This window comes from Megascapheus bottae, chromosome 1 (assembly GCF_031878675.1).
Source record: "Megascapheus bottae isolate mThoBot1 chromosome 1, mThoBot2.hap1, whole genome shotgun sequence".
Taxonomy (NCBI): Eukaryota; Metazoa; Chordata; class Mammalia; order Rodentia; family Geomyidae; genus Megascapheus; species Megascapheus bottae.
This window is the reverse complement of record NC_143509.1, coordinates 103,414,761-103,554,404: the sequence shown is the minus strand read 5'-3', so window position 1 is coordinate 103,554,404 and position 139,644 is coordinate 103,414,761. Positions and strand designations below refer to the sequence as shown.

General features: G+C 52.4%; 4 protein-coding genes across 6 annotated transcripts in view; 1 reads left to right on the top strand and 3 right to left on the bottom strand.

The window, feature by feature from the left end:
- Pknox1 (PBX/knotted 1 homeobox 1) overlaps positions 1-40,840 on the bottom strand; it is a 41,144-nt gene extending 304 nt beyond the window's left edge. Inside the window, exons 1-11 of one of the 2 annotated variants that reach the window (XM_090349783.1) lie at positions 40,721-40,840; positions 25,016-25,123; positions 24,342-24,469; positions 12,768-12,939; positions 10,724-10,894; positions 10,115-10,214; positions 8,674-8,771; positions 5,389-5,517; positions 3,309-3,385; positions 2,374-2,546; positions 1-1,058 (exon numbers count right to left, since the gene is read on the bottom strand). The exon at positions 1-1,058 is cut by the window's left edge and continues 304 nt beyond it. In XM_090349783.1, the coding sequence (XP_090205909.1) occupies positions 847-1,058; positions 2,374-2,546; positions 3,309-3,385; positions 5,389-5,517; positions 8,674-8,771; positions 10,115-10,214; positions 10,724-10,894; positions 12,768-12,939; positions 24,342-24,469; positions 25,016-25,066 (1,311 nt within the window). In that variant the 5' untranslated portion in view covers positions 25,067-25,123; positions 40,721-40,840 and the 3' untranslated portion in view covers positions 1-846. The remainder of the gene's footprint in view (positions 1,059-2,373; positions 2,547-3,308; positions 3,386-5,388; positions 5,518-8,673; positions 8,772-10,114; positions 10,215-10,723; positions 10,895-12,767; positions 12,940-24,341; positions 24,470-25,015; positions 25,124-40,720) is intronic. The other variant, XM_090349793.1, reaches the window with a different exon arrangement.
- Positions 40,841-47,980: 7,140 nt separating this feature from the next.
- On the bottom strand, positions 47,981-56,584 carry Ndufv3 (NADH:ubiquinone oxidoreductase subunit V3). 2 transcript variants are annotated; one of them, XM_090349739.1, is made up of 4 exons: positions 56,479-56,584; positions 54,076-54,190; positions 50,730-50,923; positions 47,981-48,242 (listed from the first exon to the last, which is right to left on the bottom strand). In XM_090349739.1, exons 1-4 carry the CDS (start codon positions 56,524-56,526, stop codon positions 48,042-48,044), a joined length of 558 nt encoding a protein of 185 aa, XP_090205865.1. In that variant the 5' UTR covers positions 56,527-56,584; the 3' UTR covers positions 47,981-48,041. The 2 variants fall into 2 exon arrangements, with proteins under 2 accessions (XP_090205865.1, XP_090205875.1); XM_090349749.1 differs by lacking the exon at positions 50,730-50,923.
- A 1,905-nt stretch (positions 56,585-58,489) lies between these two features.
- Wdr4 (WDR4 tRNA N7-guanosine methyltransferase non-catalytic subunit) lies at positions 58,490-68,686 on the top strand. Its single transcript, XM_090349725.1, has 11 exons — positions 58,490-58,604; positions 59,608-59,673; positions 60,353-60,496; positions 62,416-62,572; positions 63,123-63,235; positions 64,061-64,121; positions 64,487-64,585; positions 65,955-66,019; positions 66,603-66,786; positions 67,340-67,409; positions 68,130-68,686. Exons 1-11 carry the CDS (start codon positions 58,516-58,518, stop codon positions 68,309-68,311), a joined length of 1,230 nt encoding a protein of 409 aa, XP_090205851.1. The 5' UTR covers positions 58,490-58,515; the 3' UTR covers positions 68,312-68,686.
- A 3,591-nt stretch (positions 68,687-72,277) lies between these two features.
- Pde9a (phosphodiesterase 9A) lies at positions 72,278-139,360 on the bottom strand. The gene is made up of 19 exons (XM_090349712.1): positions 139,208-139,360; positions 121,647-121,717; positions 120,605-120,682; positions 114,305-114,348; positions 94,382-94,436; positions 93,648-93,718; positions 91,831-91,915; positions 89,382-89,463; positions 87,193-87,267; positions 84,672-84,758; positions 84,155-84,259; positions 83,819-83,901; positions 82,707-82,863; positions 80,334-80,447; positions 76,764-76,868; positions 76,142-76,270; positions 75,220-75,315; positions 74,781-74,898; positions 72,278-72,912 (listed from the first exon to the last, which is right to left on the bottom strand). The coding sequence occupies exons 1-18, from the start codon at positions 139,274-139,276 to the stop codon at positions 74,797-74,799; spliced, it is 1,608 nt and encodes a 535-aa protein (XP_090205838.1). The 5' UTR covers positions 139,277-139,360; the 3' UTR covers positions 72,278-72,912; positions 74,781-74,796.
- Between the last annotated feature and the right edge of the window lie 284 nt (positions 139,361-139,644).

Sequence of the window (139,644 nt, the reverse complement as noted above, 5' to 3'; positions counted from 1 at the left end):
TCACTTACCTGAGGTTCTAGTTCACCTCACCCTCCTGTACTTATGTAGACGAGTGTAAAACGCAATGTGCGGCTGCACACAGAAAATTCATCAGCTAGCTGGTCACTCCTTTCCTAGCAGGTAAAAGGTTTCCCCTGAGGGAGGCAGGAGACTGCCGTAGTGCTGGAGGCCGGCAGGCCCTGGGACCCAGCCATTCCGAAGGTTCCAAATGGAAAGCAAGGGTGTAGTGTCGTGTTCCTTCTCTAGAAATTTTATCCTCAATATACTCATAATCCAATTCACAGCGAATTTATAAAAATAGCTTTTTATCCAATAATTCCAGCAAGGTAAAAATAGGAGTTTTCTTTTTCTACATAGTAAATGAACAGGCTCACTGACCAGTACCATGCACACGTGGGAACCAAGAGGCCGCGGACAGCATCTCCCAGCCCGTGGGCCACACACACGAGCGGCCACCGAGACCTGCTGCGAACCACAGAACTAAATTACAACTGCATAATTTTTTAGAAAATGGCAGCACTACTCCTCAATCTAATAAGGGACTCAAAATGGGGCGGGAGGGATCATTCACGTTTCTAGCAGTAAACCTCGGAAGAATTTCTTTAAAAACCCACACACGTACGTTTGAAAGAAGTCGCTGAAGCGGCAGCGCCGCCCTTTAAGCCTACTATGAAATACAAAAGTGCACTCTCCTATATCTACATATAAAACATATTAGAAATAAAACTGTAAAATGTTTGCTGTGCAAACAGTAAGAAGTCAGGCGCCGGGGGCGGGGCCGGCGTGCGCCAGGGGCGGGGCCGGCGGGCTGGGGGGCGGGGCCGGCGGGCCGGGGGCGGGGCCGCCCTACTGCAGGGAGTCGCTGGTCTCCAGCACCAGCCCGCCCATGTGCGTGGGCGCCAGCGCGCCTCCGTCCTCCTCTGTGCTGTCCACGGACTCGTCCTCGCTCTGCCCCGCCATCATCACCTGCTGCACGGCCAGGGTGGCCCCGTCCGAGGACAGGGACTGCAGGCTGTCCACGTTCATGTTCACGGGCGTGGCGATGGTCACGACGGCGCCTGCGGCAGAGCACAGGGGGGACGTCTATCAGCCGCTGGCTCGCGCGGCCTAACCTGGAGAACGCGTCCACGGAGCCCCACAGAGGCTCCGGGAGAGCGCCTGCCATCGGCCCAGACCAAGCTCTGCTAAGGAGGACTTGACCGGAAGTTGGGTCAGCAGAGGTCAAGGACAGCAGATTCCCAGGCCACAGCACGCTGCAGAGAGGAAGAGAACCAAGGACCAGGAGAAAGACGGACAAGAAACAAAACGCAAAGGGGAGGCAGGAAGACCCATCTGGGAGGGGAAAGAGAGAAGGGGCGGGAACTCTGAAGTGCGGAAATCTCTGTCATGGAGCCTGACAGCAACGGATGGAAACTGCCCAGACAGAACATGGGCTGAGACCGACTTGGCAAGGAGACAAGAGGAGACCACACACACGATGTCGACAGAGACAGCACATGTGACAGATAGCTGGATGATATGCAAACAGGCAGGAAAAACCCTAGAGGAGACACATTCACTCATGGCTATGGACAGACTAAGCTCAGGACATACACAGGACATGGACTGTTGTCTCTCCAAAGATCAGGAACAAGGATGCAAGGAGGATCTGCTTTCACTGGCTGTTCTGGTCTGACATCTTTTGAGGTCCTTGCCTTTTCTGAGATAGGGAAGGAGGGAGGAAAGCGTGGTGATGGCTGTGGTATGGGAGCTGGGCCCCCAAAGGGGCCCCTGGGTGCCCTGTCTTCAGGGCACATCCATGGAGCAGTGCTATTGAAGGTGGCAGGACCTCTGAGAAGCGAGGTCCATGGGGGAGAACCTCAAGGGGAGCTCCCATTCCCAGTCTTTTCCCTTTCCTGTGTCTCCATCATGTGGCCCCTTGTTGGAGGCCAGAACCCAAGGCCGCCTGTGTGAAACAAAACAAATGGCGCACACACACAATCTAAGATGCAAACAGAAAGATGCTCCTGAACCACCCTAGAACGGTGGCCTGTGAGAGGGAGAGGACAGAGGAGAGATAAAACCTACAGATAGACACTTGCATTGAAAAAGGGAGGATGAGATGAGTTCTGCTGCACCCAAAGCTGGAAGGAAGGGGAAAGCAGGAAGGAAAGCAGGGGTGGGGCCTCCCGACCACGAGCACATCCTCTCCATGGAGTGAATGATCTCATTCACACAATGGGCACAGCTTAAATCTTCCCACACCAGTCAGCACTGCCCAGCACTCTCCTTAGCACACATGCAACCACAGCATGACCACACCGTGGCTGAGAAGTGCACAGTGGTCCCACGGGCCTCGCGCTCACTTCCCCACTCCTCTGCAGAGACACATACCTTCTGACATGGTAAGCTCACTGGGCGGGGGCTGTGCCACTCCCGACGCAATAGAGTCAGGCCAAAACCTCTGCACCGGCCTGTTCTGAGCAGTTTTCTTCTTTGTTTTGGGAGTCTCTGAACAACTCGAATCCAGCATTGGCTGGAGAATTCGTCTTCTAGCATTGATGAACCTGTGAGGACAAAGAGACATGGAGAAGCTCAGCATTCTTGATGAATATGACCTAGGAACCGGGCCCAGAAGATGGAGACACATGAAACAGTGGCAAGCACATGATTAGCAAAGCCTCCTGGGCCATGAACTCAGGGCCTGAGCACTGTCCATGGGCTTTCTCTGGGCTAAGAGCTCTACCACTTGAGCCAGAGTACCACCTCCAGCTTTTCTCTATGTATGTAATACTGAGAAATCAAACCCTGGTCTTCGTGCACGCTAGGCAAGCACTCTACCACTAGGCCAAACTCCTGGCCCAGGTTTTGTTTTGCAGTTTTCTCATTTGATCTTAGCTAAAACAAACAAAAGGTTGAGAAGCAACCTCATCTGCTTTTCTCTGCATGGGTGAAATTAGGTATTGGTGCGACATGTGAATATGACTTTCTCCGTAAGAAAGAAAATGTTCAAGTAGCAAGACTTTATGAATCCAGTCCTTTCATCCTGCTGAGGTCACCAAGGCATAAACCTTCTGGAACCTTTCCCATAGGGTGCATCCTGTGCCGCTGGCCAGGTCACAGGCTGGGCCACCAGAGTAAGGGCTTGGAGTAAAGTATCACCATTTTTAAACACCATTCCAGATTGAGAGCTACCTAGCACAGCACCCGCGTGTGGGCAGGGACTAGCCCCCAAGGACTCTGCTGCTCTGTGGGCCAGTACTTTCTACTGATCTCTCCACGGCTCTACCGCAGTGAGGACAGTGTCAAAAACTGTACGTCTGTCTTACCAGTTGTTTACTTGGAGTAGAGTCAGATTTGTCTGAGCAGCAATCTGCTTTTTCTCATCTTCTGTTGGGTAGGGATGCTAAAAGTAAAAGGAGGGTTTGTCCATGACTTTAACTCTTAAGAAGAAAATAGAAGCACGCAAATCAGCAAGAACAAACACTGGTATCAGGAGCACTTTTAGCCAAACCTAACTTTAGTCTTACAAATCTTTTTTTTCCTTAACACAATGTTATTGCTGTTATGGGGGCATAAGTCAGGTAATGAGTACATTTGTTTCCCAGCACTTCCCCACGCTTCCCTGTCCTTGACCGCAAGTCACCCGCGTCACTTCCACAGTGAGTACATTTGTGTGTCTTCCTCTCTTTCTGCATATCCCTTGCCTCCCCCTTAAAAGACAAAAACAAACGTAAAAACAAACCACCACCACAGCACCACCAACAAAACCCCATGCTGCCATTTCTTAGCGTTCATGCTGCTGAAGTGTTTTAAATGTCTGGAGGATTACACTTTTCGGCTCCTCCCGAGGGCATCCTCTTTAGTTTGCGCATGTGAGTGCCAAGTCCTCCAGACGTTATCGTGTTCAGTTGTATTTTAGATCTAGCTACAAATCCTCACACTCGATAATTTTCTGTGCCTCGCAGCTGCCAGAGCACACTGAAGATGAGGGTGGGCCATGGCCTGTGAGCCCCAGCTGTGGGGGATTATCTTTCATCTGCAGACAGCTAACTGCACCCACAGAAAAGGATTTCTATCTAGCAGGGTGGGGAACCATTTTTCTCCCAAGGGCCATGTGGATACTTAGAACATGAGAGCTAGCCATACAATGGTCAGTACAGGCAGAGGAGCCATAGGAAGCTGTTGAGAAGCAGATGGGCCTGTCCTGTCATGTACAAAATGATTCCAAGGGTCCTAAATGGCCCCTGGCCAGACATTCCTCCCTCTGACACAGGGAACCATTTCACAGCCCTGTGTGCGCTGGCCAGGAGGGCGTTTATCCTCAAGTGCATGCACCAAACGCTGCACTGGACTTCTGAGCCCTCAGGTATAAACTGCACCATCAAAGTAGGGAAGTTGGTATCTGTCCTGGATGTGGTTTAAACCTTACAGGACTGGGAGTCCCAGACCAATGAAGGGATGGAACAGTATCACATCTACCTTGGCACACAAGCTGATCAGCAGAATAAATTTGATTTGCTATGACAGGTGAGTAAGCAGGTCTGAGCTTAAGGTTGGAAAAGTATAAATATTTTTCCCTGTAAGTCTCAAAATGTGCTGGCTGCCAGTGGCTCACGCCTGCAATCCTAGTTACTCAAGAGGCTAAGATCGGAGGACCACAGTTTTCAGCCAGTCTAGGAAGACAAATCTGAGAGCCCTTTATCTCCAATTCACTATCAAGAAACGTGGAGGTATGGCATAAGTGGTAGAGCACCAGCCTGGAACAGAAAAGCGAAATGAGAGCACCAGACCCTAAGTTTAAGCCCCAGGACTATGACACACACACAAACAAAAGCCTCAGAAACTAGAAACCGAGCGGGGCATGGTGCTATTATCCTGTGACTCCAGCACTGGGGAGGCAGAAGCTGGAAGGACAGCTACACAGACAGACCCTGTCTCAAAGAACATGGGCTGGTCGTGTAGCACAGTGGCCAACCATTTGCCCAGCATGAGGTATTGCAAAGAAAGAAAAATGTGGGAGAAGGGGAATGCCCCCCACTAGCACCTCCGTGTTCCACCATGCCCACAACATGGCCTTTCCCTGTGCACATAGCATCTAACGTCATGACATCCTTGTAACACAACATGAAATACTGCTTTCCTTCCAAGGTTTGCATGAACACCTCCTCTTTTCTGTCTCAAGGAACCCCATGCTCTCATCAGACCTAAAATGGTTTCCTCACACATGCACACAATTAGCAAGAGCAAAGTGAACTCTCCTCCAGGGCATCCTGTGTTGTATGTGCTTCAAAACCATTTCAGGGACCTGTGCTCAGCCCACACTCAACCTAACACCAAACCCACAGGCCTGGGCCTGCTGCACACAGGAACATGGCGCATGCGCAGAGGGCAGCTGGGCACCCTTACCCCGATGTGCTGGAAGAGCCAGGACCGCATCACGTTGGTGGCATGCTTTGGCAGGACACCCCTCTTGTTCTTGGATGAGCCGTCATCTTGATGTAGGATGCTGAGATCTTGGTTCAACTGTAACTGGAGCTTTTAACATTTGACAAATAGTTTTAGACACGAACATGCAACTGCCGACTTTAGAGGGGAGACTCTCCCCCAGGCTCTCCCGGGCACTGGTGCCTTTAGAGGGGAGACTGTCCCCAGGCTCTCCCAGGCACTGGTGGCATGCTTTATGGTGAAGGTGTACAAGCCAGACTCTGTGGGGCCTCATCTAACACAGGAAGCTCTCTTTGCTCTTCAGCCCCACTTCCTGCCCCATATCTGGTAAAGTCCTTGGACTCTTCCAGGAGTAAATGACATCCTTCCAGGAGTCCAACTGGCCATACCGGTGGTTCCAGGATGGGAACACCAAGGTCGGGATTCGATTCCTTGGTACCACATACATAGAAAAAAGCCAGAAGTGGTGCTGAGGCTCAAGTGGTAGAGCTCTAGCCCTGAGAAAGTCTAAGGACAGTGCTCAGGCCCTGAGCTCAAGCCCAGGACTGGCAAAAAAAAAAAAAAAAAGAAAGAAAGAAAAAAAAAAAATGAGTGGTGGGGCCAAGAGGGCAGAGGGGCACTCTGCAGCTGCACTTCACAAACTAATTTCTAAGTGGGCTTGTGCTGGTAGTGGAACTAAGGCTTCTTGGTGACAAGCTGCAGGAAGGCAAGGCAAGTCCCAGATGCCACGCTCGGTGAGGGCAATGCGTCCTCCACAGTGGTGACCCATGCCCTCCAAGATGGCTGCAAGGGACACCATCTCCACCCTCCACATCAGCCTTCCTGAGGCTGACATGATACCCACAAGGCAGGAAGCCCTGAGTGACAGAAAAGGGCTGGACAAGGGCCAGAAGGTCACCTATGACTGTCACCCACACACTGATGGTTTCTTTGTTTTGTTTTTTGTTTTTGTTTTTGTCAGTCATAGGTCTTGAACTCTGGGCCTGGGCACTGTCCCTGAGCTCTTCAGCTCAAGGCTACCGCCCTACCCCTGGAGCCACAGCACCACTTCGGGTTTTCTGGTGATTAATTAGAGATCAGTCACACAGACTTTTTTTTTTTTTTTTTGCCAGTCCTGGGCTTGAGCTCAGGGCCTGAGCACTGTCCTTGGACTTTCTCAAGGCTAGAGCTCTACCACTTGAGCCTCAGCACCACTTCCGGCTTTTTTCTATGTATGTGGTACCAAGGAATCGAACCCGGGTCTTCGTGCATGCTAGGCAAGCACTTTAACCAGTAGGCCAAACTCCCGGCCCCTTCACACAGACTTTTTAGTGCCCAGGCTAGATCTGAACCATGATCCTCAGAACTTAGCCTCCTGAGTAGCTAGGATGACAGGCGTGAGCCACAGCACCCACCTGGGTTTTTCTGGTTTTATGCCAGTCCTGGGACTTGATCTCAGGAAGTGGGAGCTGTCCCTGAGCTTTTGTACTCAAGGCTACCACTTGAGCCACAACTTTGGAAAAAGGTAACTGTCACAATCTTTCTGGCTGTGGTGTCCAGCTGAGGGGGCTGAGGTTGTCACACAGGCCCGGGTAAGAAAATCTTCCATCTCACATGAATGACAAAAATAATAATAAAATGAAAGAAAGAAAGAAAGAAAGGAAGAAAGGAAGAAAGAAAGGAAGAAAGAGTCTTCCATTGCAGTACATATTTTACAGCTTTTCTATTTAAATAGCAAACTTGGTTCCTAAGAAAATTCAGTTAAGTAGAAAATGTTCTTCCTAACAAGACAACAAGGTACGTAAGATATCTGACTTGGAAACGTTTTCCTCTAATTTCACACTAGGAAGCTATTCAACTAGACAGCACTGTTATCAAGGTATTTTCTTTTCCAGTCCTGGGGCAGGAACTCAGGGCCTGAGCACTGTCCTTGTGCTTTTTTCGAGGCTAGCACTATTGCCACTTGAGCCACAGCACTACTTCCAGTTATTTCTGTGTATGTGGTACTAAGGAACTGAACCCACAGCTTTGTGCTTGCTAAACAAGCACTCTACCACTAGGCCACACTCCCGGCCCCATGACAGGAATTTTAACTACAACAGGAATGTCTGGATGATGCGAGGCCTGGAGAGAGCAGGGCTAAAGCAACGACGAGGATGGAGGCTGAGCCCTGTGGGCAGAGCAGCACACAGGCATCACCAGTGAAAGTCGGCATCCTTGGCCCAGTGAAATACTATGTAAACATGTGCTAGAGAAAGGACGTGGGGGCCTGGAGGACAGGAGCACGCTGTTCTGGTCACTCGGCTTTTGGGGCGTAAGCCCCCTGAGTCTGTCTGTGCCAGGACAAGAAACTGCTCCTGTAGCCCAGGCCCAGTGCCGCGTCTCTGTCAGGCCCAGGAGGGCTGAGGGGCAGCCTTGATGGGGTCTGGCTGCTTCCCTATGCCACTGAAGCCTGGAGTCCAAAGGCAGCAGCTGGTTGCAGCCCACCTGCACACTCAGCACGGCACACTCAGATCTGCCCTGGCATCCAGCGCACAGAAGCCACGTGTGGAAGGGAGGGAGCAGAAACCCAGGTCTAACACAAACTCAATCAACCTGCCCAAAATGAGAACTTAAGTCAGATCCTTCTCCTTGAAACCTAGGTCACAATAAAGAAACACAAAGGGCTTATAGCTTTGAAATTTAAAGGGATCTTGGCAGCCTAACGGGTTGCTGGGAAGGAGCGGGGAAGGGCCAGGGCACAGTGTGCATGTCTGCCTGTCCCTGCTGACCTGCGCAGCTGTCTCTCCTGTTACGGAGGCTACACACTCGAAATAGGGGCACTGAGAACCCTGGCTAGTGCTCCCTTTGGGCTTTATTGGGGTCTGCTTTAAATCGAGTGCCTCAGACACAGAGAGACACACTGCAGAGTGCCCGGAAAGCTTCCAGTGACCAGGGATTGTCCTGCCAGCTCCTGCTGGGCATTCAGGCTGGGACTTGTCTTGCTGGTCTGTAGCTATAGAGCCTCCCAACTCAGGAGCCTGGGCAGAGCTGGCTAACAGATAGCTAGCTTCTAGGGTCAGGAAAGACTTTCCTGCAACTTGCAAATTTTCCACAGCAAGGGAGATGGGAAGCAAAAAGAAACAAACTGATATATATTCAGCCTGAGTGGAGACTGTCCAGAGACACAACAGCCTTCAAGCAGAGGGGATGGCCCACCCCTGGACTGTCCCTCAGTGCCACCCACATGGACACCCTGACCCCCAGCCTTTAGAAGGTGGTACTCACCTGAGAGTTCTGGATCCTAATTGTCCCAGGAGACAAGGCCTGTGTGACCACCTGGCCTTGTGGAGTGACAACGGTGACAGGCTGGTACACGGTGCCACCTCAAGAGGGAGAAGAAACTTTAAGAGCTAAGCTACTTTACCACTTATTCTACTTAAGAAGGAATTTTTTAAAAGTACACTTTAATGAGCATTTTAGTCACTTCAAATGGATCAACAATACTTTGTAAACTGACTTGCTGCTACAAATTATCAAACAAAATTGGTCCCCTACTGAACCAAAGGAGACTTTCATGTCCTTCCTTCAACCTGCCTCTGCCTCTACTTTCTTTCACATATGAAAGATTGGCTAGCAGCTCCAGATTTAAAAAAAAAAATGGTTCTGGTTAAATTCTGACCACTAGTTCTGTAGTTGCTGCTGTCGCTTGTTGGTCATGGGCCTGAACTTGGGGCCTGGGCGATATTCCTGAGCTCTTTTGCTCAGGCTAGTGCTCTATCACTTTGAATCACAGTAACATTTCCGATTTTCTGGTGGTCAGTTGAAGAGTCTCCAGACTTTTCTGCTAGGGCTGGCTTTGAATTGAGATCCTCAGACCTCAGGGTCCTGAGTAGCTAGGATTATAGGCCGGAACCAGTGGCACTCGGCTGGTCACTAGTGTTCTTTTTCCTGGGAGGTTTCCCATTCTGCTATTATGTGACATTTCGAAATAGTATACACTATTAGTCAGCATGTTCTGCTCCATACCCAGCATGCCCTGCTCCACTCCCTTTGTAAGACTTTTTTTTTTTTTAATTTGTAACAGTCTATATATGCCAAGGAATGCTAGAATCAATCCCTTTTGAAATGGTTTTTGTTAGATGAGAAATACTAAAAGTAGGCCCATAACTTTTGCTAAATTAACAGTTCATGATACAATTTAGCTTTATCAGATGCTGCTAAAAGTATAATTCAATTTTTTTTTTGCCAGTTGTGGGGCTTGAACTCAGGGCCTGAGCACTGTCCTTGAACTTCTTTCTTGAGGCTAGAGCTCTACCACTTGAGCTTTTTTCTATGTATGTGGTACTGAGGAATCGAACCCAGGTCTTTGTGCATGCTAGGCAAGCACTCTACCACTAGGCCAAACTCCTGGCCCCTAATTCAAAATTCTTATTTGAAAAGCACAATTATTTTTTGCTATGTACTTTCAGCACCTGTATTAGGTCCTTTATATATATACTTTAGGTAGGAAAAATGCAATTTAAATATTATATTTGTTGCTAATTAGTAAATAAACAGTCAAAGAACTAGAGTTTAGTATGATTATATCAGGAGCAAGTATTAATCAAAGTACTGCAAAATTAAGAAAAATATAAAATCTTAAAATTCATATTTATACACTCATTCAAATATAATATATTTATATTCTGCCAAATCTCATAGAGAAAATGGACGTGTCTTGTCGTACCTGCCACCGTCGCCATGGTTACGTTTCCCTGCTGCAGGGCAGAGGCTGGTACCACAATTCCCTGGGGACTGAGGGTGCCTGTGATAGCACTCTGAACCTGCTAAACAGTAGAGCACACATTGTGGTGATCACTGTGGGGCGGGGGGAGGGAGAAACCTGTTCAAGATTCAAAGGAAGAGCATAGTACTATCACAACAAAGGGCAGGCCTGAGGTGCAGCACAGACTTGATGACAAGTTTTCAGAAAAAAGCATCCCGTATGAAAAAGAGATGTAAAACTGTACTAAATACAATGATCAGCACTTAATTATCAGTGTGCTTTGGTATTCTGTCAAGCTGAAGAAGCAAATGGTACTCTTCTACTCCCCATAAACATGGCCAGGCCAGTGGGCCCTGGAATACAGATGGAGACTCACCCCAACCCCACTCCCTCAGCAAGACAGATCTCTAAGCTGAGCCATTCCTAAGCCAGACCAAGTTCAGAGACTCAGATCACTGCAGTAGAGCAGTCATCAAGGTAGCGCAGCACCTGTAAAGATGCTGCTGGGTCTCAGGAGCCAACACCAAGGTTACAGTGAACAAGAAGCAGGGCGGGCCCCAAATACAGTACCTGGGACTGCACGGGGGAGTAGGGGCTTCCAGGCTCCCCGCTCAGCAGGGTCTCACTGTTCATTTTTGTCTTCAGACAGGCAATGTACCGACTGCAGAAATCTTTGCAGAGTTCATTAACCTTCTCCAGCTCAAGAAGATGAATGCGCAGGACCTGGATTGCTTTCACCATCTAGACACAGGCAATGAACAGTGAGATGAGACCAGAGGACAGCATCACCATCACACGTCATGGCGCTTGGTTATCAGGTGGAGACAACCTGAGTACCAACAATAGAGTTGGAACCATGTCTGAAATCACACACGGGCAATGTCCCAGCACCACTGCTGGTTCACGCTCTCAGCTGTGGTGGGCATCTGGTATACCCACCACATGGAGCCCAGAGACACCCTCAGAGCAGCCATGCTACAAGCGGCTCTGTCCCTGCCAACACCTGGGCCACAGCCCAGCCCCACATCTCTGCAGCTAAGCAGGTCTCTTACCTTAGCTGTACAACATCTCTACAGCCACAGCTAAGCCACACGTGCTTCCTCATTTCAATACCGTCCAGCTCTCTGGATTGTATGTCTAGTATCAAGTCCAAGAACTCTGCTCACCCAAAGATTTTCTCTGACATTTCTAAAGTTTCATCATTGTATAGGAAGTCACTATACTTGGAGGTAATTTGTCCCTCAGCAACACATCACTCATAGCAACGACCTTAACTCTGTTACCACTCATGATCACCAGTGCCCCTGCAGTCTCCGGCTCACAGCATGAAACAACAGGGCTGTAAAGAGCACCTGCTCCCCTCAGGAAGAAGGTCAGCTGTAGGTCCATGGAGGGATGGACAGACCCCGCCTCACCCTAAGGGTGAGATGAGGAGACTCAGGTAACTCTCTATACACTCTATTAGGTGGAAAAGAGTAAATGTGCAATAAACAAAAACAAATTTAAGGGCTGTGGGGCACCTTGGCTCACACCTGTAATCCTGGCTACTCAGGAGGCTGAGACCTGAGGATCTTGGTTCAAAGCACTAAAGTCCATGAGATCCTTATCTCCAATTAAGCACAAGAAAACAGGAAGTGGGGCCCAGGCCCATGGGTAGGGTAGTAGCCTTGAGCTCAAGAGCTCAGGAACAGCGCCCAGGCCCAGAATTCAAGACCACTGACCCATAAAAAAACAAACAAACAAACAAACAAACAAAACAACTAAGGCCTGAGCAATTTGTTCGGGAAAAATACTTTCTGAAGATTCTTGTCCGCTAAGAACTACTAAGGCTTGTGGAAACGCAGTGAAGGCCTCCCTGCACAGGTCAGTGTCCACCCCAGTATGGGGGTGAGGCAACACACTGCCCGGGGGGGGGACGTGGACAGAGGTGGTGGGGGCTGCCCACACACTTTGAATTGACCAGTAATGACATTAACAACTTCAAAGGATTCTCCTCTTCTGTGGCAGAGTGCAGGGGACCTAGATTTGGGGCCCTAGAAGCAGAAAGTGGGCCCCCCAACTTAGGTTTGGAGGATACCAAGTCTTATGCCAAGATCAGGGACTTACCAAGAACAAAAGGTGGGCACACAGGAGTGCTGTGGAACCTTTGCAAAGAACTGCACCAACCAGGATGGAGGCCAAGAGTCTTTTATTCATTCATCAAAAGATAAGGTCACCAGAAACCAGAAGACAGAGCCATGGGTTTTTGACATATTGGAAACTAAGCTGTTTCATGATACAATTTTCTGGTGGAATTTTTTCATTAGAAGCTTCAAATTTCATGAGGATTTTTTTTTTTTAAATCAATCATGGGGCTTGGACTCTGGGCCTGGGTGCTGTCCCTGAGTTCTTCAGCTCAAGGCTACCGCCCTACCCCTGGAGCCACAGCGCCACTTCCAGTTTTCTGGTGATTAATTGGAGATAAGTCTCTCAGTCTTTAGTGATGGGGCTGGCTTTGAAACATGATCCTCAGATTTCAGTCTCCTGAGTAGCTAGGATTGTAGGTGTGAGCCACCATGCCCAGTAATAAAAGGATTTAAAAAGTTGTGAAAAGTAACACACTGACTTTACTTACTAAGTTGTCTGTTTCGGGATCTTCACAGAAGAAGGGCTTTCCTTCTTTTTCCTGTTTCCTGACGAAGTTCTCAATGTCCACGTCAAAACTGGCAGAAGTTGTGCCTTCTGAACCTTGTGTGGACTGTTCACATTTTTCAAACAACAAAGCTAGTAATGGGAATAGTGGATGCCTGGAGGAGAAAAGAAAAAAACAAAGGTGTGTTCTATGCCTCCCTGAGAATGCCTTAGTGTATGTGTGTGTATACATGATTAATGGTTTTTGTTGTTGTGGTTGCCGGTCCTGTGGCTTGAACTCAGGGCCTGAGCACTGTTTCTCCAGACTAGTGATCTACCACTTGAGCCACAACACCATTTTCAGCTTTTTCTATGTATGTGGTACCGAGGAATCAAACTCGATCTTTGTGCATGCTAGGCAAGCACTCTACCACTAGGCTAAACTCCTGGCCCCTACATGATTTATGTTTCTGAGACAGAGTGTCTCATTATGTAGCCCACGAAGGCCTCCAACTTTGGATCCTCCTGTCTCAGCCTTCCAAGGGTTAGAATTACAAGAACAAACCACTCCACCTGGCTTGTGTGATTTTATATAGCAGCTCTGCTTTGTTGAACTCTCAGTTCTTAAAGTGCACAAGTCAACAGAGTGTAGTATACTTCAGAGGCAGGCAGCCATCACCAATAAATAAGGTATTAGGCTGTGATCACCCCTAAAAGAAACGCTGTAGCCACCAGCAGCTGCTATTTCCCAAGCCCCAGCCCACCACAAACCTACTTCTTATTTCTCCACTTGCTATTCATCTCATCTAGTAGAATTACACATAAACATTGGAGTCCGGTTTCTGAGACTAAGCACATTTTCAAGACATACTAGTGTTGCAACCCACACCGGTCCTTGACCGCTCGTGGCTGAACCTGCAGGGGCAGCTCATGCTTACTTCTTCTTCAGTTGGTGGATGTCTGGCTTTTGCCTATTATGGACAACGTTACTACAAATACATTGTCATTTCTTTTGGGCACATGCACTGAGTAGTTTCTGGGTTTAATTCCGCCCCTCCCCCCGCTCTCATTTTTGGGCTGGTCCTTAGGTTTGAACTCAGGGCCTGGGTATTGTCTCTGACCATTTTTGTTCATGGCTAGTGCTCTACCACTTGACCTACAACTCTACTTCCAGGGTTTTTTTTGGTAATAATTAAATTATTTCATAGACTTTCCTGCCCAAGTTGGCTTTGAACCTTGATCCTAAGATCTCGGCTTCCTGAGCAGCTATGATTACAAGTGTGAGCCACCCACACCTGGCTTTAATAATTTAAGAAGCTGCCGGGCCATTTTCCAAAGTGGCTGCACCATTTTACATTCCGACCTGCAGTGCACAGGGTTCCAACTTCTCCACATTCTACCAATACTTGCTCTTCTGCTTTTCTTTTTAATTATAGGCATCCTAATGATATGAGGTGGTATTTTTAGGGGAAATTTGGGGCTGAGGATTTATTTTTTTGTGCCAGTTCTAGGGCTTGAACTTGGGGCCTGTCCCTGAGCTTTTTCACTCAAGGCTAAGGCTCTAGCACTTTGAGCCACTATTTCACTTCTGGCTTTCTGGATAGTTAACTGGAGATAAGAATATTGCAGGCTTGGACAGGGGATGTGGTGTAGTTACAGAGTGCTTGCCAAGTATGCATAAAGCCCTGGGTTCAATTACTCAGTACCACATAAACAGAAAAAGCCATAAGCGGTAGGTACTGTGGCTCAAGTGGTAGAGTGTTAGTCTTGAGCACAGAGAAGCTCAGGGACAGAGCTCAGGCCCTGAGTTCAAGTCCCAGGACGAGCTAAAAAGAAAAAAAATGAAGACTATTGCAGGCTTTTCTACCCAGGATGCCTTTGAACTAAGATCTTCAGATCTCAACCACCTGAGTAGCTAGGATTGTAGGCATGAGCCACCAGTGCCTGGCCCGGGGCAGGGGCAGGGGGCAGGGGCAGGGGGCAGGTCAATCATGGGGCCTGGTGCTTGCTGTCCCTGAGTTCCACCACTTTGAGCCACAGGCCTACTTCTGGTTTTCCGGTGGTTACCACAGGACTTTCATGCCCAGGCTGGCTTTGAACTGTGATCCTCAGATCTCAGCCTCTGCGTAGCTAGCGTTATAGGCATGAGCTACCAGTGCCTGGTAGGGGATGAGGTGATTTCTGAGACAGGATCCAACTGTTAGCCCAGACTGGCCTAGAACTTGCAGTCTTCCTGCCTCACCCTCCCCATTAGTAGGACTACAGGTGTGCACTGCCAACCAAACCTTCTGGCATTTTTAACTATGCAGTAAGTAAATACATTTTTTTTTTTTGGGCCAGTCCTGGGCTAGAACTTGGGGCCTGAGCACTGTCCTTGGACTTTCTCAAGGCTAGAGCTCTACCACTTGAGCCTCAGCATCATTTCCGGCTTTTTTTCTATGCATGTAGTACCGAGGAATCAAACCCGGGTCTTCGTGCAGGCTAGGCAAGCACTCTACCACTAGGCCAAACTCCTGGCCCCGTAAATACATCTTTAAAAAAAACTCAGTGCGTGGTGTGTACCCACAGCCTGCTCTGGGGGACACTGTATACTCACATGGTTCTGGAACTTGCTTCACTCTTCAAAATCCTTCCCACAAGCAGAATGGACTAAATAAGTCTACAGCTTACACAGCTGGCCACAGACTTCCACTCATTAGAATGCTCTGCTAGACTTTGCTTTCAAAAGCGCCTTTTAATTTATTTTTGCAGTGAACTGCACCAGTTATACAGCCAGTGCTGCTTCAGAGCTTGTCCCTAATGGCAGCATGGCAGCTTGCTGTGTGAGACCCCAACAGTGTCACCGCTCACCTCCCGCCCTCAAGCTTTCTGTAGTTGGTCAGCGCTTACAACGTAGAGGCATCAAGCTCTAGGAGAGCCGCCTGCCACTGAAACAAGAAACACCACAGAATTCACATTCCAAGCGGAGATAATAAACCTGTTTGTAAACCTTGAAGACATGCTAAGTGACAAAAAGCCAATTGTTGTATGATTCCATTTATATTAAACATTTGAGTACGTTCTTTTTGTTCTTGTTGCTGTTCACTATGTGGCTTGAACTTGGGGCATTAGCTCTTTGGCTTAAGGCAAGCACTCTAACACTTTGAGCCACAGTGCCAATTCCAGTTTTCGAGTGGTTAATTAGTGGTTAAGAGTCTCACAGACTTTCCCGCTTTGAACTGTGATCCTTAGATCTCAGCCTCTTGAGTAGTTAGGATTTTAGGTGTGAGCCATAAAAACTGGCCAGTAGTTAAATTCATGCTGGTATTGGAGCTTGAATTCAGGGTCGTGCATTCTTGCTCAGCTTTTTTCTTCATGCTCTACCACTAGAGCCACATCTCCAGTTCTGACCCTTTGCTGGTTAACTGGAGATATGAGTTGCTGCAATCTGTTAGCCCAGGCTAGCTAACAGATCTGAACCTCCTGAATGGTTAGAATTAGTTATAAACCATGAGCATCCAGCTGTCACTTTTACTTTAGGCTGCTTGTCAGTCCCTTACTGGTCCTTTAAAGCTTTGAGGGTATCAATCTTTGTGTCTGCCTTACACACATATGCTTCCAGCCTGCTACTTGCCTTTTATTTTTCCATGTAAAGGGTCTGTTTCGATACTCACGTTGATTAGTCTTCTTGATATTTTGAGTTAGCATCTGGGTAGTTAACTGGAGATAAGAGTCTTGCAAGGGGGTTTGGGGGGATGGCCTAGTGGTAGATTGCTGGCCTAGCATGCACCAAGACCCCAGTTCCATTCCCCAGTATCACATACATAGAGAAAGCCAGAAGCGATGCTGTGGCTCAAGTGGTAGAGCTCTAGCCTTGAGAAAGCCCAAGGACAGTGCTCTGAGCTCAAGCCCAGGACTGCAGGCTTTTCTGCCCAGAGTGGCTTTGAACCGAAATCCTCAGCAAACAGCCACCTGAAGGTATCTTCAAGTGATGGTAACATATATTTTTGTTTTCTCCAAATTCCTTATATGCTTTTAATCTTGGATATTCAAGGGGATTTTATGAGCAAAGAATCTCTTAGGAGCCAGGCACGGTGGATCACGCCTGTAATCCTAGCTACTCAGGAGACTGAGATCTGAGGATCAAGGTTCCAAGCCAGCCCAGACACAAAAGGCCCTGAGACTCTTATCTCCAATTAACCTCTAGAAAATGGAAAGTGGGGCTTGGCTCAAGGGTAGGGTGGTAGCCTTGTGCTGAAGAGCTCAGGGACAGTGCCCAGGCTGAGTTCAAGCCCCATGACCCACAAAAAGAAAAAGAATCTCTCAGGTGGTTTTCCGAAGTCACCAGCTCCTCCAGTATCTGTACATCTTCTGCCTGATAATCTGAAATGCCATTGTACATCATTCGCACACAGCATACTTTGACCTCTCCTCTCCCACCCTGACCCACTCTCTGCACTCCTGCCTACTACCGTGCTTGCTATAGCTCTCGGGTCCCCTTCCGGTCATGCTCTTCCTTCAGGGCAGGTAAACACCATTTTTCTATTTTTTGGTTTGACCTTTTAATTCACATTTTTTCTCTTTTCAAGGATTTTTATTAAAATCTTTAAATTTTTTCAGTCCTGAAGCTAGAACACTGGGCCTAGGCACTGTCCTTTAGCTTCTTTTGCTCAAGGCCAGTGGTCTACCACTTGAGCCACAGTGACACTGCCAGCTTTTTCTGAAGTTTATTGGAGATTAGTCTCACAGACTTTGTTGCCTAGACGCCTGAGGAGCTAGGATTACAGTTGTGAGCGACAGGCACCCAGCTCTTCTTGTTTTAATGAATTGTTTTTGCACACTGGATTTTGGATTTTGATTGTATTTTGCTGCTGAGTCTATTCCTTTTTTTTTGGCCATGGGGACTGACCTGTGGGCCTGGGCGCTGTCCCTGAGCTCTTCAGCTCAAGGCTACCATCCTACCCTTTGAGTCACAGTCTCGCTTCCTGTTTTTCTAGTGGTTAATGAATGGAGATAAAAGTCTCAGGTTTTTTATTGCCCCGGCTGGCTTTGAACCACAATCCTCAGACCTCAGCCTCCTGAGTAGCTAGGATTACAGGTGTGAGCCACCACACCTGGCTCCTAGTTATAATTTTTGTAGCTAATCGAAGTGGAAGTGTTCTATGAATTCTTCCCCAGCCCTCCACCCCCCTGTCCCGTCCCCTCAGTACTAGAGCTTGAACTTGGGGCAGAGGGCTTGCTCAACAGGGGGCCTACCAGTGAACACAGTGAGCAGGCCTCCAGTCCGGTTTCCGACTTGGTTGTTCTTACTGTTGTTTGCTTGTCTATTTTGTTAATGCTAGTCCTGGACCTTGGATTCAGGGACTGAGCACTGTCCTTGGGTTTTCTCAAGGCTAGAGCTCTACCACTTAAGCCACAGCACCATTTCCGGCCTTTTCTGTGTATGTGGTACTGAGGAACTGAACCTGGGACAAGCACTCAACTCTAGGCCAAACTCCTGGCCCTGTCCTTGAGCTTTTTTAATTCAAGGCTAGCTCTCCATCACTTGAGTCACATCTCTACTTCCAGTTTTTTGGTAGTTAACTGGAGATAACAGTCTCAGATGTTCATGCCCAGGCTGGTTTCAAACTTTGATCCTCAGATGTCACTTGGCCTCTTCAATAGTAGAATGACAGGTGTGAGCCATGGCACCTGGCTTGGATGTTCGAGGCAGGCCTTGCTTCCTGCTTGTGCACTTGCCTGGCTGCAGTCTGTGTATTTAGGGTTCCTACAGTTTCTGCAATGACAGGCCTATGGCACTTCATTTAGCCTCCATCTGTGGAGATGCATCTTTTGAACTTTTGGGCCCTGCCTGGCCTGGAACAGCAATTCTTCTGACCCCGCCAGGGTGGGGTCATACACTAGGATGACAGGTCCGTGCCAGTGTCCAGCCACGAATTCAGAAAGGGTCTCACAAATTTTTCTGCCCAGATGGCTTTGAATCAAGGTCCTCCCATTCATAGCTTCCTGAGTGGCTAGGATCAGAGGCATGAGCTCTGATGCCCCGCTGCACTTTCAGCTGGATTAGTCCTAAGATACAGGAGACCAATGCTTAAAAAACTCCAACCAAAGTGGGGCATCGGCAGCTCATGCCTATCATCTTACCTACTCAGGAGGCTGAGATCTGAGGACGGCAGTTCAAAGCCAGCCCAGGCATGACAGTCTGCGAGGCTCTTAGCCCCAATTAACCACCCAACATGGGAAGTGGTGCTATGGCTCAAAGTGGTAGAGCACTAGCCTTGAGCTGCAAAGCTTAGGGACAGCGCCCAGGCCCAGAGGTCAAGTCCCACAACGGACAAAAAAAAAAAAAAAAAAAAAAGTAGAAGCAACTCAAACATATCTCTATAACTGGCTAAACAAAATGTGGTAGGCCCGCATACAGTATATTATTTAGTGTTAAGAAAGGAAGAAAGGAGTCAGACCCGGTGGTTCACGCCTGTAATCAGGAGGTGTAACTCAGGAGGCTGAGATCTGAGGATTGGGGTTTGAAGCCAGCTGCTACTAAAGTCCCCGGGAGACTCTTCTCTCCAATTAACCACCAGATTGCTGGCCAGTACCCAGGCCCCAGAGTTCATGCCCCACCAAAAAAAAAGGAAAGGGCTGCAGACATGACTCAAGTGGTGAAGTCCCTGCCTATGACCAGAAGGCACTGAGTTTAAACCCACCAGAACCAAAACAAAAAACAAGACAAACAAAAAACATGTGTGGGGGCCAGGAGCTTGGCCTAGCGGTTAAAGTGCTTGCCTAGCATGCATGAAGACCTGGGTTCGATTCCTCGGTACCACATACACAGAAAAAAGCCAGAAGTGGTGCTGAGGCTCAAGTGGTAGAGCTCTAGCCTTGAGAAAGTCCAAGGACAGTGCTCAGGCCCTGGGCTCAAGCCCAGGATTGGCACCAAAAAAAAAACAACAAAAAAAAACATGTGTGTATGCCCAGAGGCTTGAATTCACACTCAGGACCTGAGTGCTGTTCTTGAGCTTTTTTGTGCAAGAATAGCACTCTATGAGGGGTGGGGGAGGGGGGAAGGGAAATGGGGACTAAGACATGTGAAAGGGTATCAATGTATGGGAATTAATGCACCATTTATCTGGCAAATATCATGTAACCCTTCTATTAATTACAATAAAAATATATTAAAAAAAAAAAAAAGAACAGCACTCTACCAACGGGGCACATCGTCACTTCTGGTTTTCTGGTGGCTAACTGGAGATAAAAATGTCAGGGACTTTCCTGACCTCACTGGTTTGAAGTGTAGTTCTCAAGATCTCAACCTCCTGAGTTGCTAGCATTACAAGTATGAGCCACAGCTCCTGGCTTAGTTTTTTTTTTTTTTTTTTTTTTTTTTTTTTGCCAGTCCTGGGCTTGAGCTCAGGGCCTGAGCACTGTCCTTAGACTTTCTCAAGGCTAGAGCTCTACCACTTGAGCCTCAGCACCACTTCCGGCTTTTTTCTATGTATGTGGTACTGAGGAATCGAACCCGGGTCTCCATGCCTGCTAGGCAAGCACTTTAACCACTAGGCCAAACTCCCAGCCCTTAATATAATTTATAGTATAGATAAGTCCCGAAAACATTGTTCTGTGTGATGGAACAGCCAGACCATGTTCTATGAGCTCACTCATACCTGAACAGATACTTTGAACAGTATGGATGAGAGAGAGAGAGGGAAAGAGGGAGGGGAAGGGGGAAAGAGGGAGAGGGAGAGAGAGAGAGAGAGGGAGAGGGAAGGAGAGAGGAGAAAGATGGAGAAAGAGAGGGGGGAGGGAGGAAGGGGGAGAGGGAGAGGGAAGGAGAGGGAGGGAGAGAGAGGGAGAGAGAAGGAGAGAGAAGGAGAAAGATGGAGATAGAGAGAGGGGGAGGGAGGGAGGGGAAGGGGAGAGGGGGGAGAGAGGGAGGGGGGAGAGGGAGGGAGAGAGAAGCAGAGAGAAGGAGAAAGATGGAGATAGAGAGAGGGGGAGGGAGGGAGGGGAAGGGGAGAGGGGGGAGGGAGGGAGGGAGGGAGGGAGGGAGGGAGGGAGGGAGGGAGGGAGGCAGGCAGGCAGGCAGGCAGGCAGGCAGGCAGGGGAGTTCAGGGGTCAGTTCAGGGGTCACGGGCTTGGAGGTGAATGGTGGTGATGTGCACAACAGCGTGAGTGAACTTAGCCCCTGGGCTGTGTTCCTGGAAACCTACTTATCTTGCCATGAATGTTACACACTCGTGAACAATTCCTAGTGAACAGAACTCAGGTTCACACCCACGAGTACTGGACATGGACAGGTCATAGAAATAGGAAACATGGTGCAGGCCATGTCCTCCTCCAGCACTGCTGCTGCCACCGTGCTTTACTCCAGGCCTTCTGAGAGGTGTGCCATGGTTAAGCCACACTTTTCTGTGACAGGCACTGAGCATGTCCATCCGGCCAGCTGTGCAGCCTCCCTGGTGAACTCTGTTCGAGTCTTTTGCCTCACAAAGAAGGCAAGCAATTCAGGAAAAAGCTGGCAAAGGGCTTGATTGCTTGTGTTCTTTGTGTTTCGTTTTCAAAGTTCTTTATCTGATATAGTTCAGGTATAATTCCTTGGCTGTCCATGTGTTGCAAGTTTGATTCCCCAGCATGGAGCTGGTGCCTCCTTTCTTGATTTTTTTTTTTTTTTGGGGGGCTAGTTACGGAGCTTGAACTCAGGGCCTAGGCACGGTCCCTAAGCTTTTTTTTTTTTTTTTTTTTTTTTTAACTCAAGGCTAACATTCTTCCATTTTTGTTTTCTCTAGATAACTGAAGACGAGAATCTCACAGACTTTCCTGCCCAGGCTAGCTTTGAACGTCAATCCTCAGATTGTAGCCTCCTGAGCATGTACCATCATTGCCCAGAATCTTTTCGTTTTCTTAACAGCATCTCTTGGCATAGCAGAAGTGCTAAATTTTGATTAGGTCCTATTTATCACATTTTTTGCTTTATACATCATGCTTTCAGCGGTCTAAGAAAGAACTTCTTGCAGGACATCCGTGGCTCATACCTGTAATCATAGCCACTCAGGAGGCTGAGATCTGAAGATCCCAAAACCAGCCCAAGGCAAAAAAGTCTGTGAGACTCTCATCTACAATTAACCACCAGAAAACCAGAGGTAATGCTGCGGCTCAAGTGGTAGAGTGCTAGCCTTGAATGAAAGGCCTTAAGGACAATCTGAAGAAAAAAATTTTTGCTCAACATAACTAGGTTTCAAAGACTCTCCTTTGTTTCTTAAAGTTGTTACAGTTTTAAAATTTGCAATAGATCTATCTGAACTAAATCTTTGTATAAGATATATGGGCCAGGAGTTTGGCCCAGTGGTAGAGTGCTTACCTAGCATGTACGAAGACCTGGATTTGATTCCTTGGTACCACATACATAGAAAAAGCCAGAAGTGGTGCTGTGGCTCAAGTAGTAGAGCTCTAGCCTTGAGAAAGTTCAGGGACACTGCTCAGGCCCTGAGTTTAAGCCCCAGGACTGGCAAAAAAAAAAAAAATGTGAAACTACTCTGAGGATTATTGCCGCATACAGATGTGTAACTGTTCCAATACCAGTTGTGGAAAAGTAACCTGAATTATTTTCACATTTCCATCTAAGCTCAAATGAAAGCTGAGCACAGTGACACACAACTGTAAGTCCTAGAGCTCAGGAGGGAGAGGCAGAAGGATTGTGAGTTTGAGTTCAGTCTATGCTGCACAGCCAGCCAGACCTTGTCACACACAAAGAATCCTATTTTATATTTATGCACATTTGTTTCTTGATTCTCTGTGTCTATCCTTTACTAATATCAAATGTTTTAACTACTATAACTTAATACTTTTTAAAAAATTGTGTAGATGGATTCCACAAGCATGATACCTTTTCAAGCCTGTTTTAGCTGTTCTAGATTTGTCTTCCATATTAATTTTAGAATCCATTCATCTATTTGCACAGAATGAATCTGCTGAGACTTGGGTTGGGACTGAGTTTAATTCTAGGAAACTGGAAGCTCCACCATACGAAGTCTTCTAACCCTGGAACAGAAAGGTCTCACCATTTATTGAGGTATTTGTTCACATGAACATTTTTATTTTTTTAGTTTTAAGATGTTAAAGGTTCCCTTGTCATACTACACGGGGGATAGCTTCCATTTCAGAACTGAAAAGGAGCCATAAGAAGGAGCATCTGTTTTATTCTCGCCTTAGGGGAAGCATTCAGTCTTTCACTTTCATGAGGTGAGCTGTAGGTCTTCTCACAAATGTCCTTCTTCAGGTAAGAATGTCCCAGTTGTCCTCTGTCCCTACCCCACCCCATGTTGCCTTTTGCTTAGTTTATTTTTGGTGCTGGTCCTGTGGCTTGAACCCAAGGCATGGATGCTTTGTCTGAGGTTTTTTGGTTTTTTTGCTCAAGGCTAGTACTCTTCCAATTAAACCATACCTCCACATTAGTATTTTTGGTAATTGGAGATAAGAGTTTCATGGACTTTCCTGCCCAGATTGGCTTCGAACCAAGACCTTCAAATTTCAGTCTCCTGAGTACCCAGGATTACAAGTGTAAGCCACCAGTACCTAGCTTGATTACAGTTTTATTTTCTTTTGTTTTTAACTACAATTGAATGTTAACTATTGTCCAGTGTATTCTTCTATCAATAGGTAAGACCATCATAGAGACCTCACGAATTAATTTTTTCTTTTAATACTGAACCAGTCCTTCTGCACTCCGGCCTGGGGCTTGAACTCAGGACCTGAATACTGTCCTTGAGTTTTCTTGAGGCTAGAGCCACAGCACCACTTCCAGCTTTTCTATGTATGTGGTACCAAGGAATCAAACCCGGGACTTTGTGTATGCTTGGCAAGCACTCTACCACTAGACTAAACTCCCGGCCCCATCTGTGGGTTATTCTTTTTACTGGATGATGGATCTGATTTCTTTGTATGTTACTGATGATTACTGATGTAAGTTCCTGAGGGATAGCATTTTTCTTGTTTTGTACTGTCTTTGGTTTACATCAGGATGAGGCTTAGTTCTTAGTGAGCTGAAAAGTCTTCTCCCCTCTTCTATTTTCTGGAGACATGGTGCAGCAGTGCTGTTCTTTTTTCTTCATATATTGGCAGAATCCTCCCATGAAATCATCTAGGCCTGTGCTAGAATGAAGCTCAGTGAAAGGAATTTGCCCGAACACACAGAGCCCAAGTTCTAGCACCAACACCACAAAACAAAAATATGTGGGTCTCAGTATATTTTCTTTTCTTTTTTTCTTTATTCTTGAAATATGATTCTGCAGCCTGGGTCAATCCAGAAACTGCCTCTCAATTCAGGATCTTCTTCCTGCCTCTGCCTCCCGAGTGTGGGACTATAGATGTGTGCCATCATGTCTGTCTTAAAGATTTTTTTGCAAGATTATACAAAATGTAAATTTATGTTACAGCTTTTCCTTTAATTATTAGAAATAACAACTTAATCTGGGAAATAGTCATCAGAGCAGTTATTGCATTACACTGGTCCCTCCCTGGTCTGCCGAGCTCTGGCAGTCCACTCGGTGAGTGTTTGTCCTCACTGGTCCCTTGAAAACCCACATGCTCCATACCCAAACACTACCTATAAATGGCCTGCTTGTCAGCATCCATTGGTGTTTGAGACTCCACAGGAGGAGGGCTCACGCCTTCCGCGTCCGGTTCAGAGCAAATGGGATCTTGCTCTGTTTTTAACTCTGTTACAACTTGCATCTGTAAAAGAGGAGGAGACTTTGTGTTACTAAACACAAACTCTACTAAGTATTATATTCTCAAACAGAAATGCAATCACAAGAATAGTACACAGCCAGTCAGTTATTTAATGGGAAATAAAATGTTAAAAAGTTATGTCTTAAAAACATTGAAAAAATTGATTATGCCCACTGGGAATTTGGCCTAGTGGGTGGGAGAATGTTTGCCTAGCATGCATGAAGACCCAGGTTCGATTCTTCGGTAGCACATTTGTAGGTCTTAAGAATGAAAAGAAGAATTTCTTCAAGAATGACAATACTAGTTAACACTGACCTTAAAAATGTAAAATTCCCAAGAGAGTCATGATTGAGACAAGGTTGGTATCATTTAAGGAAGTAATCTGAGCAATTACAGTATATCTTTCTGAAGACAAACATGTAATAAACACACAGTGTACTTGAAATAGAATGTGTAGCTTCACAGAAATTGAACAATGAATATACAGAGTGTCCATGCTGCCAGGCTGACTGGCAGTACTTAGATGCAGAATAAATCTCAAGCTCTCACTTGCTGCCCATCTTGATAGCTGTCTATACTCAATGTCTGTGTAGCCATCATGGCTGATGGAGTGCTATTTAACACATCAAATCATCTTGAGTCCAGAGTAAGTGGTGTCTGCAAAACAAAAGCAGAAGGGCATCCATTAGCACGGAGTTAGCATTTTCTTATCTTTTATTCTACAGCATTCATGCAATCCTAAAAAACAAAACAAGTTAGGTGCCAATGGCTCATGTCTGTAATCCTAGCTACTCGGGAGGCTGAGATCTGAGGATTGAGGTTTGCAGCCAGCCCGGGCAGAAAAGTCCCTGTGAGATTTTTTTTTCCCAATTAATGACTCAAAAACCAGATGGAGAGGTGTGGCAAAATGGTAGTAGGACCCCAGCTGAATCAAATAAGCCAAAGGTGGTCAGCTTGGGCCAAAGACCTTCCCCGAGAAGACCACATACAAATGGTGAAGTAAGGGAGACACAGGCAAAAAATGACAACAGAACATGGACTAGAAAACCCCACAACAAAGTCAAAATAAACCCTTCCTCTGTAAGTTGCTTATGCGAGATATTTTGTCTGTGTCAAAAAAAAACTTGACCCAGAAAATTGACACAGAGTAGTACGGTGACCACTTGACTATGTGGTTCATAAAAGTTTGGAGCTGGTTGTAGGAGGAACTTGGAAATATGTGGAGTTGGAGAGTAGAGAAGCCCGAGAATGTTTTCAGCAGAGGTTAGTGTATGACTTCGGTGGGTTCAGGAGAGTTGGGGGAGTTAGTGTATGACTTTGGTGGGTTCAAGAGTGTGGAGGGAAGTTAGTGTATGACTTCGCTGGGTTCAGGAGGGCGGGGGGAAGTTAGTGTATGACTTTGGTGGGTTCAGGAGAGTGGGGGAAGTCAGTGTATGACTTTGTTGGGTTCAGGAGGAAGGGAAGTTGATGTATGACTTCACTGGGTTCAGCAGAGCGGGGGTGGGGGCTGCAGGAAGTTGGACAGTAAAGGCTATACCCATGAGGTAATTAGATAGAAATGGACTCTTGGCAATTGGACTTGGGGCTATTCATGTTACATTCTGGCAAAGAACTTGTCCGTGTTTTGCCCATGCCCTGAGACTTTGTGTAAAACTGAAATTAAAGATGACACATCAATTAATGTGGCAGGAGAAGTTTCAAGATGGCATAACATGCCAGCTGTGGCATGAGGATTAGTCATTGCCTTTAGGCATCTTTACAATAAGAAGCAGAAGCAAACGCAGAGTAGAGAGATTTGAAAAAACTTAGTTTTGTCAGAAAGAAGTATCTTTAAAGTAGGGACTAGAAAATGCATAGGTGCTGTAGAGACCGGTGATACTGAAAAGCTGGAACCTGAGCCGAGCGTGGTGGCTCACACCTGTAATCCTAGCTACTCAGGAGGCTGAGATCTGAAGATCATGGTTCAAAGCCAGCCCAGGCACTAAATAAAGTCCGTGAGACTCTTATCTCCAAGTAACTACTAGAAAACCACTAGTGGCACTGTGCTCATAGGATAGGACGGTAGCCTTGAGCTGAAGAGCTCAGGGACAGCACCCAGGCCCAGAGTTCAAGCCCCCAGACCCAGAAGAAAAAAAAAAAAGGCTGGAACCAGTGATTCTCACTTGTAACCCTACCTAGCTACTCAGGTGGGTCTGAGGAGTGTGGTTCAGAACCAACCTGGGCAGACAAATCTAAGAGACTCCTATGTCCAATTAACCAGCAAAAAGCTCAAAGTGTAAGTGTGGCCCAAGTGGTAAGAGTGGCAGCTGTGAGTAAAAAAGCTGTGTAAGAGCACAAGGCCTTGAGCTGAAGCCCCAGTACTAGCACCAGAAGAAACAAGGAACCAAGAACCAGGACAAAAGGAAAAGAAGACATGGGGTCATCTCAGAAATGGGGCAGATGGTACCGAGGTGCCCTTCTGGCAGAGGACTGTGTAGAAAGTGTGTCCTCCACACGCAGTCATTCAGACACTGGGAAGCTGCTGTGGCTATGGCCCCAGGGGCCAGCTTGTTATCTACCATCTTTTCAGAGTGTAGAACCTGAAAGAGTTGTGGGCCATAGAGGCTTCAACCAAGATTTCAAAGGAAGACCCGGGTGGTAGGCAAAGTACGGCGGAGCCAGGATGCTTCCAGAGATCCCCTGAGGGAGGAGATCCACAAAGCTGTGAGCCTGAGCTAAAGCTACAGCAGAGACCCCAGGGGCCTGGAGATGCCAGGAACATGGAATATCTGCCGAGGAAAGCCTAGGCAACAGAGGCAGGAAGAAGCCTTGCTGTGCAGAGTCAGCAAGGCAAGGGGGCAGAGCTGCCCAAGCCCTCTGATGCTCACACCTTGCCCTGGATGCTGACACGAAGCTAAAGGATTTAATGTTTGCCATGCTGGGCTCCATCTTGTTTTGGTCTCATTACGCCACAGTATCTGTTATGGGAATGTGCACCTGTCCTGCTATTGTAGGTGGAAAGAATCTAACTAGTCTGTGTGCACATGCAGATATTGAGCTTGACGCTGGGCCACGGCAGGAGAATCCACTCAGCATGGGATCACCGTCCAGGGCTTCTTTCTGTTTTCTGGCTGCTGTGGTTTGAGCTGCTCTGCTCAACACCCACTCCACACCACGATAAATTGACGCTTCTGAAACAGTGAACAAAAAGAAATCCTTCTTCCTTTTATCTCACAGTGAGGAGAAAAGCTAACTAATACATGTGGTGATGGGCCCATGAAAATGCTAACTTAATCTGGTGATGAATTCAAATGGAGTAGGCCATTCCGGCCAGGTCTTGGTTGGAGGAAGGTCACTGGAATATGCCTTTGAAGGTTCTCTTTTCCCTCTCTGGTCCCTTACTTTCTTTCTCTGCCTCCTGGCTACAGTGAAGAGAGAACCTTTTCTTTAAAAATGGTTATGTACAGGTTTCCTGGAGTTTGGCCAAGTGGTAGAGTGCTTGTGCCCAGCATGCACAAAGAGCCAGGTTCGATTCCTCGGTATCGCAAACATGGAAAAAGCCAGAGGTGGTGCTGTGGCTCAAGTGGCAGAGTGCTAGCTTTGAGGAAAAAGCCCCAAGGACAGTGCTCAGGCCCTGAGTTCAAGCCCCAGGACTGGCACCAACTGTACAGAGGGGTTACAGTGACAAGTAAGGCAAAGAGTACATTTATTGGGACAATGTCACCTCTTCCCTGGCTCTCTCCCTGTCTTTCCCTCCTATCCCTCACCCACAAGTTGTGTGTGTACATCCTTTTCAACACAAGGCCCAGTGAGTAATACCATTGCTGTGTTCTGTCACCCTTTGTTCTTCCATTGAGAGCAGCTTCCTTGCATCCTTCCACGTTTTTCCCTTGACACAGGCCTAACAGCACTGGAGACAGCCAACCATGAATGAAAACTCTGAAACTGAAAACCAAAACCAGTCCTTCCCCTCTAAGGTGTTTATAACAGGTGCATTATCAGTGATGAAAGCCGGAATAACACTGTCCTTGGATTTTTCTCAAGGACACTTGAGCCTCAGCACCATTTCTGGCTTTTTGCTACGTATGTAGTACCGAGGAATCGAACCCGGGTCTTCGTGCATGCTAGGCAAGCACTCTACCACTAGGCCAAACTCCCGGCCCCGAAACCATACTTTTTAATGACAGCTACACTGTAAGTTATTTATTCACTCTATATTGGTTTCAAGATATAACACAAATGTTGTCATTAAATTCCAAGTATTAAAAAACTGTCCAGTGATTCACTTCAGTTCCTTTGTCTTTAGAATTTAGATGGACAATCTAGTTTATTTTGAAGTCACTTAAAGCAACTCTGAAAAGAAAGCCATCAACTATGATACTATGATTCATTTCTACCCTCCATTTCTTTTCTTTTTTTTGTCTATCATGGGGCTTGAACTCTGGGCCTGGGTGTTGTCCCTGAGCAATTCAGCTCAAGGCCACTGCCCTACCCCTGGAGCCACAGCCTCATATACCATTTTTTAGTGGTTAATTGGAGATACGAGTTTCACAGACTTTAGTGCCCAGACTGGCTTTGAAGCATGATCCTCAGATATCAGCCTCCTGAGTAGCTAGGATTACAGGCGTACGCCACGGAGCCTGCTTCTCCAAATTTTTTTGAGGGGAGGGGCAGTCATGGTGCCTAGGTCCTGAGCTTTATTTTTGTTGTTGTTTTGCTCTAAGCCAGTGTTGCTCTACCACTTTGATCAACAGCTTCATTTATGACTTTTTGATGGCTTATTGGAGATAAAGTCTCATGGACTTTCCTGCCCAGTCTGTCTTTGAACTGCAAACCCCAGATCTCAGCCTGCTGAATAGCTGGGATTACAAGCATAGGCATGAGCCAACCACAGCCCAGCTTCTCTAATTTTTTTTTTTTTTTTTTGCCAGTCCTGGGCTTGGGCTCAGAGCTTGAGCACTGTCCTTGGACTTTCTCAAGGCTCGCACTCTACCACTTGAGCCTCAGCACCACTTCCAGCTTTTTGCTATGTATGTGGGGTACCGAGGAATTGAACCCGGATCTTCATGCATGCTAGGCAAGCACTCTACCTCTAGGCCAAACTCCTGGCCCCTTCTCTAAACTTTTATAGACTACTTTGACTCTTAGTTTTTTGTTTGCTTGTGTGATTAGATTGGATTTGGTGTGTATGTGTGTGTTTGTGATAGTGGAATTTGAATTCAGCGCCTTACACGTGCTATGTAAGCAGTCTTCCAGTGAGCCACACCTCCAGGCCTGCACCTTGTTTTAGTTAAGGAAACTATATAGAAACATTCCTATGGGTGTGGTATTTATAGTATGGTATGTGGGAATACTACATATTTTAAGCTGAACAAACAAAAGCTTCTGGATGGTCGTGGGCCTCTCCCCTCCTGGAGCAAGGGAGTGACCTAGCTCCAAAGAGAGAAAGCTGACCAATGGGCCCTGCTTGTTTTCCTCCATTTATTAAGCTTATTTGAGCCAATTGTGTTTTTCCATGACTTTCCACTCTTTATCAACCCTAATGTGTCAGCTTTCTGTTGCTGGGACAAAATACTAGCTGAGATACACAACTTAAAGGTGGAAAGACTTGTTTTGCTCCTGGTCTGAGAGATTTCAGCCCATGGTCACTTGGCTCTGCTGCCCTTCAGGCTGGGGTGAGCAGGACGTCATAGCGGGGTCACTGGAGAAGCAAAGCTGCTTACTTCATGGAGCAGGGAGGCAGAGAGAGAGGAAAAGACAAGGGATAAGACGTCCTCCAAGGGCATGCCAGGCAGGCTGCATCACTCCCAAGCCCAATGACTACCCTTCCCGCCCTGCGACATAGCTCTCACAGCCAGTCCCTTCCCACAGCCCCGTCTCTGAACCCTGCCGTGGGAATATTCCCTTCACATAGGAGTGAACCCATACCTAAGCTGCACATGACAGAAAATACTTAGGTTCAACCACTCCCTCAGGTCTCCCTTTCCTTATGAACATTCCTAGTTCAGGTTAAACTTAATTTCTTAAAACAACAACAACAACAAAAAACCCTGAGCCAGGAGTTTGGCCTAGTGGTAGAGTGCTTGCCTAGCAAACACTAAGACCTGAGTTCGACTCTTCGGTACCACATATATAGAAAAAGCTGGAAGTTGTGCTGAGGCTCAAGTGGTAAAGCATTAGCCTTGAGAAAGCCCAGGGACAGTGCTCAGGCCAAGTTCAAGCCTCGGGACTGGCAAAAAACAAAACAAACAAAAAAAAACCCAACTTATAAAAATAGCCAGGCACAGTGGCTCAAGCCTATATCCTAGCTACTCAGGAGGCTGAGATCTGAGAATCACGGTTCAACGCCAGCCCGGCACTAAAAACACAACCGGAGTCTCTTATCTCTCTTATCTCCAATTAATTATTAGAAAACCGGAAAGTGAGGCTGTAGTTCAAGGGTCAGGGCAGTAGCTTGAAGTTGAAGAGCTCAGCGACAGCACCCAGAGTTCAAGCCTCATGACCCCCCAAAATAAAAATAAAAACCTAGAGAGTCTAGAAAGGCACATCTAACCCTTCCCGCCAGCCTGTGCCTCAGGGAAGCCTACTCTCTGGGGCAGCCTTCCTTTTCACCACAAGCAAAGGCTGCTGTGGCCTTTCCACCCTCTGCGGTCGCACCTAGAAGGGAGGGCAGAGGTGGCCCTGCAGGTGAAGGCACGCCTGCTCTTGGCTGACTCCGTGCTATGACTGTGAGCACAGGCGCATTTCCAGCAGCCCTGACAGGCCAGGTTAAACCCTTCAGGGAACTCCTCCTAGGGACCCAATGAAGACCAAAATACTGAGCACAGCCAAGACTCCAGGCACAACCAGACCCCGGCCTTCCCTCCTCAGCCCCTCCGACAGCACAGTCATGCGGGCTGCCTCATATTGGCTGTGGGAGCCCGCTGCTCACACAGCAATCACCCGCTGTAGGAGAGCCAATCCTGACCTCTGGCCCTTGGCTCAGTCTGCCTGTTTTCCACTTCTTATCAGACTTGTGGAGGACCCTTCCTTCCTTTCTTTCTTTTCTTTTCTTTTTTTAAATTTGCTAGTCCTGGGCTTGAGCTCAGGGCCTGAGCAGTGTCCTTAGGCTTTCTCAAGGCTAGTGCTCCACCCCTTGAGCCACAGCACCACTTCTGGCTTTTTCTGTATATGTGGTAGTGAGAAATCGAACCTGGGTCTTCATGCATGCAAGGCAAGCACTCTGCCTAGCCCATGGAGGACCATTTCTGTCCATGGAACTGATGAGCCTGCTTCAGTCCAAAAGACACAAACCCTTGGCTGCCAGTTTTCCCCCCACCAAAGTACTCTTGGCCACTGTGTCTGCTTTGTAAGCAGGTACTCGATTATTTGCTTAGTGAAAGGGTGGGAATTACTTGCTTCATGAAGATGAGGTAACTCATTCATCTTTCTTTTCAAAGAGATCACATCTCTGACTTCCTTCTCAAATTTGTCTCCTTTGGGGTCTAAGAGGTTCTATGTCAAAGGTCAGCTTTAGTTATGCAAACCTGCATTATGCACATTCCTCAATGTCCCTGTCCAGATCAAGCTTATTAGTAGTTTTCAACATGCCAGTAGAAACCTTTGAAAAATGTTTTCAAGGGGCCAGAAGTTTGGCCTAGTGGTAGAGTGCTTGCCTAGCATACATAAAGACTGGGGTTCAATTCCTCAGTACCACATACATAGAAAAAGCTGAAAGTGGTGCTGTGACTCAAGTGGTAGAGCTCTAGCTTTGAGAAAGTCAAAGGACAGTGCCCAGGCTCTGCATTCAAGCTCCAGGACTGGCAAAAAAAAGAAAAAAAAAAGTGTTCTCAAAAGAACCATGTGTTGGGGCCAGGAGTTTGGCCTAGTGGTAGAGTGCTTGCCTAGCATGCATGAAGGCCCGGGTTCGATTCCTTGGCACCACATACATAGAAAAAAAAATCCAGAAGTGGTGCTGAGGCTCAAGTGGTAGAGCTCTAGCCTTGAGAAAGTCCAAGGACAGTGCTCAGACCCTGAGCTCAAGCCCAGGACTGGCAAAAAAAAAAACCAAAACAAACAAATAAAAAACATATGTTTTCGGGCCAGGAGTTTGGCCTAGTGGTAGAGTGTTTGCCTAGTATGAATAAAGACCTGGGTTCAATTCCTGGGTACCAGGTACCTCATATGTAGAAAAAGCTGGAAGTGGTGCTATGACTCAAGTGATAGAGCTCTAGCTTTGAGAAAGCCCAAGGACAGTACACAGGTCCTAAGTTGAAGCCCCAGGACAAGCAAAAATAAATAAAACTGTGTTTTTATCTCTTCTTATCAGACTAGTTGAAAAAGCAATGACATATTTGCCTCCCTTTGGGTTAACTTTACTTCTACTGTTGAAATCTCAATTTACTTTCTCACTCTCTAGTCTGAGACTCCTCCTACACATCAGGGTGTGTCCCTCTTGTCAGGTTTTTATTGCATTAGTCCAAGAGCTATACAGAAGGTGCTTGTAAGGTTTCAAAATACATATACTTAGCTATCTTTCCCTCTTACATTCAAACTAGATGTGGAGTGTGGCCTGAGATTCTGAGGCTTTGTTTTTTGAGTCAGGGTCCCACTCTGGGGCCAGCTGCCTTCAAACTCCCCGTTCCTCTGCCTAGGCCTTTGAGTACTGAGACAACAGGAATCAAACACTCTGCCCAGGAAGGAACTGTTTTTTGGAAACTTGGAATTTTCTTTTGTGGCTTAATGTATAGCAAGTCAGTTCAGCGTACACATGAGTGAAGAGAATTATCGAGCCAGACCTGGATGTAACCACTAGCTCTACCACATTAAGCATGTCACTGAAAGTCTCCATATCAGCAGTGTTCAGCTAGAGACAAGTGTCCCAGAGATGGACACCCGGCCACACCTGGAGACCTTTCTTGCTATCACAGTGAGGGAGATGCTAAAGCGTCTGGCCTGACACGTCCTCTGGTCACTTGGTCACATGGTTGTGGGAGCCATGTCTCTTGCTCCCATCAATCTCTGGCTAAGCTGCAAGGAATATGAAGTTCTCCACACTAGCTCTACCTCTGATAGGCATCAGTAACCTGCTGCTTTTCCCTTTTACCAAGACCCCTCTAGCTAGTGTTGTCAGACATCTCTTGTGATGTAGCTCTTCCATCTACCTGTACTATTTTAGACACCTCACTTAGAACATTTAGCTGGATGCCATTTATCTGCTAAAACTGCAGTTTTATCACATAATGCTTAAGCCTTTCATATTAATTTGTGGCTCATGACAGTTTTTGGCCATAATTATGTCATCTTAGTAACAAGCAAGCATACTAGTTTTCTCAATTCTTTTTCTCCCTCCCCCGCCCCCGACCCCAGTCCTGGGGCTTGAATTCAGGACACTGTCCCTGAGCTTTTCCTCAAAGCCAGCACAATACCACTTGAGCTACAGCACCACTCCTGGCTTCCCCCCCCCCCCCATTTATGTGGTACTGGAAGTCAAACCCAGGGCTTCATGCATGCTAGGTGAATATCACCAAGCCACACTCCTGGCCCCTGAATTTTTCTTACAGATTTGCTTCATTCAGTTTTCCCCTCAGAAGCTTTGAGAGTTATATATCCTCAGTTATCCAATAGTTATTTTCATGCAACATAAAATCAACACTAATGTCCCCATCTCAATTGGCTTTCATAACAATCCTGTATCAATTACATACAAAAAAGTATACTTAGACGGCAGGCACGGTTTGTACGCCTGCAGTCCCAGGTACTCAGGAAGCTGAGTCAAGATCACCTGAGCCCAGGAGGTTACTCAGCCTGGGCAATACAGCAAGACCCACCAGACTCAAAACAGAAGAAGGGAAGAGATGTTGACTAAACCTCAGCTTTGACGCTGCACTCGTCTGCAGCACGGGTATTATTCATCATTGCGTCCCATGCCAACGTCTTAGTACATGGTAATTTGGAAAGGCAACCGTACCTGAGAGAAGGGCATCATTTCAGAAAAAACCGTTTTAAATAACTGAATTAAACATGAACATGTAATACCTAGCTCTCATGTTTCTTTCCAGGTGATGCCTCCGAGCACTTATGTGAATACCACAGAGCACCGTGAATGCTCATGGAGACAGTGAAGGAAATTCTTGGGGATACAGTTCCAAAGAGTGTCAGTAAGGAAAACTTGTGGGTGTTCCAGAAGCAAATGAAGAATAACTCCATGATTAAGGCAAATTATGTCTTTTATGAATGAGAAAATTACTAAACTGAGGAAATTATCCAGTATACAATATTTTTGAGCATAAATGTCTGGACTGAAAAAGAATTCAGATAATTTTAATGAAACACATCAAGTATATGGCTAAAAAGGAAATATTTAAATGCTGCTCTGTTCATACTACAATTGTTGCTTTCGACATTAACATTATAGAAATCTTCATTTATACGTGGGGAATATGGTCCAAGAACCCTCAATACAGATGCCAATACAGGACCAAACCTAATATAATCTGCTTTTTTATATATATATACCTGATTATTTCATCAGCTACATTAACTAGTCATATTTAATTAATTTTTACATTTAACTGGCTACTTTTACATTAACCAGCAAACTAAAACAATTATAACAATATACCCTGTAAAAATTATTTAAAATATATGAATGGCCTGTTTCTGGAAGTTAATGTTTTTTGGCCATGGCTTACTACTACAGGTAACTGAACCAAAGAAAGCAAAACCAAGAATAGAGGTGCTTGGGAGTTTGGCCTGGTGGTAGAGTTCTTACCTAGCATGCATGAAGCCTTGGGTTTGATTCCTTGGACCCACAAACATAGAAAAGGCAGAAGTGGTGCTATGGTTCAAGTGGCAGAGCAGTGGCTTTGAGGAAAAAGCCCAAGGACAGTGCCCAGGCCCTGAGTTCAAGCCCCATGACTGACAAAAAAGAATAGAGGTGCTGAGGGGAAAGTAGGTGAGAAAATTACAGTAGAAAGACACTGCTTTATGTTTCAAAGGCTGAGACATTAAAAGATTCCATAGTATTCCCATGAGAACAAACACACCAACTGAATCTCCACATAGAACATGACTGGTAGGATACTTAAACAAAATACATGAGTATAGATTTCAAAATTTTTAAATATAGATTTTATTCTTTGCATTTATTATACTGACATTAAAATTTAAATAAAAACAAACAATCAGATAGGTTAGCGAAACATTACCCTGAGCAGTCAAGGTCTATAAGAAAATGATCACAAAACCAAAAGCACTGAAGTGAGTCTACTCCCCCAACCCCCAAGAATGAGACTTCAACTCTGTAACTGAAGCTTTTTTGCTCACTGGCTAGCACTCTTCCAACAGACCCACACTTCAACTGGGTCTTCTTTTCTATTCCTTCCTCCATCCCCTTTGTGCTAATGAGGCATCAACTCAAGACCTTAAGCTTTCAGGCTTACTTGCTTGGCTGGGGCCCTACACTTGTGCCAAGCCAGTCCCACAGAGCTGCAGAACTGCCTAAGTCCTCCAACTTTTCCTGGCCCACAGCACCCTCATCCCAGCTGCCAGGGTGAGACAGTGCAACCCCAGGAGAGAGCTCCACTTCCCGCTGCACAAAGCACACCGCCTAGTGCTCAGGGGGAACTAGCCACTGGAGCTAGGTGTGACATGCCCACACTGTTTAGATGACTTAGCCATGACCTTCAAGCTACTCTTTAGGGCCTAGCTTTTGTGCTGCATGACACACGTATACACACTCTAGGGAGTGTGTTGATGGGAAATTCACCCCAATGCTCTGGCCTATTTGTTGTCTGACCTGGGTTAGAACTCCTGCTCCTCTGAAGCTCTGTGGTTTTGAGGGCATACCTCAGAGACTTGAAAAGGCAATGGAGCAGTCTTTTCATTCTAAAACTTTTCGGGGGAACAAAGTTATACAGCTTTTTCAAAAATCTTGAAAACCACCATTCACCAGGTTTAACTCAGGGACTGAGAGTATCCCTGAGCTTTTTTGCTCAAGGCTAGAACTCTACCACTTGAGCCACAGCTCCACTTCAAACTTTTTTGGTAAGATAAGTCTTAAGTCTTTCCTGTCCAGGGGGGCCCTGAACTGTGATCCTCAGATCTAAACCTCCTAAGTAGCTAGGATTACAGGTATGAGCCACTGGCACTTGGTGTTTTATTTTTATAAATGACAGTATATACCACCACATCAAGAGATGAATTCATGGGGGTGGGGAGGAGGGAAAGTGGAAGAAGAATGTGGAAAGGGCTAAAATGTTCAAGAAGTACTCACTACCTTACAAATGTAACCGTAAGGGCCGGGAGTTTGGCCTAGTGGTTAAAGTGCTTGCCTAGCATGCATGAAGACCCGGGTTCGATTCCTCGGTACCACATACATAGAAAAAAGCCGGAAGTGGTGCTGAGGCTCAAGTGGTAGAGCTCTAGCCTTGAGAAAGTCCAAGGACAGTGCTCAGGCCCTGAGCTCAAGCCCAGGACTGGCCAAAAAAAAAAAAAACCAACAACAACAACAACAAACAAACAAACAAACAAATGTAACCGTAACTCCTCTGTACAGCACCCTATTAAAAAAAGAGAGATGAATCGATTGAGTGGATATATCAATTCCCCATTGATTATTCATGTTTCCCCCAATTCTGCTATTTGATTCAATTTAGATCAACTTTGATCTGTTTCCACTAAGGAGAAACGGGAGTGGGACACATTTGCCTAGAAAATTTCTTCTGAAAAGGCTAGTGATATTTTAGGTTTGTGGGCCCCATAACATCTTCACTACATATTCACTTTTTCTTTTCTAGGCAAGCATTCTACCATCAGGACCTGGGCACTGCCCCTAAGCTTTTCCTTCAAGGCTAGTGCCACTTCCAGTCTTCTGAGGGTTAAATGAAGATTAGTAGACTGGCTTTGAAGTACAATCCTCAAGTAGGTAGGATTTCAGGCGTGGGTCACCAGCATTAGCTCTTTGTAACTTTTTTTTTTTTTGCCATTCCTGTGGCTTGAACTCAGGGCCTGAGCACTGTCCTTGGATTTTAAGACTAGCACTTTTGTCACCTGAGCCACGGCACCACTTTTGGCTTTTTCTATGTATGTGGTACCCAAGAATTGAAATCCCGGTCTTTGTGCGTGCTAGGCAAGCACTTTTAGCACTCTTAATACTAGGCCAGACTCCCAGCTTCTTTGTAACTTCTTTTTTTCTTTAGTCAATCCTGAGGCTTGAACTCTGGGTCTTGGCGCTGTCCCAGAGCTCTTCAGCTCAAGGCTATGCCCTACACCTTGAGCTACACCACCACTTCCAGTTTTCGACTGTTTAATTGGAGATAAGCACCTGCCGGTGTTTAGTGTCAGGGCTGGCTTTGAACTGCGATCCTCGGATCTCAGCCCCCTAAGTAGCTAGGAGTACGTCCTGCCCAGCTCTTTGAAACTTTAGAAATATGGACTACACCTGTAATCTCAGCACTCAGGAGGCCAAGGCAGAAAGAAAAAGCATTCAAAGTACGTTAAATAAAGATGAAATTTTACTGAGAAAATGAAGACTTTATATTAAAGAAAATATATAAATCACAAAAAAGCAAATATTGTTGGATATAGAGATAAAATCAAAGTTCAAAGTCAGCCAGGACAAAGAAATAAGACCCCATTCTCATCAAGAGCCAGGTGTAGTGACACATATCTGTAACCCCAGCTAGGCAGAGACATAGGTAAGATAATTACAGAAGCTATTGACAATGGCAGTGGAGAAAGGATATTAAGTAATACCTGAAAAATAATCTAAAGCAAAAAAGGCTAGAGAGTGACACAAGCATAAAGCTCTGAGTTTAAACCCCAATACTACCAAAAGTTAAAATAAATGTTATTCCATTTATATGGGACACCTAGCAGAGACAAATTCAGAGAAACAGAAAATAGATTACAGCTGACAAGAAGAGAAAGAGTCCAGGAAGTTTGTTAATGCCAAGACCATCCACCAGCTCAGACATCAGTAGCTGGGAGTAAGGGGGAGACAGGGAAAAGGAAAGAGGATTAAGCAGATAGAGCTAGGGACTGGGAGAGGTTGGGGGGCAGACACAGGAAGGAGTGGAGTGAACAGATAATACTGTATGGAGAAGGCCAAGGCCTCTGTTGGGCAGCGCAATGGTGCAGTTCCACCTGCTCAGAGCCCAGCAATAGGGGGGCTCCAGGACCCCACTAGATCCCTGTTGTCAAATGCTCTTGCTCTCGGGAGAGCCCCGCCTGGGACGTTTTTACTCCACTAGGTGGGCCAGGTGACTCAGGCTGTAGGATGCCAGGCTTTGGCAAGCAGGAGTGCTCTCCCCAGCCAGGGGCATCGTGAGGAGGGAAGACAGGTCCTGAGGGCTTCACCTGCCAGGACATCATGAATAATATGTTGAATCCCGTGGGTAACAGGGTGGAGGCAGGATGTGTATGTGACCAAGAGTTGAAGGAATCCCAAAACGCCTACTTGCTCAGAGCCGTGGTCTCTCAACCTGACGAATAGTGGTTTTCAAGATTTTTGAAAAAGTTGTATAACTTTGTGCCCCCCCCCAAAAAAAGTTTTAGACTAAAAAGACTGCTCCATTGGCTTTTCAAGTCTCTGGGGTGTGCCCTCAAAATCACAGAGCTTCGGAGGAGCCGGAGTTCTAACCCAGGTCAGACAACACACAGGCCAGGGCATCGGGGTGAATTTCCAAAAAGACAGTAACTCAGCTGTCAGGAATGACAACTAGAACAAGAAGAGGGCAGACTAGGTGCCAGGTGCCTTCTCTTGTGGGACACTTAAGAGCCTGAGGATGCCAAATGACTGGATCTCCAGCCCTTCAGAAGTGCTTCTGTCCACTACCTGTGACCCACACACACACACACACCACTTCGTACAAGCTCTTCACCTGCTTCCAAAGCTGAAGTGGCGCATTTCAATGGTGCTGGCAGACAGGAAGTCGGCCGGCCCCACGGGGTTTGGGGCGAGTCCTCGACGGAGGAGCTGGGTGCCTCAGCACCTCTCCATCCCTGCCGCCACAGGAGGGACAGGGTGCTCCGTCTGGGGCTCAGGGAGGGCTCCAGCACGCAGCTGGTTCAAACTGCGGTGCTGCATCTCACTGTCTGTCTTCTCCGTACCGCTTTATTTTGACTGGCAGGCACAGGAAGGCTAAGCCTCAGGGCCTCCATGTCCAGCACTTCCGGGCCGGGAGTGTGGCCTCGGGTGCAGTGCCTGCCCGGCACGCACCAAGACCCGGGTTCGGTTCCTCGGCACCACGCACATAGAGAATCCAGAAGTGGTGCTGAGCTCACGTGGTGGGGCTCCGGCCTTGAGTAGCCCACGACCGGCAGACGCGACGGAAGCGCTGCCGGAGCGCCATCCGCCAATCGGAGCGGAAGGCAGAGTCCAGAGACGTGGCTCGGGGAAGCCGGAGGCGCTCCGGGCCGTCGGTCCGTGCCATCGTCCGCGGACGACCCGGGCTTCCGCTCCACCGCCCGGGTCCCCACCACCACCTCCTCCCCAAAGGGAGAATTAAAACAGCCCGCCCGCCCGCCGACGGCGGCCAGCACGCGGGAGCGCACCCGGCGGCTTCCGGGGGGCCAGCCGCCCGCCACATCTCCACGGACAACCGGGCGGCGGCAGCGGGGCCGCGGGAGCGGGACGGGCCGAGGCCGGGACGCCCGCCCCGGCAGGGCCGCGGGCCAGCGCGGACGCCGGCCCCGCTCCCACTCCAGGGGCGCCGCGCGGCCCCGGCCCCCGCCCGCGGCCCGGCCTGCGCTGCGCGGGGAGCCCGAGGCGGCCGGGCTCCGCTCGGGGGGCGCCCGGGACCCCGCCGCCATCTTCGCGCCCCGCCCGCCGCCGCCGCCGCCGCCGCCGCCGCCGCCGCCCCCCCCACCAGCCGGGCCGGGCCGGCCCGCGCGCCCCCGCCGCCCGCGCGCCCCCGCCGCCCGCGCAGGGCCGCGCGCCGCGCTCCGGGAGGGACGGTTGAGGCGCGCGCCGCGAGCGGGCCCAGCGCGGCGGCCGCGGCGCCTTCCAGAAATTTCCGCGTCCCTGAGCCCCACACAGGAGGAGCGGCCGGGCGCGCCCCCGCGCCGCGGAGGACGGCGCCCCCTCCCCGCCGCGCCCCCCGCCGCTCCCCTCCCCCGCCGCCCCCGCCCCCGCCCCGGGCGCGGGTCAAGTGCGGCTCCGGGCGCCGCCCGCCCGCCCGCTCGGCCCGCGGCGGCTGTGGCGGCCGCGGCGGCCGCGGCCGGTGTGATTGATAGGGACGGCGGCGGCGAGAGCGGCGGCGGCGGCGGCGGAGCGGTTGAGTGACAGCTTACCTGGGTGCCAATCTTCATCACACTGACAAGCGGCTGCAGCAATCGGGACCCGCAGTGCCGCGCCCGCGTCCAACCGTCACGCCGACGCTGGGCCACGCGACACAGCCTGGCTCAATGGGAGGAGGGCGACGCCGACGCGCGCCGCATCAATATTCACCGAGGGGGCGTGGCCCGCCCGGCTCCGGCTCCGCCCCCGCCCTGCGCGGCGGCGGGCGCGGGGCGGGGCGGCCGCACGGCGGGGGCGAGGCCAGGGGCGGGGCGGGGCCGTGGGGCGGGGCGGCGGCAGGCCCCGCCCCTCCTCGCGCCCGCCGCCAGGCCCCGCCCCGGAGGCCGGGCCCGGGCGTGAGGGGCGGCGGCCCCGCCCCCGAGGCCGAGCTTCCCGCCTCATGACTACGCGTGGAGGGCGTGGCTCCCTTCCGGGCGCCGCGGCCGCGGGGCGGAGGCTCGGGCTGCACCGTCTGCGGCGCCGGCGGGGGAGGCGCGGGGCTCAGGGGCCCGTGCGGGCGCGGTCGGGGGCGGCTCCCTCGCCGGCCGGTGCGGCGCCGGGAAGCCAAAGGCAGGCGGCCTGGGCCGGGGCCCGGGGACCTTCCGGGGTGCACCGGCAGCGGCCTGCCGCGGCCCCTGTCCGGAGGTCCGGGGACCGCGGAGCCGGGGACGGGGCTCGGAGAGACGTCTCAGCGGCGTGGCTGCCGCGGGGGCGCCGGCCTGGCCGGGGTGAGCAGGCAGGGGCGGCCTCCGCGCGCGCTCGGGCCCGGGAGGAGGGGTCCGCAGCCAGCGGGCCGCGCCCGCGCCCTGCCTCCGCTTCACGCCCGGTGCCGCGCTGCCCGGGAGTTGCGCCTTCTCCTCCGTTCTCTTCCTTCGTGGCCCCAGGCCCCCTCCTGCAAGGAAGGACGCAGCCTTGGGGACCTTCCGTTAAGACAACTGCGGACGCCAGTGTCCCACGCCGGGCCGGGCAGGAAAACCCTCGAGGCTGCGTCTCCCGAGGAGCCGGCAGCTGGGCGTGGCTCACCCCGTGGAGGAGCGCGGAAGAGCGGGCCGGCCAGGCGAGTACGGGGGGAGAAGAGAGAACGAATCCGGAGGCCGAGCTCGTGGGGAGCGCGGGATTCCTGCTCCCTTCGGATCCAGCAGGGCCTCTGAGTGCCAGGGGTCAAGCTGGCTTCTAAAGGGGGATTTTGGGTTTTTCTCCAGTCCTGGGCTTGAGCTCAGGGTCTGAGCACTGTCCTTGGACTTTCTCAAGGCTAGAGCTCTACCACTTGAGCCTCAGCACCACTTCCGGCTTTTTTCTATGTATGTGGTACCGAGGAATCGAACCCAGGTCTTCATGCATGCTAGGCAAGCGCTTTAACCACTAGGCCACACTCCCGGCCCCAGGGAATTTTTTTTCACTTTCAGATAGCCATCCATTCTTGTCTGTTTTCTTTCCAGTGTATTTTCTGTTAGTCTTTCTGTGCACAGTAGCTCATCCTTGTAATTCCAGCCACTTTTGTGGTATTCATCACTAAAGTGGAAGTGAAAAGCCAGCCCAAAGAATGTTGAAGGCAGGATCTCAACTACACACCGTGGGAGTGGCAGCAAGGCGCTGGGTTCAATTCCCAGTACTGAGAGGAAAGAAAAAAAAATGCTGTATTGCCATTCTCCCAAAGGTCACGTCTAGGAATGTGAAATACAAAGGCACTCACACAGTAATTGTCTACTAGAAATGCCTGACTTCCTGTTGCCAGTTTCAGCAGTGCAGTGGTGAAAGAGATTGAAATGTTGGTTTTGTTTTGTTTTTTGCCAGGGTTTAGTGCCTCATGCCTCTAATCTTAGCTACTCAGGAGGCTGAGAGCTAAAGTTCTCTGTTCAAAGCCAACTCCAGCAGGAAAGTCTATGAGATTCTTATCTCCAAATCACCACCAAAATGCTCAAGTGGTAGAGAGCCAGCCTTAAGTGAAAAAACTAAGCATCCAGGCCCTGAGTTCAAGCCCTAGGATGAACACACACGCACCACGCGCGGGTGAGCACACACAAGATCCAAGCTTCAGTGGCTCACACCTGTAATACTAGCTATTCAAGAGGCTGAGATCTGAGGATATTATTTCAAAACCCACCCAAGCAGGAAAGTCTATGAGACTCTTGTCTCCAGTAAATTACCAACAAAGCCAAAAATGATGCTGTGGCTCAAAATGAGTGCTAGTCTTGAGCAAAAGAATCTCAGGGACATTGCCCTGGCCCTGAGTTCAAGTCGCAAGACTAGTACCGTTAGTTTATTTTCTCTGGAGTACCCTGGATAATGCACAACTTTTTTCCTTTTCTTTTTTTCTTTTTTTTTTTGCCAGTCCTGGGCCTTGAGCTCAGGGCCTGAGCACTGTCCTTGGACTTTCTCAAGGCTAGAGCTCTACCACCTGAGCCTCAGCACCACTTCCGGCTTTTTTCTATGTATGTGGTACTGAGGAGTGGAACCTGGGTCTTTGTGCATGCTAGGCAAGCACTCCACCACTAGGCCAAACTCCCAGCCTTTGACTTACTCTTTAGGCCTATTCTCCAATGCATCATGCACCACCTCCACCCCTCCTGCCCAACCCTGGAATTTATGATCCATGAAGGCAGGAATTCTGCCCAGCTTTGCTCACTGATGTAAGCCAAGCACCTGGGAATACTGCCTGGCAGAGAAGTTTGTGTTGAATGCATGGAAGAATGTTTCTAGAACATAGTGTTTTAGTTACCTTTTGCTGGGCTGAAAACATCTCCAACTTGGCGGCTTAAAACCACACTCATTTGGGCAACAGGAAAAGGCCTCATGTTCCCTTGGCAGAGGCGTCCTGCCCAGGATGCTGGCACCCCGGTTCTGTGCCCCAGGGGTCAGCAGCACAGGCAGAAACCCCGCTCCTTCCTTTGCTGGCTTCCCTTGTTGTCTGGGTCAGGCTTGTGGCACAGCAGAAGACAGGAGGTGGCTGAGGTCCCCGACTAACTTCAGGTTACCATGGGGACAGGGCGTGTGTACCCCTGTGCTCCTCCGCCCCCAGCCAGCTTCCTCGGTTTGAACCTGCCACGCTGCATTCCAGAGCCCGCCCTCACCCTGCCCGCTCTTGCCAACCCCAGGACATGGCCTCATGCCTGAACCACAGCAGGCACAGTGCTCTGTGCCAGGGCCCAGCCTGATGACAAGGGGCTCGGGAAGCCGCCTGGCCAGGGATAGGAGGCCCAGGGCACCTGTCACCTGTTCACACACGAGGTTGTTGTAGATATGTCCCAGGTGGCTGCAGCCAGCTCAATTCTAAGAGAGAGGCATTGGGGTCAGTGGCTTCCCTGGTGTTTTGTGAAGCATAGTGTATGCATCCCAGGTTGAAGTGAAAGCACCTGTTTGCCAGTGACTCTTGTCTATGATGTAGAACTCAGTAGCATTTGGCAAACTAAGCCTTCAAAGCAATGCAGCTTGTGCACTTATTGTTCAGTAAATTCTGACACTGCTGCTGGACTTGGTGATGCATGCCTGTGATCTCAGCTGCCCACAAGGCAGAGGTCGGGAGGGTCACAGTTCAAGGGCAGACAGGGTGAAAGTTTGGGATACCCTATCTTAACCAATACATGTTGGGAGTGGTCGATATAGCTACAATCCTAGCAAGCATAAATAGGAGGATCACAGTCCAAGCTGGCCTGGGAATAGACATGAAACTTGGAAAATAACTAAAGCAGAAAGGGCTGGGTGGTTGTGGTAATGGCTTAAATGGTAGTGTGCCTGGTGGCCCTGAGTTCATTACTGACAAAGTAAAAAATTAAAAAAAAATGTGACATTTGGCAAGGATGCAAGTTTGCCTGTTCATATTTCTGACTCCGTTCACTCACAACATATCAATAATGAAGTGTTCTTGTCACCCTTCCCCACTGAAAACAGCTACTTTCAAGAACCACGCCACGCTCTGACTTCTACCCTCTCTGTTCACTCACACCCGTTCCTGGGACAAGGCCGTGAGATGGGTCTGTTTCCCCCCCAGGTGCAGTCCCAACAGCTCCAGGAGGCTGAGGTGGGGCAACAGAGCCAGACACCATCTCAAAATAACGAACAAAGAATTGTGTGCTTCTGCAGCCAGGGACGCTCAGAGACAAGCATGACCTGTTCAGGAGACAGACCAGGGGCCCTTGACACAGCCCTACACCAAGGCTGGAACCCGCAGCTAGCCCCCCACCTCCCCTGGGGCTTCTTCTGTCTTTAACATGCGGCTCTTTTTGGTGAGGGGGGGTGGGGGAAAGCTCTCTAAGTCAGGGCTCAACCCAATTCACCCTGAATGCCAGGCTAGGATGTGAGGGCTAACCCTGAAACCACACACACACACACACACACACACACACACACACACACACACACACACACACACACACACACACACACACACACACACACACACACACACACACACACACACACACACACACACACACACTTTCTACATTAGCAGGAATTATGGTCTGGATAGGAAGCCACCCTTACCCGGCCCAGGATCTAACCATTGAGAAGCCCTGGATCTAACCATTGCACAGGGATTGTATCACAGGGGACTCCAACCTAATCTCTAGAATGGTCTGGAGACAGATTCACTTTCATGGCCGGGTTGGGGGAGGGGCTGTGTGGGGACACAAGTGGTCTGCTAGCCGCCCACTCTGCCAATGCTGTGCCACCGGCCCAGGGACTAGAGTCCAGCACAGACCCCTGGGACAGCCAAAGAAACCTCCCTCCCAGAAGTCTTTATGGGAATTTTGTCTGAGACCAAAGGCTGCCAACACAGTAAGGGTGGAGCTGGAGGGCACCAGCTTCAAATGGCTAATTCTCCACCACCCAAGCTTTTTTTGTGTGTGTGTGTGGGTGGGTCCTGGTCCTGGGGCTTGAACTAGGCCTGGGCACTGTCCCTGAGCTCTTCAGCTCATGGCTACCGCCCTACACTTGAGCCAAGCCCTACTTCCTGTTTTCTAGAGGTTAATTGGAGATTAGTCTCAGGTCCTTTTGTGCTGGGGCTGGCTTTGAACCTTAGTCCTCAGATTTCAGCCTCCTGAGTAGCTAGGATTACAGGTGTGAGCCACCGATCAGGTTCCACCCAAGCTTTTGTCACAGAAAGAAGGAAGGAAGGGAGGGAAGAAAAAGAGGGAGGGAGAGAGAGGAGGCAGGGAAAGATGAAAAGGAAGAGAAGGAAGAGGAAGAAGGCAGGAAACCAATCACTTTGTAAACAGAAGTCAGCTAAAGTCAGTGCAGACGGAGTCCAGCAGGCAGGGCTGCTGTGCTCCCAGCTGGCCTTCACTGGTTGTCACTGTCTCCCAGTGGACAGTGAGGGATGTCCCCGGTGCGAGGGGGGGGGGCCCTCTGGCACACTCCTCTGAGTCATTGTCTCAGTCCAAGGCTGCACAGCTGCGAGGCATTTGAAATTTTTATGAGGAAAACTATCCATTACAGACTTGTGCATTATGTATTAACCAGATGTCTACAATTACATTGACAATAATGTACTTTTTTTTTTTTTCTTTTGTGAGTCATGGGGCTTGAACTCTGGCCCTGAGCGCTGTTTCTGAGCTCTTCAGCGCAAGGCTACCATCCTATCCCTGGGCCTGGGCATTGTCTCTAAGCAATTCAGCTCAAGGCTACAACCCTAACCCTTGAGCCACAGCCCTACTTCCCCTTTCCTAGTACTAATTGGAGTTAAGAGTCTCCTGGTCTTTAGTGCCAGGGCTGGCTTTGAACCTCGATCCTCAGATCGCAGCCTCCTGAGTAGCTGGGATTATAGGTGTGAGCCACGTCGCCCACTAATAATGTACTTTGGTTGTACTTATCTTTTTCCTAATGGCATACTAACTCCAATACTGGATTCAAAAACTGAAAACTTTAAATGTGTAGGAACACTCCGCCATCAAATCCTTAGCAACCACAAGAGCCATGGCAGCAGTAAATCAGAGTGCAGGGAGCGGGAGCCATGCAGAAAGTGAGGGTGTGACGGAAATTGGCTTTGCCAGGTTCTGGCCTGCAGGCAAGCAAGTCTCGTGAGGCAGCTCTGGATGTCTGGAGGGGCCCAGCTGCCCAGCGGGAAGGGAGAAAGGCTGGGTACTGAAGGCAGGGGGAAGACCAGGCCCTGCTGAAGTGCCAGCGCGCCCAGGAGGGCTACGACTTGCCTTAGCCTGACAGGAGAGCTGCCACACATAGCTTAGCTGTGCTGGCAGCCCGGCACAGCCTCCTCCCGCCCCTCCCAGATGCCCAGGGCTGGGGCCAGACTAGAGGAAGCCTTTTCCTATCCTCCCCCTCCTTTCTTGAGGTAGGATGTCATAGTGTAGCCAGGCTGGCCTCACCTCCATGCACTGAGATTACAGGCCTGTGCCCTGCTCCTGTGGAGACGTATCTTCACTGGAGTCCAACAGTCCGCCTTGCGGGGAGGCCGGGGGCCTGCGCCCTCTTCTCCTGAGGTGCTCTGAGCACACATGGCCCCGTGGCAGTGAGGGGCCTTTCTGTTACACAGCTGTAGCCTCTGAAGCTGAGGCTTTGCAGGGCACCCAGCACGGGCTGAGGCCCCGTTGTGTTCTAGTTTTCTGAAAGCCTGGGTAATATGTAAGGGAAGAGGTTCATTATGGCCCAGGGATTGGGGGGCAGAGGCAGCTCACCTCAGGCTGCCGAGGCCTCTAGTGAGCAGACAAGGCTGGATCTTGCCGTCATCGCTAAGGGTCAGGGATTTGTCCCCTGGGTGCCTGGCTCTGAGGCCTCCGAGGATTGACCACCACCCCAAAGGTGAGAGGTCAAAGTCACTGCCTCGTGGGAGCTTCCTGCTTTTTAACCCAGGCCCCTGACCCACCACGCTCCCTCCTGGTCTGCGTGGAATCATTGCTACCACTTCACGGGCAAGACTATGCATCCCTGGAATCCTAGCTCTGGAGGAGGCTTCAGGCAGGAGGGCTTGAGTCCTGTCGTACTGAAAACTTCCCCACGTTTCCATCAAATACACGAACTAAGTGACTGCTCCCTGTCTGGAAAGCAACGATTCCAAGAGCACAACCCCTGCATTACTGCACTCAACACCAGCAAACTGCGCTCCAGCTCATCATTCTACAGCATTGGCTCTGCACCGCAGGACCTCACGGAGCAAAGGTGTGGGCATGCTCTAAGTGGATGCATCAGTCCACCCGCCACGCCAGTGACCTAACTGAGGGGTGCTGCAGCACAGCTCAGTGCTCTAAGGGTGGATAACTGGCGGGCCCTGCGACACCGGCTCGCTGGACCTGGCGAGAGGAAACCAATGCCACACACTCAGCTTGCTGACTGGAGTTTTACTGAAGCGGTAAGAAGAGCGCCACGAGGGCGCAGCCTATGACCTCATGGCCCAGTGCCGGGGCCTCCGCGCTCAGTGCCGAGGGGACTTGCGTCCAGAGGTTGGCTGCGGCAGCCTGAACTGGGAGAGGTCCAGGTTGACATCGAGGAAGGTGTAGGCATTGTAGTCGTGGTGCTGGAGGTTCCTGTAGGTGGTGTTGTCAAATGGCTCGGGGGGCTCCGGGGTGAACTCTGCCTGTGCAGGACCTGGGGAGGGAAGAGCAGCAGGTGAGAGCTTCCACAGCCAGCGTGGCCACAGTGGTCTCGCAGACGGCCTGCGGCACAGGGGCCTCATCAGAAAAGAAACGCCCCCCCCCCCCCCGGATCCTCAAAAGCAAAAGTAGAGGCACTAGTGGAAAATCAGTGCGACGAGTATGGCCTTGACGATTAAGAAAGGAAAGTTATTACGAGGGCAGGTGGAGGTGCAGACAGAAGGTGACACAGGAAAGGGCTGTGCTGGACCTGCTCTCCTCTCCACACCTCAGCTCTGAACACTCCCCCCCTCCCCGTGGACAACCCAGGGGTGTGGCTTTCCTGGGGAGATGAGCCAGCCACACCTACTTCTACGCCTGGTCTTGGACCTGAGACTCATCTCCAACTAACCACTAGAAAATGGGAAGCGGGGCCTGGTTCAAGGAGCTCAGGGACAGCACCCAGGCCGAGTTCATGCCCCATGACTCCCCCCCCCAAAAAAAGATGCCTGGGGGAAGCAGGGGCAGGGTTACCATTGTGACAGAGAAAAAGAGAAACTTTTTTTTGGCTCAGGTGGTAGAGTGGTAGGATTACAGGCATGAGCCACCGCACCCGGCTTTTTTTTCTTTTTAATTTGCTGTCCTGGGTACAGAACCTAGGGCCTTTCACGCTGCATACCAGCCCTGCCATTTCTTATTTCAAAAAGGTCTGCAATCTAGAAATCCCCAAATCTTGTCTTTTCCTGAGGGCTCTCTGAGAGTAAGACGGAAAACAACAGCATCAGAAAGGCAAGTGCTGGCTCTGCCTATCAATGAAAAAGGGAGCAAATGGAGAAGGAAGGAAACACAAATGCCGTCAGCGTCCTGCAGCCAGGAGCAATTACACACCAGGTGATACAAATTAGACAAGGCCGGCCAAGGAAAGGAAGAATGAAAGTAGCAGCACAGGAGGATGCAATCCAAAGGACACAGACGCTAAGAAGGAAGCGCTCCTGCCGTGGGCAGCCAGCAGACATCCCGCAGCAGAAGCTGTCTTCGCGCTGGGACAGTGTGATCCTGAGAAGTACTTCACAGCCACTGTTCCCAGCAACGGAAGATGGCACTGAGCCCATGGCCGCCCAGGTGGGCGATCTCCTGTTCCGGGTCCTACCTGTGAACTTGCCCTCCCCTGCTGCTGCTGGCCTCCGCCAGCCGCCTGAGGCTCTCCTCACGTAGCTAGCATGTTCGTGACATGAACACTGGCTAAACTGCCAGTTTCCAGGCAGTTAGAGCACAAGGGCTGGCCCTACTACTTCAATGGAAATGTACAATTTTGGGACCCTGTACAAAGATGAGTGCTGTCTATAACAGACCCCTCTGTCTAGCCAGGACAGTGACACAGGCCAATCACAGTAGCCGTGAGGACTTTTTTTTTTTTTTTTTGCTAGTTGTGGGGCTTGAGCTCAGGGCCTGAGCGCTGTCCTTGGGCTTTTCTCAAGGCTAGCACTCTGCCACTTGAGCCACAGCATCACTTCCAGCCTTTTTTTTTTTTTTTTTCCTGCGTATGTGGTACTGAGGAATTGAATGTGGGTCTTTGTGCATGCTAAGGCAAGCACTCTACCACTAGGCCAAACTCCCGGCCCCTAGCCATGAGGATTCTAAGCGCAAAGAATATAAAATGGTTCTGTAGTCTAGCCACCCGGGGATGGCGCGGAGTACCCTGTGTGGCGTCCTCTGTGGGCGGGTCTGTGCCGACCGTCTCCTGGGGACCCCCCTGCAGCCTCGGAGCGGCTGGCTTCTCACCGAAGACCTCCTGAACGAGACCTGCCTGTGAGCTGCCTGGCGGGACCCTGGCAACCCCTGCCTTCTCCCTGGCCTCCGGGAGGCCAGTCTCCAGCTTTCCTACATTCTCTTCTCTGGCCTCCTGTCCAGGCACTGTCTCTTTGGGTTTCAGATGTCTGCCTTGGGTCCCAGAGGCAGTGGTTGGCAGCTGCCTTGTGGGCTCGGTCTCCTCCATCTGTGACGTGGCTTCAGGGCTGAGTGCTGCAGACAATCTGCGCTGCACATGGTCAGGCGAGATTTCTTTGACTTCATGTGGTTTTTGGCTTGTCTTCTCTGTCTTGCTGGATCCGAATCTTTTTTGTAACTGCTCTTCCTTTAGGTTTTGTTTCAAAACCTCTTCGTCAGCTGGAGGCCTGGGCGTGGGCATGGCCTTGGTGCCAAGGGGTCCTTTCTTCCTTGGCTGCAGAGGCTGCTCTGGGTCGGTGGCATGTGTTTGTGGCCTCTGTGTCTTGGTTTCCTCTTTGGTGGATCCTGTGATCTTTGGGGCTCTGTTCTTAGAGGAGTGGGATGCCTCTGGTTTGGGGAACCCTTTCTGGCCTTTGCTTACCACCTGGGGAGCAGCTTCTGAGGCAAGCCTCTCCTCATCTGACTCGGAATCCGAGTCGCTGGATGAGGATGAGGATGAGGATGAGTCAGAACCCTGCTCTCCTAAGGGAGAGGGAACTTTCTGAGGAAACTCTACCAAGGTCTTTCTTGATGGAGGTCTTGGAAGCCCTTCCTCCGTGAGCCGCGCACTGCCAGCGAGGCGGAGGCTGGGTGCCACCAGGCCTTTACTCCCCGCCGTGGTGGGGGACCCAGGTGGAGACAGGTTTGCAGCGGGCGCGGTAGCTGTGTGGCTGGCTCGTGGCCGGCCCCTCTCCTTCGCTTGCACTACATCTAGGAAACGGCATAAAGAGGAATCATGGTTTTAATAGTTAATAAGACAACTCTCTAGGTTCGAGTCATAGACATCACACGGCGAGTCAAGGCATCATTTACATGTCCTCAGTGTGACCCAAGTGGTTGCAGGAAGCCACACCCCAGTGAGCATGCACGCCACCGCGGACAGGGTGCCCGAGTGGACAGCAGCAGGAGAGGACAGCCCGCCTTCCTCTGTGCAGACTGGGACGGTGGCCTCACAGCCACACCTCCATCTTCACAATCCTGGCTCCTCTGATGATGATTAGTTTGTTTATGTTTTTGGCCAGTCCTGGGCCTTGAGCTCAGGGCCTGAGCACTGTCCTTGGGCTTTTCTCAAGGCTAGAGCTCTGCCACTTGAGTCCCAGCACCATTTCTGGCTTTTTTCTATGTGGTATATGTGGTACTGAGGAATTGAACCCAGGTCTTGGTGCATGCTAGACAAGCACTCTACCACTAGGCCAAACTCCCAGCCCAATGATGATTAGTTTTAAACTATGTCACCCAAATCGAAGAAAAACTATAACAAAGGTATTTTTCAGGTAACTATTTAAGTTTGATAAATGTATAACTTGTTCAATTGTTAAAATCTCTCAATTATTTGGTGCTTTGCAAATATTAAAAAAGTTCAGAAGTTCAACTTTCTGAAGAAAAAGAGCAAAAATACAGATGGAATATTGGTTTGAGTTCAGGAGGGCACACGCATACAGGTAACAGAAGGATTTGGGGGAGAGACAGGTAATTCAAGTAAAGTTGCCCTAAAAAAAGTCCTACAAGGGGGCTGGGAGTTTGGCCTAGTGGTTAAAGTGCTTGCCTAGCATGCACGGCGAGCCAGGTTCGATTCCTTGGTACCACATACATAGAGCCGAAAGTGGTGCTGAGGCTCAAGTGGTAGAGCTCTAGCCTTGAGAAAGTCCAAGGACAGTGCTCAGGCCCTGAGCTCAAGCCCAGGACTGGCAAAAAATAAAAATAAAAAAAATAAAAAATAAAAAGTCCTACAAGCCAGGCTTGTAACCCCAGCTCTGCAGGGGTCTGAGATCTGATGATTATGATTTTTCTGTGCAGAAAAGTCCAAAAGAGTATTTCTAATTAACCAGCAGACAAGGTGGACTGGAGGCATGGTTCAACGGTAGAGCACCAGTCCCAGGGAAAAAGGGTGTGGATGGATAGAAAAGGCAAGGCAAGCCCTGGTATCAGAACGCACAAAATTCCTTCAAAGGGGCCATGAGTTTGGCCTAGTGGTAGAATGCTTGCCTTATCATGCACGAAGCTCTGTGTTCCATTCCTCAGTATCACAAACACAGAAAAAGCCAGAAGTGGGGCTGTGGCTCAAGTGGTAGAGTAGCAGCATTTAGAAAGCTCAAGGACAGTGCCCAGGCCCTGAGTTCAAGCTCCAGGACAGGCAAAAGAAAAAACAAATTCAAAGGACTTTTTTCAAGTCATTTGAATTTCTTCCGTCACTTGAGCCACAGCACCACTTCCAGCTTTTTCTATGTATATGGTACTGAGGAATCAAACCCAGGTCTTCGTGCGCGCTAGGCAAGCACTCTACCACTAGGCCAAACTCCCGGCCAGAAGAATTAAGGTTTGAGGTCAACCCAGAAATAAGGTATGAAGACCCTACATCAAAAATAGGCAGACTCTGGTCCTGGCTATTCAAGCAAAGAATTGTGGTCTGTGGCCAGGTCAAGGTGCAGAGTGCTTGCATAGCAAGCACAAGGCCAAACTGAAGAGTGAGCCAACTTTACTGTATGAAATAAGAAGGCCTGACCATTTCTTTTGTTCATACTAGCTACACAAAGGCTAACAGATGACAAGCATACATTTTTCTCTTGGTGGAGACGCAGGCCTTGCCCACCCTTTGTGGCTCGGGGAGCAGCCTGCCAGGCTGACCTACAGTGCCGCCACCACCACCTAGTGCCACAACCCATGTCCACACCACGTCGGCACTCAATGGGCAGGAATGGGGCCACTGGACAGCAAAAGGGCAAACCACATCCCTGTGGGGACGCTACGAGTCCTTCAGTCAGGAGGACACTTATCCCCTGCCTGTGCCTTAGCTCGTTTGGTTTTCCGGGACAATGTGACAGATGCTAGCTGCCCAAATCAGTTCTGTCTCCCAGCACACTGTGATTTTCTGGGCCCACAGCAATCTCTGCAAAAGGAAGCATACCAGGCCTGGAGTTCAAACCTCACGATGGGCGTCGAGAGATCAAAAGATTGTTAGTAATAAAATCCAAGAACCACTTACCATTGAACGCTTAACAAATGCCAAAAACATGCAGGCAGGCTGACTGAGGCCCTGGTTCTCATCCAGGGCCCCAGTAATACATGCTATTACATTTATGTTTTCCTGTGGTGAGGGTAGGCTATCCTGGCATCATTGGGGTAAATTAAAAATGAAAAAGAAAAAAAGGGGGGAGTTTGGCCTAGTGGTAGAGTGCTTGCCTACCATGCACAAAGACCTGTGTTTGATTCCTTAGTACCACATATATAGAAAAAGCTAGAAGTGGTGCTGTGGCTCAAGTGGTAGAGCCTTGAGAAAGCCTAAGGAGACTGCTCAGACCCTGAGTTCAAGCCCTGGGACTGGCAAAACAAACAAACAAACAAACAAACCAGAAAGGAAAACCAATGATGAAAGTTAAATATTGTATAGAGATACCCTGGTCAGCAACATGTGGGCACAGAGTGGGCATAGTGTAGAGCCTGCTCCTAACTCCCTCCATGACCCTGAAACAATACAGGAGGCAAACCTGAGAACCACAGTCAAGTCTCAAGGAGACAGAAAAAAGTCAGAACCGAGGGAAGGAAAGTAAGGGATATGTGTGTGTGGTTGGGGGTGGGGGGTTGTCTCACAACCTCACAGAAGTTTGGATCTGTGGTAGGATCACAGACTGCTAGGGAACCTGACAGCATTTGGAAGGTACAGATAAAACCACTGTGGAGCTAATGTGGAGTCAAATGTTTTGACAGTAGTGATGTGTTTAGTTTAGAATCTGTCATCAATCTTAGTGAGTGAGGTGTGATTGTAATCTGGCCTCTACAAAAATGAAGAACCATACATTGCTTGCCAGGAAAACTCATTTCCATGTTGGGAAGGCTGTCCCTTGCAGGTGCCATTACAATCTTACTTTGTGATGGACTTTCCTTAGAACTTGATGGCAGCTCTGTTTCACTCTTCACCTTGTCACAGAGAGGAGCTGTTGAAGTAAGTCCTTGAAACACCCGTGCTTCCCGTAGTACAGTCTGACAAAAGGTAACAAACACATATATTTAGAGTAAAACCATTTATCAAAGCTATTACTGGGGTTGGGAGTGTAGCCTAGTGGTAGAATGCTTGCCTAGCATACACAAAGCCTTGGGTTCAATTCCTCTATAGCACACACATAGAAAAAGCCAGAAGTGGTGCTATGGCTCAGATGTAGAGTGTCAGCCTTGAGAAAGCCCAAGGACATTGCCTAGGTCCTGAGTTCAAACTCCAAAACCGGCAAAAAAAAAAAAAAAGATTACTATATACAGATATGATACTGTTACATGAATGGTAAGATGGAACAGTCCCAAAAAGTTTCAAGAAAAAAAACCCAAGTTCAAGGACAAACCAATAGTACATAACCAATCAACACCTGGGTTAAAGACATTTTCCTAGCCAGGCACCTGTGGCTCATGTTTGTAAACTTGGCTACTCAAAAGGCTGAGATCTGAGGATTATAGCTCAAAGCCAACCCAAGCAGGAAAGTCCATTCCATTCTTTTTTTTGTTTTGTTTTTTTTTGCCAGTCCTGGGCTTGAGCTCAGGGCCTGAGCACTGTCCTTGGACTTTCTCAAGGCTAGAGCTCTACCACTTGAGCCTCAGCACCACTTCCGGCTTTTTTCTATGTATGTGGTACCGAGGAATCGAACCCGGGTCTTCATGCATGCTAGGCAAGCACTCTACCTCTAGGCCAAACTCCCGGCCCCTCCATTCCATTCTTATCTCCAATTAGCCACAAAGAAGTGGAGATGTGGCTCAAATGATGAGTGTTAGTGAGCCTTGAGCAAAAAAGGTAAGGGGCATTACCCAGGTCCTGAGTCAAGATCCCGTACACGCGTGCGCGCACACACTCTACTATTCAATATGCACTTCACACACACACACGCACACTCTCCTATTCAATATGCACTTCACACACACACACGCACACACACACACTCTCCTATTCAATATGCACTTCACACACACACACGCACACTCTCCTATTCAATATGCACTTCACACACACACGCACACACACACACTCTCCTATTCAATATGCACTTCACACACACACACGCACACTCTCCTATTCAATATGCACTTCACACACACACACACTCTCCTATTCAATATGCACTTCACACACACACGCACACTCTCCTATTCAATATGCACTTCACACACACACATACACACGCGCACACACACGCACACTCTCCTATTCAATATGCACTTCACACACACGCACGCACACACACACACACTCTCCTATTCAATATGCACTTCACACACACACACTCCTATTCAATATGCACTTCACACACACACTCTCCTATTCAATATGCACTTCACACACACACTCTCCTATTCAATATGCACTTCACACACACACACATACGCACTCCTATTCAATATGCACTTCACACACACACATACGCACGCGCACACACACACACACTCTCCTATTCAATATGCACTTCACACACACACATACGCACGCGCACACACACACACTCTCCTATGCAATATGCACTTCACGCACGCGCACGCACACACACACACACACACACTCTCCTATTCAATATGCACTTGTCTCTAACGTCCCCTTATTCTACAAAATGTGTTTTTGCTCTCCTGCAAAACAATGCACAAAGTCCCGCAGCAGAGGCGCTGTCACGAACTGGCTACATAAGGGCTCCAGACACGTTCCAGCGCAGTGTCCCGCCCCACAGGACGCCAGCCCTCTCTCGGAGCACCACTCTGTTGCGTGCTCTGTCGGCCGGGCCTGCCCTGCGCGCCCGCGCGCCGTCCCCGAGCTCCCCGGCGCACGGCCACCGCCCGCCCCCGGAGCCGAGTCTCCCTCTCCGCGCCCCAGAGGTTAACGAGCCGGGAGTCCCGGCGACCCTCCGACCTCAGCCTCCAGTGGGCGAGCGCCCCGCGCGGCCGGAGCCCTTCGCTCCTGGTCCGTCCCCACGCCGACTCCCGCGGCTGCTGGGCCTCCGCGCCGGCCAGGCCCTGCCAGGCTCCCGGGACGGGAGAGAACGGGGGACGCCGGATGGAGGAGAGCCAGCCCGCCTCGCCACCTATACCGCGATCCAGCGGAGGGAACAACCAAGTGCCTGCGTGTCGGGAAGCGTCTCCGCTCCACGAGCGGGCGAGAGCTCGGGTGGCCGCGGCTGGCAGGGGGCGCGGGGCGCGGGCCGGCCGGGTCCGCCCCGGAGGCCGGGTCAGCGCGCCCGACCCTCCGCGGCCCGGCCTCCCTCCGTCCCGCACCGCGCCGCGGCGGCAGGCGGCTCCTTTACCTTCAGTGCCCCCGGGGGTCCTCGCCGCAGCAGGAGCAGGGCCGCCATGGTGCACGGGGCAGGCCGCGGGCGCGGCGCGGACGTGAACCCGGCGAAGGACACCCCCGGGACCCGCCCCCCCAGGTCGCGCTGTCCAATCACAGGACCGGGCGGGCCCGGGGGGGCGGGGGGGCTGCGTGCGCGTCCCCAGCGACTTCCGGGTTCTTGCAGCTCCCGAAACCACGCCCCCAGGCCGAAGCCACCAATCGCAGGCCGCGGCGCGGAGGGCCCCGCCCCCGAGCGGTGTGGACTCGGCCAGGCTGGGCCGCGGGGCCCTGCCGGGTCCGGGCCGCGCCGACCGGCTCGCTGGTGGCTGCGCCTGTGCCCGGCTGGACTTTGATCCTCTTACTTGTACTTCCTCTATAGCTAGGGAGGCTGATGTGCACCCAGGCACCCATCCAGGGGGCAGGACGGCGGCGAGAACTTCTGTTTTACTCGGGCTGGCACTGAAGCGGGGTCACAGATCTCCACCGCTCAAGTAGCGCCCAGATGGCGGGGTCCCCAGAGACCACCGACGAGCCCAATCCGATGTAATAGCACCAGAGTCTAGTAAGCAAGCTCGAGCCTGGACTCACAACCGACACCAGCACAGCCGGTCCGGGTGGAGAGACGTCCTGTGGTACAAGGTTTTCACAGGGTCAGCTCAGAGGGTTGCTGTATTATGAACGGGTTGGCTAGTGCCAGGAGAAACGGCCGAGCTGCAGGGCGGCTGAAGGGCCGCTGGTCAGGATATCTCAGTGGTTATCACGGGGAGTAGTCTGCAATTTATTACTTTCTTTGAAACTGCTGTCTCTGCTGGTTAGAGTTAGTTCAGAGTGACCTTCTGGCGGGGCCTGCTTAAAAAATAACTTTACTGAAGTTCATCAAACGTCAAAATTAGTTTAGGCCTGAGAGCTTGAGCCACAATGCCTGTTTGACATGAGACCTGTATTTTGAGGATACTTCCATGTCCAAACATGGTGGTAGGGTGGGCTAGTGTCAGGGTTCCGTCTTCTTGTGTTGATGAATACTTTCCGGCCTCCCTGCCATTGTGCCCATTGATCCACAGAACATAAGGAGGGGGCGATGTCTAACCTGCTTTCCCGAAGAGACCAAAGCCACTCTCTAGATGCCCCAATAGCTGTTAATCCATACATATGTTCATCCTTCCCCACCTCTTCACCTCTCTGTGTGGGGCTGGGGGGGGGGGGGTGGGGCTTGAACTCTGGGCCTGGGCGCAGTCCCTCAGCTCTTCAGCTCACCGCTACCGCCCTACCCCAAGAGTCACAGCACCACTTCCTGTTTTCTGGTGATTAATTGGAGCTGAGTCTCAAGGCTTTTAGTGCCCTGGCTGGCTTTGAACCTTGATAGTCAGATCTAGCATCATGAGTAGCTAGGATTACAGGCGTGAGGCACGGTGCCCGGCTCAAAATCCCATTTTTTTTGTAAAAATAAGTTAAAACACATTGCAGGTGGCCTGAAGGGATGTACCTTTTGCTGTTGAGCCATGAACGGGAAGACATTAACAAATGAACAAGGTGCTTCTAGACATTATACACATGTTAATGTTCTTCAAAATAATCCAATACTTTAATCAAAACTCTCAGCAGGGAGATAAGAATGCGGTGACAGGCAGTGAGGGGAGGAGGAGGAGGAGGAAGTGAGGAAAGCAGACAAGGCAGGGGGAGGGCAGCCCGGAGAGGGACCAAGGCACGGCGAGGAGCCCACGAGAGCTCGGCGCCTGAGCAGCGGAGGAGTCTGGGCGGCACGTGCCGGGGTGGACGCGGCTGGGTGTGCGCAGGGCGGAGCCGGGCGGCGCTGGGGCCGACGGCCAGGGCGCTGGGGGAGCTCGGGGCCTTCGCGGCCTCCGCCGCAGGGAGTGACGTCACTGCCCCGCGCCGGCGGGAGGGACGCCGGTGGGCGGGGCGCCGGCGCGGGCTGACGCACGCGGGGGCGGGGCGCGGGGGGCGCGCGCACGCACGCACGCACTCCCTCCCACACGCACTCGCGTACGCACGCATGGCGAGTGCTGCGGGGCTGTCGCTGTGCGGCCAGGCGCTGGTGGTGCGGGGCGGCTGCCGCTTCCTGGCCGCCTCCACTGCGAGCAGGTGAGGGCGCGGGGCTGGGCGCGCAGGCGGCGGGCGGGCGGGCGACCCCGGACGAGGCGACCCGGAGCCCGGCCCGCGTCTCGTCACGCCACGCCCGGCGTCCCCCCCGCCACCCTGCCGCGCGTCCGCCTGGGCGCCAGGCCCTGGAGGGCGGCCGGCGGGCCCGGGGTGTGGGTGCGGGCGCGGCGGGCCCCGGGTGCGGGTGCGGCCGGCGGGCCCGGGGTGCGGGTGCGGCCGGCGGGCCCGGGGTGCGGCCGGCGGGCCCGGGGTGCGGGTGCGGCCGGCGGGCCCGGGGTGCGGGCGCGGCCGGCACGCGGCTGCCTCGGCGCGGCCGGCTTCCCCTCCCCCCCGGGCCCTCGCGGACGAGCGGCCTCTGGTTTGCGCCGGGCGGGACTGGGCTGAGCCGAGGGGCCCGGCGCCCGACGCGGACCGCGCCTGGACAGTGGCGGGCTCAGGACGGCGCGTCGTGTCCGCGGAGGCGGCGCTCGCCGGGCTGCGGCCTGTGTCGACCCTTCCGCAGGGTCAGGACGTCATTGAGGACACCCTCGAGGCGGGGGGTGTTGACTCCCGCCCCGGGGCTTGAACTCGGGGCCTAACACTGCCCTGGACTCAAGGTCACACTTCCGCTCCTGGCCTTTTTGCTGGTTGATTGAAGATTAAAAAGTCTTAGGGCCTTGCTTCCCAGACTGGCTTGAGTCTTGAACGCGAGAGCGCAGCCTCCTGAGTAGTTAGGACTTCAGGGATGGTCCTGTCGCAGTTTCCTTCTTCCCCTTTTTCTATTTTTTGGGGTGGGTGGGGTGGGGCACAGATCCAAGTTAGTTCTATCCGTCACAATTGGATGGTATGACATTGAGGGACGAGCTGAACTTCTCCCTGAAACGCTTTACCTTGGTACTGATTGATAAGACCCTTAATGTAACAGAGCAAGTATTGTTTATGTTGAAAGTGAAACAACACTGCCCTTTTGTTAACCAAGTGCTCATTTTTTGTCATTTTTCTCTAGTGATGATGGCAGTATCTTCATGTATGACTGCAGTACTGCAGAAGAGAAGGCGCAAGAAAGTAAAGGGTAAGGAGATGTGGAGGCCTGTGAGCTGGGGGGAGAATTCTTTGACTGCCCCATTGTGTGGATAAATGAGTTCCACCTCCACAAAGAAAGGTGGAACTGACTTTTAGGCATTTAAGCTTGTTTAGGACTTCTCCAAATATCTTTAGTTTCTATCAGTTTCTTTTTTTGCCAGTCCTGGGCTTGAGCTCAGGGCCTGAGCACTGTCCTTTGACTTTCTCAAGGCTAGAGCTCTACCACTTGAGCCTCAGCACCACTTCCAGCTTTTTTCTATGTATGTGGTACTGAGGAATCAAACCCTTGTCTTCGTGCATGCTAGGCAAGCGCTTTTCCCACTAGGCCAAACTCCCGACCCCTAGCATGGTTGGTCTTGTTTGTCAGTTCTGTTACTGTTTTAATAACGCCTGGAGGAGCTGGCCCTCCTGGCCCATTTTTTATTTATTTATTTAGACACTAGCATGTTCACTAGGAGACACTACTTAATTAGATTTCATACTTGAATTAGAAATGTTTTCTGAATGTTCTAAAGTCTCTTACTGGGTCCTGTGTTATGGGTACTTAAACTGCTTAATTTACCTTTATACTTGGATTGTGAGAGAAATGGATGAGGCTGGCTATAGAGGAGCAGAGCCTCAGTGAGGCTTCCCCAGGTGAGGCCTAATTGCTTTCCCTTGTGTCTCAGGGAGGACGGACAGCCTGTGGACAGAGGGAGTGACATGATTCTGGCGTCCACCTTCTCCACGTCTGGCAGCTATTTTGCTTTAACGGATGACAGTAAGCGTCTGATTCTTTTCCGTACAAAACCATGGCAGTGTCTGAGTGTCAGGTATGAAATGCTCACACTGCATCATTAAGATGTGGTATGGACCCCTTGTGCTTGCATGTCAGTAGCAATCGTGACAGTAACCATAGTAATAAAGCACTCATATGGAGTACCAGCTCCATACAGCCAGGCACTCATTTAGTGTCTGTTCATACACTGTGCTGTATGCACCGATTTCTAATAGCATAATGAGGTCCTGTGCCTGCTGCTCTGCTCCTCCAGTCCCAGGGCTTGCAGGAGCAGTGCCACGAGCCTGCATTCCTCAGACACAAGGGCCCCATGTGGCAGAGTTGGAAGTGGGTAGGTGGCGGCTGAGCTGGACCTAACCTTCCCACCCAGCACAGTCCTGTAAACTTGGCTCAGGCTGCCTCCACCCTTCCTGGGGAGAATGCTACCTTTTGTGATCTTTGTTTCTCCCTCTGGTGCCTTAATGCCCCATGGTCTTGTCATGGTGGCCTCACTGCTGCACATGGTGCTCTCTGGGCTCTAACAGTGGCCCAGTATGATCTGATGTCCTCAGGAGAACTTTGTGGTCCCTGCTGTGTGGTCCTCCTCTCCCTCCTGCTCTTTTTAGGAGTAGGAGTCTGGTACTGTCCTCCTGGACATCTGTGTTTCCTTCCCTCCCTCTTTTCCTCCCTCCCTCTCCCCCTCCCTCCTTCCCTTTTCTTCTCAGTTCCTTTCTTTGCCTTCCCTTCCCCTTTTTCTTCTCCTCTTTGTGTATGTGTGTGCCAATCCTTGGGCTTGAACTCAGGCCTGGACACTGTCCGTGAGCTTCTTTTTTTGGTCAAAGCTACTGTACCACTTGAGCTACAGTGCTACTTTCGACTATTCCTGTGTATGTGGTACTGAGGAATTGAACACAGGACTTTATGCATGCTAGGCAAGCCTTCTACCACTAATCCACATTCCTAGCCCCATTCCCTTTTCTTTCCTTTTCATTATCTTCTCTTTTTCTTACTTTCATCTCTGTTTGGAATTTGAGCCTTTTCTGTGGGGGGCATCAGTCATGGGTCTTGGTTTGAACTTGGGGCCTGGGCACTGTCCCTGAGCTCTTTTGCAAAGTGCTACTCTACCACTTTGAGTCACAGTGCCACTTCTAGTTTTCTGGTGATTAACTAGAGATAAAAGTCTTCTGGACGTTCTTACCCAGGCTGGCTGTGACCCAGAATCTTGGATCTCAGCCTCTGAGTAGCTAGGATTACAGGCGTGAGCCCCCGCACTCAGCTGGAATTTGAGTCTCTTGTCTTAGCCTTCTAAGTGCTGGGATGCATCCCTGTACCTGGCTTGAACAATTTTCTTACCTTTCCCAGTCCTGAGGTTTGAACTCAGATACTGGGCATCGTCTCTGAGCTTCTTTTGCTTAAGGCTAGCGCTCTACTCTTAGAGCCACAGTTGCACTTCCAGCCTTTTGGGTGACTGATTGTAGGTAAGCCTCTACCGAGTGGGTTAGCGTTAACATGATCCTCAGGTGTCAGCTTCCTGGATACCTAGGAGCACAGGCCCGAGCCACAGGTGCCCAGTGGACATGTCTCTTAAGAAAAACTGCTCGTCACTCCAAAAACCCACAAAAACTGCTAGTCAAATTGGTCTAAAGTGTTGGCCTTGATTGCTGGGCTTGGCAGGACCTGACTTGGGCCCGCAGAGCACTGGAAGAATGTGAGTCATTCATACTGGAGTTACAGTACCTCCTAGTTTTGCCACCCCTGTCTGCATGTGTCCAGATCCCTCGTTAGCTGGTAGCAGGACAGTTAAGTAGTGCATGTGGAGCCATGTGTAATGAGCGTTTATTGAGCATGTATCGGAGCAAAGGCGAGCGGGAGCGAGGGGAAGATTCCTCCATTGTACCCTCCTGTGGTCTGAGCCCACAGGGGTGCGGGACCCCTGTTTGGGCGGGTGCTAACCGGGCCTCTCTGGCCCTGCAGGGCCGTGGTGAGGAGGTGCACGGCACTCACCTTCACCGCCTCAGAGGAGCAGGTCTTGGTGGCTGACAAGTCTGGAGATGTCTACTCCTTCTCGGTGCGGGAGCCCGAGGGCCCGGGCAGGCTGGAGCTGGGGCACCTGTCCATGCTGCTGGATGTGGTACGTAGCCCACACGAAGCCACAAAACCCGCTGAGGTCTGGGCAGCCGGGCTGGGGTCCACATAGGACAGGATGGAGGAGGGAGGGGGCAGTACAGAGAAGACTGGTGAATGGACCTGAGGGACAGCCTTGCCAGGGGATGCAGAGGCAGATGCGCAGAGCCCTGGCCTGCACTCCTTCTCAGAGCTGTGCCATGTGCTTGCTGCCCTCAACTTCAGTCCTTCCAAGATGTCACAGACAGCGGGCACCCAGAGTCCCTTTGAGGGTGAGACCAGCCCATGGCAGAGCTGGAATGGCCCTGGCGGGCAGGGGGTGGGAAGCAGGTCCTCCTGAGAACCTCTGGGGTGCATGCATAAATGTGACTGGCCATAGAGGAAAGAGCGCCCACCCCTTCCCCAGTCCCCAGCCTTGCCCTGCTGTGGATCTCAGTTCCCAGCAGACAGCCTCAGAGGCTGAGAGCTCTATGGGGAGGGTCGGTACAGGTGTCCCCATGCCAGTGAAAGACCAATGAGTGAATGACGCCTTCCTCTCCTGACTCCTGGTGCCATAGGCCGTGAGTCCTGACGACCGCTTCGTGCTCACTGCGGACCGGGACGAGAAGATCCGGGTCAGCTGGGCTGCCGCCCCACACAGCATTGAGGCTTTCTGTCTGGGGCACACGGAGTGAGTGCCGCCCCTGTCCCCTTGCGAGGTGGGGTTTCCTGGTGGTTCACAGCCAGGCGGAAAGCCTGAGTTGTCTCCCATAGGCCCTGCCAGCTGGCACCTCAGTGCCACCTGGTCCCTGGCTCACTTGACGTGGCAGCCTGGTACTCAGCACGGGGGCAGCAGGCCATGGGTGGAAGAGTGCCCTCCTGTGGGCTCCTTACCCCCGTTTCCATGCAGTTTCTGGTAAACGCTGGCCGTCGTGGCAGCCAGGAAGTGGCAGTGTTGGGGACGAGGGCCCCGGGCATCCTGTCAGAATCCATAGATGGCATCCAGGTGCCAGCCCCCAGAGGAGGACTGCCTCACAGTAGAAGAGTACCACTCTCCTGGCCAGAGCCAGTTACAGAGGAAAGAGCAGTGCGTAGCTTGGACTGCTTCAGGCAGTGGAAACAGTCGGAGGCTTTAGTTCAGTTGGAGACTGCTTCTATCTTCTACTTGGGTAAATGCAGACCTGGACCTCCACGAGGGTTGGTGGTCACGATTGGCGCTTGAAGGTAGCTGTGCTCCAGGCTGGCCCTGAGTGTCCTCTGGTGGAGGCAGGTAGAGCTGCCACGCTGAGCATCTACGGGGCTTTGTTTTTGGAACTTCCTGTCTAGTGAGGTTTCCCTCTGCCAAGGGTTGCGTGTGGGGTACCCAGAAGTGCCCCAGTGTGCTGTCCCACCTTCCTGGCCTACCTGGGCTCGTCTTCTGGCCTTGGCATTGTCCCCAGCATCAGTCATTTTTGAGGAGGTTGCATGGAGTCCCCCTTCCTGGGGCCGGGCCCTGACCCGCCTTCTCTCCCTGCAGGTTTGTGAGCCGCATCTTTGTGGTGCCCGGTCACCCCGAACTGCTCCTGTCCTCCTCTGGGGTGAGTGCTCTGTTACTGCAGGACGGGGTGGCAGAGACGGCCACGGTCCCTGGCTTGGCTTCAGGACAAGAGTGCCCGTTACCAGGTGGTGCTTGGTGCCTGGTCTTTATTCAGGGTGCATGGACGTATGCGTGTGCACGCATGTGCATGCCTGCCTGTGCTGTGTGTGCATGTACACATCTGGCTCCACACTCCATGTGTGGACTTTGGCTTCCTAGCTGGTAGTAGTCTGGCCCCTAGACAGTTGGTTTTTCTTGATGGCCGCCTGTCTTCTCAGAGAGCGGAGTTCTGAGGGAAACCCCGGTGGTCTCACCACCTGCGTCTCACCAGCATGCATGCATGCTCACCCACGTGTCTCTGCACAGGACGGCACCTTGCGGCTGTGGGAGTACAGGAGTGGCCGCCAGCTGCACTGCTGCGACCTGGCTGGTCTGCAGGGGCCAGCGGAGCCCAAGGATCACAAGGTAGCTGAGCTCTCCCTTCCGGTGACGGCTGGCTGTGAGCGTCAAACTTCCTCCCACTCTCCATCCGTATTTCCAGCGCTAGAGGTGCCTGGTCACGCCGTGGAATTATGTGACCCAAATGGCTGATCACACTCGTGATTAGAAAGCAGTGGTTCTTGGTAGAGGCCCTGGGCGCCTTAGCTTCTTCAGTTGCTGTGGTGGGGCCAGCTGGCATTCCCTGTCCGCCCTGGGGTGCCTGGCATCTGTCTGCTGTCCCCTGTGGCATGGGCATTGGTTAGGTGCCCTGGCAGGTGTGTTTCATAACTGTTAGGGCTGCCATCCTTTGCCAGGCAGCTGGGAGCTGGAGGATTTTTCTTCCAATTTCCTGAGCCTTCCAAAAGCCTCTCTCATTAGGCAACATTTCTTTTTCCTTTTTTTTTTTTTTTTTTTTTGTGAGTCATGGGCTTGAACTCTGGGCCTGGGCGCTGTCCCTGAGCTCCTCAGCTCAAGGTTAGTGCTCTACCAATTCAACCACAACTTCCATGGCTTTACTTCCCATCTTCTGGTGGTTCACTGGAGCTAAGTCGCTCAGACTTTTGTTCCTGGGCTGGCTTTGAACTGTGATCTTCTGATCCTCAGAGCTCAGCTTCCTGAGTAGCTAGGGTTACAGGCGTGAGCCACTGGCACTCAGCTCAAATTTGTTTGTTTATTGCCAGACCTGGGGCTTGAACTCTGGGCCTGAGGACTGTCCTTGGGCTTTCTGAAGGCTATAACTAGCTCTAACACTAGGCCAAATTCCTGGCTCTCAAACTTATTTTTAAGTAGTTGTACAAAGAGGTCTAAGTTCAACAAGTCAGATTATGAGTACCGTACACCCTTTCTGTCATTCCATTTTTTGTTTTATTTATTTTTTTGCTCAAGGCTACTACTGTTTTACCACTTGAGCCACAGGTCCACTTCTGGCTTTTTTTGGTGGTTAATTCGATACAAGTCTTGTACTTTTCGTTCCAGTCTGGCTTTGAAGTTTAATCCTCGGTTCTCAGCCTCTTGAGCAGCTAGGATGACATGCATGAGCCACCCCGATCTCTCTGTGGCCTGGGCTAACTGATCTTACTCTTCTCCTGCCTTCGCCTCCCTAGTGTTGAGAGCCTAGGCGGAAGCCACCATGCCTGACGTTTTCATGGCGGCCCCTGCCTGGGAAGCATGCCATCTGCATGGCCTTGTATCTGATAGAAATCTCTCTTTGTGTTCCTGGGCCACGGGTAGCTTCTGCTGTCTGCCTGCCTGGCAGCACTGTGGGGCTCAGGCTCCACCCTCCTGGCCCCGGGTGGAGGGAGGAAGCGGCTGGGGTGGGTTCAGGGTGGGGCCCAGCACCTGCTCTTCCTCGCAGGGCCTTGCTGCATCCAGGATCACGTTCTGGGGCCAGGAGAGCTGCGTGGCAGTTCTGTGTGACTGGTGAGCCCCCTCCCCCCTCGTCTTGTGAGCCTATGAGGAGGGAGGGCTGGCACTGAGAGCCAATGCCGTGGGGTAGCCTCCCTCTGGGGTGAGGCTGTGGGTCCTTTACCCTCTGGAAGGTTGGCAGTGCCCCCTGAGCTTTCGTGGCTGGCATGTCAATTTGGAGGCATGTCCGCCTCTGTGAGTCCCTCTTAGAGCCCATGGGGGCTGTGGCCTGCGGCAGGCATGTTGAGCATCTCTTCTTTGCCAGGCCAGTTTTGGGTTCTCTGGGCTCTGGGTTTTGTGCTCTGCTGGCCCGGGCAGCAGTCCTGGCTGTCCTGGAGTTGAGGGCACAGGTTTGCAGAGGAGAGGAGATGCGGGTCTATTCATGGCCGACCTCTTACCGTGTGTCCCCGGCTGGTCATCTGTTACTGCACATGAACCCAGAACTCAGACTGCAAGTGCCCCTCCCTGCAGGGCTTCCGACACTTGGAGGCCTCTGGCACAGGGCGTCCTCGAGGTGGTGTGGGCAGAGGCCGAGCGGTGTGGGCCGGGCGCCATCCAGGCCTGAGGTCACCATCTCAGCTGTTTCTCTCTTGGGAAGCGTTCCCGCAGTGTTCCTCTTCCAGCTCGACGCTGACAGACGGCAGCTGCTGTTCCAACAACAGCTCTCCTTCCCCCAGCGGGTGTGGGACATCGTGTTTGAGGACACCCGGGGGCTGTGGGTTCTGCAGGACTGCCGAGAGGCCGCCCTCGTGCTCTGGAGGCCTGTGGATGGCAGGTGGCAGGTGAGGCTCTGCTCCTTGTTCACGCTGGCTGCCGTCTTGTCCCAGCTACAGGCAGCATGGCTTCCTCCCTGGCCCTCCAGGTTGGTCTCGCCAGGGCCCCAGGGCCGCGTCCTGATGGGCGGCAGCTGGAGACCTGGTGTGATAGAGACCTGGCCAGCTCATCCCTGCCGTGCTTCTGGCCCTTGTTGCTGTGTCACAGGGCGTCCCCGTCTCCCCCCCCCCCGCCCATGCCCAATCCGGTCCTACTTACCTCTTCAGTGGTGCTAGCTCTAGGTGTGGCCTGTGAGGCCCCTGGAGGAGGGGGGTTAGCGCTGGGGTTCGCAGTGCTGGGTGAGCCTGGCCCTTGTGGAAGCTGTCTCCTAAGTTGGGCTGGGGTACAGGGTGGGTATGCCAGGGCTTGCCATGGGTGCCTGTGCTCTAACCCGTTCTCTGGGCTGAGCGCTTTGTAGACGCTGGACCTCCGGCCTCCTGAGCAGAGGTGCGGCCTGCCACGCCCAGAGGTGGCGGTGGCCTCTGATAGCTTAGTCTCCAGCCTGGCTCTTTGTCCTTCCAGCCCATCTGTGAAAGTGCCGTGTCCCAGAGGCTCTCCAGTCATCTCCGTGGAGACTGGGCCATGTTGGAAGGTGAGGGCGTGCCCAGGTGGGGAAGGGTGCCGCTGCAGAGGCAGAGGGTGCAGGCAGTCCCTGTGTGGGGAGGGGTCCTTACCCAAGGGATCTGAACTCGGAATGGGTGCCTGGGTGGCATCGGCTGCAGGGCATCTGCTTGCTTGCTTGCTGCTTCTGGCGGTCTGGTTGCTCTTTGTGTTGTGGGTGAAGGGTGAGGAGGGACAGGGTTGGGCCTCCCCGTCTGGTGTGGAGTGGCTCTGGCTGAGGCCTCAGGTGGTGTGTGCCGTCCTCTCAGCTGCTCTTGCAGGCCCCAGTCAGCAGGTCCTGCAGATGTCACCTCATGCCATGTGGGGTAAAGCCCGGCTTTGGGTCTGTTCTGCGGAGGAGACAGCCTGTTTGCACACACACGTGTGTGGCACACGTGCTGAGGGCGCCCAGGCTGCGGGGCTGAGGCGGGTGCCGCCTGCAGGCCAAGGCCAGGGTGAGCCAGTGTCCAGTGTGGGTGTGGCCTTTCTGCAGGCTGCGCGCAGGCAATACGCACTGAAGTCTGCTTCCTGCCCCTGCCGTCCCCTTGCCTCCTGACACTTGCGTAGCAGGTGCCCGGACCAGCCATGGCTGGGTCTTGGGACGGGCCTCAAGTCCACACAGCCCTTGCAGGAGGGTGGGGGTCCAGGGGTCCTGGGTTCTCGGCCCAGGTCTGGCTTCCGGGGCCAGCTGCATGTGTCACCCCTGTCACAGGCTCCGTGAGCGCAGAGGATGGCTTCCGCAGTCTCTACAAGGCCACCTTCGACAACATGTCCTCCTACCTGAAGAGGAAGGAAGAGAGGCTGCAGCAGCGGCTGGAGAAGAAGCGGCCGCGGAGTCCCCCGCCGGGGCACAGCAAAAGGACGCGGCCTGGCCCTGCGGCCCTGACGTGCTGACCTTGCCCCCTGCAGCCGTCACTCATCCAGGAAGGAAGAGGGTGACAGCCAGGTCTCCGCCAACTCAGCTCAGCACCACCCCTACTCTCCAGGCTCTAGAACATTGCCCCTCGCTGGCCGCAGCTCTGGTCTGGGGGTCTTTTCTCGAGTCCTGGGGTGTGGGATACACTGTGAGCTCCCCATGTCACATGGAGTTGCTGGTGCCTCCCGTGGCCGGTTTCCCTGCCCGGGCCCGGCTCCGAGCTCTGGGCTCTGTAGGCCTGTGAGTGGCTCCTCGTGCCTGCCCCACCACCTGGGAGGGCGGAGGCCTGCCAGCCCTCAGCCTAGGGCAGCAGCTGCCACCTTGGGCTGGCACGCGCGGCAGGGGGTCACCGGCGGCCTTCCAGAGCTTGGGGCAGGAATGCCAGACGCCCGTCTCCATGCTCGGGGTGTGCTGCTGTGGAGAAGGGAGGGACTGCTGTCTGGAGCGGGCGGGCCACACTGGCGTTTCTGTCGTCAGTCGGTCCTGGGGCTCGGACGCTGGACCTGGGCGCTTTCCTGAGTTCTACGCAAGGCCAGCCACTCCCAGGCTTTTCTGAAGAGTCTCACACACGGACTTTCTTGCCTGGGCTGGTTTCGAACCATGATCTTCAGATCTCCACTTCCCGAGTAGCTAGGATTGCAGGCTCACACTGGCTCTTTGGTGATTCTGTGCCACGTGCGGTAGGCACCGCTGTGTGCTCTGGTGATGCTGAGCCTACCAGAAACCAAGTCCTGCCGCCCTCGGTGACTGCACTGCCCCTGCGCCGCCCCACCCCCCTCAAGTGCCTTGCCGCTCTGTCACCCCTGGTTAGAAAACAGTGCCGTGTGTGAGGTGATGCTAACCTCCAGTCCTCGGGGTCGGAGGCTCCAATCTGGAGGCCTGACCTTAGTGTGAACCCGGCCCACACAGTGAAAGCTGGCGAATGGACTGTCGGGAGAATTGGGAGAAATCATTCTTCCTGTGTCACTCCCCTGCCTCGTCAAGCTGTCGTATGCATGGGTAGGCCAGGTGGGGAGGCGGCAGCCCCTTCTCAGGCGGGGCCTCCCATACCCCTGACCCAGTGCAGGCCCCAGGGCGTCCGATGGGGAGACTGGAGGAGAGGCTGGAGCTGAGAAGACCCAGGGTGTCTGTCCCCTTTTATTTCTGTGCTAGGCTGCAGGGCTCGAGGCCTGGGTGCTCATGGTTCAGTTGCTGCTTCAGCCACGCTTCCAGTGGGCATTTTGCTGGCTCCTTGGAGATGGAGTTCGGCCTGGGCTGGCACTTCTTCCAGGTCTGAGCCTTCAGGAGAGAGAATTCCAGATGTGAGGCCTTGAGGTCTGCTTTCAAATGATCAAGGTTATGAGGCCCAACCTCACAGAGCAGCTGGCGGTCCCCAGCGCCCGCCCTGCTGACTGGTGTGGAGCCTGCCTGGCTCCTGTCCCCGGAGGCGCTCACCTCCCGCGTGCAGCTGCACGGGTGAAGTCTCCACTCGTTCACCTGGTGCTCTGCTCCTGGACACACCGGCCTTGGTTTGGGTGGTAGGGGTGGGGAGATTGGTGGGGCAGAGAAGTGGGTCCCGCCTGCCCCAGTTCTATACACTGTGACCACAGCAGTGGCTTCTGGACCTCAAGCACCCTGTCCCGTCCTGGTTGGCTCCTCTGCACAGGCCCTGGGCACCCGCGGTGCACGCGTCACTCTGTTCTTGCTGCACTCGGCTCTTGTTGGGGTGCCCAGGGGTCTGCGGCGTTTCTTTCCAGCAGTTTGAGTAGGACCTTGACTTGCAGTTCTTCCCCTCCGCAGCAGTGGTGTGAGGTCTGTGGTGCGGTGTTGGCCCTGTCCCCGCCTGCCTGGACCGTCCTTGTGCTGCTCCATGCCCCATGGCAAAGCAGTTTTGTGCGTCAGTCTTGTCACCTGTGGGGACTTAGTTTTTGTATATTCACTTTTATCTTTTTTATTTTCCACTTTTAGTTCTGTACCTTGTGCTTTTTGGAACATTCATTGCATTTTTGTTCTTTTTATCGATTAAAACCGTCAGGCTTAAGTATTTAGTTCTTGTAGTTTTAACTTTTCCATTTTGGTTGCAATGTGTGGAAGGGATAAGAAGTGCCATGAGCTGGACACTAGAAGATTAGCCAAGACCTGATTTCAAAGCAAATACTGAAAGACGGGATGTGGCTCAAGTGTAGCTCCTGGCTCTGTGTGTGTGTGTGTGTGTGTGTGTGTGTGTGTAAGGCTGAGTACTGAGGAGTGGTGCTGCCGGCCTGTGCTCAGTAGACTTTTTTCTTGTGGGTCATAGGGCATTAACTCAGCTGTCCCCAAGCTCTTCAGCTCAAGGCTCTTGCCCTACCCCTGAGCCACAGCCCCACTTCCCATTTTCTAGTGGTTAACTGGAGATAAGAGTCCCTCATTCTTTAGTTCCTGGGCTGGCTGAACCTCGATCCTCAGATCTCAGCCTCCCAAGTAGCCAGGATGCCAGACGTGAGCCACCGAGCCTGACTCCAGGAGACTTTTCTGTGCAACGCTGAGGTTGGGAAGGTCCACAGCGTGTTACCACACGGTCTTCTGCAAGAATTTGCACTTACATTTGGGCCTAGCATATGGGGCCATCTGATCCAGACCTAAACTTGGTCTTGCCTCCATTGCCAGGGCACAAGCAGCCCACAGAACCTCATGTGCCACTGGCCAGCAGGGGGCGCAGCCGGGGTGAGGGGGGCGCCTGCTGGGTTCTCACCTGCATTCTGAGAATGGCATCCTGGGGGGAATCCCTCTAACCTCCCTGACCTGTAGGTTGCTGGGAGGTGCAGTTTAAAGCATTTGGCCATTTGGAGGTTTTTTCCCCCTAGACGTCTGGCCTAATTGCGTGGAGGACTCAGAATCCACCTAAAAAACAAGGGCTGGGAGTTTGGCCTAGTGGTAGAGCGCTTGCCTAGCATGCATGAAGGCCAGGGTTCGATTCCTTGGTACCACATGCATAGAAAAAAGCCAGAAGTGGTGCTGAGGCTCAAGTGGTAGAGCTCTAGCCTTGAGAAAGTCCAAGGACAGTGCTCAGGCCCTGAGCTCAAGCCCAGGACTGGCAAAAAAAAAAAAAAAAACCTTGCGCTAGGCCAGTTGCAGCGTCCCATTGTCTTAGCTTTTGTGTTCTAGACCCTGCTAGGTGAGTGCGTCCTTAGCTGCCACCGCCCCAGTCACTGTGAGCCTGGCCCTCTCCTCTCTGGATCTCTTCTTTGTTCATCTTCCTTTTTTTTTTTTTTTTTGCCAGTGCTGGCTTGAACTCAGGGGCCTGGGCTTTCTCAAGGCTAGAGCTCTACCATTTGAGCCACAGCATCACCTTGGCTTTTTCTACGTATGTGGTATGGAGCAATCGAACCCGGGTCTTCATGCATGTGAGGCAAGCACTCGACCACTAGGCCAACCTCCCGGCCCTTCATCTTCCTTTGGATTAACGTGGAAGATTCTTTGCATGAGTGTGTGAATACACGGGCACACATGCGTACATGCCGTTCCCCTTTCAGCCTTTTCACTCAAGGATGGAACTACTACTTGAGCCACAGCTCCACTCTAGCTTTTTACTGGTTAGGTGGAGATTAGAGTCTGATGGATTTCTCTACCCAGGCTGGCTTTGAACTGCGATCCTCAGATGTCAGCCTCCCAGCGGGGATGCCCCCCTCCCATCCTGAGCACTCAGCCTTTGTGGTCCTCACTGCCGGGGATGGCTCTCCCACACCCCACTTCCCACACTCATGCCGCCTCAGGCCCCCGCATCTCCAGCACAGAAACACAGGCCAAGCTCACGTCCTGTGCTGCAGCACCACGCTGACATTTAATGTGGGATTTACATGGGCGTGTGTGTACCATCACATGGGTCTGTTCTGAGATACACGTGTGGGGCCACTGAGGGTCCTCTGTCTGACCCCAGTGGGAACACAGCAGAGGCAGCTGGGATACACAACTCTACAGACACAATGTACATAGCCATTTCTGTAGAAGAATATATTATTTAAAAGACAATTTAAAAATAAAAATTCTGTACAACATCATGAATCCCCCCCACGCCCTTTGTATTTGTGAACGAAACAGTTCTATAAAACATGGTCTGGTGCCCAGAGCAACCCTCCTTTGTGGAGGGCCTCCCAGAGCCAGTTCCCCACGCAGGGGTCTCCTGGAGCAAACTTCCCTGCACCCAGGCTCTCCACCAGCTGCGCCAGGCCCGCCACCGCCGCTCTGCTAGTTTCTGCCACCACCGTCTACCGGGAAGAGTAAGCACAACTGGTTTGTCATTTGGGGACTGAACACTAGGCAAGTCACAAACAGCTCTGCACCACAGGCTGTTAAGCAGTGAGGCCGTCTCACAGTGCTGCACACACGGGAAAGTAAGGCTCTTCAGAGCCACACGACATGACCCGACTTCAAGTTAAGTGATGCTGCAGGTCAGCAGTGGCTCACACCTTAATCCCAGCTATTCAGGAGGCTGAGATCTGAAGATCATGGTGTGAAGCCGGGTTGGGCAGGAAAGTCCTTGAGAGTCACCCCAAGTTAATCACCAAAAGCCAGAAGTGGAGCTGTGGCTCAAGTGGTAGTGCATCTGCCCTGATCAAAAAAGCTGAAGGAAAACACCCAGGCCCTGAGTTCAAGTGGGAATAGCACACATACACACACACACACACACACACATACATATACACATACACACACATATATATATATACACATACACACACACAGATACATATACACATACACACACATACACACACACACACACAGATTAAATGCCCCGTTTGCTGAGCAGCTCTTACTGGATTGCTACCACCACAGCAGCATGTGACCTGAGGCAATGCAGCCCATGCTGAGGCTCACAGAGGTAGAAACACGTGCATTCCCTGAGTGTGCCATTAGCAAAGCTGTCACGATAACCAAGCGTGCTGCAGGCCAGCGTCTGCTGTTCCCCTGTGAAACCAAAGCCAGACCGGGCACTGTTGCATGGCTCAGTTTGTAATCCTAGCGACCTAGGAGGCCGAGATCTGAAGATCCACGCTCAAAGCCTGCTGGGGCAGGAAAGTGTGCGACTCTCATCTCCAGTTAACTACCAAAGCGCTGGAAGGCAGCTGTGCTCGCGTGGTAGGGCACTGGCCTTGTGAGGAGGAGCTAAGGGGTGGCTCCGGTGAACTGAGGGCCTCTGAGGCTGGCAAGTGCATGGTCTTACATGAACTGACCACAGGGCATTGCCATGTGAGTTATGGGGGACTGAACTGGAGCAGTGGTACATGCTAAGAGCCATTGCTTTTGAAAAGCATGGAGTATATCAACTGCATGTTACAAAAGACTTTCTGTTCAAAGTGACACAAATTTTGAGTTTTCAGGCCGCGAGTTTGGCCTAGTGGTAGAGTGCTTGCCTACCTAGCATGCACAAAGACCCAGGTTTGATTCCTCCGTGCCACATACATAGAAAAAAGTTGGAAGTGCTAGAGCTCTAGCCTTGAGAAAGTCCAAGGACAGTGCTCAGGCCCTGAGCTTAAGCCCAGGACTGACAAAAAAAAAAATTGGGGGGGGGGGTGGTTCTGATAGCTAAGTGCACATTTCTTTTTCAGAGCTGAATTCTACTTACTATATGTGAAAAATTAAAATTACACTTATTTTAATTTTGGTGTCAGTACTGGGGCTTGGACTCTGCCTCACATTCTTGCTTACCCCCTTTTTAAAAAAAACTTTGCCAGTCCTGGGCTTGAGCTCAGGGACTGGGCACTGTCCTTGGACTTTCTCTCGGCTAAAAGTCTACCACTTGAGCTTCAACACCACTTCCGGCTTTTTTCTATGTATGTGGTTCTGAGGAATTGAACCTGGGTCTTAGCGAGTGCTAGGCAAGTACTCTACCACTAAGCTAAACTCCCGGTCTTGCTTGGTTTTTTTGGGGGGGGGGAGGGGTGGGTCATGGGGTTCAAACTCGGCCTGGGAGCTGTCCCGGAGCTCTTCAGCTCAAGGCTACCACCCTATTCTTGAGCCAAGCCCCACTTCCCATTTTCTAGAGGTTAATTAGAGGTAAGAGTCTCAGGTCCTTTTGTGCCCAGGCTGGCTTTGAACCTTGATCCTCAGATCTCAGCCTCCTGAGTAGACAGGATTACAGGCGTGAGCCACTGCACCGGGCTTGCCTTTTTTTGCTCAGGACCAGTATTCTGCAAATTCAGCCACAGCTCCACCTCTGGCTTTTTGTCAGTCAGAGATAAGAGTCTCATAGACTTTTCTACCTAGATGGTTTTGAACTTGGGATCCTCAGATCTCAGCCTCCTGAGCAGCTAGGATTACAAGCATGAGCGAACTGGCCCATTCTCAAGCTCCACTGACTTGAACACACTGTGCAGGCTGCGGTTTGGTGTGGCTCACGTCTGTCCACCTTGAAGTCGACTCCGCAGCAGGGTGAACCCTGTGACTGGCCGTCATTCCCCATGCCCTCCACACTTTAGTCTGAATTACCGGATGCTTGTGGACATCACTTTGGGAGAGCGTGAGCTTCACTGCTTTTCACCTCTCTGCTCTTGTCTCTGGATTTTTCCGCATTCCTCGATGTCAAGGTCTCTGTTGTTTTCTGTAACTAGACAGGGCAGAGCAGGCCAGAGTCACGGCCAGGGAGCACTGCTGCCACCAGTGGAGGAGCCAGGGCTGGCACTTGTCTCCTGGCCCGGGGGACCCGTCAGTGGGGACGGACCTCTGCTGTAAACCTGCTTCTCTTAGGGCCTGGATGGCAGCACGGAGGGGATTCGAGGGCCCATCCACACCTGGGCTTTGGGATGAGGGTGTGAGGGGAGCCCACCCACCCTTTCTGAGGTAAGCTCTTGCAGCACCCATGCGCGTGCGTGCGTGTGTGTGTGTGTGTGTGGCGGGGTCTGGGGCCCGGGGCCCGGGGCCGCCTCACCTCTGCCGCCTCGTCATCTCGCTGCTTCAGAGCCTCGTAGTGATCCCTGGACTCCCAGAGGGGCTGCAGCATGAGCTCCTGGGCCCCGGGGAAGAGCTGGGGACAGATGGCCTGAGCATCAGCATCTGCCCGTCACTCTTAGGACGCTGGACAAGAGACTCCTGGGCCTCTGGGCCCCCGTGGAGCCCTGATTCCGAGGAGACGGGGTGCAAAGGCACTGGGTCACCCCACTCCTATCTCTAGGGTGCTAGCCTCTTCTCGGCTGTTCATGGGAATTCTCCAGCCCACCCCTTCCCCAGCCTGCCTCAGGAAGAGGGGTGGGCACGAGCAGGCGCTGCTGGAGCAACTGATGAGGGGCATGGGGACGAGGGCCTCCGGGTGGTGGTGTGGGAATGGAAAGGGTCTGCAGGAGGCCGAGATGGGGGGGAAGTGAGTGCTTAGAAGGTGGGAGATTAGGGGGGTCTCAGGCGGGCAGCTCTGGGCACAGAGGTGAGCGGCTGGGGCAGAGGTGGTGTGGGGGGGAGTTGGGGGGGAGGGGAGAGCCCAGGGCCTGGGCCTCGGTTTCTCAGTGTGATAGGAGAGCCACAGAGCTGGTACTGCCCACGGGTTGTCTCTAGGCTGGGAGCCATGGCGGGTACCCAGCGGGTGGTGTTGAGAGTCCACGGGTGGGCAGAGCTGGACTGGCAGCTCTGGGTACAGCCGGGAGGAAAGGGCTCCTGGCAGCCCTCACCATGCAGGGGAGGGGGAGCATCCAGGAGCTCACATGCATCCTCACAGGCACACACGTGAGCGCACGTGCCTGGCGCACGCACGCGCAGGCACGTGCGCCTGTGTGCACGGCGCAAGGGAGGAAAACAGCGCCGGCGTGGCTGAAGTGTGTTCCTGCGCGGGCCCAGCAGACTGCGTGGTGCCGTGCGCTCACCTTGGTCACCGTTTCGAACATGGGGATGAGGACAAACTTGATGAACCCAATCTGGGCGGTGGCTTTGGTCACTTTGTCTCGGTCCATGAACGGGGCCACGGGAAGGCCTTCTGACTTTTCCCGGTCGCTCTGCAGGGAGGGTAGTGGGCAGCGGCGTTGAAGGTGGAAAGGCCCTGGGCATCTGGGGAGACCCTCGTGCCCGTTCTTAAAGGAAGGATGAATCAACCGAGTCCCTGACCGCTGAGATCCCCTCCACACGGGGGTGAGTGCAGCCACTCACGTCCCCGCCATGCCTCTGCTGGGGCCTGGGGTCACCAACAGGGACACTCTAGCCTTGTTTTCTGACTTTCTGCTCTTCCTGGCGCTCTCACATGCTCCCACAGTTCTTACTGGGCCCCCTCTTCTTGGGGCTCCCACATGCTCCCACCATTCTTGCTTCTCCATTCCTCAGCTGACTTTGTCACTGGGATGGTGACCGACTGTCACTCTCTTTCACATCTGCTCTGCCCCGGTTTATTTCCACGGTCAGGAAGGCGTTGGGCACACCTGTGCCCTGCCCTGCAGCCCTGGTCAGAGGGGCTGGCCGGAGCCACGGTGTTGGGTGACTTGGGGCGTCTCTTACCTGCATGAAATACTCTTCTAATAAACAGTCCACCCAGGGCTCTGCAACTTCCGTGGGGCGAACCTCGTTAGAGATGTCGCAGCATTTTATCAAGATCATCTTCAGCTGGAAGAGAGGTTGGGCACTTAGGCCGGGGAGACAGGACGGAGAGCTGCTGCTGTGTGGGGTTGGATTGGATTCGTGGCGACAGGCGGGGAGAGGGGCAGGGGCACTGATGCTAGGCCCGAGGGACTGAGTTTTACTGCTCCCCTCTTTCCTTCCCTCATTCTGTCTTCGGGGGGGATGAGAGACCTTCCCATCACCCAAAGCATCAGACACACAGACGTTTTATAAAACTAATTATAAGCTGTCAAGTTCACAAGTAATGCCTTGGGTATCGGAGAGGCCTGGGCTTTACCAGGGAACTGAAAGAGAGCTGCCGAGCTGAGGATGCAGGGACCCCTGGCAGGAGAAATGTCCGAATCCCCCACCATTCCGAAGGCATAGCTAGAAGGATCTCAGTCAGAGGCTGACAGTGGGCAAAAAGTGAAAGACCCTGTGAAAAACAAAACCTCAAACAATAAGACAAAACAAAACACCCTGAAGCAGAAAGGCATGGGCTCAAGCAGTAGAGTTCCTGCCTGCCAGGCAAGCTTACGGACTCAAACCCAGTACTTAAGAAAAAAAAATGCAGATCCACAATGAAGAAGGAAATTTCAGTCTAGAAGCACAGAGGGCCTGGCAGGGTCTTGTGGACCCCCCCCCCCCCCCCCGGTCCCAGAACACTGGGGAAACTTCAGGCCTGTCCTGTTCACACACCACCAGGTGAAACCCCAATTCTCTGCCGACAAACATTCCTACTCTTGGCTCCCAGAGTCCTCCCCCTCGGGACCATCTCTCTGCCAAGCACGCCCTGCCCTGCCCTGCTGGCGCCCAGGGCCTCAGGTCCTGCCCGGGCCCCTCCTTCCAGCCTTCCATGCCCACAGGCTGGCCCACATCCTGGCTCTGCACCAGGCACCAACGCTGTCTCCAGCAATGGCCATGGCTGTGCAGACCTGCAGGGAGGCGTGCTAGGCCCAGGAAGCCCGGTTTAGTCGGCTCCTCCAGGCAGGGTGGGGGACAGGGTTGGGTGGCACTGCTGTTTGTCAGCACACTGTGTGCACACTAGGGTGGTGGAGCTGTGTCTTCACCCCTTGGTCCAGAGGCCACTCGGCCAGCGGCTGGTTCCCGGCAGTGACCTCTCCTCTCCTCCTGGAGAAGACCAGCTGTAGGCCAGAGGCTCACACTGAGACATGCCACAGTCTCGTGGGGAGGGAAGGGAACCTGGGTGGAGCCTTTCACCCAGGCTACACAATATAGCAGGTGTGTGTGTGGGGGGGTCATGGGGCTTGAACTCTGGGCCTGGGCGCTATCCCTCCGCTCTTCAGCTCAAGGCTACCACCCTACCCTTGAGCCAAGCCCCACTTCCCATTTTCCAGAGGTTAACTGGAGATAAGAGTCTCAGATCCTTTTGTGCCGGGCTGGTTTTGAACCCTGATCCTCAGATCTCAGCCTCCTGAGTGGCTAGGCTGACGGGCGTGAGCCACTGTGCCCGGCTCAGTGCTGCTTTTGATTTGACTTGTTGTCCTGACTGCCCATCTTTACCCCTTGAAGCAGCGTGGCCTCCTGCCCAGCACTCAGGACCCCTGGCTGCCTCTCCTCACCCCTCCTCGGAGGGAAGGCAGGTGAAGGTGCAGCCTGCTTTCCTCCCCGCCATGGCCCACTCATCCCCGTGTTCACCTTCTTGTCCTTCTTCACAGGATGACGCCGCCTCTCCCACACGGTGGGTTTTCAGATCAAGGACCGCCCCCCCCACCCCGCGTGTCTTTGGTTTTGCTTCCTGTGGCTTCAGTTCCTCATTGTCAATGGTGGTCCAGAAATATCCCGTGGAAGATGGCAGAAACAAAGGCTGAGCCACCCGTTTGAAAGTGCGCTGGGCTAGAAGTGGGCTGGGAAGCCTTGCCGTTCTTTGTGCCAGCCGGCATGGAAGCCTCCCCAGCCCCACCTCCACGTGGGGTTTGCTGATTGCCCACTGATTACGTAGTCGTTCTCTTGGTTATCAGAGGGACTGTGATGTCCCAGTTTCCAGGCGACGATGGTTTACTTAATGAGGTCTTCAAAACACAAGAGCTGTGATGCTGGTGACTTTTCCGCAGCACACTCTCATACCGGTTGATTGCTGTCATTGTCATCGCTGTTGTCGTCATCGTCATCATATTTGTTTCTGGGTTTGAACTCAGGGCCTTTCTCTACCATTTGAGCTTCACCTCCAGGGCTCTATTACCATTGTTGTTAGGCTCCCCTGGCACCTAACTTAGAATGTAGTACCCACAGGGCTTGGTGCTATCCAGAGTTTTATGCACGCGGGGTCTTGGGATGGGGGGACCGTTGTATCCCTTCCAACTTAGGGAAGGGAGGCTTTTGGAGGCCCCATCTTCGTGGGCGGTACATCCTCCCACAGCACCTGTGTTAACCCCCGGGTATCTCCCAAGTTCACTATCTTGCAGTCTTCCCCAGAGGCTCAATGTACCCCAGAAGCAATGGCGAGTTCAGCCATCTGAGAGAGGGAGGACAGTGACAAGACAATTTAAAGAGTGAGAGGGCCAGAGTGTGACCTAGTGGTAGAGTGGCATGCACAAAGTCCTGGGTTCGATTCCTCGGTACCACATATACAGAAAAAGCCAGAAGCGGTGCTATCGTTCAAGTGGTGGGGTGCTAGCCTTGAAAAAGCCCAGGGACAGTGCCCAGGCCCCAGTCTCAAGCCCCAGGACTGGGGGAAAAAAAAAAAGAGTGAAAAGCCAGGCACTGATTGCTCATGCCTAGAATCCTAGCTACTCTGGAGGCAAATCTGTGGATCACAGTTCAAAGCTGGCCCAGGTAGGAAAGGCTATGAGACTCTCATCTCCAATTGACCCCCCGCCCCTCCCCCAAAAAAGCTGGAAGTGGAACTGTGGCTGAAGTGGTAAAATGTAGGTCACCTTGAGCAAAAAAATCCATAGAGACCCTACGTTCAAGCCCCAGGACCAGCACATGCGTGCTCACACACACACGTGTGCACACACACACAGAGCACAGATCCAGCACCATCTCCTTTCCCTCTGAATGCCAGGAAGGGGACTGTTGGCGTTTTTTTCTTTTCTTTTTGAGACAGAATCTCACTGTGTGGCCCAAGCTTGCCTAGAACACATGACCTCCTGCCTCAGTTTCCACAGGGCTTGGATGGCAGGTAAACCATCCTAGCACACCTGCTACGCCTGGCACCTCTGCTCTGTGGAAGGCAGATTCTGAGGTGACCTGCCTCAGGCTCTCCTGAGGCTGGCCCTGCCTACAGGCGTGTGGGCACCTCACCCCAAGGCCCGGAGGCCCGGCGCTGGCTCGCAGGGCTCCAGTCAGCGGGCAGGGGGCTCAGTGGGGCCGCACGCCATGAGGACACGGTGCGAGGCCGCTCACCAGGGCCACGAGGACACAGAGCGGGGCCGCTCACCAGGGCCACGAGGACACAGAGCGGGGCCGCTCACCAGGGCCACGAGGACACAGAGCGGGGCTGCTCACCAGGGTCAGGTGCTCCTCGTTGCTGTAGTCAAAGGCCTCCATCTTTTCTTTGAAAGAGTCCATGATTTCCGCATGTCGCGCCATGTCGGTGGCCAGGATCAAGGTGATCATTCCCTGAGTGGAGAGAGCAGAGCGTGGCCCATGACTTCTTGCCTCTGAGGGCCTGCAGAACAACTGACCTGGACATCCCAGGCTCCCAGAACTGGTGGTGTCTGCGTTTGCTTGTGAAGTGTTGTGAAGTGTATCCAGTCAGCCACCTACCCGCCCAGCCAGCCAGCCATTCACCTCCTTACCCAGTCAGCCATCTACCTGTCCAGCTATCCACCAACTCATCCAGCTAGCCATCTACCCATCCACCCGCCCTCCCACCAGCCCTGCAAGCCATCCACCCATGTGTCCATCCATCCATTGCACTAACATTTACAGAACATCTGTGTCAGGTATAATGTTCTATTTTTTCAAGAAAACCGTGAGCATCAAATGCAAAAGCCAAATCAAATAGTCTAAGGAATCCAAAAGTATATTATTTTTTTGGAGGCAACACTTATATATATATATATATATTTTTTTTTTTGCCAGTCCTGGTCTTGAGCTCAGGGCCTGAGCACTGTCCTTGGACTTTCTCAAGGCTAGAGCTCTACCACTTGAGCCTCAGCACCACTTCCGGCTTTTTTCTATGTATGTGGTACCGAGGAATCGAACCCGGGTCTTCATGCATGCTAGGCAAGCACTTTAACCTCTAGGCCAAATTCCCGGCCCCAACACATATATTTTGAATAACAATTTGTTATGAATGAAGGGTTGAGTCAATTTTCCCTAAAAAAAAAAATTCAATGATAAAATATGTTCTAAAAATTGGGACAGCTGGACCAAGAGTTTGGCCTAGTGGTAGCGTGCTTGCCTAGCATGCCTGAAGACCCAGGTTTGATTCCTTGGTACCACATACATTAAAAAAAAAAGCCGGAAGTGGTGCCGAGGCTCAAGTGGTAGAACTCTAGCCTTGAGGAAATGCCCAAGGACAGTGCCTAGGCCCTGAGTTCAAGAGCTCAAGCCCAGTACTGGTAACAACAACAAAACAAAGGGACAACTGATTTTTTTTTTTCCGGTCAGTCATGGGGCTTGGACTCTGGGTCTGGGAGCTGTCCCTGAGCTCTTCAGCTCAAGGCTACTGCCCTACCCCTTGACCCACAGTGCCACTTCTGATTTTCTAGTGGTTAGCTGGAGATAAGAGTCTCACAGACTTTGGCGCCCAGGCAGGCTTTGAACCGTGATCCTCAGATCTCAGCCTCCTGAGTAGCTAGGTGTAAGCCACCGTGCCGGGCTTCCTTGGACATTTTTTGCTCAAGGCTAGTGCTCTGCCATTGGAGCCACAGTACCACTTCTGACTTATTCTGTGTATCTGTGGTATCCAGGAAGAAGCCAGGGCTTCATGCATGCTAGGTGAGTACCTAACACTAAACCACACTCCCACCCCCAGCTTTGAACATCTTGTGGTGGCTTTTCAGGCTGTTATTCTCTGACAAAGCTAAGCTCATCAGCTCCTTGTGCAGGATCAGCTAGGCTGAGGAAGGATACATCTGAGAGACCATTTGGGGACACAGTTCCCGGGCCCAGCAGAGGCTCTGCAGAGAGATGCTCCTCGCAGGGCCTGGGGGGCAGCCAGCACGGCCACCCCAGGGCAGCCCGGCTCTACCGGAGCCCACTCCCTCACAGTTCCAGAGGCGGACTCAAGGTCAAGGTGTTCTGGTTTCCACTGGCCCCTAGTGGCCCTTGGCTTATGTCACATCCATTTTGTGGCCTTCTCTAAGGACACCTGCTACTGGGTGGGCAGTCCACAGTGCAGCTGCAGCATCTGCTTCAGAACACCTGTGAAGACCTGCCAAACCCTGGTGCAGGGCTGGTTCTGGGAGTCAGCCACCATCTAACCCGTCTCGGTTCCTGGCTCTCCCTGTGCACCGTGCGGGACGGCTCTCGTGGGGAGGACTTTTGTTTTTCATGGACTGGAAGCATTTGCCTCAGGACGGGGTAGCTACCCAGTTGTGGGCAGGAATGTGTGAAGCTGACCGGGCCTGAGTGACAGGAGATAGCAGCTGGAGTGGGGCTGGGGGTCAGTGGTACCAGCTTGACGTGGCAGATAAGCTACCTAACCTTTCAAGTCTCCATTTCCTGGACTACGAGACAGAACACAGCTTATCTCACGTGTGTGTGGAGTTATACTGGGTGGCCTCAGGTGCACCCAGGAAGAGCCCCTCTTCTTAGGGCTCCAGGTGGATCCTGGTGAAGGTGTGGAAGGAGGGAAAGTCCTAGGGTGCCCGGTGGCCCTGCCTGGACCCCACGCCTTCCTCCACGGCAGAGCAGATGCTGCCCACACACCTGCCGGATCTGCCTGAAGCTGTCGGGCGGGACGCTGGAGAAGATGTTGCATTCCGGCTGCGCCAGGATCTGGAAGGCCACGGCGCAGTGGTGATTCTCCAGGGGTGAGATGTCGTTGTAGCGCACAGCCAGCTCTGTGCGTGCATTGATCTGGTACCTGGTGTGGAGGAGGGCGGACGGCTCAGCTCCCCGCTGCACCTCGGCACCCCTCACGGGGCGCTTGTGAGCGGTGCTGCTAAACCTGCAAGGAGGCGTCATGGCTCTGGCCCCACCTCTGCAGCCGCTCCCATTAGGGGTCTCCAGTCCCCATGCCCTCTGCCCTCTCCCTGGGCCCCGAAGGCACCCTAGCTCCTGCAGATACGACGGAATGTCCCAGCCTGTGTTTAAATTTATTTTGAGACTGTCTCACTCCCAGCCCAGGCTGTCCTCACACGCATGCTCTTCCTGTCTGCTGAGAGCCTGGCTAAGTAAGGGCTGTACTTTGGAGTCCACGCCGAGGCAAAGCCTCTTTGCTGTCGTGAGCTAGGGAAATGAAGTGTGTGGGAGGGGCCAGGCGGTGTCCAGGGTGTCATCCTGCAGTGGCCTCCCGTGCAGTGGCCTGTGGCTACTCTGATGAAGGCGACACGGCTCTGGGTGCAGTCACTGCATGAGCAGACGAGCTCATCAGAAAGCACGACGTGTCACTGACTGCAAACCAGTGCCATGTGGGTGGACGGCTGGCTGTGTGGCGTGGTGCTCTCCCGATGGGACGGAGACACTCCTGGTCCCCACAATGGGGCTGGTCCTCCTGGCCCACAGGCCGTGGCCCTGGCCTCGAGGCCCGCCCTCACCAGCCCTTCTCTGGCTCAGTGGGCCTTGCTCTCTACTTGTTTCTTTGGAACAGGCCAGGGAAGCAGCACTAGAAGGGGAGCCACACAGGCCACTGTCAGACAGGACTGGGGTTCCCATCTGAACCTGGAATCAGGATGCCAAGGGCTGTCCACAGGGCTTGAAGGCTTCCAAGAGCTGCAAGTCTGAAAGCCTGGTGCTGTCTTATGGGCGGGGACCTTGGGTGACAGGACTGGGGAAGATGGGGCCGCGCGGTCTGACAGCCAGGGCGTCCGTGTACATACGTGTTGTTGAATCCTGGGTGGTCGAGGTCATGGCAGATGGCTGCGGTCATCAGGACCAGGATGTCCATCTGGGAGAGTTTCTCCTAGACAGGGGTTGGGGTGGGGGCAGCACTCAGGTTTCTGCCTCTGACTGGGAGGGTGGAAACGGGGGGCAAGAGTAGTGGGGGATGGAGATGGAGCCACAGGGTCAGGCAGGGCCAGCAGGGGGCAGGAGTCCCTCGACCCTGGCCACGCCTTGTCCACACTGCGGCTGGCAGCTGGACCCCCTGCCTGTTGCCCGCAGTGGGGGCAGGCAGGTGCCCTGGGAGGACCAGGCCGGGACCCCGAGGGACTCACCTGGAGGCCGCACAGCCAGACCATGCTGTACATCATCTGCGTGACGCAGAAGCAGTGCCGGAAGTTGTGGAACGGGTTGTCGCGGTAGTTGTCCTGCACGCAGAGCTGTGAGACAGGAGAGGCTGGGACAGGAGCCCCCCTCGCCCCTGCCCTCCGGCCCATACCACCCAGAAGGGAGTCTGCACGCCCTGCCAGACCCTGCTCCCGACCAGAGACAGGAGGGCAGGTGTGCACGTCCCGAGTGGGGGCTCTAGGGCCATCACCGTGGGACAGTTGACTTATTAGTACTTCTTAGTACTTGGTTCTGAACAGCAAGCTACTTTTCAAAAATTCGACCTGCTGATAAAATATAGACACACTTGAACACACAACCCTTGATGCGCACACAACCCCCTTGCCTGTACACTCCCACCCTCCCGCAGCTGCCCCTCCCCATTTCCTTGCTCCGGATGGGGTGGGGAGCCCGAGGGGGCCTCTGTGCTTGCAGAACCTCCCTGTCCAGTGGCAGGACACGTACCAGCCACCGCTTGAGTGTGACGGGGTTGATGCTGAAGTCCCGGATTAGGCCCAGGTCGTGGTACATGTGCTCCAGGCAGCTCAGCATCTGTGGGTAGGGGTGCACGGGTGAGCGGGGGGAAAGCGAGGCTGGCTGCCGCTCCTGCCTTCCTCCCTGTCTCGCAGTGACTGCCAGGGCAGCCTAACTGTGGCAGGCCTGTCCAAGGGAGAGCGAGCCCAGACCCTGTGTCCCTGGAGACTGGCCAGTGGACGCAGGGAGGGTTGTCCTCCCAGGACAACCTGATGGGGAGGGAGCATGGGCGAGCAGGTGGGGATCACAGGAATGCAGGAGCCACTTGGCAGAGCAGAGTTGTACTGGAGAAGGGACTCAACACTAAGGCCTGCGCTGACTTCTCCATGTGAAGCACAACCCAGACAACACACCGGTCAATGGCGCCTCGCACCGGGGAGGCCCCTCGCTGGCCCTGGGCTGGGGTTGAATGGGCAGTGATGGTTTATGACCAAAAAACCCCTCTAGGCTATGACCTTGTGGGCCTCACTGGGACAAGAAAGGCTCCCTAGTATAATTGCAGTCTGAGGGCATGCTTCTGACCTCGTGTCGGGGCCCTGGTCACCCAGGGTGTCCCTCTGTCACCGCAGAGAGCAGTGAAAGTCAACAGCCGAAAGGGAGGAAGGAAGAACCTTCTGGTTCTGGGTTCCAGAAGGTGGGGTGGCATATGGTTGGGAAGGCATCATGGGAGAAGGGTGTGATAGGCCAGGGATGCTTCACACAAGACATGCAAGAAGTGGAGACAAGGGGGGCCAGGATGAGAGACAGGGCACAGCCCTTGACCTGCTCCCTCTAGTTATGCCCTACTCTCTGTAGGTTCCAGAATCCTCCCAGTGGTGCCACCAGTGGGGACTTAAGTCTTTTTTAGGCCATTTCTTACCCAAACCATAATAGAATCTATGTAAAGTGTGACAAAGCTGCGGGCTTGATGAGCCAGGGATGGGAGAGAGACGATGGCCCGAGGCTAGCCAGAGCAGGCTGTGCTTTCTGAAGTGGTCTTAGAGGAGGAGCCTATGAGAGAGCTGCACAATGAGGCCAGACGCAACATCCCCTGGGGACAGAGCCCCACCGTGCTGAAAGCATGGGAACCCCTTGCAAGTGTCTGGGGTCCTGCTCCTGGTTCCTAGGTTGCAATGGTGTCTGGGTCACCCAGCCAGGAGCCTTGCTGCCGAAGCCGGCCTCCGGTGTGGTGGGAGGGGCTGCTGTCTCAACCCCCCCTTTCCCACCCCAGCAGCTCAGACGCTGCCCATGACAGTGCTGAAAAGCTGAAATGTTTGCTGTGAAATCAAAGTCAAGAGATGAGGACGGTTGCCAGACGAAACCATCTGCTGCCAATGAGGTGGCGGCAGCGTCTGCTGCACCTGCTCCACGGCAGCTCTGAGCGGGACAGAGTGGTGGGGAGAGGGTGGGCACCATCTGAGGAGTCGCTGCTCACCACAAGGCCCCTGCGGCCTGGCGGAGCACCTATGCTTGCTGCTGCAGCCCTAGCGGATCAGAGGCATGGAGCCACGGGAGGCTGTCCCGGTCTGCTTTGGTGTGGCTGGGCTGGAGGCCAGCTCCCCTGGTGGTCCTCAGGGACCTGGCGTGCTGAGGTTCTTAGCAGGTCTCTGTGCGTCCTGGCATCGCTGATCTGCCAGAAGCCACAGCCCCATCTTTGGGCCTCTGCATGTCACCACTGGGCAGCGTCTTCTGGAAGTACCTCGTTAGGCTCCTTGGCAGAAGCCACGGGCAGTGGGAGATGCCCAGGGCTGGCCAGCCCAGAGCGCTGGGACTGCGGAGACTCCGTGGAGATGTGGTGACTTCCGACTCCAGATGCTGAACTCGCCCAGCACGTGGCACAGCTTCCCCTCTCAGCTCCAGCAGCACTGTCTTCAGAGCTGCCGGTCAGCAGGTTTCAAAAACGGAGACAAGGGCCAGTTTCTGCGGAGCTGCTTGCCTCAGTGCCTCTTCTTTACTCGCTGCAGGCAGAAGCCAGATGACTCTGGGCACTGTGATCTTCCTAGAGGATGGGCCAGAAGCCGAGCTGGTCCGCCGGCTGCTGACGGGCGTCTGCGTGCTCTGAGCCATCTGCGGTGGTGTTTCTTGCTATGGACGTGGAGCTGTGCTCTCATTTTTCTTCAAAGTTCCACCTCAGGCTCCTTGGGCTCCAGCCTTGGTGCTCACAGCAGCTCGGATGACCCCACAGAGAATCGAGGAGAAGGGCAGAGGCCAGGACTCTGCTTTTCCAGCCAATGCTGCTGGCCATGCTGAGGCCAGCGCTATGCTGGGAGACCCCGTGGAGGAAGCCGCGCGTGGCACTAACCACTTTCCCTGACTCTCTTTTGCCAGTCTTAGAGCTTGAACGTAACCCTGGAGGGACAAAGGTTTTTTCCCTCTCCTTTCTAAAGGGCGGAGGGAAGCACAGACAAGGAGCCCTAGGGACGCCGCCCCCCCCCTCCCCCCCGGCCCTGCCCTGTCACCAGAGGCCCATTACCTCGTTGGGCTCCCAAAGCCAGACATCAAAGGTGGGCTTCCGCAGGGCTTCCACGGTCTCTGGAGAGAGCAGGTACTAGAAGGGACAGGGGTTCCACACTGATCAGACCTCCATGGGCTCTGCTGTCGGACGTGCAGGGTGCATGCCTTCTCCTCCCTCACGTCCCCTGCCCCTCCCTCCCACCCACCCCCTCACAGACACCACACAGAGTCAGGGCTGTCTTCCGGTGGATTCCTGTGGAATCCCATCACAGTGGCCTCGGGCAGAGACCTCCAGACAGGCGCCATGCGCCAGCTGGGAGTATCTGGAGGTGACAGCAACCCCCCCCCCCCGTGTGTGTGTGCAGGCAGGCGTGCACATGGGAACACGTGCCAATTCTGAGGCCTGAACTCAGGGTCTGAGCCCTGTCCATAGCACTCTTCCTCAAGGCCAGTGCTCTGCCATTGGAGCCAGGGACGCACTTCCAGTGGAAATCTTCCCTATACCTCTGGGCAGAAACTTCCCAGCACTCCGCAGCTTAGAGGAGGAGCTAGAGATTCGTAAATCAGATCTCAACACACTTGCCAATAAACACTAGTGCAAAGTGGCGCCAAGGGGAAAATGCACACAGCATAAACTCAAATGTGGCTAAGATACTATGTGGAGCTGCTGCTGCTATAAGCTAAGCTTATGCTGCTGACAGAGCCGTGGCTCCCAGGCCAGCTCCGCCAAGGTCAGCAAGTTGTCAGGAACAAGGCTGGGACACAAGACAGCACACTGGGCCCGGGCATGGCCTCCCAAGGGCTGGCACAGAGGGCTGGCCTGTGTGGTCTGTCTGGGCCATCCCTTGTGACGTGACTCTAAGGAGCAGCGTGGGGAGAGCTAGCTCCATCTTCCTGTGGAGACAGACCCTGATCTCCATGGGAGGGTCTGAACAATGTCTGCGTGCTACGGAGAATCGACAGAGCAAGGTACAAACTGACAGACACCAGAGAACCACAGCAAAGCAGGCAGGGGAGGACCTGCAGGCTGTCTCTACCCCCTTTGAGTTTCAGCATGCAGGCAGGAGCTGCAGCTTCACTGGCTCTCCAGCTGAGGCCACTGTTACAACAGTGATTTTTTTTTTGTTGTTTTGGCCAGTCCTGTCTTGAGCTCAGGGCCTGAGCACTGTCCATGGACTTTCTCAAGGTTAGAGCTCTACCACTTGAGCCACAGCACCATTTCTGGATTTTGTTTTTTTCGATGTTTGTAGTACTGAGGAATTGAATCTGGGTCTTTGTGCATGCTAGGCAAGCACCCTACCACTAGGCCAAACTCCTGGCCCAACAATGATCATTGTTATGTGTATGCTGTTACTGGGGCTTGAACTCGGGGCCTTGCATCTGCTTTGCTTTTTCCCCTCAAGGCTGGTTGGTACTCTACCGTTTTAGCCATACTTTACTTTGAGCTTTTTTCTAGGTAAGAATCTCATGGACTTTTTTGTTCAGGCTGGCTTTGGACCACAGTCCTCAGATCTCAGCCTGTTGAATAGGTTTACAGGTGTGACCCACTGGTGCCTGGGAGATGGCGACCTCTTTTGTTTGAAATGATTCAATTCCAGGCATCACCATGACTGAGGACTTGTCTTAGAGTAGAGAAAACTTTAGTGAAAAAAAAAAGCAAGCAGCTGCGTGCTGGTGGCTCATGTCTGTCATCCAAGCTACTCAGGAGGCTGAGATCTGAGGATCACAGTTCAAAGCCATGCTGCGAAGGAAAGTCCATGAGACTCTTATCTCCAATTAACTACTCAGAAAAAGCTGGAAGTGGTGCTGCTGTGGCTCTAGTAGCAAAGTGCTAGCCTCGAGCACTGAGAAACTCAGGGACAGAGCCCAGCCCAAATCCAAGCTCCAGGCCCTGCTTTCTATAAAACATATTGCTCAGGGCCAGAGAGCCTGGGAAGATTTTAAAGCTGCTTAGCTGCTTAGCCTAACACGATTGCAGACAGAGTTGGCCACCAGGCCTGCAGGATGTTGGGGTTGGGGGGGAGGTGTGCTATAATCTTGCAGAGTAAAGTACGCCTGGAATCACTTTTGCTAAACAAATGTCAAGGAGAAAAATGTTCTGGCTAAGCCTGTCCTGCCCCTGGGATGGGAGGCCCTGTGTGCCCGCCCATGGCCGTGGGGGCTGCAGCACGGAACGGGTCTTGAAGCCCAGCCAGAATTCCATCTCACCTTGGGATACGTGGGGACATCACGGCGAGGTTTCAACTTTTTGTTGTTATCCAAAAAACTGTACTTACAGGGGCAGCTGGTCCTACAGAGAAAACGTAGATTAGCTGGGCTTTCATCTGCATACAGGAAGTCATCAAAGGGAGAGCAAAAAGAATATGGGGCCAGCCCACAGCCCAGGCCGCCCTGGAGAGTAAGGTGGCAAGGCTGGTCTGTGCTTACTGCACCGGCCCCACCCTCACTGCTCAAGAATGCCACTCTACCACTTGAGCCACAGCTCCATTTGTAGCTTTTTGGTGATTAATAAGAGTCTCATAGACTTTTTTGCCCAGGTTAGCTTTGAACTACAATCCTCAGATCCTAGCCGTGGGAGTAGCGAGGAGTACAGGCGTGAGCCATCGCGCCTGGCTAGTCTGCTTCTTTTGTAAACAGAGCTTTCAGCATTGCTGCTCTCCATTCCAACACCAGGCTTGTAAAAATCACCAGGACTGCTGCGACAGTTTGTTATGCACAAGGGATTCTAACAGATTTAGCAAAACCACAACAACCAAATGAAGCAATTGAGTGTCCCAAACAGCAGTTTCCATCACCACATTTCTGAGTACTCAGGAACGTGGTCTGCGCAGTTTGGATAACTTCATTATGATTTCCTTTCTGCTTTGAACCCTGTGTGTATAAACATTTGCATACACGCTCGCTGTCTCTGTCTCTGTGTCTTAGCATTTCCCCGGAGGTCATGGAAACCCTTGGGCAGGAAGCCTGACAGCTGGAGTCCAGCTCCTCCTAGGTAAACAGAGGCCTTGGGAACAGTCAGGGGCTGCCAGGCACCAGCTGACCTAGACTGGCCAGTGGCCCCGCCCCCATTCCCTGTTGCTATGGGAATAAGCAGCCTCCAGCTAGCAGAGCAGCTGGCAGGGTGCCTTTTCATTCCATTTGGAGACCATTTTTTGCCTTCATTTTCTGGGCTTCCTGCCTCCCCTCCCCGGGGGCTCAGTCCACAGTCAAGGCCATTTGTCTAGGATGAAAGTGGGGAATCACAGACCTCCAGAGACCTCAGTCACCAGCCAGGATCCTTTAGCCTTCCCAGGCCTGGAGGAGGGGCGCCTGCCACGCTCTACTCTGCCCCCAGGGGGCTGGGTCCAGAGTAGCTGCAACCCCATCAGGACCTGCCCTTGAGCCTTTTCCCTCACGGTGGGCCAGGCAGCATGACCGCTGCCGTCCTGCAGGCTTTGGCAGGCTCCTGCTGATTGATAGGTGTTCACAGCGTTCAGGTTCAGAAGCCACCGTGTGGGTACAGAGCCAGACTCACCCTCACCTAGCACCCTCTGCTTTTCTAACAGGCAAGAAGTACCCGCCCCCAGCCCCCCTCCCCCATCACCCTTTCTCCCCACTCTGCAGGTAAAGCTCTGGCTTAACAAGCTTTAGCTCAGAGACTCATTGGGCCCCTCTTCTCCACCAAGTTGGATGGGCAGATGACAGACAAGCAGATGGCTCTCTATTCAGAGTCTTGCACACTAAAAGTCAGGCAAGGGCTGCTGGTGTGGGGTGCAAAGGGGGCTGGGAGACTACAGCTGGGTCCTGGCTCTGTGCTTGCCCATGTGGAGAGTTCTGCCCCTCTGCGTGGAGAGGATCCCTGTTTACCTGCCTCTCCCTCATGGAGTGTGAGTGTCTAGGGCCTAGGCCCCAGCATATGCCCACTGCAAGCTCTTGGGAAGAGAGGAAGAGCTTCTGTCACTCCAGCAAGCTCAAGTGTCCGCCACAGCTTGGCTGCTGGCCAGGACTGGACAAGGCTAACAAAGCAGCCTGTGACCCACCATCCCCACTGGAGGTCACTGCCAACTTCAGCATTATTCAGTAGCTGGACTTCTGGGAGCGAAGGGCTGAAACATGACCATGTCTCTTGGGCACTGGCTGTGATATGAAGAGAAAGCCCAGACGTGGGAGCTGGCCTTGGGGTACGCCGTACCAGCACAAAGCCACTGGCTGCCCAGAAGCACCTAGGAATGACCCCTGCTCCGAAGAGCACATGGTGTCTGAGTCCACGGTGGAGTAGCCCCCACTGTACCACTCCCCTGACAGCTGGCTATGCCGTGGGGACGGGGACACTGGAGCCCCTGGAGGTGTGGCCCATCAGCCAAGTACTTTTGTCTGCTCACTATTACTTTTCTTTAAAAATGACATCAACTTCCTTCAGGCCGGATGGATTACAATGAAGACATTATCCCCTGGGATGTACACTCATCTCCCGAGCCTTCCTCAGCCATCAGTGCCCTTCCCAGATTGGACAGCCACAGGGTCACGAAGCCCTCCTCCACAGGGCACGGCTGCCTCCAGCTGTGTCACCCAAACTGGCAGCAAGATGGGGGTCACAAGGGCGACAGTACCCAGCTTCGCTGTTCCATAGGGACCCTCCTCAAGCCTGGCTGGCTCTGCCCCATGGCGCAGACCTTACCTGTTGCTTCTGGCGGCCAGCTCCTCCCTCATCTTTTTAATGTCACTCTTGCATTTCTCGATCTCCACTACTTTAAGTCCTTCCACTGCGGACAGAGACACACAATGTGGAAGGGTTACCGTGGGTAAGGGGGTCCTCAGAGCCTCCCCACCACGCCCCACATGGGGCACGCCGCTGTGGTCAGACGGGAGCCCCTCCCTGTGGGTTGGTGCTAAGGGAGAATCTCCAACAGAAAAGGAGATGTAGCTAGTGCATGAAAATGCAAAGGACCAAACTTCCTCCCATCAAAACAAAAAGCCTTCCAAGGTCCCCAGAGCCGTTAGCCAAGAGAAAACACAGGAGCTAAGTGAAGGATTAGCAGAGCTGGGCTCTACTGCAATAAGGGATGCCATCCAAAACTCGGAGCTGGGCTCCAAGGGAATCCTGCGGCAGGAGCAGGCTCTGCATATCCAGCCAGAAGCCTCCCAACAGCCAGGAAGAGAAGATTCGCTTGTTATTTTACCATCATACCTGAGGGTGTGTGTGTGTGTGTGTTTGGTGGGCTTGAACTCTGGGCCTGGGCGCTGTCCCAGAGCTCTTCAGCTCAAGGCTACCCCCTACCCCTTGAGCCACAGGGCCACTTCCCAATTTTCCAGTGATTAATTGGAGATAAGAATCTCTCGGGCTTTACAGCGCCTGAGCTGGCTTTGAAGCCTGATCCTCAGATCTCAGCCTCCTGTGGTGACAGTGTGAGCCATCACACTCGGCTACACCTTACTTTTCATGTACATCCCCACCACCCACCACTCCTTTCATCAAGGTTGGCTCTGAAGCACTGCTGAAAACCCCCCAAACTCACTGCTAATTATTTACCTGCATCAAAACTTTCAGTCTTCTTGAAAAAACTTTCTTTTCTTGAAAAATTTTAATAAATTAGAACAAAATATGAAGAAAGTGATGTTCAGTCTATCTTACAAAAACAGATCAACCAGATGTTGGCCTCTGTTTGAATTTTGTCTTTGACTCAGACTGAGTTAATAAATACAGTGCCAAAGCAGGGCTGTGGTGGTCGCACGTGAAATCCTCATGCGATAGGAAGACTGAGGTTTGGAGTCAGCCCAGGAAGACAGATTTGAGCCATTTTTACATCTAATAAACCAGTAAAAGGCCAGAAGTGGAACTGTGGTGCAAGTGGTAGAACATCAGCCTTAGGAAAGAAGCTGAAAGGGACAGTGTCCAGGTCCGGAGTTCAAGCCCCGGTATGGCACAAGAAAGAAAGCTGTGAGTCATGGACCAGCCTCCATCTTGGCAGTGACAGTTCCGCTGCTGTGGTGCACGAGTGGGATGCAGGCCGGGCAGGCGCAAGGAACCCAAACCTCAGCCCTCAGATTGCAGCGAAGCACGGGAGACTCCAGGGGTGTAAGGCTGCTTTCCACCCAGAGTCCGGGCTTCCTGGAGACCCATCAGAGACAGGAACCCGCTCACTCTTGCCCAGTGAGGTTTCTCTCCTTTCCACACGGGGTGATTAGAAACCAAGAGCTAACCATGCTACAGACATATTGCAAGAACTCGCCCAGGCCCAGGTTCAGTGCACAGAAGTATGGATCCCTAGGCTTTCCCTCTGGGCTCTTCTGCCTCACACACGATATTACGTTAAAATAGACACTGCCAGGCTAAGATCTGTGTGAGCCCAGGTAGAAAGTGAAGGTGTTTCCCAAACTTCTCCCACAGGGGAGGCACATGCATGCCTCTCAGCACTAACCCTGTCTGCAGGGTTCCCAGCAGTGAATTCTGAGGGGTTTAAAGGACACACAGGCTGCAAGGACAAAGCCACTCACATTCTACCCTTTTCTCCAGCACGGCCAGGTGATTTGCAACTTCCGCTTTCAGTTCGTTGATTTTAAATGCTCTAGGTAGAAAAGAACAGAAAGACAAAATAGAACCCATAAAAACCTTCAGAGCCAATCCCGATCCATGCTGGGGGCGGGTCCCCCTGGAGGCTGCGGGTGGGGTGGGTGGGGACCCAGGCCTGCAGGCAGCTCTTAAGGAACTCAGTGTCCCCAGCCTTGGGGACATTTCTTCCTGTGACCTGGGCAGGGAACCTCCTCTGGGAGGACGTGGAGTCCTGGGTTCACACCCAGGGACAACCCAGAGCCGCACCCTGCCCTCACGGACACAGACATCTTTGGGGCACCGGGGTGCTGTGAGAGGCCCTAACTGTTCAGTTCAACCAGTCATGGCTACAGGAAATCCCACCCATCTGAACCAGCCGGGAAGAGAAAAAGCCACAGAGACGTCAGCCAGTGACATGTAATTAGCGGGGTGACTTGGCATGGAAAGAAGCCCCTCATGTGCAGGCTCTCCATGGAAAGGCTTGTGTTTAACAGTGCCGAGCTCTGCAGTGCTCCCATCCTGAAAGTGACCACCGGACAGGTCTTTGGGACAAGGTGCTGGGTGGAATGAGCCAAGCTCGCTTGGTTACAGAAGTCACAGGAGGGGCCTGCCCGTGGGGGCTGCCTCTGCGGAGAGCCACAGCCACAGGGGCAAACGGGGTGCACAGAGGACGAGGTACCTGGCAAACTGCTCCGCCACCTGGGCCAGCACACCCTGGGTTAGCTCTTCTCTCTCTACAAACCAAAGAAGAAAGACAGATAGAACATGGGCAGGGTGTGGGGGTGTGGCCAGGCCTGGGGCAACGCCAGAGTTAACCTGGGGGCGCCCGGATTCCTCAGCTGCCAGCAGAGGCTCCCTGGGCCTGAGGTTTCCTCTGTTTCCTCCTCGCTATCGCGAGTGGTTCTTGCTGGAGTGTCCTGAGCCTGTGTTCTCTGGGCACTGGCACAGTCATGAAAAGCAAGCAGGCCTAGGGTCAGTAAATATGGGGTGCTTTGCCCTGAGTGCTCATTTTATGGGGCAATTACTGGGATGAAATGAGTTCAAGGCCTGTCCTGGCCTCATGATGGCCTTCAGGGAGGAAGCAGGCGGGTGGAGTGGCTTGCGCCCGCGCTGTCTGCCCTGTAAACTGGGCTGGGGCTGGTTTTACAAGGCTCAGGTCCCAGGCTGACTGTAATCTGCCCCTTTCCTGTTTTCCTGGTCAGCCCCAAGCCTGGCACTTGTGGAATGCATGACCCAATGCTAGGTAGCTACGCCCTAAAACTCTTATCTACATAGGAGGTTCCAGATCTCAGGAAGACCCCCGAGGAAAAGGTGTGTACATACAGTGTGATTCCGGTTTTGAAAACACCTGAGAGAATACACTCTAAAGTAAATAAATTCGGTTAGTTTTTGCTTCCCAATATCTTCCAAATTTTCTATAGTGAACAATATTCATTTTATAAAAAGAAAAAAAAAATGCTGAGCATCTCAGGAAACTGAGATCTGAGGATCTTGGTTCAAAGCCAGTCCAGGCAAAAAAAAAAAAAAAGAAAAAGTCTGGATATCTCACCAATTAACTACCAAAAGTACCTGAAGTGGAGGCATGGTTCAAGTGCTAGAGAGCCAGCTCTAAGTCAAGTGAGAGTATGAGGTCCTAAATTCAAGAGTTCAAGCCCTGGTATTAGCAGGCTTTCTCCTCCACGCCTCTCAGTCAAGCGAGTGCATGTACGCGTGCGCACACACACACACACACACACACACACACACACACACACACATCAATTTAAATTCACTATTTTTTTTTTTAAGACTTCATTTCACTCTGTCGCCCAGGCTGTCCTCCAGCTCTCGCTCTTCTTCATGCAGCTTTGGGTCCGGGATTAGGATGTGAGACGCACCATGCCTGGCTTAGGCCCTCTTATCTGACCTTCCTATAGTGAGTTTCTGTCACTTGGTGTGGGCTCAGCGTCTGTTATGACTATGAGGTAGACTCTTACCAGGGAACAGGGCTGTCACCCCTAGGGTCTACATTCCACCCCACCTCCAACACATGTCTGCCTGGAACAACTTCCGCTCACTCTGACTCACCCCCTCCGTGGACTGCCACTGTGACCTGTCTCCATCACAACAGGACCTCCTGAAACTCATGGCGGCTTTGCTTTAAAATCAACTTGAACCCACATGGAAAATTCCCAACAGGGGCCTGGCCTGAGCCCTCCTCTCCCTCCGCATGCTCCCTGATTCCATGGCAGGCACCAGGCATTTTATTTACCATTGAGCCTGCAATAAACACATGATTTTTATCCCAAGCCTCCTAATCATGGGAGGCGCCCAGCACTCACCTTCTGTGATCTGATGAGAAAAAAAAGACATGACTTTGTATTATATATAGTGAAAGTGTCAGCCAGGAGGCATTTATAGAGCCATAGGTTGAGCTGCTGGCTGGGGATCCGGCTTTAGAAAGCACCACATCAGGCCGGGAGTTTGGCCTAGAGGTGGTGTGCTTGACTAGCATGCATGAAGACCCAGGTTCAATTCCTTGGCACCAACCACATACACAGAAAAGGCCAGAATTGTGCTCAAGTGGTAGAGCACTAGCCTTGAGGAAAGCCCAAAGACAGTGCTCTGGCCCTGAGTTTAAGTCCCAGGACTGAAGGAAGAAAGAAAAGAAAGAAAGACAGACAGCAAGCAAATGCCCCATTGGTGAGGGCAGACCAGCCGCCACTGCTGGCGAGGGCCGTGGAAAACGTTCATGCTCCCCAGAGGACTCGGGTTAGACTAGTAATGAGATCTTTAGAAAAGGCAATGTCTCAGTAAACCTGGCGAATGCTCTCAATTCTGCACACATTTGTATGCCACTTCACTTAGCTGCAAAGCACACAAATTCTAAGTACCTATAGGGCATATACCAGGATAGACCATATTCTGGGCCATTAAGCAAACCTCAATGAAGAACGGAAAGCATATACAGTATGTTCTCTGACCCCAGGAGAATAAACACTAGAAATCAAGATAACAGGACAATCTCTGAACACTCAGAAACTGCACATACTTCTAAATAATTCATGGGTCAAAGAGGAAGGCTCCAGGGAGATAAAAATGAAAAGATAACAGATTCTGTTCTCAGGGAAATTTACAGCACTAAGTGCCTACATCAGACTGGGGGAGGGGGAGGCAGCATCTCAATTTAGTGATCAGATTCTACTTTTTAATAAAAACTACAGGAAAAGGAGTGAAAATAAACTCACTGCAGCAGAATGGGAAGGGAATAATGGAGAAGAAACCAGTGAAATGGAAAAAAGAAACAATGTAGAAAACCAATGAAAAGAACAAAGAATTGGCTCTTTGAAAAGTCAGTAAGTTAACAAGTCTAGCAAGACTGTCAAATGCCTAGAGAAGACAGAAATGACCAGGCATGTACAAGGAGCCACGCCAGGGCCTCAGTAACACACTCGGCAACTCAGTATTTCTACCACAGTTCATCCCAGAGGACGTGGGTGATCTCAACAGCAAGCGGGGTTTGTGACTGAAAAGCTCCCAGAATGAAATCTCCAGGTTCAGACAGCTTCACTGGTGACGCCTACCAAATGTTTGAGAAGGTAAGGTGATTCGAACCCATCTCTCCCAGAAAGCAGAAAAGAGAACTTTCCAGCTCATTTTATGAAGCCAGTATGGTTAGTCTGAAACCAGGTCTACACAACAATGAAGAGACAAGTACAAACTTACAAGTCTACAATCTGAATGAACAAAGACCCAGAATCATTAACAAAATTTCCAAACCTAGAATTCAGCGATGTCAAAAAATGTAAGTATAATCAAGATTAAGTAGGGTGATTCCAGGGATAGTAGGGTTGGAAAACCACTTAGTGTAATATATTGAATTAACAGGCTGTGGAGATGATCTTATCAACTAATTCATAAAAAGCATTTGACAAACATGCTACAAATTCATGAAGGATGTCCAAGAAAAATAGAAAGGGAGAGAAACTGTCTGTTTTTTTTTTTAAATTGAAAATTGATTTTTTTTTTCAAGGAGGTTGAACATAACCTCCTCAGTAACACCAAACTTCATGGTGAGAGACTGATGTCTTCTGCCTTTAAGAGTTACAAGGCAAAGAGGTCTGATCACCCCACCCTTCAATGTAACATGGAATTCCGATCAGTGCCACAGGGCAGGAAAAGGAAGTGATAGGCCTGCAGTTCAGAAAGGGAGACAGAAAACTGCCTCTGCTCATGACGCCATGGTTTATACAGAACACTCCACAATAAAACCTCCCAGAACTAACAAAGGAGGTTAGTGAGGTCAGAGGCTGCAGACAGACATACAAAAGTCAACTGTATTTTAATGTACTACTAATGGCCATGTGGACACTGAAATTAAGCATATAACACTTAGTATAAAACTAAGAAAACTAGGAAGAGTCTACATGCTGAAAACTCCGAAACACTAGTGAAAGAAATAAAAGATGATTAAATAAAGACCAGACCTACCATATTGATCTTAAAATTCAACAGAGCAAAGCAAAAATTACCAATTCCCCACAAATCAGTATTATGAAATTCCTAACAAGACACCGCTCCCTCCCCCCCCCCCCAGGTAGACCAGATGGTCCAAGACAAATGGACTGGAATGGTTTTAAAAGAGGCATGAAATGGGACAGTGAGTTTATTTGATTTCAACACTTATTAAGTAGTTACAGTAATAAAGACTATATGCTGTTGTTGAAGGGAAGAAATGTGAACAACAGAATAGAGCAAGGAGCACAGACATACCCCTTCCATTACTATTATTTTATTTTTAGTGCTGGTACTAGGGCTTGAAAGCAGGGCCTTCAACTCTCACTTGGCTTTTTGCTTAAGGCCGACACTCTATCTCTTGAATGATGCGTCCAGCTCAGCTCTTGGCTGATTGAGTGAGGTAAGAATTCTCATGGGCTTCCCCCCCCGCCCCCAGTTTGAACCTGTGACCCCAGGCTTTGGCCTCCTGAGCAGCTACTGGTGCTGGATGCATCACTGATCTTTTATTGACTGAAATAAAAGGCAAATGGAGGAAGGAAAGATAGTCTCTTAAAACAATGGTGCTGCAACAACTGAACATTCACAGGAAGACAGAGTCCCCCACTCCAACCTCACAGTTTACATCAATGTCAGTGCAAGCCAGGCCAGTTAAAAAACCAAGGGAGAGCTGGTATCTCAGGGCTGTAATCCTAGCTGCTCAGGAGGCTGAGAACTGAGGATCACAGTTTGAAGTCACCCTCAGCAGGAATTTGTGAGACTCCTCTTAGCTCCAATTAAGCACCAAAAAGCCAGAAGTGGTGCTGTGGGTCAAGTGGTAGAGTGACACCTTGAGTGAGAAAGCTATGGACAGCAACAGGTCTGGAGTATAAGCCCCAGGCTGGGCACCAAAACAGAAAAAAAAAATAATCTATGCAAAGTAAATTACGGCTGTGACAAAATATTTAGAGAAAATAAGATAAAACACCACAGAGGAAAAGAAATTGTCAGGATATTAGGCAAGGCAGTGAGTTCTTAGATCTAATACCAAAACCACAAACCAGAAAAGGAGCAATTAGCAAACTGAACTTCAACAAACCAAACTCTTTCCTTTGAGAAAGCTCCCATGAGGAGAGTGAGAAGCAAGCTGCAGCCTGGGAGGACATGTTTGCAGAGCAGGCTGTGACAAAGCTCTGAACACAGATGTGAAGGTCCTCTCCACTCAGCAGCAGAAACCGTGCCTGGACTCACATCTGTAATGCTAGCTACTCAGGAAGCTGAGATCAGAGGACGACGCCCAAAGCCGGAAGAGAAGCTGTGGCTCAAGTGGTAGAATGCTATCTTTGAGTGAAAAGGACAGGACATCACCCAAGCTTTCAGTTCAAGTCCCAGTACCAACACACGCATCTACAACAATGGAACGTAACCACTACACAACCTCCCAACTGCAACCCTGTGCCGAGGGAAATTAAGGTTCATGGGGCTAAGGAGCTGCAGGAAATGAAAGGAGCAGCTGGCAGGGTCCTGGCTGAGGTGGGCGTCTCCTGGCTGAGGTGGGCGTCTTACATGGCCCTTACTAGCTGGCTGTCCTCGGGCTTCAGGCCTGGAGCTGCCAGCGTCGGGCGCTGGGAAAAGGCTGCCTGCCTGCATGGAGAGTCTTCCTTTGGGCTTTTGAGGTAGAGATTCTTGGGCATCACTGGGGTTTGAACTCAGGACCTAGCAATTGCTGTACTGGGACTCTACCACTGATCCAAACCTCTGGCCTTGTTTTTCACTAATTATTTTTAGGATAAGGCATTGCTTCCTGCTCAGGTGTGAACTTGAGCCGTGATCTGCTTTCAGGCTCCCCGCTGTTGCCAGGGTTACAGGCATGTCCAGCTTCCCTCCAAGGAGAGAGTCTTTTTCTACCAGGGCCCATCTGGAGCCATGAGCCTCTCACGGCACTCAGGTTGTCAGGCCTGTGCCACTGTGCCCAGTGTGGAGGGGTCTCAGCCATCCTTTCTGCCCCCGTTGGCCTCACGCTGAGACCCTCCCAGCCAGCCGCTCGAGTACGTGAGATTACAGGTGTGAGCCACCTGTGTTTGCACTTAACTTCCGGCCCAGGCAGAAATTACACCTCAAGCTACTTCATCCCAGTCACTCTCTGCCAAGCTGAGTGTCAGGAGCAGATATTGGAACCCTGATGGGTGGTGCAGCCACACCTCGGCTCACATGCCACCATGACAACGTCATTTGTAGAGGGGGTCCAGAACCAAAGCCTTCACGGCCACCCACCTCCATTACCAACCCTGTACTCCAACGCAAAGCCTGGAGCGCTCACGGCACACCCGGCGCACTGTGCAAGTCTGCATTCTCTCACCGGAGAAAAGCCAGCCGCCATACGTGCACACACAGAGCCCTGAGCCCTGATGTGTATGTCTCCAGTGCTGGACTTCCTCCAGTGCTCTTTCCTTCCAGCGGATCTCAGAACTTAAAAATGGGCCGCGAAAGATGGATGTGCTACCCTCCAGGCCACCCTGGGCCTGCTGCCTTCTCCCCTTGGGTCCTGACTGCTGCTTGTTGTCACTGGGAGCTAAGGGAGGCCATCTCCTCGACGGTCCTGGCTCTATATACTGCTGACTCCAGGCTGAGCAACTATGATCCCACCTGCAAAGCCCTGAAAGGGCTCATTTATTACCATTATGAGTGCATATTAATTGGGCATATTAGTGGTTTCATAGTGTCACACCTGAATTTGCATATTTCATAGTGTGTGTGTGTGTGTGTGTGTGTGTGTGTCAGGACCCGGGTGATGTCCCTTAGATTTGTTTTGCTTAAGGCTGGCACTCTACCATGTGGGCCACAGCTTTACATCCAGATTTTTTGCTGGTTAATTGGAGATAGGAGACTCTGAGATTTGTCTGTCTGGGCTGATCTGAATTGCAATCTCAGATCTCAGCTTTCTGAGGAGCTGGGGATTATGGACCTGAGCCAGGACCCAGGGGTACACTCCATACGTTGACCAGGCCTGTCTTCCCCAGGGTCCTACTTGCCCTCCCCTCGCCCACCACCTGGCTCTTTCCTAACAGTACTTGTTTCCGTTTCTACATATGAGCTAAGCCTGTGTGCTTGTCTTAACTCCCTGAGTGCACTGAATCCCAGGGAGCCTGAAACCTGCGTCTCGGGGACAAGTGTCCCATTGCACACGGCCAGCCTTCTGGGGACAGCACACCCTGTCACACAGGTCCTACCAGCGCTCGGTGTCCTGAGCCCACAGCATTACAGCAGATATCAGGGATTTTGTCTGGGAGATGTTTTCAACCAGCAGTCGGGGACATGACTGTGTCGTGGGGGTCTCTGTGGACCCCTGGGGGAGAGATGCAGAAGTCCAAGGCTGGGGAGGGAAGTCAGTCCACTGACTGGCTGAGGGACAGGGCACTTTCCAGGGACACCGCCCCATGGACAGCAGCCATATCACCCTGAGCCCCCCACCTTCTGCGGGAGACCGTGGGGTTTACAGAGCAGGCTTTACAGTGGGCCGGTCCATTCTGCTCAGCAGCAGTGGTGAGGGGCCTAGCCCGCTGTCCGTCTGCCTTCTGCAGCCTCAGGTGGATGGACTGCTATACACCGGCGGACACCTCTGGTGAGCGGTGGCAGCGTCTGCATCCCCCCCATGATGAGTGCCATCGGCAGTGCTGTGGCCAGCAGGGCTCACATGGCACCAGAGAGCCATTCTGAGACCATTTCCATCCAGCTATGGACTTGCCCACTTGACCAGGTCCAGGGTCTGGGGTACAGGGAGCCTTGGGGGATTGGGGCGGGGGCAGCTCGAAGGTGTTGGACTGGATTCTGCTTCAGGTATGGCAGGCTGGGCACCTGCCCCAGGATTGCCCAGCAGGGTGACAGGGCAAAGGCCACCTCCTGACTCTGCTGTGGGCTTCAGGAACTGGTTCAAGGAATCTGCCCCCGCCTCGCCCATTTCTTCCAGGAATTGTTCCTGCCCAGCACACTCAGCTCCCTGGGTGGGTGGACAGGAAAGCCTCGTCTTCAGCTCCCAGTCTTTGCCAGTTAGCCAACCAGCAGCTCGCCTTTTTAACCTGTGCCATGGCCCCAGCCCTCTGCACACCCCAGCTGCTCTGACACTCATCCCCTCCTCTACTGGCAAAGCCAGTCTTCCTGTCCCACCAGCCCTTCCCCTCCCCAGAAGGAAGGAGACCCGAGGGCCACAGCCCTGGCATTTGCCTGGCAGGCCTCTGACCCGAACAACAGCATGAGAAACTGCAGAGTTTGTGGGTGCCACACGTTATGTCTCAGACCACACAGTGAGCTGTGAGCTACATCCATGTGAATCTTCACTTGAAGAGGCAGAGTAAACCCTGAGCTTTCCTTCTAGAAACATGCTCTCCCCTCTGTACAAGCTTCCCAAAGCACTGCAAACTGGTTTTTTGTTTTTCCCTTTCATTAAGGGAATCAGGCATATTACTTGTCCCCAAGTAAATAAGCACTGAAGAAATCCCCAAAATAGCAGAGGATGCATTGACTCCATTCTTGTCCAGGCTCAACCCCTGGGATCGGGGCTGTCTGGCTTCCTTCCTGTGGTGGGGCAGTGGCACCAGCCCTCTTCTAGAAAATCAAGAAGGGCCGACTCACCTCCTGTCTCTCTCACTCTCTCGAGGCCCTGTGGCTACCCTCCAGCCAGCAGGTTCAGAACAGTCATTTACACTGTTTATGGACTTCATAAAATAGACATTCAGAAAGAGGAGGAGAACATTTCCTTTATAGCCCAAGAATACAATAAAGTTATATGATTAACTGTGTCTGCTCCTCGTTTCTTAAAGGCACAGGGCCCTTACTCTGGCCTGGCCTACTGAGAAATCACGCCCTGTAGTCAAGCAAAACCACCAGGCATTTCAAGCTCCCGTGAAATTCTAGGGTATGCCTGTGACTACCTGTTGATTCCAATTCAAGGGTAGCTCTTGGTTGAGAATTCTTAGGGAAGAGGAGTTTGTGCCCTGCACAACTTGCATCCAGAGTGTGGGTATAAAGTCTCTCTCCTCATCCCAACGCCGAGTCTGCAAACAGCACAGGCTCTGGGGAGTATGTGGGCATTCTCCCTCTCCATGTGGTAGACACCAGCCCTGTGCCCTCTCCTGAGCAATCCTTGTGCCTGGGTGCTGTTCTCAGGACTTGGGGTGGAGGAGGTCATTCAGAGAAGGCAGACTGCAACAGGCAGCCTCGAGCCCATTCCGCCCTGCCCTGGTCAGGCAGGGCCACCGAGCTGCGTGCAGCAGAGCCCCACTCCGTCTCAGCAGAGGAAATGATAACATCCCCCCTACAGAGAACAAAGGCAACTTTTGTCTAGAATGCTGTGTCACATGTATGCTGCAGGGATCTCGAAGGAATCCTAGTCTGGGACCAGCAGTGAGGGGACCCCGAGCCACTGCTAGACAGTGGCACAGAGACCTGATGCCCTGCAGATAAGTAAGGGATTCCATTTCTGCTCACCTCATGGATCTGGAGCTTTGACCTGTGTCAAATGATCCGCACACACCTCATTCCAGAAAGAACTGTGTCAGGATAAACTTGGATCCAATAAACACACATACTGCTGGATGGAAGACAGGATGCTTGCGAGGTCTAGGAAAGCAGCCTCTCTTTTGTAAACCAAAGGCTTTACTGCATCAGTGGGCCTTGAATAGCACAGACAATGTTGGCGACATCCTAAGAAAGAGCCAGTAGCTCTACCTCCCAGAAGAATGAAAGCTCGGTATATACCCTCTACTAGGAAGCTTAATGGCCAAGCCACACACCCATGAACAGGAGCCCAGTGAGTGAAAGCTGCGGGTAGGGGGCTGAGGGGGGGAGGGAAAGAGAGAAAGAAAGAAAAAAAAAAACCAACAACCCTATAGCAGTTGGAAACATGGCTCAATTGGTAGAGTACCTGCCAATGAGCAAAATCGTCAGGGAGTGAGAGTCACAAGACAGTTGCTAGGTGCTCAGAGAACATGGAAATGAGAGGGGAGCCCCCAGGGGTAAGCCTTGGGGATCCAAGCGCTGTATAAACTCTTCTTCTCCTTGCTTGTGCAGGCTGAGCCCAGTCCGGGTAGCAGGGCGGGGTAAACACCTCAGATAACACCTGGGAGTGTTACTCTAGAGACCTACTGTGACAAGGCGTAAAACCAGAATATCTCCCAGCTCTCCACCACGCTAAATGCACATCAAGGCAATCAGTATGAGAAGAAAGCTTTCTTTCAGCTCCTGGTTCCGAGGCTCTTCGGGTTTGGTCCCATGGCCCCCTCTGGGCTTGTGGCAAGGCAGAACCTTGCAGAACCTCAGGGCAGAGGAAACTGCTAACATCATGGTGACCAGGACACAGGGAGAAGGGGCTGGGGTCCCCACGCCCCTGCAAGCCACGCCCCTGTGACCTCACTTCCGTCCTCTAGGCCCGCATCCTCAAGGTTTCACACTTTCTGAGAGCTCCATTAGCTGAGGGGCTAAGCCCTCAACACACGATCTTAGGGGCAACTCTGAAGATCTAACCCGTAACACCAAAGTTGACAAAGTTGAGAGATTCTACAATGTTTTTCATGATGTTGATACACAATAAAAGCACAAGCATGCAAAGAAATATGAAATGTGACCACAGCCCAAGGAAATCACCTAGTGGAAGTCTAGGTGACTCAGAACCGAATCCAGGAACTGAAATAAACACATCAGGATCCCAATAAGTCAACTGTAATAGGTCCGAGGACCTTAGCATGAGATGTTAGTAAAAAGCTAACAGATGTGGAATCTCAGGGGAGAAATCTGCAAGTAACACTCCAGTAAAAATTTCAGAATGTAAAAATAAATCACCTGAAATAAAAAAATTCGTGGATGTGTTTACAGCAGTCGAGCCTCAGCACAATAGTCAGAGAGTTGGGGGACAGATCAATGTATGCTACTCAATCTGAAAAAGAGAAAAATGTCCTAAAATACAAAGAACAGAAGCCGCACCAACCAGAGCAGGAATGAGAGCAAGCTTTCTAACACTTCAGACATTTAAATCTCAGAAGAAGAAGTGCATAAAATACACGTAAAGAAGTAAATAATGGCCTAGTACAGGTGACTCATATCTATAATGTCAGCTTCTCACAAGGCAGAGAGTAGAATTGTATTCCAAGCCTTCCCTGGAAAAACTCAGTGAAACCCCATCTCAATTTACAAGCTAGATGTGGTAGTATGCATCTGCTTGGTCCAGGCTGACCTGGGACATAATGGAAGGCTCTATGCAAGAAATTATAAAAGCAAAAAAATGGACGGGAGGCAAGTACAGGCCCTGAGTTCAGGTCCTAGGATTTCCCCGGTACAGGCCCAAAATGGCCAGACAAAAAATAATGGCTGAAAAATTTGCCAATTTGTGGACCAAGAAAACTCAGAAGGCTCAGTAAAAGGGAAGGCAGGACCAGACATGTCGTAGACAAGCCTCTGAAACCCAAAAATAAAGAGAAAGGCCTTCTGAGTTGCCTTCAGAAAGCAGCCAGAAGAAAGACAATCCATCCCACAAAGGGGAGTCATAACAAAATAAAAGCTGACTTTATATCAGAAGCAACAGAGGCCTGGAAAAATAAAACCAATCAAACCTTAAACTTCTTATGGAAAGAGAGAGAGAGAGAGAGAGAGAGAGAGAGAGAGAGAGAGAGAGAGAGAGAGAGAGAGAGAGAGAGAGAGAAAAGCACAAAATTCTATTCTCTGAACAATAATCCTTCCATCAAGGCAAAATGAAGACAGGAGGGCAAGGTAAAGACAATCAGAAACTACTGGTCCCTGCCAGACTTGCTAGAGAGAAATGTTAAAAGCATGAAGAAATTCTTCAGGCTGAAGGGAGCACAAGATCATGGAAGCTGTAATGTGCAGGAAGAAAGAACGACATTGGAAATGTGCAGGCAATGACTGAAACATTATCCTTAAATCTTCTCGTAATTTCTTAAAAAAAAAACTGGCTATTTAAAGCAAAAAATTACAGTGTCTTCTGGGAATTAAAAGGGTGTGGGTAGGAAGGGCATGGTGGCAACGGCTGGAAGACTGAGGAGTATCCAGCCAGTTACACACCTGCCATGTCTCACTCAGCTTCTGCAAAGCTAGACTGGCTCTTCCATAGGACTCAGTAACGTGCCGTTTGGTGTTTGGCTGCAGTAGAAGAACTTTGACCTGCACACCGATGTTATAGAAGCTTTAAGCATCATTACTGCAGCTAGGCCACTAGGGAGCTGCTTTCAGTGAGTGAGTGGATGAAGAGAATGGGACATGCTCTACCAATGAGTATCATTGAATGCTAACAAGCCTTGAATGGGCACAGGAGAGCAGGCATGCACAGTAGGAGGTGGAAGCAGCCAATGGGAAAAAGTTGCCCTGGGATGTTCCAACCACGTGACCCCAGGGAGCGAGGTCATCAGAGGTGGGATTGAAGGGATCAATACCACTGTCAGACACTGGCTCCATGGCAGGGCCCAGGCTGGCCCACGACTCTGGGCTCTGGAGCTACCCCTGCTTCAGCCTTCTGAGTTGGCTGGGAGGGCAGGTGTGTGTCACCACGCCCAGGGTCGCCCAGGAGACTTGTAGAGCTGTCTGATGCTCTGAAGGCAGAAATGCGACTCTAGATATTTGTTTAAACCTGTGAAATGCACAGAGCCGAGAGCAAATCCTGTGTGAACTGTGGACTTGGGCTGGTGATACGCCATTGTGGGTTCAGTGACTCTCATGGTGGGGGGCTGACAGTGAGTGGCAGAGGTGGCCTGGGTGTGAGAGAAACACATGAGGACTCTGTGCTTGTCACTCAGTTTTGCTGTAAACACACACACACTTAATCTATGAAACACTGTAATCCTTAGACTAACCAACTCAAAGCCATGCCGAAAGGTACAGCTGAAAGGCCAGGAAGGAATTAGGTTGAAAGCTGGGCTCTGGTGGCTCACATCTGTAATCCTGGCTGTTTAGGAGGCTGAGATCTGAGGACCATGGCTTGAAGCTGACCTGGGCAGGAAAGTCTTTCATCTCTATTAGCCAGAAGTGGATCTGTTGCTCATGTGGTAGAAGGGCAGCTCTGGGAGAGAAGGCAAGGGACAATGCCCAGGCCCTACGTTCCAGCTCCAGTACTGGCACAGAACAAAACAAAACAAAATAGGGCCGGGAGTGTGGCCTGGTGGTAGAGTGCTTGTCTAGCATGCACGAAGACCCGGTTTAGATTCCTCGGTACCACGTGCATAGAAAGAGCTGGAAGTGATGCTGAGGCTTAAGTGGTAGAGCTCTAGCCTTGAGAAAATCCAAGGACAGTGCTCAGGCCCTGAGTTCATGCACCCAGACTGGCAAAACAAAACAAACAACAAAAAAACCAAACCAAACCAAAACAAAAACACAACAACAGGGCCGGAGTTTGGCCTAGTGGTAGAGTGCTTGCCTAGCATGCACAAAGACCCAGGTTCAATTCCTTGGTACCACAGACATCGAAAAAGCTGGAAGTGGTGCTGAGGCTCAAGTGGGAGAGCTCTAACCTTGAGAAAGTCCAAGGACAGTGCTCAGGCCCTGAGCTCAAGCCCAGGACTGGAAAAAAAAAAAAAACAAACAAAAAACAAAAAACCAGGTTCAACATCTGGGAAATGCAAATTGAAGCTACAGTGAGGATGGATCCCACACATCTACCTGAATGTTTCAAGAGCGGCTGGTGCTGGGATGGACGGGGCCCGAGGACCCCTGACCATCGCGGGCGGGAGGCGGCCTGGCACAGACGCTCCAGGAAACCACTTGGCATTTGTTAAGAAGTAAGGCACACGCATGCCACGTGACCCCGCTCTCCTGGCCAGGTGGACCCACACTGGGAATGGCCGGGCCCTCCACAGCTCTCGTGAACAGGTGCACGGCCTACTGTGTGGAGTAGCCAGCAACTATGGTAACCTTTGAAATCCGGAGCTGAGCCCAGCTCAGGATACTGGGGGGCTTGTGCCAGAGCGAAGCCCCGAACAGACAGAGGCTGGGCTGCCAGAGGCTAGGTGCTGAGTGAGTGCTGTGTGGAGGGCTGCGTGGAGGAAGCACACAGGAAGTTTCCTGGGGTGATGGACACATCCCTGTGTTGTGTGGGGAGACAACCTGCACACGTCCTTTCACAAAAGCCTCACAAGGCACCAGTGGAACTTGTGCAGTGCAGTCACCGCAGTTAGACACATCCAGGTGCAGGCATCTCTTAGGAATGGAGGGGCCCAGACCTGCTGGACCGAGTGCTGGCAGCATCCTCCACTGTACCGCAGTCTGCAGGTGGGGCTTGAACACCTGGGGCTCTGTGTGCTCTCTGTGTCTTGGCCTGCAGCCCGCTGAGCACTGCTCAGAGCTGCTGGTCTGTTGGCCAAAGTACCCTCAGGTGCGTGAACCCCTGGCCCCAGAAATGGCTATTCTTCATTTATATCCAGCATCTCAGTGTGTTAAAAATAACGCAAGCCAGAGATGACTAAGTCTGAGCTTATAGAGCTTAAAAGCCTTACAGCTTTGCAGTGAAATCACACTAAATATAGAAAATATTATTAAGAAGCATTATTATTTCTCACGAACAACACATCTGTGCTCAAATTTCAAGCAGGAACTTGACTTTGGCGCATCCCAGTGCCTGCTGTGCTCGGGCTAGCTTACACCTCAGGAGGCATTCCTGCTCCATCAAAATCCTGCCATGCCCCTGAGACTTCGATTTGGGCCATTCAGTAATGCCCTGGAGGTTATTTGAAACGACAGTCAACTTGATAAGTGGGAGTCTTTGCTAAGCATTTGGCATAAATTACTTCATTTGTCTTCCTAGAAAGGGGAGAGATATGGATTATAATTCCAATTTTGTTCTCCCTTGCAAACAGCTGCAACAGTGAAGGTGCTGGAAACCAGAAGGCTCTGAGTCACCCCTGGCCTCTGACCTGGGAAACAGAATGTGAGCCAGGCTCAAGGGAACCAGGCAGGCTGTGCCTTGGCCTGTGGGCTTCACGAGGCCTCCCCATCCAGGTACAGGGCGAGCAGAAGGGCACCAAGGCAGGATGTGGTTCTGCTCGTTCTCTAGGGGAAGCAGAAGCTGGAGGACAAGCAGAATCCACCCCCTCCTCAGGCCGACTGAACCAGCCCTGCTCAGGCTAAGCAGGAGAACACGGAGGAGCACAGCCACCCAGGGCGCACAGTGGCGGCTGGAGGCCTAGCAAAGGCCCTCTGTCTGATCAAGAAGCATAGTGGCTGCCACACAGCTCCAGCTCACGGCGCCCGCCTCAAGCTTGGGGTGGCTTGGGCAAGAGCAGGTTGCCTTCTTGTGGCGCTCTCCCATGGGCTGTGGCCGCCGTGCTAAGTGATGATCCCATGTGGCTCAGGCACCTGTCTCGGAGCAGGTGCACAGCTATTGGCTGTGGATGGCAGTGGTGAATGTGAGAATTGGGAAAATACCCCTGCCTGAGTCTGAGCTGTTGTACTCAAGTAAAATTGATCGATGACTCCAAGACTGCCAAAGGAACCAGCACCATTGTCATGAAAGGATGTATACAAGCAACTTTGTCCCATGTTCTTAAGTTCACTAATAAAAAGGAAGAATAATCCAGCCACCGGATTATCATCCAGAATGAGGGGAAAATAAAAATAAGCTTTCTTGATTTGTGTGTGTGTGTGTGTGTGTGTGTGTGTGTGTGTGTGTGTGTGTTGGTATTAGGGCTTGAACTTTGGGCTCACTGCTGGCACTCTACTACTTCAGCAACATCTCTACCTTTCTTTTCTTTTTGGTTGGCTAACTGAAGCCAGTCCTAGAGACTGACCTCAGGGCCTGAGCACTGTTCTTGGATTTTCTCAAGACTAGAGTTCTACCACTTTAGCCACAGCACTACATTTTGGCTTTTTTCTATGTATGTGGTACCAAGGAGTCAAACCCAGGTCTTCGTGCATGCTAGGCAAGCACTCTACCCCTAGGCCAAACTCCTGGCCCCGGTTGTCTCTCTGGGTTGGCTCTGAACCTTGATTCTCAGATCTCAACCTGAGTATCTAGGATTATAGGCATGAGCCATCAGTGCCTGGCCTTGACTTGACTTTATTTTGCTCCTCCTCCTCCTCCTCCTCTTTCCCCCCTCCTTCTCTCTCTCTCTTTCTTTTTGAACTGACATCTCACTATGTTGTTCAGGTCGGGCCTCAAGTCTGGGGTTCAAGAGATTCTCTTCCCTCAGCTTTGCATGTACCAGTGACTACAGCTGAGTGCCCCTGTCATAGGCAGTCTTCTGCAAGAGGTTTCGCCTACGTGGACCTTATATATTTACAGAGGCTGGTAAATAAGGGAGGTTCTTCTCTAGCTCTTTCCTGCTTGCAAACAAGCAGGGGCTGTTTGTTTCTGGCTCCCAAGAGTCCTTGTGCTTCCTGGTACTGATATGGACCTGGGTCAGGACTGGCCTGTTCTACCACTGGTGCCACAGCTCCACTTCTAGTCTGTCCGTCTGTCCTTCCTTTCTCCCTCTTTCCCTCTCTTGCCCTCCCTCCCTCCCCCCTCTCTTTCTTTCCTTTTGCCAGTCCTGGGGCTTGAACCCAGGGCCTGAGCACTGTCCTTGAGTTTTTTCAAGGCTAGAGCTCTACCCCTTGAGCCACAGCACCACTTCCTGCTTTTCCTATGTATGTGGTACTGGGGAATTGAACCCAGGGCTTTTACACGCTAGGCAAGCACTCAGCACCTAGGCCATGCGCCTGGCCCCTCCCTCCCTTCCTTTTTTTTTTTTCCTCTCTCTCTTTTTTTTGTAGTAGTTAAATGGAAATAAAGAGTTTTATTAATTTTCTTTGAACTACAATCCTCAGTCTCAGCCCGCTAAGTAACTGGGATGTATAGGACCGAGCCTGGCAAAAGTCATGTTCTTTGTAATACTCTGAATGGCACAGTCCCTTGGGACCAGTGGAGGCCTCCCTAGAGCCTGGGTCTCTAAGAGGGGAGGCAAGGGAAAGGCTGCTGCTACAGGACATTGTGGGGCTGGGCCAGACAGCTTCAGGCTGGTCTGGAAACAGAGTTCCACCTCCTCTCTTGAGGTAAATGTGTCCTGCAGGTTCAAGGTGGATGGGCTACAGACAGGGCCTCATTGAGGGGCTGTGTGCAGAGCGCAGTCCTGGAAGGCAGGCAGCTCAGGAGGTGGGAGCTGGAGGGCTGGGGCGGTGGATCCCTAAGAATCAGCTCTGAAGGGAAAATGAAATCAAAATGCCCTTTTCTGGCTGGTCTCCTGGATGATGGCATCTACTGGAACACTGCAGGTCAGAGGTCCAGGGATTTCCAGACCATCCACAAGGGGGATCAGCCTGGTAGGAATCAGACCCGGGGGTGGGGGTGGGGGTGGAGGGTGTTTTGCCAGGGAAACCACAGCACCTTCTTGCTGAAGAATACATAGGGTTGGTCTCACAGGCTGGTCCTGAGGGACTGAGCAGCCCCAGGCCCACCATGGGCCTCTCCCCTTGGTGACTTCTTTCTCTGAAGAGCACAGCCCTGCCCTGTCCTGCCCAGTAGCAGCGTCTGCAGCCCTGCCCCTCCCATGCTGCAGCATGTGCGTGCATGGGGGGCTGACCAAGGCTGGCCCTGCTGGCCGGTGTTCTCAAGAAGGGCCCTCCCCGCAGTAGGGCGGGTACCCACCCCCAGCCAGGCTCCCGTCCAGCTCCATCCCTCTTCTAGAGTGTGTACATCTCGGCCTGCAGCAGTTGTCTTTTGTTTTGGACTGTTCCTGGCACAATCAGGAGAAATACCCCTTCCTGTCCCCCCACAAGACATTATGAATGCTATTCACACAGGCCTCTGTGCTTTACAACACCTCTCATTTCCCAAACTCCTCTGCGAGATCTGTGGGCAGTCACTCTTAGACCTACAAGTGCCTCTCCCTGACCAAGTGTCCGCCAGATCAGACCCTGCCTCTAATGGCTAAGCCAGGCAATCGCTTCTCTTACTGGATCCTGAGAGATCTTTTCTGCTCTGTCCATAGGGTGATGGCTGGACATCCACTAAAAATTCCTGGAAGACAGTGATACATCTTTAGCAGCCAGAAGGAAAGAGACACAACAGACAGAGAAAGAAGATCGAGACAAATGACAGCCCTCTGCAGATGCTGCACCAGCTGAGAGACAATGAGACACTGTCACACTAAAATCCCACTGCCTGTGGCAAGAGATGTCCCTCCAAACCTGAGCTGAGATAACACCTTTGGTGGACAAACAGAAGCAGAGGAAGCGTTTACAGCTAGAGTGCCAGCACCACACAGTGCTAGGGTTCAAGAAGAAGGACCACATCAGGCACTGAAGCTCAAAACCGACCTGTTGACAGCCAAGATCCTAACACTGCATCATGGGGTTCAAAATACAGACAGAATACATGCAAAGCACAAAGAAAGCACCCGAGCGCATGTCCACCCATACCCTGCAGGCGCCACAAAGGATACTGCCTCTCACAGGCAGGCTGAAACTAAGAACCACCACAAAGAATAAGACACACAGCTCAGGAACCAAGACAAGAAGCAAAAGCAGCATTAGACAATGCTCAGAGTCCAAAAGATGTGGGGAAAAGCGAAGGAAAAAAGCAATAAAAATAACAATGGAACAAGCAGAACATGAGTAGGAAAGGCAGTAGATGTAAATCAACCACATCTATAATTATGCTCAATGCAAATGGTGTAAAAATTACAAATGCAATTATGAAGCTGAAATGGCTACAAGTTGTAATTGGCTGCCTTTTAGAAAGTGTCTTCAAAGCTAAAATCATGAAAGTTCCAGAAGAAAACAGGAGCAAATATCACACCTATGGCATAAACTAAGACTTCTTAGACCGGAGATGAAAAGCACAGAATCATCAAGGAATAAAATCAACACATTTGGGTTAAAATGGAAAACTTCTGGCTGGGTGCTGGCACCTCACACCTGTAATTCCAGCTACTCTGGAGGCTGAGATCTGAGGATCACGGTTTGTTCCAGCCCAGACAGGAAAGTCTTTGAGACTCTTATCTCCAATTAACCACCAGAAAATTGGAGGTGGTGCTGTGGCTCAAGTAGCATTAATGTGCACAGCAATCTTATTATAAAAGCCTGCAAACCAGAAACAACCCCAACACTCATCCTTATATGCAAGGAAGACACACCATGGGGTGGCGCACACCAAAGTGCAAGAAAAAGGAATTAATTATTGAAGCATGCAGCAACACAGGCCAGCATCAGAATCACCGGATCAAAAAAAGGGGAGATACATTGTGTAATTTCCTTTGTAATAACCTTTTGTCACTGAGGGTTTTCTGCTTGTTAGGCAGGCACTCTAGCATCTCAGCTATGCCTCAGCTCTACTTACTCTGTTCTTTTTACTCAGGCAGCCTGAACCATGATCCTCTATTTCTGTTTCCTACCACCATTGGGATGACAGACCTGTGCCACAACGCTCAGCTTTTTCTTCAAGCTGGATCTCATCAACTTCCCCCACCACACTACCCCAGCTAGCCCGGAACCATGGTTCCCTCACCTCTGTCTCCTGAGCAGCGAGGATGGCGGGTGTGAGCCACTGAACTCAGCCATCAATTGAGGTGGGATCTTGTACTCTTTTTTGGGGGATTGGGGCTGGCTTGAAACTTTGATCCTTTGCTTCCCAAGTAACCAGGATATGAGCCAATGATGCCTGCTTACATGGGATTCTTAGAAAGGGGATCTGATCAGTAGTGGGTGAAGGCAAGTGGCTGGGCAGACGGACCCCAGGAGTGAGGTCCTTGAGGCAGAGTGAACATTCTGTATTCTGACTTTAGTGATGGTGACAGGTGAGCACATATCCATGTAAATGGGAGCAGCTCATTATGCGTAAATCATACGTGGATAAGAGCAAGGTAACCATCCAAAAGGAAATAGCAATCCTAGCAAAATAACATGACTGACAGGCGAGGCATGCTGAGAACACTGTGGGGTGGTAGCTGCTTGCAGGGCAGTGTTGGGCCCTGGGAGACCAGCTGACCCCCCAGTCTCAGGGTCAGGCAGGGCTCAGATGGGCATCTCCAAGGTCATGTGGGGTTTCAAATTATGTAACCACAGCAGGCTGCAGGGTTAAAGGCCTAATGTACCTACTCTGCTACACGGGGACTGCCTTCTGATTTTTTTTTCATTAAAAAAAATGACAGCAAGGCCTTACCAGACAGCTGTTTCACGGCCACAGGTCTCACTTTGTAGGGAGTTCTGCAAAAAGAACAGAGTGCCAGTATGAGATGCTGTCAAGACACTGCATGTCTGCTTGCAGAGACAAGCTGAAGCTGGCAAGAATTAAGAGTTCAGTGGAGCCCTCCTCCTCCTCCTCCTCCTCATCCTCCTTCTTCTTCTTCTTGTTCTTCTTCTTTTTTTGTGGGTCATGGAGCTTGAATTTGACCTAGGCTTTGTCCCTGAGCTCTTCAGCTCAAGGCTACCACTCTACCCTTGAGCCAAGCCCCACTTCCCATTTTCTAGAGGTTCATTGGAGAGAAGAGTCTCAGGTCCTTTTGTGCCCGGGCTGGCTTTGAACCTTGATCCTCAGATCTCAGCCTCCTGAGTAGTTAGGATTACAGGTGTGAGCCACCGCGCCCGGCTGGCCTCCCTCTTTCCCCACCTTCTTTCTTGTCCTAGGACTGCAACCCGGGCTTTGTGTACGGAAAGCGTATTCGCCACCACTAAGCTGTACTTTCAGATCCGCATTATTAAAAGGATCCACTTCTCTTATAATGCTCTTATTTGGCTGACGGAACAAGTTGGTTTTTGTTGTTGTCCTTGTCACTTCTACCAATCAAAGATCAACCAACAGCATTTGACACTGCTTCGAGACCCGCTGACATGCTCACATATGCTATGGAGGCTCACAGCAACAGCACCCCACGTAACAGGTCGTTCCATCACTTACCCCAGCAATGACAAGGCCCAGCGAGTCTGCACTGAGGTCACCAGCAATGCATATGGCAGACAAAAGGCCACTGTCATTGATGCAAGGACTGTTGGTCAGGAGCTGCATGAGGACCCCAAGGCCAGTGGAAGCTGAGTCCCAGAAGCAGCAATGGCCAGCAGGGGTTGAAAGCAGCAGGCAAGGTGTACTTCCAGCAAAATCAAACCCTAATAGCTGCAGGGCAGTAGGAAGCAGTCCTCACAGGCCAGCCTTACATGCAGCCCGGCAACAGAGGTTTTCCTTTCCTGGCTTATGTGGCTCAGAGGAGGCTCTCCTTGTACAGATGGAGCGTAGAATACATGAGCCTTCATTCATCCTGGCAAGTGAGCACTGAACATCAGGACACCATCAGAGGTCTTAGGTCCTTCATCATCCCTTCTTTTTTTTTTCTTTTTGCTAGTCCTGGGGTTTGAACTCAGGGCCTGGACACTGTCCTGGAACATTTTTTTTTTTTCTCAAAGCTAGCGCCCTACCACTTGAGCCACAGCACCACTTCTGCCTTTTTCTGTGTGTGGTACTGAGGAATCAAAGCCCGGTCTTCCTCTAGGTGAGCACTCTACCACTAGGCCACACTCCCGGCCCTCATCGTCCCTTCTTTAGTGAAGGCCATGTCCACAGGTGCTGGTGATACAGCCATGAACAAGACCAACATGCACCCTAGCCACAGGCCTTCCTCTTCAAGTCCAGCCCAACAGGACGCATGCCACTCTGAATGGCTCAGCACCACCACCACCACTACGGTGTCTCCTTGTGCAGATGGCACACGGGGCATCCTGCAGTGCTAAGGCCTCATAGCCCCAGATTCCTTTGGGAGGTGACTGAGGTTGGACAAGGTCATGAGGAAAGAATTTGTGTCCTTGTGAGTGTACCAGATTATCTGCCCCCACCCCATCTCTCTCTTTCCCTCTGCCATATGAGGAAGATAAGCTGAGAGGCGGCTGGTTGCGAGCCAGGAAGGGACCATGCTGGCCCCCCAGTTTCTGACTTCCAGCCTGCAAAAGGCCTCCCTGTGGGATTTTGGTTAGAGTAGATGCCCTGTGTGTCCCTTCAGTTATTAAAAAAAATGGAAGACAAATGTATTCAGAGTGGTGTCCAACAGAGAATGAGCTGAATTCTGCAAAAATAAGGCACAGTAAATACGGAATGACACCCACGAACTGTTAACAGCTGTGGGGTAATGGTCTATACGCAACCCACAAAGAATAAAAACAAGACTACGTGGCTCAGTGGAGTGAACACACACTTCCACGGTGACCTTTCTCACCTCCCACGAGTGAATCCCACACGCCCAGAAGACAGAGGAGTGGGCTGGCAGCTGTGATCTCCATCCACTCCTCGGCTCTTCCCGACAGCAAGGCACAGCTGTGGGTGCTTTGTTTCTCCAAAGGGACAGTCAGATATGGCGTCTGTTCTGTAGATCAGACAGGCTGCTGAGCGGGCCCTCATGAGTTTGAGGTGTCCACAGTGACCCACAGATGGAAGCCAGGGGAGGTCTGGCTGGGGGGCCCCCAGCCATGCTAGACTTTAACCCAGGCCAATGTCTAATCATGGTGTCACCACTGCCACCCTCATGCAAAGCACAGGCTGGGCCTGGGTGGGAGGACGGATCTGGGGACAGGTCCACCTTCCCTCCCACTGGTCAGATCCCCTGGGCTCCAGGCAGGGCAGTGGTGGGAGGGAAGGAACCAGAATTCTGTGGAGCAGCAGGAAGGCTCCTCACTTCAAGGAGGCCACAAGGACTTTCCTTTTTCCTATCCTCTCCTTGTCCTTTGTCCCCAGAGTCACTGGCAGCCGGAATGGTGACAAGGGAAAAGAAGGGCCCAGGAGGTAGAGAGATGGGACGGATCCCATAGACACAAGGCAGGCCTGTCCAGAGACCCTTCAGCTACAACAATGTAGGGACGGCCAGTTCATCCCGATGGCACCCCACTCTTCTTCAAGCCATTCAAGAGCCCAAAGAACATTCCATGGGCTGCACAAGACTGCAAGACCATAGCCACCGAGCACGGCAGGCTGAATGGATGTGAACTTGACGCAGCACCTCAGGGAAGTCCAAATAGCTGTGGAACCTTCCAGGTCCTTGGGCTAAAGCTCCTGGGGCTGCACTGTGTACTTAGTAAAGATTAGTCTTGGCTCCTGGATCCCTAGTCCCCTGAGCTTGGAGCAGGTGACACCTCTCAGGGCTTTGGCATGGCTCCCGACATGCTCATCTCCACCCAAATGCAGTCACATCTTAATCATTCTCTCCTTCCACATCAAAAATAGGAAGCCTTCCCATCCTGGAGGGACCAACTGGCCTTGAACTTGTAGCACATGTCTTTCTCTGCAACGGGGGTGCCCGTGCTCTGGTCCTCCTAGACTCTATCTAGGAGGAGGAGGAGGCCTAGAGGGATCTTGGTGTCTGGGAGGCAGCTGGGCGGCTAAGTAAGGGCAGCGATGGGGCCTCCTGAGCAGGTGTGCATCTGTGTGATGTCACTTTGGTCCTGGTACTTTCTGTATGTTCCATCATGCCACCTCCCCACCCCCTCACTTCTCATCTCACATCTGTTATGGTGGCAGTCAAGGAAGAGAAGGGCAGAATCCCTTGTACTGCAGGAACTGCAGACAGACAGGACTTCCTACTTGTGACAGGGCCAGACACAAACTTAGGGCGCAGCATGATTTTTGAGGGTTCCCTCACATCGTGGTTCTCACCCCTGACTGTGTGCTGGAGCCCAGCGCTGAGTTAAAAAAAAATCTCTGTAAAGAATCTGGGTTAATGGGTCTGAGGGGGGCCCCATCCCCCGCTCTGCTGGAGAGCGGATGGCTTTCATGTTCAGAGGGCTGGAGCTGGCCTGGTTTGCATGGAGCTGTGAGAATGACCGAGAAGATGCTGGCTTTATCCCTTGGCAGGCACGCGTCCTGGAGGCCCCTTCACAGAGGTGGGGCCGGGCAGCGGGCCGGTCCACATATCCCCATGTGAGCGGGACCCAGAGGTCCCCAGGGGCCAGCTCTCTGACGCCATCGTCCCACCACCCAGTGAGGATGCCCCAGGAAGGGGAAGAGGATGGCGGGACCCCCAGGGTCTCTAGGAAGTCAGAGTTTAGCCAGGTGGGGGACATGGTGTGCGGTCCCAGGTTGTCCTGGAGGCTGACAAGACTCAGGAGGAGAGGGGAGAGAGGGAGAAAAGGGGGTGAGGCAAACACGGAGAGCCTGAAGAGTTTCAAAACAGAGAAAAGGGTAAGGGCGGGGAGGTCACAGGGAAGGAGGGTGGACAAAATGCCCCTTGGGGGAGGAACAACAAGGCTGTGTTGGCCCTGGGTAGGTGTCCCAGGGTCCCCTGGGAACCTAGGTCAGCAACTGGGTGGGTAGTCAGAGAAGGGGGGACGCTCTAGCTCTGAGCCTGCTCTGAGGAGAGTCACAGTGCAGCCTCAGTGGCTGAGAACAAGACCACTCTTCCATGCTCCAATTGGCCCCACTGACATATGGGACCAGACAAGTAGTCCCTCCCTGTGACAAGGAGAAATGCCAGCAGACACGCTCAGCATTCCCCTAGGGGACAAGAACGCTTTGCAGTGAAAAAGACTGGCATAGAATTAAGTACTAAATAATGTGATGCAAGAAACGAGTGTGCAGTTGGTCTAGGTTGGCTGAGCCCGGCACACTCAAGGTGTCATTGGCTGCCGCCAAGTGCCACCTCCTTTAGGAGGAGGAAGTAGAGGGTAAAGAGGGTTGAAGCCCCCAACAGAGGGCTCAGCCAGCAGGGAGAGGTATGGATGAGGAAGGGGACCACGTCAGAGGGTGTAAATGATGACGTGGCAGCAGGATTTCAGTGACCAGCCAGGCAGTGACTCAGAGGGGCAGCGGGAGCTGGGAGCAGGGACAGTAAGGAGGTTGGAGCAGGAGGACAGAAGAACCTGCCCAGAGATAGCCAGATTCAGTTGCCAGCACACATGGCCTACTCAAGGCGAGTGTAATACCAGACGAGCCAGCGCTTCCTCCTCTGCACCTGCTAACGTCAAGCCGACACCAAATCCTGTGTGTTTTCCTGGCACTGTCCCACGGCTCAGTACCCCCTCCAGTGCCAACGTCTACCTGCCTGTATGCCTGTACTGTATCTGTGCCATCCTCCCACCCACCGCCCACGCCACAGACTTGTCTGCCTCCACTGCTATCCCTGCATCAGAGGCACTGAGTTCAACCTCCCTGGGTAGAGCATTGCTCCCCACGTTTTCTCGTCAAGGAGCTTGGGGCCATTGCCCCATTTGTTCCTAGCAGTGTGAATGCCTCTGCAGACAAACTGTCTCCATGGGATTTGGGGAGACGGGGTTGGGTCGGCTCAGGGGCCTTGCTCACATGACAGGTGCTGGTTGAAGATACGTGATCTCCGAGGAGGTCATTTAGTCCCATAGGGCCAAGCTGGCACCACCTTTTTCTGGAGTCTCTGGGGGGCAATGTGCCTTTTTTTTTGCAGGTCATGGGGCTTGAACTCTGCCTGGGTGCTGTCACTGAGCTCTTCAAGGCTACCACCATACTCCTGGGCCTGGGCGTTGTCCCCGAGATCTTCAGCTCAAGGCTATTGTCCTACCCTTGAACCGAGCCCCACTTCCCACTTTGCTAGAGGTTAATTGGAGATGAGTCTCAGATCCTTTTGTGCCCGGGCTGGCTTTGAACCTTGATCCTCAGATCTCAGCCTCCTGAGTAGCTAGGACTACAGGTGTGAGCCACCATGCACGGCTGTCAATGTGTCTTTGAGGAGTCAGGAAGCTGAGAATCAGGGGAAAGGACAGTGGCTGGGATAGGGTATGAAGAGAGGGGTGGGAGGTCTCAGTGTGGCCTCAGCCATGTCCATAGGGTCTTGCTGAACAGGAGGGCGGGCTTCTGAGCATGGGAGGAAGGAAACAAGGAGCCCTATTCCTGGGGGCTCAGGTGCATACTCTGGGTGGAGAAGCCCCACCAAGGCCTCGGTGGAGATCCCAGCCACTCCTTCAGTAGAGCCAAACTATTTCACTGTTGTCACTAAACAGGACCAGGACACCTGGTGCCACAGGACACCTGACTATCTGCCTGGCATGCGCTTTTCCCCGTGGACTTGGGGCTGGTGATGGGTCTACTAGCAGGCTGAACTTTGTCCTTCCCATCCTGCTCCTTCTAGGCACAGAATGTCCCGGATGAGCCTCCTGGAGGACAGGCCTCACGCCCCAGGGGACCTGGTTAGGGCTTCTCTTGTGGCCCTTCCTAAGCTTAATGCAGAAATCTTGCTGCATGGTGCTACTGCCTCCCCACCCCCATCCCTCAGTTTCCCCATTTGCGTACTTTCTCTTCACGGCTCCTGCCGAGCACAGAATGCCAACTGAATGCCAAGGCATAGCGCGTCCAACCTTACTCCTGCTCCTGCCCTCCCCCTTCCAGCTTTGCTTAAACTTCAGACTTTGCTGCAGGAGTCAACTTTCAAAACGCCCACCATGCCGCTCCCGTGTGGAGTGGAGGTGCCAGATGCACCTCGAGAAAGACCCGCCGCCGCCGATGCCGGCTGTAGCCACGTACCGTTCTGAGTTTGCAGGCATGGTGGGGTCGATGGAGACCATGGCGTCGTCTGTGGTCAGGAGGGAGATGGTGGTGTTCCTGTAACACACACTGGCGTCAGCCCTGCCCCGGAGCGGGGACACTTCTGGCACGAAAGAGCCGGGCCCTGCACAGGGGGTTAGGTACCTCTCGGGGTGAGAGGTGGCCCCTAGAAGCTGGCGCTCCATTTGCAAATGAAATGGCTGTGCATATTCTAAGTGCCTGTCAACTTCTAAATAATTTAAAGTGGGAATTGGAGCCATCTAATTTATTGAGTTGGGAGATTAGAAACAGACCTGTGGCACCATGGGAGCTAACATTTAGATCAGTGATGATGAATTTGTAGCTGGCTGTATTACTTCCAGATCCCCAGGGACTCCAGCTAGCCTAGCACAAATCTCTCCTACAAAATAGTCTTAAACAGCTAAGGTACATCGCACTCCAGACCTGGTCAGGTCTTTAAGAGCTTCTGAGCCATCATCCTGAGCAAGTTATGCATACTCTGACCTGACCTGATTCTATGCATTAGAAGACCCCAACAACGCCAGTGACAACCCAATCCCAGAGCTGTTATACAGAATTATATACATATATATATATAATATGTCTATATTCTTGTATGTTATGTTTATATATTTATATAACATATATGGCATATTTCTAAGCATAGTTCTTTTTTCTTTTGACTCCTTTTGAGTCAGAACTTAAGGCCTTTTGCTCTTGGTCAGTAGCTAGCACTCTACCACTTGAACTGTGCCTCTGTTTCTGGCTTTTTGCTGATTAACTGGAGGTTAAGAGTCTTGTGGATTTGTCCACCCAGGCTCATTCCCAACTGAGATTCTCAGATTATCAGCCTCCATAGTATTACAGGTGAGAACTCACGGTCCCTTTGTGCCTCAACCCCACCGCATGCACTGCCTCACTGCTGGAACATTGTGGCCCTCCTGGCAGAGTTTGTGTAGACATTTGCTGTGGCAGAGACAGCATGGGTGTTTGCTGTGGCAGGCACCATGTGGGCACTTACCGTGGCAGGCCCGTGGCAATGCAGAACAGGTCCATGATATCGCTGGAGTTGCAGTACTTGCTGAACACCACCTGCAAGACAGAGAAGATGGAAGTGAGGCGGCAGAGAGGGCAACTGGTTTCCATGGTGACAGGAGATTCCCTGTACTTCCTCTCCATTCTGACCCGAAGGCTTCCTTTGAAAAGAAAATCCATAATCGTGGGCTCCGGAATGCCTCACGTAAACCTTTCCGTTTGGTTGATTTATGAGTAGTGAAAATCTTCATTTCTGTGCTTGATGCAAATGTCAGTGCATCATGTGCTCGTGCCAGCAGGTGGTCTTGCTTGCTGCTGACCCGTGACACAGATCTGGCTGCATGTGCGGGACGCCACACATGCACCACCGCAAGCTCCAATTATCTCACTGGCTTTTATGGGAAAAAACAAATTTAAGCACATTAACTTAAAAAGACTGCCTGTTAGTACTGGAGAGCGATGGGGCTGAAAGACGCTGCCATCAAAGTGGGGGAGGGAAAAGAACGAGGGGCACCACAGAAAAACACACATGGCACAGCCAGCACGGCTTCCCCAGGGGAGCCCTGGTTACAGCAGCATCTTTTGCCCAGGGGGTCTCAATAGCTGTTACCCTTTATCCACGTCTTCCCCCGCTCAGGCAGGTCCACATGCTCCACTCGGTATTTTCTAGAAATGAACCATTGGTCAGTGTTACACAGTGTACTGTTCTGAGAAACATGATGAAGCCTTGACTGTGCCATGGCAGGCCTGTGGCAATGCAGTGCTGGAGTTGTGGTACTTCATGGCATGTCTTCTCAAGCCCTGGGCCTGTCAGGCTCTGCACTCTATCCAGTGGGGACCCCAACTCCCTGCTCATCATCTCTAACGCTGGAAAAGCTGCCTGGCCTCTTTGTGCCTTGGTTTTACATCCTGTAAAATGGGCAGCTGCTGCCTACAGATGCTTTATTGTAACTGCCCCGTGCCTGCGGTTCTGTGATCATTGCAGAGAGCCAGAGTCTCGTAAGTTCAAGGGAGAAACTCAGAGCCCACAGAAAAGGACTGAGTGACCACTGACCCCAAAAGGGCAAGCTAGCGGGACAGGCGTCTGTACCTTCCAAGGACCCATGCATGGACTGGTCAGGATTTCCAGAATCCTCTCGGTTGAGCAAGTGAGGTGTTGATTTAATGTGTGCTTTTCTGACTGCATGAAGATGCCTCTTCTCTTAAGCTTCTTTACCTATCTGGTAGATATTTTGCAAAGTGAAATATTTTAAAATGATACTTGATTTCTACTGTCTCCAGAGTTCCACAGGAAATTCAGTGGTCACCACTTCCCTCCAGCTCCAGCTCTGCCCAGCCCACCACAGGGGTGGTAGGAGTTTGGCCCTGGTGATTAGGTGAACACTCTGGTGGGGCCAAGGTGAATGCATGGGGCCAGAGCATTCAGTCTTCCCAGGGGGCTGACCTGAAGCTCAGAATCCAGACGATGACCTAGGGACATGGCCCCACCACTCCTGGAGCACTGAGAGCTTTGGAATATTCTAGAGATGGAGAAGATTGCTTACTCCAATTTTTAAGGACTGCAAGTAGAAATCAAAGACAGTTTTGTTTGGTTTTTGTCTCTGCTTGGCTTCCTAGCCTCAGGATGGTATAAATAATTGACTTTTAAAGGTCTACATATAAAGTCTCCCAGACAAGACAACTCAAAAAGACCTTCACAGTACACTGGCACTGGCTGCCCTGCCTGTCAACCCAGGAGACAGGCCTTCCTGTTTCCTGTGGAATCCCTCAGAGGATTTTTGACCAAAGACTGGAGGCTAGAGGGGAATTTGGGTATTTGCAGAGGCATAAACACCTTATCCTAATCAGTGCTCCTTTGCTTCCCGCTTTGTGGTTCTTTGAGTCTTTTGAACTAGTTTCCACCTGACTTCAGCACAAGTCTTTGGTTATGCAGTCACCTTCTGTCTGAGCCAGTATCACAACTCGACCTTTTTTTTGCTGGGTTATCAACCTCCCACAAGGCCCGACCAGAAAGCTGAGGCAAAGCAACCTAAACTACAGGGAGCTGCCACAGCCTGATCCAGCTCAGCCAGTGGTCATGGACCCCAGAAACCAGCCTCGCACAGCCTGGTCGGGAAGGCACAGGCTTCTCCAGCCACACACTGCATAGCTTCATAAATCCTTTTATCCTTCATGCACAGACAGAACACACAAAAAATAGACAGAAAGATGGATGCTATGAAATGTAACTGAGATGTACAAGTCACAAGGTCCACAGGAAAGCCTTCAGACGCCATCCAGCCCAGAGGGTGCTAAGTACACACTCCAACAGATCACCCAAAAGTAACGCACGCAGCACCAGGTATTAACCCAAAACAAGAGAAGCCAACAAGACCAGGCAGGAAGGACACCAAGCCTTTCCTCCTCTCTCAGAAGCCAATCCTGATGCTCTCTGGGCACCAGCTACAAGTCCAGAGCCATGTGAAAGCAGTGACACGGGGAAACTGAGGCACACACAGATGTATATGCTGCCATGGGCCCAGCCAGTGGGTGATAGGTCAGGACTGTATCCCAGGCATGACCTCTGCTGACCCTTGGTGTCTGCCGGTCACTTGGTCTACGTGCAAACCAGCTGCCCATAAGACCACACTAGGGCCAGAGCAGTGCTTACGACCATGACCAGAGAAGCTCTGCTCTGTGTCCTGCGGACGGCTGACAGCGCCAGACCACACACCTCTTCAGGGCACTGGGTGACCACAAGTGGAGGACTGGGTTTGCAAAGAATGAAGCACTACAGCTGAGGGCCAAATTCAATGTTACGCCATCCCGGCTGCCCCCGAGTGTCACCGCCCCGCTGGTACTTGAGCAGGGGTCTTGGGGTCTCGGACATCAGGCGCACCTGAAGAACTTCCCACCACAGTCTGCTCAGCACTCCCCTTGACTGGAATCCAAACGCACAAGCAAGGCTCCCAGACTTAGAAGGCACGCGTGGGAGCTCAGCCCCTGCTCCGCTGGCTTTCTGGGGAGAAGCTGCCCTGACCTTCATGGCAGGAGAGGCCTCAGTGCGGGCAGCCACGGGGCCTGACCAGCACGATGGTCAAGGACGGGAAGGGGCACACAGGTTCTACAATGGCCCAGCTCGAGGTTTCTTGGGTCTGAGCAGTGTCAGGCCCTGGTTAAGGGTGTGCTCCTGTCCAGTCAGCAGGCTGGTCATGCTGGTGAGGGCCATCTGTCAGGGTGGCTGGTTTGGTCTTCCTGACAAGGTTTCCCCCGGGGCCTTTCCTTCCAAGACCACAAGAGCACAGGGACCTGCCGCAGTCATCAGGCACAGGATGTGCCCATCATGCACTGTCCACAGTGCTACATACACACACACACACACACACACACACACACTCAACCTCTCCCTGAAGCGGCACAAGAAAGCTTCCATATGAGCTCCACATCACCTCTGAGGACATGCTGGCTTTGAGAAAGGGCCAAGTGGCTCAGGACTCCCCTTTCTTCCTGCACGTCCCATTGGACACAGAACAGGAGACAGGCACGCAGGAGGAGTCCCAGGTTCCTGACATGAGACCCACTGTGAGGCCAGGAGGCAGAGGATTGGGTCCTGGCTGAACCTGGGTTGCTTTGTGGCTTTGTCAAACCATCCAAGTCCCTGGGTAGGGCCTCTCGCCAGGTCCATATATATGGCAGTGATTGCAATTCACAATACAGCCCGACTTTGAAGGGCGCTGGGGACAGGAAGGAGACAGCAAGTAATGAGGCTGCTGGGTGCCAGCCCACCCCTGATGCTTCCAGACAGCCCTGCAGTGCCTCACTCACAGCCTGGTCTGTGGCAGCCCCACCCACACCTGCCGTCAGGCCCCACCCAGGATTTCCTGGAGCCTTGTCGTTCTTTCCTAGTCTCCAGGCAGAGCCTCCCCCGTGGTGGGTGTTGGGGAGACCCTGGCTGAACACAAAACCTTGCTTCACCTCTGTCCTAGCTCAGCTCTGGTTTCTGGGTACATATTTAAGGGCCCATGACCCGTTATGGAGACTTCTGAAGAACCACGAAAGTACTTGCATATGAACACCTGCAAAGTTTCTCATTTTCATCATCTACTTTCCCTTCACTCCTTGCTTTTCCCTGCTCTTCACTGGATGAGAAATTAGTTCTAAGTAGGGGCTAGCCTCGAGCTGGAAGACCCTGGCTCCTGAGGGAGAGCAGGCAGGACAGGTGTGACGCAGGAGCAGGCCTGGCCTGGTGTCCTAGGGTTTGGACTCCGGAGACAGAGTCTTCTCACTGTCTGCCCGCTTACCTGCCTCACTAGGCTTCCTGTCACTCCAGACCGGTGGGGCCAGACCTGTTCTGGGTGATGAGAGCCTGGCAGGAGGGCAGGATCTCAGGGCGGGGGTGGCCGGGAAGGGCAGCAGCTCTGTGTGGTTCTGTGAGCACTGCCCTCGTGGGGACTGTGGGCAGGCTCCTTCTTTGTATCCAGCTGCCATGCTTTCTGGGAGGCACTGTATGAATCTCTCCCTGAGTTTGTCAGATTCTGGGTTTGGATTGGCACAAAGTCAGTGACCGCCTGAAGCTGCGGGCTTCTTCCTCTTCTGCCTGTGGTTGCAGGGGAGGAAGTACACTGCATCCTGGACAAATAGGCGAATTGCATGGCCGTGAGAGTTTGGTTTTGGCAGGCTGGAAAGTCACACAACCAAGCCAGCCTCAGCCTCTGCTCAGGAACAGCCAGGTCTGGGGGTCTGCCCCAGCGCTCCAGCTTCAGCCCCCCACACCAGCCATTACCTGAGGAACTTCTCTGCGGGACAGGCAGCAGCCTTCCCCACCTCACCAGGAAACCCTAGTTTCCTTCCCGGGCACAGAAGGCACTGGTGTTACTTTTCTAACTGTTCAAACATCCAGGCTGAGTAAGTGGTGCGCGGGGCTGGCTGCTGTTTGTGCTGGCTGGGCCTGAGCTCTTTTGAACTTGAGTATGGAGTCCCCAGAAACATTTCCTCATTGGAATTCTTCTACGATCTCCCCCGCGCCCCCTCCCCACAAGTGATTTTAAAAGCCAGTGTTGAAAATGAGAGCTTGGGTGTGTGGGACCTCGAAGCTGAGTGCCTGATGGAGGGAGAAAGGCAGGGGAGAGCAAGAGGGGGAAGAGGGAGGAGACAGAGGGAGGAGAGAGAGGGGCAAGGAGAGAAGCAGCGCTCAGCCCATGAGGAAAAGGCTGGCCCTGCCCCGAGAAGGGCAGGTACACACTTTGGATGGATCCTGCAGCTAGATTCACCATGGTCCCTTCAACATAACGCTTCACCATGGTCTCCCTTACTTTGTAACTCAGTGTTTATCATCTTCTCCCCGGCGGGGGTCACTGATATCTAAAGCAGCCACTCTGGCCATGCACTGGTAACTCACGCCTGTAATCCTACTCAGGAGACTGAGATTGGCCAGCCCAAGCAAGAAAAGTCTGTGAGACGCTTACCTCCAATTAACCAGTAAAAAGTGGCTCAAGTGGTAGAGCGCTAGCCTTGGGCATAAAAAGCAAAGCAAGAATACAAAGCCTTGAGTTCCAGCCTTAGTAGCAGCCCACGAAACAATAACAACCAGCCAGCCACATGGGTCTCCACAAAACCAAAACTGGTTAGAAGAAACAGTGATGGATAACCCCAAACAGGGGACATCCCAGCACCCCTCCGTGGAAGACTCCTGGACACCCCAGAGGCCACTTAGCAAGAAAATGGGGTTACTAACACAATTCACCTCAATGGAACTAGGCTGAGTGAAAAAAGGACATCCCCAAGCCACATAGAGCAATATTCCAGGCACATGATATTCCTGAAGCGCCCAGTGATGATGGAATGTTCTAGCGACAGTGGCAGTAGACAGAAGAACCTACTCAGGTGACAAGTGTAGACACAAATGAGAAGACAGTGAGAGGGTGGCTCTGGACCTGCTAGGTGGACCATATCACTGCACACATCCAAGGTGAGGCCACCACTGGGGACTGGAGCCAGGGCCTCTGACCGCTGTGCTCTGTCCTACAACCATGTGTGAGCTCCCAGTCCATGTGTGATCTGAAGTCATGTAAAGCAAGGCCACCTGGTTGGCACACAGAGAGAGAGAGGGACAGACAGAGAGAGAGACAGAGACAGAGACAGAGACAGAGAGAGACAGAGAGAGACAGAGAGAGACAGAGACAGAGACAGAGAGACAGAGACAGAAACAGAGACAGAGACAGACAGAGAGACATAGACAGAGAGAGAGACAGACAGACAGACAGACCAGACAGACAGGAAGACACACACACACACATACACACACATACACAGAAAGGCAGAGACGGAAGAGACAGAGAGACGATCTCAATGCAGCCCTCAGTGAGCTGGGAACAGCTCAGAAATACATACCGCCTTTCACCCATCATCTACCTCCAGGAATGGCCCTTAGCAAAACAACCATCATAAACATAATCATATCATTAGAGAATTTTCTAAGCACCAGGCATGGCTCTGAATTAGCTCATCCAGTTCTCACAGCAAGCAGGTCACCTCTCAAATCCAGGCCCAGCCCTGCACTGCACAGAAGCAGAGAGCCAGGATGCTCCTGCGTCACTTACCGCAGAGACACAGGCTCCAACAACCAGAGGCTCACCCCAGCCATACCATGACAGAACACTACAGCGACCACTGCACACCAGACTGGGAGCTGCTCTGGCTGCCACGCTGAGCAACACCCAGCAGAGCAAACTGTACACAAGAAAGCCACATATGCACTTGTACACGCCTTGAAACACATGCACACACATGTGAACACATGCATATGTGCAGTCACACCCACTTTAGAGCCCAGCAAGCGCCACCCTACAATGTCACCAGCAGCCTCCTCAGGGTAGTGGGAGAATGAATTATTTTATTATCTTCCTGACTCTGCCTGCATTTTTCAAATCTACAATGAATATGCAGGGCTTTTAGAACCATGGAGAAAGTTCTCTAGCTCAGGAAGCTGAGGTTAGTAATTGATAACAGAGCCAGATATGAGAACTGGTGCTACATTTACATAAAATTCTCATGAGAGGAAAAAGGGCTTTACCATTTTTATGCAGAAAGAATATTCTTTGGCTTTAAGCCAAACACAACAGAAATTAAGTGACAGTTAACCAGAGGATGGAAATCAGAATTTAAATAGCATATAGCTGGGGCAATGTGGGGGGAAATACTGGTGGCGGAGAGGGAAGGAATAAGAGACTCAGAAGCTAGAAGCTACAAAGGGTCTGGGTAGAGGAACCCCAGCCCCAAGTGGAGGCAGCCATGATGCTGCTGGATAGGGAGGGAAAGGCTACAGCTCTGTCTCTCTATTCTGGTTCCTGGAGCAAGAGGGAAGAAGCAATCTTATCAAGGCCTAGTGCTGAGCTTGGGGGTTTTTTGTACACACTGCATCAGAGCATGAGGGTGAGGCCACCCCAGTGCTACCCAGATCCCCAAAACCCAAGCCCATAGCCTGCTTCACTCCCTGAGAGCCAGACAGCAGGGTGCCAAGATGACCTAGAGCCCCTCAGTGCCACCGCCTTTCCAGACTCTCAGCACCTGGGGGAGAGTATGGAGCCTGAGACTGGGGGATGGGGGTGGAGCTGCAGGAACCGTGAGCAGGGCTCCTGGTGGGGCCTGGGGCATCCTGGTGGGCTTGTGTGACCCAGGGCTCTGGACTCAGACTCCATGCTCATTTCCACGGTGCACTCTCCCACACTAAGACACTGGTTCCCCAGACATACACCAGTGGGGCTGACCCACTTTGAGATGTAATGTCATGAGGGCAGTCCCGAGGTGGCCTCCAACAACATCCTGAGAGCTAAGCATCCATCTGCCCAGGCATTCTGGGCCATGCACATCTGCAGAACAGCAGCCAGAACCCTCCCAGACCCCAGAAGCAAGCAGGACCCCAGAGCTGTCACCCAGCTCCCAGTTCTACACATGGTGCTTCCATAGGACTTTCCTCACCCCCACCGAGTCCTGCTGGTTGTCATAAATGTGTGTCTACAAAGCAAGCTACTACGAATCAACACATTGCCTTAGTTTAAGACTGTGAGGGAAAAAGGATCAGTCTCAACTTGTGCTAAGTGCCACAATCAACTTCAGTCACCAGGAGAGAGGCGGGTGAGCTGCCAGCGGTGACCCCAGGGTCCAATGCTGGTCTGAGGGGAGCTGGCCAGAGCCACACTGCTCCGGCTGGCTCTTATCCCCTGGGTCGTGCTGGTCAGATGCAGTAGCCATGCCAGTGGTGGGTGCCCCTCCAGCAGCCAGATGGTGGTGTCAGAGATGGGACAAAGGTGCTGACAGTCACGTGCCACAAGTGCTTGCCTTGTTTCCAGCTCCTGGGATCCCTGGCACTCCTGACTGTGCCTTCCCTGCAATACCAACTTAGCTCCTCCCCTGCCAAGGAACATCAATTCACATTCCTTTCACTTGTCCAGCTTGGACTGTGATTCACTCCCCATGCCCTCTGGAAGCCATGGGGCACTCACACACACAAGGGTTTCTGAGCAATTGTCTCAGACTCAGAAGGGGGTCACAGGAGCAAGAACTGACCAGGCGAGACCCATCTTCGGAGATGTCAGCCCTGAACAGCTACCTGCAGGAACACCTCTCCCACAATGCCTGCCCTAAAACAGTCCTGATTCTGGAGGAGTTATGGGTGAAACTTCCACTAGCTTTTCAGTGACAGAGAATCATCAACATCTAATATAACAAATAAGTTAAAAGAGACCATAACCCAAATTCCACATCCTACCATTTTTTTTCTTATCCCCCAAATATGTGTTAACCAAAGCAAATATCTTGGGCTACGACCCACACACCCATCCATCATCCATTCATCCATCCATCCATCCAACCATCCATCCATCCATCCAACCAACCATCCATCTATCCATCCATCCATCCATCCATCCTCCCACCCACCCATCCAAGTGGACCTGTAATTTACCTCTAACTATAAACGATACACATGCATTTGAACACAGTGCTCACTATGCTTTGTCTCTCATTTGTAGAATACTCTACAGTGATATCACATCCAAACTGTGGCAGTTAACCATCAGGCAATCATGCTTTTTTGTTTGCTAAAACAAAATCTGTATTAGGCCTCTTCCCTTTCCAACTTAGAAGACATTCATCTGATCACTGCATTTGAAAAAAGAATATAAAATAGTAACTGAAATTTGCATTTATTATGTGCCAGATCCATGATAGCCATTGTCCTTTTTTAAAGACCCTTGCTGTGCTGGGGGCTTAGATTCACACAGAAGCAGGAGCAGCACCCCACACTCTATCCCCAGTGGCCCCTAGCACCCCCCATTCTCAGTACTGGCCCCTCTCACACCATCTTCCATCCTCAGCACTGTTCACTCCTAGGCCGATTCCCTGACCCCCTATTCCCCAGAACCCCATCTGTATTTCAGTATGGTCTCTATAAATTATAAGGGTGCCTCCTCAAAATAAACATCATGTCATCTATCCATGTAGGAAAAAGAACAATGATGCAACCCTCCCCTATAAAGGGGGAATCCCACTGGACAACATGCATGCATACATATGTGGGGGGGAACACAAGGTGGGGAATCGCGGGACTTTTTTTTTTGTGGGTCCTGGGGCTTAAACTCTGGGCCTGGGTGCTGTCCCTGAGCTCTTCAGTTCAAGGATATCGCCCTACCCCTTGAGCCACAGTCCCACTTCCCATTTTCTAGTAATTTATTGGAGATAAGAGTCTCCTGTTCTTTAGTGCCCGGGCTGGCTTTGAACAGCGACCCTCAGATCTCAGCCTCCTGAGTAGCTAGGATTACAGGCGTGAGCCAGCGTGTCCGGCTAGGACTTTCCTTTCTTACCACCTGTTTCTGAAGCATACTTTCTCTTTGTCACTGAAAAATAAAGGCAGACACTCCTGTTTTGCTCAGAGAATGGAGTAACTTCTCCACAGCTGCAGTGCAAGTGTCCAGAGGGATGGCAGTCCTCACTGAGTGTGTAGTGTGCCACCTGGTATGAGAGGCCCAGACTGATGGGGTCCCAGGCGTGGCTTCACACAAGCACTGATGTCAGGCGAGTGCGGAGAGTGGCCTGGCCCTGCCCTCACCACTCCTGGAGGGTTTCTACAGTTTGGGCATGAAGAAGAATGGCCAGCTTCCCTGAGCTTGCCCACCGGCTTGCCTCAGCTTCACTGAGGCAAACCCTGCAGATAGTCGTTCACAGAGGGAGGCTTGCGGTTGTAGGGCCCTCACTCCACGGCCACTGGGCCTCATCTGGGGCCTGTGCTGAGGCAGCACAGCAGGAAAGGACAGGAGGCCATGTGGCTCACCCCATGGCTGGGGCCCGCTGCTCCCTCTAAGGACTGGGCCCCAATAACATAAAGACCTCCAGCAAACCTGGCCTCCTCTGACAGCCTCAGGCTGGGGGTCAATACCGGGGTCTTTAGTGGATGGGAGAGGCTCTCATCGGTGGCTCCAAGAGCAAAGCTCTTGGCAAGTCTCCAATATCTCTGAGCTTCCCTTTCTATATTCTCAAAGTAGGGGTGATGCCCGCTGGACCTGCCTGCAGTCCCTGCATCACACCTATGATGCTGTGGTTCCAGCGGGGACCTCCTCCCTAGGGACAGCACACAACCACACATGGAGCCAGCCCCTGACCAGGCTCACCTCCCCGCCCGCCCCCACTCAGGCCTCCAGAACCATTTGTCTTGGTTGATCTATTTGTCACTCCTGTCATTTCTCTGGCTCACTTTGCTTTTGTTTTTCCTACTTCGGGTGTCTGAGGCCAATCTTTCTTGCTGCTATAAATAATGGATCACAGCAGATTGAAAATGCAAAGGATGAGGGACCAAAGGAATAAGAAATGTGCCAAGGCTGAGCTCTGTGCAGAGGCCTGGCGGGGGGGGGGAGGGGTAATTCCAGAGGTCTCTCTGGTGACAATCTGCTCTGCTTCTTGTGATCAGATGTGAGCAAGAGGTAACTAAGAGCACAGCCCTTCATTTCCCTTCTCTCTAGGCCTCAGCCTGCTCCCTGCTTAACTCAACCGGAGCCCATCCAGGCTCTATGGGTCCTAAGGCCTGGGCAGAGTTAGAGAAGGTGCTGGGCCCGTTATGGGAGATCTTGTCCTCCTGGCAGTCAGCTGCTCTTCATCTCCTCCTGCCCAGGGGCCCACCGGCTCCAGGGTCCTTCACATAGTGTATGTGTATGTGTGAGTGGATGGGGATGTGGCGTGTGTGGGGATGGTATAGGTGCTAGGAAGGGGCAGGCATCCACTCTGCAGCTGCCCATGCCCTGTTCCCACTGGGCCCTGGAGCAGGTCACCTTCACCCCTTCACTGCCTCTGCCCTCCATGAGACTCCCTCTGAACCCTCCCCATCCGCAGAACACTCCATGAGCTCAGCCCTCAAAGTTCACACTGGACGCAGGACCTGCCTCCACGGGCCTAAAGTCTTGTCTCACGGACTCCAAACAGTAGACTGGCCATGGCCCTTTCATCAGCAGTTAGCAGTGACCTTGTCCTCGCTGCTGATCATGACAGTGACAGGAAGACCTCTGCGCTCACACAGGGAGGAGACTGGGAGACCTCAGAGAACCACAGGCAGCTCTCTGTCCTTATCCATAGCTCACGTGACAACCTCGCCCAGGCCCTACATGGCCAGCCCCTCCCCCTCCGGCCCATCCTCCAGACGGAGACAGTGGCCGCATCCCATTGGCTACCATCCCAGCCACCAGCTGGGCACCATCTCCAGACGGGAGTTCCAGCTCAGAGGCCACAGCAGAGTGCCAGGTGCAGGGCTGCATCATGTCCTTGTCCCCTCGTCCCCCTTGTGTCCAATGGGAGGCAGAAGTCTGGAAGAGCTGCCAGGTGGAAACACTGAGGAGACAGCTGCATCGCCGGGCTCTATTAACAGGTGTCTTAGAAATTTGATCAACCCAGCATGCGAGTGGCCACACGTGACTGAAGACAGGCCCCAAGAAGTCCACCCTACCTGGGCACTGTCTGGCCAGTTGCTTAGCTGTGACCAGACCCATCAACCTCTGCCACCTCACTATGGGAAGGCCCCTGGAGGGCTGAGCAGCCCTTGAGGCTGCAGGTGGGGAGCTGTGCTTTGAGGGGAGGCATGGCAGGGAGCCAGGTGGCAAAGAAAACTGAGCACTGGCTTTGAGGCTGGAATGGACACTTGGCTTCCAGCCCAACTGCTGCCAGTGAGGCCGACTTTGCCCTCGCTCCGAGCTGTGCGCAAGGGAGGTGAACCTGAACTGGCAGTCCCCATTGCGGCCAGGAAGCCCACAGATCACGGAAGTCCACCACCATCATGGGCATGGTGGGGCACACCTGTCATCCCAGCCACAGGGAAGCACGTGGCATGATAAACCCAGGCTATGATCACCAGTGGAAAAAGGGACGGGAACCCCTGCCTAGCAAGCATGAGACCCTAAGTTCAATTCGCAGTACCATCAGAATAAAGCATCTGGAGCAAAAGAGTTAAAGCACTTAGGTTCTTTCCATTTCATGAGTGACTTTAGATTTGGGGAGATGTGGAGGTAGGAGATCATGAGCCTTTGGCCAAAAGGTCTTTCTCTACCTCAGCGCCAGGCACATCTCCATAGGCTCTGAGGCGCGTGTGCCCAGGCGTGTGCCACACTCTGCACACTCCTGCAGAGGGGTATGGCCATAAGATGCAGAGCTGGATGTGCGAATGTGGACCCACAGAAGCAGACTTTTCAACACTGCGGTCCAGCCAGAGGCCCTGGCCCCTCCTCAGCCCTTTACATGTCAGCCACCAAGTTGCAAAGCCCCACTGCCTGGGGGCAGGATTCCCAGGCTCCTGTAGAGCCTTGTAAAGCAGGAGCCATGCATTTGCTCAGGGCAGGCCAGGCAAAACCCAAGGACCCTTGGGCCAGCATCTCTGTGGGGACCATGCAGGTGAGTCTATGGGGTCTCGATCAGAACTCCTCACCAAGACCTTTCCTACCTCCCAGGAGCACAACTTGCTGGCTCACCTTCAGGTGACAACCCCCAGGCACGCCTGCTGCTGTTACAAATCAGCCACTGGCTGTCCCTATTTCATCTCTCCTTCACATGGCCCCCCTGACTGGACAGCATGCTCTTCCTCTGCTCATGGGCCAGGGCTGTGTGTGCACAGACGTCTCCGAGGCCAGAGGCTCCCTCACTGAGGGTCGCTGGTGACACCACCAGCCTCCTTGCTTCCCAGTGTGACCTGGGTCAGCACAGTGGGATCCAAGGTCATGCCCTTGGCACTGCCTCCGTCCTCGTGGATGCATTCAGTTCACAACCACAGGGAATTTGGAGTCAAGAATAGACAATAAGACGGCATATGCCAAGGATTCTTCCAGAACCTGAGCTGTCCAGCCTTGAGGGGTTGAGAGAGGAGGGGATTCATACTGCCCAGGCCCGAGGAGCAAGAAGGAGTCACTGAGCCTCCCCAGGTGTCCACGCTTCCTGACATCTGGCCTGTATGGTTCTCTGGCCTCTGCACGGTCCCTCTATGGGGACATCACCACCCTCCTTGCCTCCCAGCCCAGCAAGGACCAGCAAAGGATGCCACAGGGCACCAGGCTCTCTGCTGAGACCAAGGTCAGAGCAGCCCCATGCAGCAGGGCAGCACTGCATGTCTGCAGGTCATTAATAGTCAGCTGTGATGCAGGCAGGTGGTGGTTCCAGCCTGCAGCATCCCTTCCAGGGCCTCAGGGCATTGAGAGTGGCTGGTGTTGAGGTCTCAGCCAGGGCTTGGGGTCCTCCTGCTGTGACATCTCCAACAGTCAGGTGCTCAGGGCAGGATGGCTTGTGGCAAGAGAGATGGAAAGCTGGGACATACTACTCAATCTTCACAACCCAGCTCTGACCAGGCAGACAGAGAGGCCAGGATGGAAGAGGCCTGGCCACAGAAATGACTGCTGCTCCCTATCCCTCCCTCCCTTCTGCAACTCTATCTGAAAGCTGCAGGTTCCAGGACCAGGACCCCGTCCCACATGCTTCCCCTGACCAGAGGTTGCGAGGAACAAGCGTGCACAAGCCCTCAGAGGAGCACTGGCTATAGAGGGCAGACTGAAGCCGGATCTCAGCTTCTAAACCTGGGTACCAGCTCTTCTAGCAGCAGCCCACCCCAGGGGGCTGGTGTGGGTGTGGAGAGGGGGCTTCTCCCCGTCCCAGTCTGAACAGGAGCCGCAGGTAGGGATGCGGTGTTCAGGCACATGATGCTGCCCCTGGTTGCTGGGCCGTCCCTGACTCAGACATCCTGATGCCCGCTTGCTCGGTCCTCCCCTACAGAGCCAGCCTTCCTAGGGGAAGGCAACTGCCCTTGGCTCTGTCTACTGTAGAGTCATGCTGCACCCTCCGAAGCATGGGAGGCTGCCATGCGCAGGGGCGGCTCCTGAGACCCAGGCTCCCTGCAGGGCTCAGCCTAGGTGGCAGCTGCTCAGGGGGGCTATCCAAGCCCCTCCCCAGAGCCCTGCGCACAGACCCAGCAAGCCAGCTTCACGGTCTTCCTGATGTTTTGCAATCCAGAGTCCTCCAATAGCCAGCCACAATCATCCCTCAGGACAGCTAAGAAGCCCACCATGGAGTGAAGGAATTGACCCAAGGTCTAGCTCTAGTGAGGTGTGGAAGACCCGAGCCTGGGTTTTCCAATGCCACTGGTGCACAGGGATGTCAGAACCTGCAGGATCTTGGGGTCCATCAGCCTTTACATGGGGCTCCCAGGTTTCTCTGAACACCTTCTGGAGGAAACCCCCAGAGGAGGACAGAACCCCAAATTCCTGCCACCGGTCCTCTCTGCACATACAGGGGCTAGAGATACAAGCACCTTGTGTATCTGGAATTTTCTTTATATAAGAGCACTGACCTAGCAGCCAGAGCTGGCACTGTGGCAGGCTATCTCACAAGGAAGACTGGGGAGGCTTCCAGTCTTTCGCCCTAAGGTTTGCTGGGCCACAAGCCTATTCTGAATGTAGTATAAAGACCTTCCTCCTGTCTCTAGAGCCTGTCTGGGGAAAGCTGGAATGGTCAGGAGTTGGTGTTGAAAGGGATATAGACGAGATAAGGCGGGAGCTGCGGGTCCCTGACTGTAACCAGGACCGGGGACTGCAGTGGCAGAAAGTAACATGCTTTCTCCTCCTTCAGGCCAGTTCCTGGAAAGCCACATGCAGAGGCCATGGGGTGGATGAAGGGAGACAACTGAGTGCCGGGAACTTGCAGAAGTGTCCAGCATCTGGGACTCTGAGAAGAGGAATCACAGGCAAGGACAGGGCGGGGAGAATGCTCTCATCTGACAACAAGGGCCCAACAGTGCTGTGGGCCTGGTACTGCGAGGCCTCAGTAGTACAGGGCACAGCACTGCCAGGCGTGGAGCCTGAGAGGTGAGGGAGGACAACTGCCTGCCAGCTCATACTCAGAAACAGGATGCCAGCTTCTCCAGCTAACACCCCACACTGTGAGTCGAGCACAGGGGTGGGCTGGCCTCCCTGCTCTGTAGGCGAAAGGACATCTATGGGCAGGGACGGAGGACGGCAGTGTAGCAGTGTAGTGCTCTTGAGTCCTGCAGTGCTCCAGGCATGGTTTATATTCTCATTTACTTCTTATTACGGTTCATAAATGGAAGTAATGGTCCCTTCACAGACAGGACGCCAGCCCAGAAAGGGATGAGCCCAAGGACTAAGCGCCTGCAATCCACGGCAGCTCTGTCCCCACCCAAGGCAGTGACCTTCTTTAGCGCACGTTCTATGATCACACACACACACACACACACACACACACTCACATACACTCTCACATATTCACTCATGGCCACACTTGAACTTGAACATGCACATGCGCACACACACACACACACACACACACACACATCAGGGCTAGTTTGCAGGTGAGTTTCCTGGAAGTCACCCTTTAGGGTGACTCAGTGTCAGTGCTACCCCACCCACGCTGACTGCCTGGCCTGGCAGGCCCAGAGCCTGGCCCGCCACCTTCCCTCCACTTTTCACCCACGTCCCAGCAGCCTGCCAGGGATCTTAGGGCAATTCTCAGGAAGGACCTGCCACTGCAGACCAGGTGAAAGACACCCGAGGGCTGAGGTGGAGCAGAGGTAGGCAGAGCACCTGCCTGGCATTCAGGAGGCCCTGGACCCGTAACCTCCAGCCCCCACCACCCTAAGATAAACCAGGCAGACCTTTAATATAAAACTGAGTGCCTATTTACACGTGTATGCACATGCCTTATGTGTTGTGTATGCACACTTGCACGTGTGTGTGCAGGCACCCAGCTCTGTCTCAGCAGGGTCTGGAGAGGGCCCTCATGGGAGGAGGCTGCGCTGACATCTTAAAACCTGCAGGTGCCCATTTCTAGGAGTCAGACTCGCTTTGGAGGTTGCACTGACTACTGGACCACATTGGTGAGAAACCCCACTTTGAGTTGGCACCATGGTGGGGCGGGCAGCTCCTCACTGGGGGAGCTCCAGTAGAGCTGGACAGGCATCCGCTCGGGCCCTCCAGGAAGGGGCACACATCCCCCCAGCACCCTGACAGGGCCCTCCTGGCCGCCAGGTGAGGGACAGACTTCCCTGGCCCGCCATGTCCAGGTGAGGAAGCGGCTTCTTCACCGTTGAGTTTCCCAGGGACCTTTAGGGGCTGATCAGACCCCCCAACTCTCATCTTATCCCCCTTGCCAGCAGAAACAGAAGTCGGGGGACCCACTGGGGACCCAAGGGGCCTGGGAGGGGAGGGGCCTTGAAAAAGAGGGTCAGGAGCCTCAAGCGCCTTGGTTAGGACTGGGGCACTCGACAGGGCCGTGTCCCCCAAGACCTGGGCAGTGCAGCTCAGGGCCCACCTGGGGTCGCGGGCCGGGCCCCCGCTGCCACCGCCACCGCCACAGCCACTGTCCTGAGGGCCAGGTCCCCACCGCCACCACTGCCACCATCGTTCTGAGGGCTGGGTCCCCACCGTCCCCGCCACCACTCACTGCCACCACGGCCACTGTCCTGAGGGCCGGGTCCCCAACGCCACCACTGCCACCACCGTCCTGAGGGCCGGATCCCCAATGCCACCGCCACCGTCCTGAGGGCTGGGTCCCCAATGCCACCACTGCCACCACCGTCCTGAGGGCCGGATCCCCAATGCCACCGCCATCGTCCTGAGGGCCGGGTCCCGGCCGCCACCCCACCGTCCTGAGGGCCGGGTCCCCATCGCCTCCGTCACCGCCATCGTCCTGAGGGCCGGGTCCCGGCCGCCACCCCACCGTCCTGAGGGCCGGGTCCCCAATGCCACCGTCACCGCCACCGTCCTGAGGGCCGGGTCCCCATCGCCTCCGTCCTGAGGGCCGGGTCCCCATCACCACCGCCACCAGCCTGAGGGCCGGGTCCCGCCGCCACCGTCCTGAGGTGGCTCCCGGCTCGCCCCGCGGACCCCGGCCGCCCTGGCGCCTCCCGCCCGCACCACCGGCTCCCGGAGCCGCTACGACCGCCACAAATGCCGCGTGGAAAGGGGAGGCCCGGCCCGCGGAACCGGAGAAGCCCCGCGCCGGCCTCCGGGCGGCCCCCGCGCGCCCGCGCCCGCGCACCTTCTGGATGCGCCCGTCGACGTCCAGGTAGATGGCCTTGGGCCGGTAGCTGGAGGAGCCGGAGCCCATGCTGCGCCCGCCGCCGCCGCCGCCGCCGCCGCCGCGCTCGGACTTTTCTCCGTACTTTGTGGCCGCGGCCCCGCGCAGGGGGCGGGGCGGGCGCGGGGGCGGGGCGGGGCGAGCAGCCAATCAGAGCGCCCGCCCGCCCGCCGCGCCGCCCCGCCTCGGCGTCGCCCCGCCCACTCCCCGCCCACCGAGGCTCCCCTCCCCCGCCGCAGCCTCCCCTCCTCCGCCCCTCTCCCCGACCCCACACCTCCACTCTCCCCTCTTTCATTCCCCGCCCCTGCCCTCTCTCCTGCCTCCCCTCCTCTACCCTCTCCACTCCCACCTTCCACCCCTGCCTCCGTCTCCTCCCCTCCCCGCCCCTCCCCTGCGCC

Excerpts from the sequence above, each read along its gene's own strand:
- Ndufv3 (XM_090349739.1), bottom strand. The coding sequence starts at position 56,526 with ATGGCGGCCCTGCTCCTGCTGCGGCGAGGACCCCCGGGGGCACTGAAG. Across the intron at positions 50,924-54,075 it reads TAAGGAAAGTCCATCACAAA|ATGTAGTGCAAGCGAAGGAG; the intron begins GTAAGATTGTAA and ends GCCGTTTCCTAG. Across the intron at positions 48,243-50,729 it reads CTCCATCAAGAAAGACCTTG|GTCCTGCACAGGCAGAGTTC; the intron begins GTAGAGTTTCCT and ends TTCCCTCCCCAG.
- Wdr4 (XM_090349725.1), top strand. The coding sequence starts at position 58,516 with ATGGCGAGTGCTGCGGGGCTGTCGCTGTGCGGCCAGGCGCTGGTGGTG. Across the intron at positions 63,236-64,060 it reads TTCTGTCTGGGGCACACGGA|GTTTGTGAGCCGCATCTTTG; the intron begins GTGAGTGCCGCC and ends CTCTCCCTGCAG. Across the intron at positions 64,122-64,486 it reads TGCTCCTGTCCTCCTCTGGG|GACGGCACCTTGCGGCTGTG; the intron begins GTGAGTGCTCTG and ends GTCTCTGCACAG.
- Pde9a (XM_090349712.1), bottom strand. The coding sequence starts at position 139,276 with ATGGGCTCCGGCTCCTCCAGCTACCGGCCCAAGGCCATCTACCTGGAC. Across the intron at positions 89,464-91,830 it reads CTGGCCGCCAGAAGCAACAG|GACCAGCTGCCCCTGTAAGT; the intron begins GTAAGGTCTGCG and ends TTTTCTCTGTAG. Across the intron at positions 76,271-76,763 it reads TAGAAGAGTATTTCATGCAG|AGCGACCGGGAAAAGTCAGA; the intron begins GTAAGAGACGCC and ends CCCTCCCTGCAG.